This window comes from Scylla paramamosain, chromosome 8 (genome assembly GCF_035594125.1).
Source record: "Scylla paramamosain isolate STU-SP2022 chromosome 8, ASM3559412v1, whole genome shotgun sequence".
In the NCBI taxonomy this organism is placed as follows: domain Eukaryota; kingdom Metazoa; phylum Arthropoda; class Malacostraca; order Decapoda; family Portunidae; genus Scylla; species Scylla paramamosain.
Genome location: NC_087158.1, coordinates 6,225,898 through 6,370,076, shown reverse-complemented (window position 1 = coordinate 6,370,076; position 144,179 = coordinate 6,225,898). Strand labels below are relative to the sequence as shown.

General features: G+C 34.1%; 2 protein-coding genes across 3 annotated transcripts; one reads left to right on the top strand and one right to left on the bottom strand.

Moving 5' to 3' along the window:
• The first annotated feature begins 22,708 nt into the window (after positions 1-22,708).
• Positions 22,709-138,617, top strand: LOC135103183 (DNA-directed RNA polymerase II subunit RPB1-like). Its single transcript, XM_064009277.1, has 6 exons — positions 22,709-22,727; positions 23,154-23,230; positions 24,936-25,067; positions 40,805-41,287; positions 133,795-134,271; positions 138,330-138,617. The coding sequence occupies exons 1-6, from the start codon at positions 22,709-22,711 to the stop codon at positions 138,426-138,428; spliced, it is 1,287 nt and encodes a 428-aa protein (XP_063865347.1). The 3' UTR covers positions 138,429-138,617.
• Positions 115,104-116,986, bottom strand: LOC135102741 (uncharacterized). Of its 2 annotated transcripts, none has more exons than XM_064008258.1 (2): positions 116,806-116,986; positions 115,104-116,733 (listed from the first exon to the last, which is right to left on the bottom strand). In XM_064008258.1, the coding sequence occupies exon 2, from the start codon at positions 115,998-116,000 to the stop codon at positions 115,104-115,106; it is 897 nt and encodes a 298-aa protein (XP_063864328.1). In that variant the 5' UTR covers positions 116,001-116,733; positions 116,806-116,986. The 2 variants fall into 2 exon arrangements, with proteins under 2 accessions (XP_063864328.1, XP_063864329.1); XM_064008259.1 differs by having other exon boundaries at positions 115,104-116,705.
• Positions 138,618-144,179: the final 5,562 nt, after the last annotated feature.

Genomic DNA, 144,179 nt, shown 5'->3' with positions numbered 1-144,179 from the left:
TTTTCTCATATAGGAGTCTTTGGATGCACTTTAGGGTTTGGTACATAACAGTCCCCACAAAAAAGCTAAAATTTACTTTTTTGATAATTTTTGTTTTAACATATAATAGCCCTGAATTTTCCCAGAATTTTGGCATCTCGGTACCTATGAAGATGAATAACAAAAAAAAAATCCTATTTTTTTTATTTTCTTAATTTTTTTCTAAATAAAGAGTGTTATTTGTGGGTTTTAGCTTTTTGGTACTTAAGCAACTTAAAAACACTTATAATACACATTTATCGTAATGTCCTTTCGTTTCTTAAACATAAGGGTTTTTGCATATATTTAAGCGTTTTTATAGATAACATGATCAAAACCACTCAAAATATATGTTTTTGGTAATTTTATTCTCCTTTTCCATAAAAGGTGTTTTGGATGCGTTTTAGCTTTTTGGTATTTAATTAGCTCAAAAACACTTAAAGGTAAGTTCTTGGTAAAAGTTGTTTTTATTCGCATGTAATGTTATTCCCCTGCTTTTTAGTGCTTTATTGCCTAACACGTTCAAAAACACTCAAAAGAAACTTTTCTGGTAATATCATTTTTTTTTTCCCACATAAAGCTAGTTTTGCATGGAATTTGGGGTTTTGGTAACTAAGAATGTGAAAAAAAATTCAAAACACAGGCATTTAGTAAAGTTGTTCTATTTCTAAATTAAAAGTATTATTCATGAGTTTCAGCATTTTGGTATGTAAGAAACTTTTCTAATACACACATTTGGTAAGGTATTTCTGTTTCAAAATTAAAAGTGTTATTCATGAATTTCAGCTATTTGATATGTAAGAAACTTCTTTATGTACACGAGTTTTTGAGTATTTTACCTTTTGGTTCTTGTCAAACTATATAACACTCATACACGTTTCTCGTAATGTCCTCTTCTTTGCTAATATAAAGTGCTTTCCATCCATTTTTGCATTTTTTGTAGGTAACAAGCTCAATATATCTTTTTGGTAATGTTATTCTATTTCTTCATATTGGTTGGTTTGCATCCGTTTTAGCGTTTTTCTACGTAAATCACTGAAAAAACATGTTTTAAGTAATATTGTTGAGATTGCAGAAAAACACTCAAAATACAGGTTTCTCGTAAAGTCGTGTAATTTCCCCATATAGGTGGATTTGCATGCACTTGAGAGTTTGTACATAACTCCAGAAAAAAAAGCTAAAATTATTTATTTTATAATGATTTTTTTTACAAAATTTCCATGAATTTTGCCATCTCGGTACCTATGAAGATGAATAACAAATTTTTTTTTTCTCTCTATAAAGTGTTATTTGTGGGTTTTAGCTTTTTCGTACTTAAGGAACTTAAAAACACTCATAATACACGATTTTCGTAATGTCCTTTCATTTTCCAAACATAGGGTTCTTTGCATGTATTTAGGCATTTTTATAGGTAACATGATCAAAAACGTGCAAAATACATGTTTCTGGTAATGTTATTCTGTTTCTCCATAAAGGGTGTTTTGCATGCGTTTTAGCGTTTTGGTATGTAAGAAGCTCAAAAACACGTAAAGGCAGGTTCTTGGTAAAAGTTGGTTTTATTCCCATATAATGTAATTGCCCTCCTTTTTAGTGCTTTAGTGCCTATCACGCTCAAAAACACTCAAAAGACACTTTTTTGGTAATGTCATTTTTTTCCCACATAAAGTTAGTTTCGTATGCAATTTTTGGTTTTGGTAACTAAGAATGTGAAAAGCACTCAAAATACATGCATTTGGTAAGGTTGTTCTGTATTCTTAATTAAGAGTGTTATTTCTGAGTTTCAGCATTTTGGTATCTAAGAAACTTCTCCATATACACCGAGTCTTTGCGATTTTTGCCTTGTGGCTGTTGTGAAACTAAAAAACACTCATTATACACGTTTTTTCGTAATGTCCTTTTGTATCCCAATATAGAGTGCTTTCCATTTATTTTCGCGTTTTTTTTTTGAGGGTAAGAAGCTCAAAAACACTCAAAATATACTCGTACCTTTTTGGTAATGTTATTTTATTTCTCCATATTCGTTGGTTTGCATCTGATTTAGCGTTTTTCTACGTAAAACACAGAAAAGACACTTTTTCAGTAATTCTGTGATGCATTCCCACATTTAGTGACTTCCATATTATTTATCGTTTTGGTGCCTAACATGCTGAAAAAAAAAACACAAAAGACAGGTTTCTGGTAAGGTCGTTTAATTCCCCTATATAGGTGGCTTTGCATGCACTTTAGGGTTTGGTACATAACAGTCCGAAAAAAAAAGCTAAAATTAACTTTTTTTCATAAAATTCTTTTTTCACATAATTTCCCTGAATTTTGACAGACTTTTAGCATCTCGGTACCTATGAAGTTAAATAAAAAAAATCCTATCTTTTTATTTATTTATTTTATTTTTTCTCTATAAAGAGAGAAAGGTTTTGGCTTTTTGGTACTTAAAGAACTTAAAAACACTCATAATACACGTTTCTCGAAATGTCCTTTCGTTTCCCAAACGTAAGGTTCTTTGCATGTATTTAAGCGTTTTTATAGGTAACATGCCCAAAAACACTCAAAATACATGTTTTTGGTAATGTTATTCTGTTTCTAAATAAAGGGTGTTTTGCATGCGTTTTAGCGTTTTGGTATATAAGGAGCTCAAAAACACTTAGAAAAAACACTTGGTAAAAGTTTATTTTTTTCCCATGTTATGTGATTGCCCTGCTTTTTAGTGGTTTATTGCCTATCATGCTAAAAAAAAAAAAAAAACACTTAAAAGACACTTTTCTGGTATTCATTTTTTTTTTCCCACATAAAGCTATTTTCACATGCAATTTGGGGTTTTGGTAACTAAGAATGTGAAAAACACTCAAAATACACGCATTTGGTAAGGTTGTTCTGTTTCTCAATTAAAAGTGTTATTCAGGAGTTTCACCATTTTGGTGTCTAAGAAACTTCTCCATATATACGAGTTTTTGCGTTTTTTGCCTTGTGTTTCTTGAGAATCTATAAAACACTCATTATACACGTTTCTCGTAATGTCCTTTTGTTAACCAATATAGAGAGCTTTCCATCCATTTTCGCGTTTTTTTTTTTTTTTTTTTTGTAAAAAGCTCAAAAATACTCAAAATATACCTTTTTGGTAATCTTATTCTATTTTTTCATGTTGGCTGGTTTGCATCCGTTTTAGCATTTTTCTACTTAAAAAACAGAAAAGACACGTTTTCAGTAATTTGTTTTGAATTCCCAAATAAAATGAATTCCATATTGTTAATTGTTTTGGTGACTAACATGCTGAAAAACACTAGAAAAACAGGTTTCTCGTAAAGTCGTTTAATTTCCCCATATAGTTGGCTTTGCATGCACTTTAGGGTTTTGTGCATAACAGTCCGAAAAAAAAGCAAAAATTTAATTTTTGATAATGTTCTTTTTTCATATAATTTCCCTGATTTTTGCCAGAATTTTGTGATCTTGGTACCTATGAAGAAGAATAATAAAAAAAAAAATCCTATTTATTTATTTACTTTTTTTTTCTCTATAAAGAGGTTTTAGCTTTTTGGTACTTATGGAACTTAAAAACACACATAATACACGTTTCTCGTAATGTCCTCTCGTTTCCCAGACATAGGGTTTTTTGCATGTATTAAAGCGTTATTAGAGGTAACATGATCAAAAACTCTCAAAATTCATGTTTTTTGGTAATGTTAATCTGTTTCTCCATAAAGGGTGTTTTGCATGCGTTTTAACGTTTTGGTATATAAGGATCTCAAAAACACTTAAAGGCAAGTTCTTGGTAAAAGATGGTTTTATTCCCATGTAATGTGATTGCCCTCCTTTTTAGTGCTTTATTACCTAACACGCTCAAAAACACTCAAAAGACACTTTTCTGGTAATGTCATTTTTTTACCACATAAAGCTAGTTTTGCATGCAATTTGAGGTTTTGGTAACTAAAAATGTGAAAAACAGTCAAAATACACGCATATCGTAAGGTTGTTCTGTATTCTCAATTAAGAGTGTTATTCCTCAGTTTCAGCATTTTGGTATCTAAGAAACTTATCCATATACACGAGTTTTTACGTTTTTTGCCTTGTGGTTCTTGTGAAACTATAAAACACTCATTATACAAGTTTCTCGTAATGTCCTTTTGTATCTCAATATAGAGTGCTTTATATCCATTTTCGCGTTTTTTGTAGATAAGAAGCTCAAAACACTGAAAATATACCTTTTTTGGTAATGTTATTCTATTTCTTCATATTCGTTGGTTTGCATCCGTTTTAGCGTTCTTCTACGTAAAACACTGAAAAGACACTTTTTCAGTAATTTTGTGATGGATTCCCATATTGAGTGACTTCCATATTATATATCGTTTTGGTGCCTAACATGCTGAAAAACACTCAAAAGACAGGTTTCTGGTAAATTCGTTTAATTTCCTCATATAGGTGGCTTTGCATGCACTTTAGGGTTTGGTACATAACAGTCCGAAAAAAAAGCTAAAATTAAATTTTTTTCATAATTTTCTTTTTTCACATAATTTTCCTGAATTTTGCCAGAATTTTGGCATCTTGGTACCTATGAAGATGAATAACAAAAAAAAATAAATAAATTCCTATCTTTTTATTTATTTATTTTTTTTCTATAAACATTGTTATTTATGGGTTTTAGCTAAATGGTACTTAAAGAACTTAAAAACACTCGTAATACATATTTCTTGAAATGCCCTTTAATTTCCCAAACATAAGGTTCTTTGCATGTATTTAAGAGTTTTATAGGTAACATGATCAAAAACACTCAAAATACATGTTTTTGGAAATGTTATTCTGTTTCTCCATAAAGGGTGTTTTGCATTCGTTTTAGCGTTTTGGTATAAAAGGAGCTCAAAAACACTTAAAGGCAAGTTGTTAGTAAAAGTTAGTTTTATTCCCATGTAATGTGATTGCCCTGCTTTTTAGTACTTTATTGCCTATCATGCTAGAAAAAAAAAAAAAACACTTAAAAGACACTTTTCTGGTAATGTCATTTTTTTCCCACATAAAGCTACTTTCACATAAAATTTGGGGTTTTGATAACTAAGAATGTGAAAAACACTCAAAATACACGCATTTGGTAAGGTTGTTCTCTTTCTCAATTTAGAGTGTTATTCAGGAGTTTCAGCATTTTGGTATGCGTTTTGGTATATAAGGAGTTAAAAAATACTTAAAGGCAAGTTCTTGGTAAAAGTTGGTTTTATTCCCATGTAATGTGATTGCCCTCCTTTTTAGTGCTTTATTGCCTAACTCTCTAAAAAAAAACCCTGAAAAGATTCTTTTCTGGTAATGTCATTTTTTTTCCCACATAAAGCTAGTTTCGCATGCAATTTGGGGTTCTAGTAACTAAGAATGTGAAATACACTCAAAATACACGCATTTAGTAATGTTATTCTGTTTTTTAATTAAGAGTGTTATTCAGGAGTTTCAGCATTTTGGTATCTAAGAAACTTCTCCATATACACTAGTTTTTGTGTTTTTTGCTTCTAGGTTCTTGTGAAACTATAAAATACTCATTATACACGTTTCTCGTAATGTCTTTTTTATTTCCCAATATAGAGTGCTTTGCATCCATTTTCAAGTTTTTTTTTTTGTTGGTCACAAGCTCAAAAATACTTAAAATATACCTTTTTGTTAATGTTATTCTATTTCTTCATATTGGTCTGTTTGCATCCGTTTTAGCGTTTTTTACGTAAAACACTGAAAAGACACGTTTTCAGTAATTTTGTTTTGGATTCCCATATAGAGTGACTTCCATATTATTTATCGTTTTGGTGCCTAACATGCTGAAAAACACTCAAAAGACAGTTTGTAAAGTCGTTTAATTTCTCCATATAGATGGCTTTGCATGCACTTTAGGGTTTGGTACATAACAGTCCGAAAAAAAAGGTAAAATTAACTTTTTCGATAATGTTCTTTTATCCACATAATTTCCCTGAATTTTAACAGAATTTTGGCATCTCGGTACCTCTGAAGATGAATAACAAAAAAAAGTTATTTTCTTTTATTTCATTTATTTATTTTTATTTATTTATTTATTTATATATATTTTTTTTTTGTTTCTTCATAAAGAGTGTTATTTCTGGGTTTTAGCTTTTTGGTATTTAAGTAACTTAAAAACACTTATAATACACGTTTCTCGTAATGTCCTTTCTTTTCCCAAACATAGGCTTCTTTGCATGTATTTAAGCGTTTTTATAGGTAACATGATCAAAAACACTCAAAATACATGTTTTTTTAATGTTATTGTGTTTCTCCATGAAGAATTTTTTGCATTCGTTTTAGCGTTTTGGTATGTAAGGAGCTCAAAAATATTTAACGGCAAGTTCTTAGTAAAAGTTTTTTTTTATTCACATGTAATGTGATTGCCCTTCTTTTAAGTACTTTATTGCGTAACACGCTCGTAAACACTAAAAAAACATTTTCTGGCAATATAATTTTTTCCCCACTAGTTTCGCATGCAATTTCGTGTTTTGGTAACTAAGAATGTGAAAAACACTCAATCAAGAGTGTTATTCATGAGTTTCAGCATTTTGGTATCTAAGAAACTTTTGCCTTGTTGTTGTTTTTGAAACTATAAAACACTCATTATACAGGTTTCTCGTAATGTCCTTTTGTTTCCCAATATAGAGTGCTTTGCATCCATTTTCGCGTTTTTTGTAGATAACAGGCTCAAAAACACTCAAAATATACCTTTTTGGCAATGTTATTCTATTTCTTCATATTGGTTTGTTTGCATCCGTTTTAGCGTGATTCTACGTAAAACACTGAAAAGACAAGTGTTAAGTGATTTTGTTTTGGATTCCCATATAGAGTGACTTCCATATTATTTATTGATTTGGTGCCTAACATGCTGAAAAACACTCAAAATACAGGTTTCTGGTAAAGTCGTTTAATTTCCCTATAGAGGTGGCTTTGCATGTAATTTAGGTTATGGTACATAACTGTCTGAAAAAAAAAAGCTAAAATTAACTTTTTTGATAATGTTCTTTTGTCCACATAATTTCTCTGAATTTTGCCAGAATTTTGGCATCTCGGTACCTATGAAGAAGAATAACAAAAGAAAAAAAAAGAAAATTACTGTTTTTTTTTTCTCTCTATAAAGAGTGTTATTTGTGGATTTTAGCTTTTTGGTGCTTAAGGAATTTAATAACATTCATAATACACGTTTCTCGTAATGTCCTTTCGTTTCCCATACATAGGGTTCTTTGCATGTATTTAAGCGTTTTTATAGGTAACATGATCAAAAACACTCAAAATACATGTTTTTGGTAATGTTATTCTGTTTCTTCATAAAGGGTGTTTTGCATGCGTTTTAGTGTTTTGGTATGTTAGGAGCTCAAAAACACTTAAAGGCAAGTTCTTGGTAAAAGTTGGTTTTATTCCTATGTAATGTGATTGCCCTGCTTTTTAGTGTTTTATTGCCTAACACGCTCAAAAACACTCAAAAGACACTTTTCTGGAAATGTCTTTTTTTTTTTTTCTTTCCACATAAAGCTAGTTTCGTATGCAATTTTGGGTTTTGATAACCAAGAATGTGAAAAACACTCAAAATACACGCATTTGGTAAGGTTGTTCTGTTTCTCAATTAAGAGTGTTATTCATGAGTTTCAGGGTTTTGGTATCTAAGAATCTCAAAAACACTTATAATGCACGTTTCTCGTAATGTCCCTTTTTTTCCTCATTTAGGGTGCTTTGCATGCATTTTGGCATTTTTTTTTCACGGAATACCTGAAAAACACTGAAAATACACCCTTTTGGTAATAAGAACATAAGAACATAAGAAATAAGTAAATATGCAAGAAGGCATCAGGCATACACGTGTCAGTACTTGTATGAAATATGCCTACGTATTTCCACCTATCATCCCCATCTTCTCTTACAGTTGCCAAATGTCTCAGCACTAACAGCTTGATTACTAAGTCCGTTCCAATCATCTACTACTGTATTTGAAAACCAATTCCTTCCTGTTTCCTTTTCGAACATCAAGTTTTCAGGCTCAAGCCTGAAAACTTGATGTTCTATTTTTCTTGTTCTATCATGGTTACAGATTCTAAGAATTTTCATTATGTTCCCCTTGTTATAACCCATATACCACTTAAAGACTTCTATCAGGTCCACTCTTAACCTACGTCTCTCTAAAGAATGTAAATTTAACAGCTTGAATCTCGCTTCGTAAGGAATACTCTTCATCCCCTGTATCCTTTTAGTTATTCTCCTTTGAAGTGATTCTAATAGACCTTTATTCTTCCTGTGATGTGGTGACCAGAATAGGACAGCGTAGCCTAGATGAAGTCTGACCAGCGCTAAATGTAACTTTAATATTACTGGGGGGTTTTTACTTTTAGCACTCCTGAAAATGAATCATAATACAAATAAAATTAACTATTTCACTTTGTTTCTGGCCTCTTTGCATTGCTTTCTTAGACGGAGTTCATAGCTAACTTTAAATCTCAAATCTTTTTCTAACCCTGAACCTACCAGAACTTGATTGTTCATTGTGTAACTATTGTGTGGGTTTCTTCTACTTACGCTATGTGCTTTGCATTTGTTGATATTAAACTGCATTTGCCATCTGTCTGTCCATTCGTTCATCCCATCCAAATCTGCCTGCAAGGCGATGGTATGCGATTCTGACCTAATTAATCTACATACTCTCGTGTCATCCGGAAATTTACTAACAACACTTCTAATTCCACTATCCAAGTCATTGACATATATTTCAAACAACACCGGCCCTAATACTAATAATCCCTTTGTCACCCCACTAATTACTTGACCCCACTCGGATTTAGAGCCGTTTATTACAACACTCTGTCGCCTGCCGCTTGGCCATGACCTTATCCAGATTACTTATAACCTTTTTCCAATTCTTAAATACTGTGGAATATATTTCATCTGGTCCTGGTGACTTGAACTTTTCTGCTTATCTATCTCCTGTTCCACTATCTCTTTACTTACGGTAATATCTGTCAGCTTCTCATTTTCTTCTACTCTAAATATCCTGTCACTATTCGGCAAATCCTGCATGTTTTCCTGGGCAGACAGTTAAAAAATACTCGTTCACAGTTTTACTAATCTCCTCCCAACAACTAAGCAGGTCCCATTCTGCTGTCTTTAAGGAACTATTGTTTCTCTATTCTTCGTCTTATATGCCTGGTAAAATCCCTTGGGGTCCATCTTCGCTTGGCTGGCTACCTTTAATTCATAACTATTTTTAGCTTTCCTTGTTAAACTCCTGACTTTTCTAATTCATTATATTATTATGGCCTTAAAACCACTTCCCCTGTCTTTAATCTCTTATATACTTCTCTTTCGCCCTATGTAATGTTTTAATCTCTGTCATCCATTTAGGATCATTTTTCTGCGATCTTATTCTTCTGTAAGGGATATTCCCTAACAGTCCTGAATGTAATTTATCAACGAAATATTTATTTCGCTTCTCTATAAAGGGAGCGCTTTATGGAGCTTTCTTTATGGAGCGCTTTCCATGCTTTTCAGCGTTTTGGTGTCTAACACGTTGAAAAACACTCAAAAGACACGTTGATGACAATGTCGTTTCGTTTCCCGATAAAGGGGGCTTCCAAAGCATTTTGTCTTTTGGTTCTTAACAATATGAAAAAAAAGTTTAAGCAAAAGTTCTCGATTGAGTTATTTTTCCATATAAAGTTCTAATCATGTGTTTTTGAGTCTGGGTACCTAAAAAGCTCAAAATCTCTCATAATACACTTTTCTCGTAATGTCCTTTCTTTTCTGCATGTAGGATGCTTTGCGTGTAAATTGGCACTTTTATACTTAACAAGCACAAAAACAATCAAAATACAAGTTTTTTTAATGTTAATTTGTTTCTCCGTAAAGGTTGTTTTCCATGCTTTTCAGCGATTTCGGATGTAAGAAGGTGAAAAACACTCTAAAGATACTTTCTTGGTAATGTTATTTTATATTGCCAAATAGGGTGCTTTCAATGCTTTTTAGCATTTTGATTCCTAACACTCAAGTAAACACTCAAAAGACACGTTTCCTGTAATATCGTTTTCCTTCTTCATATAGGGATCTGCATGCATTATGATGTTTTGCTACATAATGTGAAAAACGCTCAAAATAAAGATTTTAGGTAATGTTGTTCTTTTTCTCTATATAGGGTGCTATTCATCCTTTTTAGCGTTTTGGTACTTAGGAAGCTTACTTAGGAAGCTCAAAAGCACAAATAAAACTTGTTTCTCCAAACATCTTTCCATTTACCTATATAGGATGCTTCGTATGTATTTTGACGTTTTGATACATAAAAAAAGAAAAAAAAACACTCAAAAACACGTTTTTGGTGATGTTCTGTTTCTCTATTAAGAGATATAGAATATATTTAATTTTCATTCAGGCGGTTTAGTGTTTGGTACCTAAGAGACTCAAAACTCTGATAATGCACGTTTCTCGTAATGTCCTATCGTTTCCTCATACAGGGTGCTTTACATGCATTTTTAAGATGATGTACGTAACAGACTCAAAAAGACTCAAAATACAAGTTTTTGGTAAGGTTTTTTTTCTGTTTGGTAAGATTATTCGTGTTTGTTGCACGTGTTTTAGCGTTTTGGAACGTAAAAAGTTTAAAATACTTAAAAGAAATGCTTATTATTTTGCATTTCTATATAAGGTGCTTTCCATGCTATTTAGCGTTTTCGTGCCTAACACGCTGAGAAACATAAAAACACATTTCTTACATTGTTGTTTAATTTTCTCGTATAGCGAGCAAGCATTATGGTGTTTTGCTACATGACAATGTGAAAAACATTCAAATTACACGATTTTGGTAATGTTTTTTTCTTTCTCGATTTTTGCGTTTTGGTACCTGAGAAGCTAAAAAAAAAAAAAAAACTCGTAATACACGTTTTTTGTCATGTCCTTTCGTTTCCTCATATAGGTTGTTTTTGCTGCTTTGGTACCTAACAGGGTGTTTGCATGTATTTTGACATTTTAGTTCGTAAGAACCTAAAAAAAAAAAAAACTCTAAAGGCACGTTTTAGTAAAGTTGTTTTGTATTCCCCTATGGGGTGATTTCGTTGCTTCTTACTGATTTGGTGCCTAACACGCCCAAAAAATAACAAAAGACAAGTTTCTAGTGATTTCGTTTCGTTTCTTCATATAGGTTGCTTTACATGCATGTTGGCGTTTTGGTAATTATCAATGTAAAAAAATACCCGTTTTTGGTAAGTTTGTTCTTTTTCTTCAGAGCACTATTGAAGTACTGATTTGGTACTTAAGAAAGTAATAATAAAAAAAAAAAACATTTCTCGTAATGTCCTTTTTATTTCCATATGCAGGGTGATTTGTTTGATGACAGGCGATTTTGTACATAATAAGCTCAAAAAAAAAAATAAAAAACACAAAATACACGTTTTTGGTTAGTGTATTCTGTTTCTCTATATATGGTATTTTCATACGTTTTTAAAGTCGTTTCATATATCTATATATGGGTCTATGCATGAATTTTGGCTTTTTGGTAACTAACAATGTCATAACACTCAAAATGCACGTTTTTTTTTTGGCAGTATTGTTCTGTTTCTCCATATAGAGTGTTTTTCATGCGTTTTACCCTTTTGATACCAAGTAAATAAAAAAAAAAAACACTCATAATACACGTTTCTCGTGATGTCTTAATTTTTCCCATATAGGATATTTCCGATTCATTTAGGCGTTTTTTACTTAACAATCTTACAAAAGACTCAAAATAATTGTTTTGTATGCGTTTTAGCGTTTTCGTATGTAAGGAGCTTAAAAACACTTAAAGGTTAGTTATTGGTAAAAGTTGGTTTTATTCCCATGTAATGTGATTGCCCTGCTTTTTAGTGCTTTATTGCCTAACACGCTCCAAAAAACTCAAGACACTTTTCTGGTAATATATTTTTTTTCACACAAAGCTAGTTTCGCATGCAATTTGGGGTTTTAGTAAGTAAAAATGTTAAAAATATTCAAAATACACCCATTTGGTAAGGTTGTTCTGTTTCTTAATTAAGAGTGTTCTTCATGAATTTCAGCATTTTGGTATCTAAGAAACATCTCCATATACACGAGTTTTTGCGTGTTTTGCCTTGTGGTTCTTGTGAAACTATAAAACACTCATTATACACGTTTCTCGTAATGTCCTTTTCTTTCCCAATATAGAGTGCTTTGCAATTATTTTCGCGTTTTCTGTAGGTAACAAGCTCAAAAACACTCAAAATATAACTTTTTAGTAATATTATTCTATTTCGTCATATTAGTTGGTTTGCATCCGTTTTAATGTTTTTCTAAGTAAAACACTAAAAAAACACGTTTTCAGTAATTTTGTTTTGGATTCCCATAAAGATTCCACATTATTTATCGTTTTGGTGCCTAACTTGCTGAAAAACACTCAAAAGACAGGTATCTGGTAAAGTCGTTTAATTTCCTCATGTAGGTGGCTTTGCATACACTTTAGGGTTTGGTAATGTCCTTTCGTTTCCCAAACATAGGGTTCTTTGTATGTATTTAAGCGTTTTTATACGTAAGATATCAAAAACACTGAAAATTCATGTTTTTCGTAATGTTATTTTGTTTCTCAATAAAGGGTGTTTTGCATGCATTTTAGCGTTTTAGTATGTAAGGAGCTGAAAAACACTTAAAGACAAGTTCTTGGTAAATGTTGTTTTTTTTCCTATGTAATGTCATTGCCCTGCTTTTTTGTGCTTTATTGCCTAACACGCTCAAAAACACTCAAAAGACACTTTTTTTCTGGTAATGTCATTTATTTCCAACATAAAGCTAGTTTCGCATATAATTTCGGGTTTTGGTTACTAAGAATGTGAAAAATACTCAAAATACACTCATTTCCTAAGATTGATCTGTTTCTCAATTAAGAGTGTTATTCATGAATTTCAGCATTTTGGTATCTAAGAAAAATCTCCATATACACGAGTTTTTGCGTTTTTTGCCTTATGGTTCTTGAAAACTATTAAAACATTCATTATACAATTTTCTTGTAATATCCTTTTGTTTCCCAATATAGACTGCTTTGCATTCATTTTTGCGTTTTTTGCAGGTAACAAGCTCAAAAACACTCAACTTTTTTGTAATGTTATTCTATTTCTTCATATTGGTTGGTTTGCATCCGTTTTAGCGTTCTACGCTAAAACTGAAAAGACACGTTTTCAATAATATTGTTGAAATTGCTGAAAACACCCAAAGACACGTTTCTTGTAAAGTCGTGTAATTTCCCCATATAGGTGGCTTTGCATGCACTTCCGGGTTTCGTACATAACTCCGGAAAAAGCTAAAATTATTAGCTATTATTAAAATTTATGTTTTTTTTCACATAATTTCCCTAAATTTTCTCAGAATTTTGGCATCTCGGTACCTATAAAGATGAATAACAAAAAAAAAAAAATCTATTTTTTTTATTATTTTTTTTTCTCTATAAAGAGTGTTATTTGTGGGTTTTAGATTTTTAGTAATTAAAAATACTCATAATACACGATTTTCGTAATGTCCTTTCGTTTCACAAACGTAGGGTTCTTTGCATGTATTTAAGCAATTTTATAGGTAACACTATCAAAAACACTCAAAATACATGTTTTTGGTAATGTTATTCTGTTTCTCCATAAAGGTTGTTTTCCATGCGTTTAGCGTTTTGGTATGTAAGGAGTTAAAAAACACTTAAAGGCAAGTTCTTCGTAAAATTTGGTTTTATTCCAGTGTAATGTGATTGTTCTGCTTTTTTAGTGTTTTGTTGCATATAACGCTCAAAAACACTCAAAAGACACTTTTCTAGTAATGTAATTTTTTCCCCACATAAAGCTAGTTTCTCATGTAATTTGGGATTTTGGTAAGAATGTGAAAAACACTCAAAATACACACATTTGGTAAGGTAGTTCTGTTTTTCAATTAAAAGTGTTATTCATGAGTTTTAGCGTTTTGGTATGTAAGAAAATTCTTTATATACACGAGTTTTTGAGTTTTTTGCCTTGTGGTTCTTGTGAAACTATAAAACACTCATTATACACGTTTCTCGTAATGTCCTTTTGCTTCGCAATATAGAGTGCTTTCCATCCATTTGCGCGTTTTTTGTAGGTAAAAGCTCAAAAACACTTTTTGGTAATGTTATTCTATTTCTTCATATTTGTTGGTTTGCATCCGTTTTTGCGTTTTTCTACGTAAAACACAGAAAAAGACACGTTTTCAGTAATTTTGTTTTGGATTCACATATTGACTGACTTCCATATTATTTATCGTTTTGGTGTCTAACCTGCTGAAAAACACTAAAAAGACAGGTTTCTGGTAAAGTTGTTTAACTTCCTTATATAGATGGCATGCACTTAAGAGTTTGGTACATAAAAATCCAAAAAAAGAGCTATAATTAACTTTTTTGATAATGTTCTTTTTTCCACATAAATTCCCTGAATTTTGGCAGAATTTTGGCATCTTGGTACCTATGAAAAACAATATAAAAAAAAAGCTATTTTTTTGTTTATTTATTTTTTTCTCTATAAAGAGTGTTATTTTTGGGTTTTAACGTTTTGGTACTTAAGGAACACTTAAAAACACTTAAAAACACTTAAAACACATGTTTTTAGTAATGTTATTCTGCTTCTCCAAAAAGGAGTTTTTTGCATGCCTTTTAGCGTTTTGGTTTGTAAGGTCAAAAACACTTCAAGGCAAGTTCTTGGTAAAAGTTAATTTTATTCCCATGTAATGTGATTGCCCTGTTTTTTTTTTTTTTTTTTTTTTTTGTGATTTATTGCCTAACACGCTCAAAAACACTCAAAAGACACTTCTAGTAATGTCATTTCTTTTTCCAACATAGTTTCGCGTGCTATTTGGGGTTTTGCTACGAATGTGAAAAACACTCAAAATATACGCATTTGGTAAGGTTGTTCTGTTTCTCAATTAATACTGTTATTCGTGAGTTTCATCATTTTGGTATCTAAGAAACTTCTTTATATACACGAGTTTTTGCATTTTTTGCCTTGTGGTTCTTGTGAACCACAAGTTCTTTTGCTCAAAAATAATAAGACACTCATACACGTTTCTCGTAATGTCTTTTTGTTTCCCAATATGGAGTGCTTTGCATCCATTTTCGCGTTTTTTGTAGGGAACAAGCTCAAAAACCCTCAAAATGTACCTTTTTGGTAATGTTATTTTATTTCTTCTTATTGGTTGGTTTGCATCCGTTTTAGCGTTTTTCTACGTAAAACACCGAAAAGACACTTTTTCAGTAATTTTGTTTTAGATTCCCATATAGAATGACTTGCTTATTTACCGTTAGGGTGCCTAACAAGCTGAAAAACACTCATAAGACAGTTTTCTGGCAAAGACGTTTAATTTCCCCATATAGGTGGCTTTGCATGCTCTTTAGGGTTTGGTACATAACAGTACGAAAAAAAAGCTAAAATTAACTTTTTTGATAATTGACTCATAATTTCCTGAATTTTGCCCAAATTTTGGCATCTCGGTACCTGTGAAGATGAAAAAAAAGAAAAAAAATATCGTATTTTTTTATTTATTTATTTTTATTTATTTTTTTCTCAATAAAGAGTGTTATTTCTGGCTTTTAGCTTTTTGGTAAAGATCTTAATAACACTGATAATACACATTTCTCGTAATGTCTTTTAGTTTCCCAAAAATAGGGTTCTTTGCATGTATTTAAGTGTTTTTATTGGTAACATGATCAAAAACACTCAAAATATATGTTTTTGGTAATGTTATTCTCTTTCTCCATAAAGTGTGTTTTCCATGCGTTTTAGCGTTTTGGTATATAAGGAGCTCAAAACACTTAAAGGCAAGTTCTTGGTAAAAATTGATTTTATTTCCATGTAAAGTGATTTCCCTGCTTTTTAGTGCTTTATTGCTTATCACGCTCAAAAACACTCAAAAGACACTTTTCTGGTAATGTCATTTTTTTCCCACATAAAGCTAGTTTCACATACAATTTGGGATTTTGGTAACTAAGAATGTGAAAAGCACTCAAAATACACGCATTTAGTAAAGTTGTTCTGTTTCTTAATTAAGAGTGTTATTCATGAGTTTAAGCATTTTGGTATCTAGGAAACTCCTCCATATACAGGAGTTTTTGCGTTTTTTGGCTTGTGGTTCTTTTGAACTATAAAACATTCATTATACACTTTTCTTGCAATGTCCCTTTGTTTCCCAATATAGAGTGCTTTGTATCAATTTTCGCGTTTTTTTTTTTTGTAGGTAACAAGCTCAAAAACACTCAAAATATACCTTTTTTGTAATGTTTTTCTTCTTCTTGATATTGGTTGGTTTACATCCGTTTTAGCGTTTTTCTTCGTAAAACACTGAGAAGACACGTTTTCAGTAATTTTGTTTTGGTTTGCCATATAGAGTGAGTTCTTCATTATTTATCGTTTTGGTGCCGAACATGCTGAAAAACACTTAAAACACAGATTTCTGGTAAGGTCGTTTAATTTCCTCATATGGGAGGCTTTGCATGCACTTTAGTGTTTGGTACATAACTGTCCGAAAAAAAAGCTAATATCAACTTTATGATATAAATTTCTTATTATATAATGCCCCAATTTTTCCCAGAATTTTGGCATCTCGGTACCTATGAAGGTGAATAACAAAAAAAAAAAAAAAGAAAGAAAATACTTATACTTATTTATTTTTTTATTTTTTTATTTTTTTCTAAATAACGAGTGTTATTTGTGGGTTTTAGCTTTCTGTTAGTTAAGGAACTTAAAAACACTCATAATACACGTTTCTCGTAATGTCCTTACGTTTCCCAAACATAAGGTTCTTTGCATGTATTTAAGCGTTTTTATAGATAACATTATCAAAAACACTCAAAATACAGGTTTTTGGTAATGTTATTCTGTTACTCCATAAAGTTTGTTTTCCATGCGTTTTAGCGGTTTGGTATGTATGGAGCTCAAAAACACATATTGGCAAGTTTTTGGTAAAAGTTGGTTTTATTCCCATGTAATGTGATTGCCCTGCTTTTTAGTACTTCATTGCCTAACACGCTAAAAACCAATTAAAAGACACTTCTGTTAATGTCATTTTTTTCCCTCATAAAGCTAGTTTCTTATGCTATTTTGGGTATTGCTAACTAAGAATACGGAAAACACTCAAAATACAGGCATTTCCTAAGGTTGTTCTGTTTCTCAATTAAGATTGTTATTCATGAGTTTCAGCATTTCGGAATCGAAGAAACTTCTTTATATACACGAGTTTTTGCGTTTTTCTACGTAAAACACTGAGAAGATACATTTTCAGTAATTTTGTTTTGGATTCCCATATAGAGTGAGTTCCTTATTATTCATCGTTTTGGTGCCTAACATGCTGAAAAACACTCAAAAGACAGATTTCTGGTAAGGTCGTTTAATTTCCTCATATAGGAGGCTTTGCATGCACTTTAGGGTTTGGTACATAACAGTCCGAAAAAAAAGCTAAAATTAACTTTTTTGATAATATTCTTTTGTTCATATAATTTTCCTGAATTTTTCCAGAATTTTGGCATCTCGGTACCTATGAAGATGAAAAAAAAAATCCTATTTTTTGTTTTTATTTTCTAAATAAAGAGTGTTATTTGTGGGTTTTAGCTTTTTGGTACTTAAGGAACTTAAAAAAAAAACACTCATAATACACGTTTCTCGTAATGTCCTTTTGTTTCCCAAACATAGTGTTCTTTGCATGTATTTAAGCTTTTTTATAGATAACATGATAAATATCACCAAAATTACATGGTTTTGGTAATGTTATTCTGTTTCTCCATAAAGTTTGTTTTGGCTGCGTTTTAGCGGTTTGGTATATAAGGAGCTCAAAAACATTTAAGGCAAGTTCTTGGTAAAAATTGATTTTATTCCAATGAAAAGTGATTGCCCTGCTTTTTAGTGCTTTATTGCCTATCACGATCAAAAACACTCAAAAGACATTTTTCTGGAAATGTCATGTTTTCCCACATAAATCTGGTTTCGCATGAAATTTGGGTTTTTGGTAACTAAGAATATGAAAAACACTCAAAATACATGAATTTGGTAAGGTTGTTCTGCTTCTCAATTAAGAGTGTTATTCATGAGTTTCAGCATTTTGGTATCTAGGAAACTTCTCCATATACACGAGTTTTTGCGTTTTTTGCCTTGTTGTTCTTTTGAACTATAATACATTCATTATACACTTTTATAGCAATGTCCCTTTGTTTCCCAATATAGAGTGCTTTGTATCAATTTTAGCGTTTTTTTTGTAGGTAACAAGCTCAAAACACTCAAAATATACCTTTTTGGTAATGTTTTTTCTATTTCTTGATATTGGTTGGTTTGCATCCATTTTAGCGTTTTTCTACGTAAAACATTGGGAACACACGTTTTCAGTAATTTTGTTTTGGATTCCCATATAAAGTGAGTTCCTTATTATTTATCATTTTGGTGCTTAACATGCTGAAAAACACTCAAAAGACAGATTTCTGGTAAGGTCGTTTAATTTCCTTATATAGGAGGCTTTGCATGCAGTTTAGGGTTTGGTACATAACAGTCCGAAAAAAAACAGCTAAAATCAACTTTTTTGATAATATTCTCTTATCATATAATTGCTTTGAATTTTCCCAGAATTTTGGGATTTCGGTACCTATGAAGATGAATAACAAAAAAAAATAAATTCTATTTTTTTTTATTTTTTTATTTTTTTTTTTTTATTTTTTTTCTAAATAAAGAGTGGTTTTTAGATTTTTGGTACTTAAACTTAAAAACTCTCATAATATAAGTTTCTCGTAATGTCCTTTTGTTTCCCAAACATAAGGTTCTTTGCATGTATTTAAGCGTTTTTATAGATAATATGATCAAAAATACTCAAGATACATGTTTTTGATAATTTTATTCTGTTTCACCATAAAGTGTATTTTGCATGCGTTTTAGTGTTTTGGTATATAAGGAGCTCAAAAAGACTTAAAGGCAAGTTCTTATTAAAAATTGGTTTTATTCAAATGTAATGTGATTGCCCTGCTTTTTAGCGCTTTATTGCCTATCAGGCTCAAAAACACTCAAAAGACTTTTTTCTGGTAATGTCATTTTTTTCTTACATAAAGCTGGTTTTGCATGCAATTTGAGGCTTTGGTAACTAAGAATGTGAAAAGCTCTCAAAATACACGCATTTAGTAAGGTTGTTCTGTTTCTCAATTAGGAATGTTATTCATGAGTTTCAGCATTTTGGTATCTAGGAAACTTCTCCATATCCACAAGTTTTTGCGTTTTTTTGCCTTTTGGTTCTTTTGAACTATAAAACACTCATTATACACTTTTCTTGCAATGTCCTTTTATTTCCTAATATAGAGTGCTTTGCATCAATTTTCGCGTTTTTTGTAGGTAACAAGCTCAAAAACACTCAAAATATACCTTTTTGGTAATGTTTTTCTTTTTTTTTTTTAATTGGTTGGTTTGCATCCCTTTTAGCGTTTTTCTACGTAAAACACTGAGAAGACACGTTTTCAGTAGTTTTGTTTGGATTCCCATATAGAGTGAGTTCCTTATTTATTTATCGTTTTGGTGCCTAACATTCTGAAAAACACTCAAAAGACAGATTTCTTTTAAGGTCGTTTAATTTCCTCATATAGGAGGCTTTGCATGCACTTTAGGGTTTGGTATATAACAGTCCGAAAATAAAGCTAAAATTAACTTTTTTGATAATTTTCTTTTATCATATAATAGCCCGGAATTTTCCCAGAATTTTGGAATCTCGGTACCTTTGAAGATGAATAACAAAAAAAAACAAAATCCAATTTTTTTTTTTATTTATTTATTTTTCTAAATAATGAGTGTTATTTGTAGGTTTTAGCTTTTTGGTACTAAAAAAACACTCATAATACATATTTCTCGTAATGTCCTTTCGTTTCCAAAACATAACTTTCTTTGCATGTATTTAAGCGTTTTTATAGATAACATGATCAAAAACACTTAAAATACATATTTTTGGTAATGTTATTCTGTTTCTCCATAAAAGGTGTTTTGCATGCGTTTTAGCGTTTTGGTATGTAATGAGCTCAAAAACACCTAAAGGCAAGTTCCTGGTAAAAGTTGGCTTTATTCCCATGTAATGTGATTGCCCTGCTTTATAGTGGTTTATTGCCTAACACGCTCAAAAACACTCGAAAGACATTTTCTGGTAATATTTTTTTTTTCCCACATAAAGCTAGTTTCGCATGGAATTTGGGGTTTTGGTAACTAAGAATGTGAAAAACACTCAAAATACAGGCATTTAGTAAGGTTGTTCTTTTTCTTAATTAAAAGTGTTATTCATGAGATTCAGCATTTTGGTATGTAAGAAACTTTTTTATGTACACGAGTTTTTGAGTTTTTTGCCTTGTGGTTCTTGTGAAACTGTAAAACACTCATTATACACGTTTCTCGTAATGTCCTTTTCTTTCCTAATATAGAGTGCGTTTCATCCATTTTCGCATTTTTTTTGTAGGTGACAAGCTCAAAAACACATCAAAATATATCTTTTTGGTAATGTTATTCTATTTCTTCATATTGGTTGGTTTGCATCCGTTTTAGCGTTTTTCTACGTAAATCAATGAAAAGACACATTTTCAGTAATATTGTTGAAATTGCTGAAAAAAAAAAACACTCAAAAGACAGGTTTCTGGTAAAATCGAATAATTTGTCCATATAGGTGGCTTTGCATGCACTTCAGGGTTTGGTACGTAACTCCGGAAAAAAAAGCTAAAATTATTTTTTTTATAATTATTTTTTTTTACAAAATTTTCCCTGAATTTTTCCAGAATTTTGGTACCTATGAAGATGAATAACAATTTTTTTTTTTTTCTCTATAAAGTGTTATTTGTGTGTTTTAGCTTTTTGGTACTTAAGGAACTTAAAAACACTCATAATACACGATTTTCTTAATGTCCTTTTCTTATACAAACATAGGGTCCTTTACATGTATTTAAGCGTTTTTATAAGTAACATGATCAAAAACACTCAAAATACATATTTTTGGTAGTTATTCTGTTTCTCCATAAAGGCTGTTTTACATGCGTTTTAGCGTTTTGGTATGTAAGGAGTTTAAAAAACACTTAAAGGCAAGTTCTTCGTAAAAGTTGGTTTTATTCCCAAGTTGTGTGATTTTTCTGCTTTTTAGTGCTTTGTTGCATATCACGCTCAAAAACACTTAAAAGACATTTTTCTGGTAATGTCATTTAAGCGTTTATATTGGTAACATGATCAAAAACACTAAAAATACATGTTTTTGGTAATGTTATTCTTTTTCACCATAAAGTGTATTTTGCATGCGTTTTAGTGTTTTGGTATATAAGGAGCTCAAAAAGACTTAAAGGCAAGTTCTTATTAAAAATTGGTTTTATTCCAATATAATGTGATTGCCCTCCTTTTTAGTGCTTTATTGCCTAACACGCTCAAAAACACTCAAAAGACATTTTTTTCTGGTAATGTCATTTTTTTCCCACATAAAGCTGGCTTCGCATGCAATTTGGGGTTTTGGTAACTAAGAATGTGAAAAGCACTCAAAATACACACATTTAGTAAAATTGTTCTGTTTCTCAATTAAGAGTGTTGTTCTTGAGTTTCAGCATTTTGGTATCTACGAAACTTCTTCATATACACTAGTTTTTGTATTATTTGCCTTGTGGTTCTTTTGAACTATAAAACACTCATTATACACTTTTCTTGCAATGTCCTTTTCTTTCCCATTATAGAGTGCTTTGCATCAATTTTTATGTTTTTTATAGGTAACAAGCTCAAAAACACTCATTATTATCGGTGGTATTGGAATTTTAGATTTATCAATTTATCAGTTATTGGTTATTGGGCAATAAATTTATTGCCAATTATCAGTCATCACTGATAAGGTTATTGTTACCGATTTATCAGTTATCATGATTAATTTTTTTCGTCATCATGACCAGCTATATATATATATATATATATATATATATATATATATATATATATATATATATATATATATATATATATATATATATATATATATATATATATATATATATATATATATATATATATATATATATATATATATATATATATATATATATATATATATATATATATATATATATATATATATATATATATATATATATATATATATATATATATATACACCACTTTCAAATTTTTCAACATTTATTTAGTTCTTGAAGTAATCATATTCATTTCTCTAGTGCTACTTCCAAGTTTCTCTCACTCTATCACTTTGTTCTACGACTACCCATCTTTGTTTCTTTATCCTCTTGTCCCATTTCCAACATATGCTATTTCTTAGCTCCATTTGTCAATCTTGACTCCGTCATATTCATGTTAATAATCAGATTGGCTCCATTATATTCAGAATTTTCTGATAATTCTCCACTTTTCATTTTGCATGATTATCTTCATGACTGTAGCATCATTTACAAACATATTTTTTTTTTGGTCATTTAGCATATAATTTACATAAAATGATATACAAAATTAGAGCTAGTGTGTGTGTGTGTGTGTGTGTGTGTGTGTGTGTGTGTGTGTGTGTGTGTGTGTGTGTGTGTGTGTGTGTTTGTGTGCAGTTGATAAAGACATGCTGTTGCTACAATGAGACAGATCATTTGTTGTGGGGGCTGTTGAACCACACTTAACAAGCTGAGGGAAGTGTAAAATATGTGGTCATTTATATATTTTGGTTGTGTGCAAGTACTGTGAGACAAGTCATAAAGGTTCACATGACTGCTGTACTGACAGGTGTGACCCTTTTATTCAGTGTGGAGCCTGCAGGGGCTGACAGATGATATGGAGTGTTTAAGTCACTATAACAGCAGTTTTGTTTTGTATCTGATGAAATTTTTAAGGATGCTAATGAAGGTCAGTATTGACTTTTTTTTAAGGAGGCAAGATAAAAGATATTTTGTAGCTTTATTCATCCATATACAGTATGTACAGTATTAGTAACAAGGGGAACCCACCAACCTCCTTGTAATCTCCTAAATTTCATTTTCATCTTCCTTTTTCCATTCTCCCTTTATTGCATATTTTCAGAAGTTCTTATATCCTTACCCACTGTCTTTTTTCTCTTCACCTCCCCTTTCCTTCTGTTCCATTTCCTGGTGATGGCACAGAATTATCAACAACAAGCTTTTGATGGCTGAGGATGAAGCCCGAATGAACCAGATACAGGCCAGGTCATTAGCAGCAGGCATGGCCGCCGTGCCCTCCAAGCCTGGGTGTTGAACCTGAGACCAAGCCAGGTAGGTGTGTGGCCTGTACACCTAGCCACTTGTACTTCTTGTGCTTCACTTCCTATGCTGTCACATGAAACATATTTATTCCTTGTTTTCACAATGTTTCACTCTTAATTTTTGTACTTGTGTTTTGCTATGTATGTATGGCAGCATGTCCTCAAAACACTAAGCAAAAAAGAGGAAAGGAAATGAGGTGGTGAGTTATTATTTCTCTTATATGACAATAAAAAAGTTGTCAAAGGCATGTCAAGTTTGTGTGCAGGATTCTGTATTTGAGTGTTGAAGCATGTGTAAATTCACTTGATAAGTATTTAGCTTTTTAAATTGATGTTTGGATGATAATGTGAAGGTTAACATGGCATTGTACTAATCTCCTAAAAAAAAGGCTGGGAACCATCTGTTCATAATGTGTGTAGGAGGCTCAAGGTATCAGGTGTTTAAGCTTTTAGATTGTGATTTGATAGGAGGAGTTATGTTAAGAAGGTCACATGACCTTGGTTGTCCATGTTGTATAGAATGTTTTCCAATAAAATTTCTTTCAGTCTCCCTATCTTTTTTACAGAGATGTAGTTTAGATATTTGATTCCAAAGTCAGTTAAGTTTTTCTTTTTTCATTCCTGATCAACTCTGTGCTCTTTCATAAGAGGCATTGATCTGTGCCTTTTCATAGAAGCATGGTCCATGACCTAGTGACATGCAAGGTTTATTGAAGGGACCTGAAAAAGAACCATTTTACAGTGATGAAATTATTCCTTTGAAAGTATTGATGGCTGATCTCTTTCTATAGGTGAGGGTTAGTGTTCTCTACTGTACCAAATACTGAACTGTCTTTTGTACTATTTCTCCATCTGTATCCTACCCAGTAATGGTAATAGACTGAGGAACTCCCCACCTTTGTTCATTTTTACTAAGTATTGTCCTAGTGGTAATCAGATGCAGCATTGATTTGCTTAGGAGTTGGGTATCTGAGAATGAGTGGTTATTGGCACCAAGTGCAGCTCAGTTGTGGGTAACTCCAGTTGTTGGGAGCATTCCATGGTACACAGATGGTGGGATAGTCTTGCCTTGGACTCTTACAAATGTGTACTATGTCCCAGTGAGTTTTGTTTTTATTTGACATGAATCCCAAGTTTATTTAGGCATTTCAGGGACTTATTGTGGGTGATGGAGATCTCCACAGCACTCTTCTCTTGCTGGGTGGGTAGCTGTAGAAAAATTCATATGAATACAGATGTCAGATGTAGGTAAAATAGAGAAATGTTGATTTGATTGTGAACTAAATCCCACAACTTATATTATCTTTGATAAGAAAGGTTTAATTTAGACCATGAAAATTGGATAAATGAAGCTGAACATTATTTTACTGCAACAAGAAGGCACACAAAGTGAAGGAGATCACATACTTGACTTTAGTTTGTTGTTCCTTTGATGGGGAACTTGTATCATTGTTAAAAGCTTAAATCCTGTAAAATAGCATGGATCCATCTGAATCTTTATTCAGTCAAAAGTTTATATGATGTGTAGACTATTCAAGCTTGCCAGCCTGGAGCCTGGAGCCTGCTTGTTGTAGAGTTGTCCTATGTTCTGTAGATTTGCTTGATATTATAAACAATTATGATAAAATTTTTGTAAAACAATTTTGTTCTTTATTTCTGTCAGTATCAGATTCAGTATTTTCTCCATCTTATGGCAGCATATATTTTCAACACAGAGTGAGGGCAGTGTCATTCCTCCTGTCCACTACCCCAACTTCTACTCCCAACACTACCACAGCAATGAGCGGTCTTGTGTGGTGGCTGAGGATTCTTTTGAAGAGGACAACGCTTCTGCTTCATCTGAGCAGGTCAGAAGGTGGATGGCAGCAGTATTAGTAGCAGACTGGTGTTACCTTGATGCTACTGCTACATTTCATTATTTGCATAGTTTTTTCAGTTGTCATGGACTTTGTGTAATATATATAAAAGTATATGAAGCTCAAGAAACTTGTTGATAAGGTTTATGTTCAGCATACAAATTGTAGGATGCAAAGACAAGGATTGAAATATCATTGCCACAATTCCTGACAAAGCATTTGGTGCCACAGAATATTCAGCAATGTAATGTTTGTTTGGCAAACAAACCAGTTTCCCTGAATGATAGCTTTATTTCTGCAAGTTAATACAGTCTCTCTATGGGGGAGAGTTTGGAGACAAAAGCCAAGCATATATATATATATATATATATATATATATATATGTGGTTTGTGAGTCAAGCATACTGATCATTACACTATCATGTGTAGTTTTAATATGTAATTTAGATCAAGGACAGTGCAGTGATAGAGGAAAAATTGTTCACTAGATTTTTTCAGAGAAGTTTTATGACAAAGGATTAATTGAACGATCAGTATATACGAGTATATATTGGCTTACTAGCTGCATCTCTTTAACACAGAAGTGCATCGCTGTTGTGGGAGGGAAGATATGCAGTGTTTCCCTGCCATCTGTGGGAGTTACATTCCAGAGCCTCTTGCAAATAATTAAAATCTGTGAATATGGGAAACCATCCCTATAAGGATCAGAACTACCTATATTTATAGTTTAAACCTTAAACTATGCATCTCACATTTACTAAGCAATTCACTTTAAGACAATAAAAAACAGTTCTTATATGTATAGTACACGATATTTTAATTAAAAAATACAGTGCACTATAAAATAAAACGGGAATAAGTTGATATGTACAATAAACCCTTGATATAATGAACTTCTATTTACCAAATTTCAGGTATAACAACCTATTTAAGGCTGCTGTCTGCTGCCTCTCTCTCTCTCTCTCTCTCTCTCTCTCTCTCTCTCTCTCTCTCTCTCTCTCTCTCTCTCTCTCTCTCTCTCTCTCTCTCTCTCTCTCTCTCTCTCTCTCTCTCTCTCTCTCTCTCTCTCTCTCTCTCTCTCTATACACATATATAGCAAATTTTCATCTCAAGTGACCCACTCTCCCCCCATATGTGTTCATTATATCTTGGGTTACTGTAATTTATAACTGAAAGAATAATTTGGGCTCTTTGGGCTGAAAGACTGAGCTGGTGGTGACACCTGGCAGCTCTGAAAACTCCCCATTAGTTAGGTTAGGGAAAACTCTGCAAATATGCAAAACCATGAATATGTGAGGGAACGCTGCTATAGGCTATCTCTTATTTGTTGTAGATGTATTCCATTCTATTGGCATAGAACGATAGGAAAATGGCATCAAGGAAGTAGGGATGCCACCAAACTAAGGAAATAGAGAAGTCAAAATTTAGTCATTGCTCTGTTTTGTGAATTGGTAGATATTGTGCCTGGTGGCTCCACTTCACCATTCCTCAAATCAGGGCGGTCAAGTTCTCAACTTAAGCCAAAAGTATTCTAAAAAAGTAGCTTAAGAAAAAATATGTATTTAGTACAGTCCATGTAATGAAAAGGAACTAATCATGATTAAACAAAGAACTCTATGTTCTCCTTTATGAAAGAGAGAAATTCATATATTATAAATATGGGAGGTATGTATATTACAGTCCCTGTATTGAAGGGGAACTCATCATGATTGAATGGATAACTATGTTTTCTTTCATGAAAGAGTGAGAAATTCATATATTATAAATATGAGAGGTATATATATTACAGTCCCTGTACTGAAGGGGAACTCTTCATGATTGAATGGATAACTATGTTCTCTTTTATGAAAGAGTGAGAAATTCATATATTATAAATATGGGAGGTATATATATTACACTCCCTGTATTGAAGGGGAACTCATGATTGAATGGATAACTATGTTCTCTTTTATGAAAGAGTGAGAAATTAATTATGAGCGAAACAAAGTTTACTATGGAGGTTGTTGTTTCGTTTTGAGGGGCCTGGCTCGGTCTGACCATAACCCTATTCAATCGCTAATATCTCCAGAACTACGTGACTGATCGTAACAAAATTAGCATCATATAATAGCACACCTCTATCAATTTTTTATGATATAGCTTTCATCTCTTCTATTGGGTGAAGTTAACTTACTAAAAGTAGAAGGGTGTCAGAAATGGGATTTCTCAAAAACTACTCAACCAGTTTTAATGAAACTTAAGAAGTGTCATGTTATAATTTTAATAAAATTCCTTACGTCAACTTTGAAGTAGCACTGTACATGCACAAAGTCAAAATTACAACTTTTTAAGTAATTAACTGATCAAGCTCAAATTTTTGTTGGTAATAAGAGTAATACAAGTTATGATGTAAAATCATGTGAAATTTGCAACACTACTGTGCATATGCAAAATACAATACAAAAATTTTTGTAAAGTGACCATCAGTTTTCTGCAATTTTCACCAATTTTCTTTTGTCTCAATGAGAGCGGATAGATACCACTGAACACAAAATGAAATTTCCTATCAAGTGGTATATAGCACAACCACTGGGCTCTTATAGAGTTTTGAGCTAGAGTGATTTGAATATTAGGCAAGTGCATGATGTGTGGGGTGCCTGAAGTTGCCTCTCTCTCTCTCTCTCTCTCTCTCTCTCTCTCTTCTTGAAATACCCCTTCCACTGATGCATTACTGACATCTTTGCTCGTTAATCGCCTTCCAAGGCATTTTACTGGTATATTATAACTTTTCTTCATTAAATTGTGTAACATTTGCTGTCTTAGATATAATTTTCTATCTGTACAACATCACCTCTCCTCTAGTAAACCTCATCTTTATTTATGATATGCATGTACAGTATTATGAATAAAATAATAAAAAATAATTAGGTAAAAACCAACTTAAAATTTTCTTGATGTGTCCTGTTGGTGATGCTCATCAAGGCTAGTGTCTTCTGGTATCAACCGTAAGTCTCTTGAGACCCCCCCTCAACTTTTTCTTCATTAATTTCTGCAACATTCACAGTCTTAAATCTAGTTTTCAATTTCTAGAACACAATCTCTCCTCTACTAAACCTCATCTTCTTTTCCTCACTGAAACATAGGTGTCTGAGGCAACTTACAATAGCCCCTTTTCTGTTCCCTCCTACTTTCTTTATTCTCATTTTCAATCCAAAGCTGAATGTTGCGTTTATGTGCGCAATGACTTAACCTGCTGTTGTGCCCACACTCTTGAATATTCCGAGTTTTTCACCATCTGGCTACTATTACAGAGTCACTCTCAAACTAAATTTATCTGTGCTGTATACCTCTCACCTAACTCCTCAGACTATAAGAAATTCTTTGACTACTTAACCTCCAAAGTGGAGCACATTCTGACTCACTTCCCTTTTGCAGAGACCTCCATTCTTGGAGACTTCAATGTTCACCACCAGCTTTGGGTTTCCTCTCCCTTCACTGACCATCATGGTGAACTAGCCTTCAACTTTGCTATCCTCCAATTGGTGCAACACCTTGCTCATATCCTTGACCGTTTTGGAGATACACCCAACATTCTTGACCTTTTCCTAACCTCTAATCCTTCTGCTTATGCTGTTACCCTATCTTCTCCATTGGGCTCCTCCAATCACAATCTCATATCTGTATCTTGTCCTATTGCTCCAATCCATCCTCAGGATCTCCTAAGGAGAGGTGCCTCTGGTGTTTTGCCTCTGCTAGTTGGGGGGAACTGAGGAGGTATTTTGCTGAATTTCCTTGGAATGACTACTGCTTCTGTGCCAGAGACTGTGTGCCGAGCCCATAACGGAGGTGATAGTGTCTGGCATCGGGCCCAACATTCCTCACTCTTTTTCTCGACCTAAACCTTCCAAACCTTGGTTTAACACAGCCTGTTCTCCTGCTATTCATGATAGAGAGGTAGCTCACAAAAGGTACTTGAGCCTTCCATTACCAGAATCTCTTGCACTTTATATTTCTGCCCATACCTAAACTTTCCAAACCTTGGTTTAACACAGCATGTTCTCCTGCTATTCATGATAGAGAGGTAGCTCACAAAAGGTACCTGAGCCTTCCATTACTAGAATCTCTTGCACTTTATATTTCTGCCCGGAACCATGCCAAGTCTGTTCTCCGACTAGCCAAAACTCCTTCATTAATAGAGTGTCAAAATCTTTCAAGATCTACCTCCCCTCATGATCTCTGGCACCTAGCCAAAAACACCTCCAATAACTTTGCTTCTTCTTTCCCTCCTTTATTTCAACCAGATGGTACCACTGTTATCATATCTATCTCTAAAGCTGAACTCTTTGCTCAAACCTTTGCTAAAAACTCTACCTTGGACAATTCAGGGCTTGTTCCTCCCTCTCCTCCATCCTCCATGCTACCTATTAAAATTCTTCACAATGATGTTTTCCATGCCCTTGCTGGCCTAAACCCTCGGAAGGCTTATGGACCTGATGGGGTCCCTCCTATTGTTCTCCAAAACTGCTCCTCTGTGCTTGCACCTTGCCTAGTCAAACTCTTTCATCTTTGTCTATCAACATCTATCTTTTCTTCTTGCTGGAATCTTGCCTACATTCAGCCTATTCCTAAAAAGGGTGACCATTCTAATCCCTCAAATAACCATCCTGTTGCTGTAATTTCCTGCTTATCTGAAGTTTTTAATGCATCAACAGGAAGATTCTTAAACATCTATCACTTCACAACCTTCTATCTGATCAACAGTATGGGTTCCGTCAATGCCACTCTACTGGTGATCCGGCTTTCCTTACTGAGTCTTGATTATCCTCTTTTAGAGATTTTGGTGAATCTTTTGCTGATGCCTTAGACATATCAAAAGCTTTTGATAGAGTGGCACAAAGCTTTGATTTCCAAATTACCCTCCTACAGCCTCTATCCTTCTCTTGGTAACTTGATCTCGAGTTTCTTTTCTGACCATTCTATTGGTACTGTGGTAGATGGTCACTGTTCTTCTCCTAAATCTATTGACAATGGTGTTCCTCAGGGTTTTGTCCTGTCACCCACTCTCTTCCTATTATTCATCAATGACCTTCTAAACCAAACTTTTGTCCTATCCATTCCTATGCTGATGATACCACCCTGCACTTTTCCGCGTCTTTTTGTAGATGTCCAATCCTTCAGGAAGTAAACAGTTCACACAAGGAAGCCACAGAATTCCTGACTTCTGATCTCTCCAAAATTTCTGACTGGGAGAGAGTGAACTTAGTATTGTTCAGTGTCCCAAGAATTCAATTCCTCCGTCTATCAACTCGACACAACCTTCCAGACAACTATCCCCTCTTCTTCAGTGACACTCAACCGTCCCCCTTCTCTACACTGAACATCCTCAGTCTGTCCTCTGTCCTTTAATCATAATCTAAACTGGAAACTTCACATCTCATCTCTAGCTAAAACAGTTTCTGTGAAGTTAGGCATCAGTCTTCTTCACCAGTTTTTCTCACCCCCACCCCTCCTTATCCGTCCATGTATGTAGTATGCTATCTTTTAGATAGGGTGTAATCAAAAGTTTTCCATCTCATCAACTCCTTTCCTCTAACTGACCGTCTTCAGCCTCATTCTCATTGCTGCAATGTTACATCTCTTGCTATCTTCTACTGCTATTTTCATGCCAACTGCTCTTCTTATCTTGTGAAGTGCATGCCTCCCCTCCTCCCTTGGTTTTGCTGCATAAGACTTGCTTTTTTCTCTCATCCCTATTCTGTCCATTTCCCTAATGCAAGTTAACCAGTATTCTCAATCATTCATCCCTTTCTCTAGTAAACCTTGGAACTCCCTGCCTGCCTCTGTATTTCCACCTTCCTATGACTTGAACTCTTTCAAGAGTGAGGTTTCAAGACACTTAACTTGTATTTTTGACTAACATTTTTGACTGTTTGGGGACTGGCACCTCAGTGGCTGTTTTTTTTTTTTTTTTTTTTTTTTTTGCTGGAATTTTTGTTTCCCTTGGCCTGTGCCACTCCTACATGAAGGGGAAGAAAAGAAAAAAAAGGGAGGTAGATGTGATCAGGGACTGAACCAGGAATGAACATATCAGAATACCAAGCCTTAACTAACTGGACCATGAGGTACCTCACAGCTAATCTAGCTTTGGCTCATATTTGTGTCCTATCACTGCATTACATGGCTCTTCCTTCTAGGTTAATTTCTGATGTTTCATTAATCTAATGTGCTACAATAAGTATCCAAACAATCGAAAGTTTGTGTCTGGGAAGTGTGGTTCTGGTCTTGCAAGGTTTACCAGAGTATTCACTAGGAAGCCCCTGCTCCATTCATGTTTTCTCCCTTTTTTGGGTGGGACACTCATTTCCTGTTTGACTCAACAAAACAATGCCATCATAAGTTCATACTAGGCTTTATTCTTTCCCCTATATGAAATCTTTTAAGACCATCCCACCACCATGTTGCCAATGTCATAGTTAAACAAAGAAATACATTTCCTATTACAAAATTAAAAATTATGAAAAAAAAAAAAATTTATAAACATGGGAAGTGGATGTGACCAGGGATTGAAACCAGATCTGACAAGCTTAAAGGACAAGCCTTTAGCTGACATAATCATAAAGTACATCACATCTAGTTTAGCTTTAGCTCATGTTTTCACATCCTAGCTGAGGTCTAAAAATGTGTACTAAGCATTTATGTTCCTTTTTACATAAGCTACTGTTGTTATTTGTCGACAGTATATAATTTATTTAGAGCTGCCTGTTATTTATTTTTCCAGTTTTTAGAGTAACATCTCTCAGGTATCAATAATTTTAACCCCCTGAGCAACAAGCAACACAGTGGTGTGCATCTCAGGGCTCTGATGGGTAATGAATGTATGTGCCTCATGATTTTCAATCCTTAAATCAAAATGAAAGTGGGAGAGAGATATTTTGAACATTACTTAGCAACATTTACAAAGCTGCTCCCTGCCACTTTTAGTGACTTGCCATCTGGTATTCTATACAAGGCAAGTATCATGGAAGGAGGTGATCTGCCCTCATCCTAATGAATGGCTTAGTGCAAATGCAAGCTAACCTCATCCACTCCCATTAAGTGCTGTTAGACAAGGAGTCACAGTGGAAGAACATTCCTTTTGATATGTGGGGAAAGCAGTGAGGGCAGGTGGAGCAAGTGAGCTGTAGCCAGTACTATATCCAGCATAATGAACACACCTTTACTTCCTGTTGAACTAAAATAATGAGTCAGACAAAAGTACCACTAGAATGGAGAAGGATAGGTGCTTCTTATGCTGTAAGTTTCATTATTCTAGAATCTGTACTAAATGAGATATAGCTAGGAATAAGAGTTATTTTTCTCTAAAAACTCATTACAAGAAGAGGTTTCTGCACAAAACACCCGTTGCTTAGGGGCTAGCAGAAGTTTCTGCATACTGGTAGTCTAGCTGAGTAGGTAATGCTTGTTGAAAGGTGATTACAAAATAATTTTATTACTGTAATATTTAGAGGCACTAGATCATTGATTATGGGGTATTATGAGTGAAAGAATTCACTGAAGAGTGTCTCTGGTATAATTGGCACCCAATCACTAATTGCACATTATGAAGGAAGAGTAACAACTGTAATGTCAGTGTTATTATCAAATTCTGTCCCCCTCCCCACACACACACACACACACACACACACACACACACACACACACACACACAATGGGCAGCAGAATTCTTATAAAAGAAGGAATAATAACAGCCAAACAATATGGCTCCAGGAAAAGAAAATCATGTGTAACAAATCTATTAAGCTTCAGCTCAAGAGTGATGACATCATGTAGGAAAGAGAAGCATTTGTGGACTGTATATAACTAGATCTGATAAAAAGCTTTTGACAAGGTTCCCCCATGAAAGACTTATGTGGAAACTTGAAAATATTAAGAGACTACATGGGACAAGTATAAAGTGGATAGAAAATTACTTCAAATGATGAGAAATGAGAACAGTAGCTAATGATGAAAAGTTGGTTTGGAAAACAGTAAAGAGTGGTGTGCCACAAGGGTCAGTACTATCACCAATATGGTATTGTTCATTGTTTATATAAATGATATTCTTGAAAAAATTGAGAGCTACAACTGCCTATTTGCAGATAATGCTAAATTACAAAAAGAAATAAAAAGTTGCAAAGACTGTGAATATCTACAATATGACCAATAAAATTTGTGAATGGAGCAAAAAATGGGAAGTTAAATTCGATGTAAGCAAATGTCATATGATGGAGATGTGCAGAAGTGAATAGAAGACCACATTGGACATACAAGGTAGAAAACGAATATATTAAAAGGATCCAGGAAGAAAAGGATCTAGGAGTAGTAAAGCCAGATAACTTCCAACCAGAGAAGCATATAGGTAGAATATGGAGAACATTTACAGATTACTATGAAACATAGTACAGCTTCTTACCTCATGAACAAAAGTAAGATGAGAAAAATAATCCCTATGATAATAAGACCTAGATTGGAATATGCAGCAGTTGTGTAGTCTCTATGTAAGAAGCATGTAAACAAGTTAGGAAGAATACAAACAATAGCAACAAAAATGGTGGCAGAATTTGAGGAATTAAGTTATGAAGAAAGATTAGAAAAAATAGATTTACCAATACTGGAACAAAGGAGAGAAAGAGATTTGATAACTATCTACAAGTTGGCAAACAAAATGAAGTTGGTAATGACAAAACCATTACTAAAAGAGACAAGCAGTCATGACAGTAGAATGGGACACTCACATAAGCAGGGAAAAGAAGATGTCTAAACAACACAAAGAATAGTTTTCCACAAAGACACACTGAAGTTTGGAATGGACTAAAAGAAGATATGTATAGTTTTGGCAACAAGTGTACACAAACTAAAGGAAAAATTAGATATGTATAGGTATGGAGATGGGACCACATGAGTGTAGCTCGGGCCCTGTAAATTACACCTAGGTAAATACACAACACAGTGCACACCGTGCATGGCTACATGGATTTGTTTCTGACCATTATAGAGATGTTGTGTGATGTTTCAATAAGTGTGATGCCAAGAATGGAGTGTTATCTGAACTAAATGTATACTATCTATGGTAAGAAATAGTGGTACAGATATTATAATAACTTTCTAATTAATTACTGATTTGAAAGGTATATAAAGACAGGTTGCCTGATGGGATCCCTCCTATTGTTCTCCAAAACTGTGCCTCTGTGCTTGCACCTTGCCTAGTCAAACTCTTTCAACTCTGTCAACATCTACCTTTCCTTCATGCTGGAAGTTTGCCTACATTCAGCCTGTTCCTAAAAAGGAAGACCATTCTAATCCCTCAAACTACCGTCCTATTGCTTTAATTTCCTGCCTATCTAAAGTTTTTTAATCTATCCTCAAGAGGAAGATTCTTAAACACCTGTCACTTCACAACCTTCTATCTGATTGCCGTATGGGTTCTGTCAAGGCCGCTCTACTGGTGATCTTCTGGGTTTCCTTACTGAGTCTCAGTCATCTCTTTTAGAGATTTTGGTGAACCTTTTGCTGTTGCCTTGGATATATCAAAAGCTTTTGATAGAGTGTGGCACAAAGCTTTGATTTCCAAACTACCTTCCTATGGCTTGTGTCCTTCTCTCTGTAACTTCATCTCAAGTTTCCTTTCTGACCATTCTGTTGCTGCTGTGTTAGATGGTCACTTTTTTTTCCTAAATCTATTAACAGTGGTGTTCCTCAGGATTCTGTCCTGGCACCCACTCTCTTCTTATTATTCATCAATGACCTTCTAAACCAAACTTCTTGTCCTATCCACTCCTACACTGATGATACCATCCAGCACTTTTCCACATCTTTTCATAGACGTCCAACCCTTCAAGAAGTAAACATTTCACGCAGGGAAGCCACAGAACACCTGAGTTCTGATCTTTCTAAAATTTCTGATTGGGGCAGAGCAAACTTGGTATTGTTTATTGTCTCAAAACTCAATTCCTCCATCCATCAACTCGACACAACCTTCCAGACAACTATCCCCTCTTCTTCAGTGACACTCAACTGTCCCTCTTCTACACTGAACATCCTCGGTCTGTCCTTTACTTATAATCTGAACTGGAAACTTCACATCTCATCTCTAGCTAAAAACAGCTTCTATGAAGTTAGGCGTTCTGAGACATCTCTGCCAGTTTTTCTCACCCCTCCCACTGCTAACTCTATACAAGGGCCTTATCCGTGCATGTATGGAGTATGCTTCACACGTCTGGGAGGTTCTACTATTACTGCTCTTCTAGACAGGGTGGAATCAAAAGCTTTTCGTCTCATCAACTCCTCTCTTCCAGTTGACTGTCTTCAGCCTCTGTTCATCGCTGCAATATTGCATCTCTAGCTATCTTCTACTGCAGTTTTCAAGCTAGCTGCTCTTCTGATCTTGCTAACTGCATGCCTCTCCTCCTCCTGCAGCCTTGCTGCATAAGACTTTCTTCATTCTCTTACCCCTATTCTGTCCACCTCTCTAATGCAAGAGTTAACTGGTATTCTCAATCATTCATCCCTTTCTCTGGTAAATTCTGGAACTCCCTACCTGCTTCTGTATTTCCACCTTCTTATGACTTGAATTCCTTCAAGAGGGAGGTTTCAAGACACTTATCCTTTAATTTTTGACTACCGGTTTGGACCCTTTTCTGGAACTAGCATCACAGTGGGCTTTTTTTTTATTGGATTTTTGTTGCCCTTGGCCAGTGTCCCTCCTACGTAAAAAAAAAAAAGGAAAAGAAAAAAGGGGGCGGAAAGGGGAAAAAAAAAAAAAATTAATTGCACTATCCTATGATCATATTGCATCAGATATTATATGAGGTTCCCAGAGCCAGAGTGATCTATGTGCCCTTGTGGTCAAAATTACTATTTTATTGCATTGTCTTCCCTAACCTTCCTAACGTGACAAGAGAGAGTGCAGACATCAGAATGGACCCCACATTAGGGTCAAAATCCATCCAAGTGAAATTATCCACAGAACCTTTTTGTCACGCTTGAGTGATAGCTATCAGTTGCTGGGGCCAGAGAGAATAACTCCCTCGCCACAGCAGCACGAGAAGAGTCAGCCAATGACAGCTCATGCAGTGATTCACGTGTCACACTGAGACACTTCCCCGCCACGACACCCACACACTTCACACTCTCCCTCCCTCCAGCCTCCTTGCTATCCATAAATAACAGGCTGCTATCTTAATTTTACTTTTACACAACACATAAGCCTTTCATTATTATGACGGACAACAACATACCCCTGAGGAGCCAGAAGCCACATTCCCAGATGCTTCTAAGATTTATCTTAGTGGGCTATGAACATCTTAGTGCTGGTAATTTTTTAAAGCAAAATCATTCGCAACTAAGAACCATGGAACATTCATAGCTATGAATGGGTCAGGGCTTTCATAGCTCACTAAGACAACAGTTTCTCCTCAACAACAACAACAATGTGAACATATCCTTGTCTGAAAATAAAATCAGAAAAAAAAACCTGAAAGTAAGCATTAAGATGGGTTTTATTATCAATATCAAGTAGTCTTCAAACACACTGAATAGTCTTTTGCTTTGAATAAATCATGTGTGTTTAACTGACTTGCTAGTTGAGTACTGAAATCACATTTCTGGAAATTACACTCATTAATAATCACAGCAGCAACACACATGATCCAGTGTGTGTAGCCAACACAAACTAAGGCTAATTATAGTTAACCCAATCATTCCAAACATGACAATTGCAAATATAACTTTTTTCATTATGTTCCTTAAAAAGAAAAAATAATTCTGTCAGGGCATTTTCTTTCACATTCACAAAAAAAAAATAAATAAAAATAAAAAAATGTAAGTACAAAAGATGAGTGTTTCTTTTCTATGATCAATATCCCTGTGATAATAAGACAAGCAATTTTTTCCTAAATCTAGGTTCAAGATACATACTCATAAGAATATAAGAACATAAAAAATGGAAGCTGCAAGAAACCATCAGGCATACATGTGGCAGTTCCTGTATGAAATATACCTACCTATTTCCACCTATCTCTCCCCATCCATAAATCTCTAATTTTCTCTTAAAGCTTCCTAATGACCCAGCACCAACAACCTGATTACTGAGTCCATTCCATTCATCTACCACTTTATTTGAGAACTGATTCCTTCCTATCTCTTTTTTAAACTAAAATTTTCAAGCTTAAAACTGTTATTTGTTGATCTATCCTGGTTACCAATCCTAAGAATTTTGCTTATATCCCCTGTGTTGTAACCCTTATAGCATTTAAAGACTTCTATCAGGTCCCCTCTCAACCTACATCTCTCTTAATGTAAATTTAACAGCTCCAATCTCTCTTTGTAAGGAATACTCCTCACTCCTTGTATCCTTTTAGCCATTCTCCTTTGTATTGATTCTAAAAGACCTATATACTTCCTGTAATATGGGGGACCAGAACTGCACAGCATAATATAGATGAGGTTTGACCAGCACCAAATATAACTTTAATATTACTTCGAGACTTCTACTTTTAACACTCTTAAAAATAAATCCTAATATCCTATTTGCCCTGTTTCTGGCCTCTATGCATTGCTTTCTTATATGGAATTTAGAGCTAACTATAAATTCTAAATCTTTTTGTACCCTAAACCTACCAGAGATTCATTGTTTATTGTGTACCTTCTGTGTGGATTTCCTCTACTTATGCTAAGTACTTTGCATTTCTTGATATTCAACTGCATTTGCCATCTGTCTGTCCATTCGTTCATCCTATCCAAATCTGCCTGCAAGGGGATGGCATCCAATTCTAATCTAATTAATCTACCTATCTTCGTGTCATCCTCAAATTTACTAACGTCACAACTAATTCCACTATCCAAGTCACTGATGTATATTAAAAACATCAATGGCCCTTATACTGATCCCTGTGGCACCCCACTAATTACTTAATCCCACTCGGATTTAGAGCTGTTTATTACGACTCTGTCGCCTGTCACTCAGCCACAACCTTATCCACCCTAACACCTTCCCATCTATTCCGTGTGCCCTAACCTTTCTCAGGAGCCTCTGATGGGGTACCTTGTCAAACACTTCACTGAAGTCCAGATATAGGATGTCATAACTATCACCATTATCTCCTGCCATGTAAACTTTACAGTAAAATCTTGACAAGTTTGTCAGGTAAGACTTCCCCTTTGTGAAGCTATGCTGTGACCAATTTATCAAGTTATGTTTGTCTAAATGTTCCCTAATGTTCTTTACTATTACTGACTTCATTATTTTTTCTACAACAGAAGTTAAGCTTAAATCTCCTTTCTTAAAGCTGGGTACTATATTCACTTGCCTCCACATTACCGGTATCTCAAGTGATTTCCTAAAGGCAGAAACTAACAGTTCACTAATAACTTCTTTGCATTCCTTAAGTACTCTGGGATATGAACTGTTCATGTTGACAAGTAGTTGGGTTTAGGAAGGGGGATAAAAACCCAGGGAGGAGTTAGGATTCTTTTAATTTCTAACGTTTCGGCTGAATAGCCATCCTCAGAGAGACTGATTTACATGAGTGAAAACACACTATTTATAACAACATACAAAATTTTCTCATTTGACATTCGTACAGAGTATTGCCATCCTGGCGTGTACCTCACCTAATTTTATTTTCCTAGTCAGGTGGCATTATCTGCCTACGTGACGAGCCTTTACTGGGGATTTTCCTTGTACCTGACCTGAGGGCCAATCTGGCGGAATTACCCACCCACTTGATAAAACCTTCTCTGTGATTAATGACTTCCCTAGTTGTTATGAGGGCTGCCTCTATAGCTTTTCTCATTCTTTTCTTCAATCCAACTTTAATTTCTTTAGCCTCTTCCCATTTTGGTAAGTGTTTACATTTTTCTATGTGCAATACAAGGGAGTTTGATGTGTTGTGTTTTAAAACACCTTTCCTATGCTCTGCTATTCTTGTTTTAAGTCCCCTGCCTGTTTCTCCTATGTACTGCTTTGTACAACCTTTGCATGGTATGCTGTACACTACGCTGTTATTATTAACAAGTCCGGTGTCTTTAGTCCTCGTTAGCTCACCAATTTTCTCTCCCGCTAATGTTGCTATTTTTAATCCTGTTCAAGACAAATATTTATTAATTATGGAAGCCTTGTCCGAATTTGGTACACATATATACCTCTCTCTTTTGCTGGTTGTACAGGGATCTTTATTCTCTTTGTTTTCAGTTGTTATTTTCTTTGCCTTATTCTTAAGCCTAACAAGGAGCCCTTCGGGATAACCCAGCTTTTTGAAAGTTGATATGATATATCGTATTTCTTGCTCTAGGAAGTTGTTGCTGCAAATTCTGAACGCTCTTAAGTAAAAATAAATAATCACACCAGATTTGACTCTCATGCTGTGGGTAGTGAATGAACGTCCAATAAGGACGATTTCATTCACTACCTTTCAGCCCACAGCATGAGAGTCAAATCTGGTGTGATTATTGTTTTTTACTTAAGAGCGTTCAGAATTTGCAGCAACAACTTCCTGACTAGGAAAATAAAATTAGGTGAGGTACACGCCAGGATGGCAATACTCTGTACGAATGTCAAATGAGAAAATTTTGTATGTTGTTATAAATAGTGTGTTTTCACTCATGTAAATCAGTCTCTCTGAGGATGGCTATTCAGCTGAAACGTTAGAGATTAAAAGAATCCTAACTCCTCCCTGGGTTTTTATCCCCCTTCCTAAACCCAACTACTCTGGGATATATTTCATCTGGTCTTGGCGTCTTGAACTTTCTTAGCCTATCTATCACCTGTTCCACTATCTCCTTAATTATGGTAATATCTTTCAGCTTCTCATTCTCTTCTGCTCTAAAAATCTCACTATTCAGCATTTCCTGCATGTTTTCCTGGGTGAAGACAGTTAAAAAATACTTCTTCAGAATTTTACTAATCTACTCCCCAGAACTAACCAGCAACCTCAATCCTCACCAAACTTGTAGAACAATCAAGCACTTTCATTCATTGATGATACAAAATTCATTTCTTGGATTGGAATTTAGACTATCAGTTGTCAACTGGTTTTAAAGTGAGCCCTAACTTTCATTATGAAATCAGAAGCATCTGAGATCCCTGTAGCACAATGGTGATAAGGCAGCATAGTGAAAACTGTGATGACAAAATGATTATGCTTATGAAGTGGTTAGTCTAGAAATAGTTCTGATATAAATTATAAAACTTGTGGCATGCAGTGAAGCAGAATTTATAGAGCAAGGGTGTCAGTTCTTTCCTTCCAAGCACAAAGTTTGTCTCTCATCAGTGGTATTACACATTACCAACAAATAGAAACAAAAGTGTTCAAAATTGTTATTTCTGACTCAAATCACTCCAATATGCCATTCAAAAATGGTGAAAAAAAATTGAAAGAATGTACAGATTTATAAATGCTTATCAAAGCTTTAATTATGCTTTATTCTGTCTCTCAAATCTCTAATATTAGAGTTACTAGTTTTAAAAGATTGGACTCCCAACTTTTTTATACAAGGCCCATGGATCTCATTTGGAGGAAAGTAGAGACAAGGATTTAATATGGTATACATTCACATTTGGAATCATTCCATCACATCTCAACCTCCAGGCTAGATACACAGAAGATGGTATAACTATTAATCATATGACCTTAATCATGTAAGATTAAAATGGAAATTAAAAAAGCTCTTCCCTGACAGGCAGTGAGGTTAAAAAAGCTTTTCTCTGGCAGGTGGTGAGCTACAGCTACCTGGCTGCACCTCAAGGCCAAAGCCACTCCAAAGATGTGGTCTATGGGTCTAGTGCAGCAGCCAAGCCTCCTTCCTCTGGCCACAGCTTCTCTGCCAGATCTCCAACTCTTGGCCAGACACTTTCACTGGAAACTCAGAAATCTGGTCATACAGCAGCTCCTGGCCATGCCTCAGACCATACTCACCTCAGCACTACACCACCTGTTATTACTGCCTTCCAGTCCTCAAAATTATCTCACATTTCCTCTTCCCCATTAGTCCATTCCTCATCATTCTCTGCACCATCACCTTTTTTCTCCTCATCCTTCTCACCTTCTGCTCACTCATCATCTCCCCCACAACCATCACTCCCTCCTGCCTCTCCATTTACTCATCCTGAAGCCATATTTGCCATGCACCAAACTTCTGCCACAGTTCACCCTGCTGATCCCAGCCAATTTATCATCAAGGACTCCACTTTCCAGGTTAGTAAGTATTTGTGATTTCTCTCTCTCTCTCTCTCTCTCTCTCTCTCTCTCTCTCTCTCTCTCTCTCTCTCTCTCTCTCTCTCTCTCTCTCTCTCTCTCTCTCTCTCTCTCTCTCTCTCTCTCTCTCTTTCTCTCTCTCATTAAAAATGGTAATTTAGATTTGGGTCAATCTGTGAAAATACAAATAAGAAACAAATGCAAACACACACAAATGTACAAATTTGATTTTGGCTACCTTCTGTTCATTCATCTCCCTTTCCCCTTGTTTCTCCACCTTTTTATTTTTTGTTTGAGAGAGAGAGAGAGAGAGAGAGAGAGAGAGAGAGAGAGAGAGAGAGAGAGAGAGAGAGAGAGAGAGAGAGAGAGAGAGAGAGAGAGAGAGAGAGAGAGAGAAAATTGCCTCAGACCAGGGTATTTCCACTTGTATAGTCTTAAAACAGGCCATAGCCATTTTCTTCCATGTTCTTATTTGCTTCTACACACCTGCCATTATACCGTTCATGTTTCCCAATTTTCATTTTATAACCGTACAAACTGTTGCATCCCCTCTCTGTACTTGCTCAAAAATATCTCATATTTTTCTTGCACTACTTTACCTTCAAATTGCTCTTTCCATTTAATTTTTCAATAAAACTTACTAAGCTCTGCAAAGTTTGCCTTAGCATAGTTCTGTCTCCAATTTCTGTATTGTTCTTTCCTGTGCAATGCTGTTTCCTCCTGTAGTACTATCTCTATTGTCACATAATCACTTCTTCCCATTGAACTCAGACAATGTATACTTGGTCTACTTTCTGGGGTTTTCATAAACACTAAATCCAGCTGTGATGGTTCTTCTTCTCTTCTACATCTTATAGGCTCATTCACCCACTGTCTCGTTGTATTCACCATCATGGTTTGCATAAGTTCTTCACTCCATGACCCAACATTTTCTGTTACTTCCATCTCCTCCCAGTTAATTCTTTTAGTGTTGAAGTCACCTACTAAGAGTACTTTGTTACCTTTCCTTATCATTTCCTCCATACTATTTTTTTGTTTCTAGTTGCATACTTTTGAATTTATTAGTCTACCATGCATTAGTTTTTGGTGGTATGTATTTCACAATGATTTTCCTTTTTTCACATCTTTTGATCTTAATCACAACACTCATTGTTTCTACCATTCCATCACCATATTCCACTTCCTCAACAGCAATATCCTTTTTTACCAATATCATCACTTCTCTTCCCTTTCCTTTTCTGTCCCTCTTCCATGTACTGTATCCTTCCTTTGCAAATCCCAACTTTATTTCCTCTTCTAGTTTGGTTCCTGTTAAACATACCACATCTGGTTTATTGTTCTTTAAATAGTCTTCAAGTTCCAGTAGGCTGGACACCAAACCATCTACATTAGTATACATAATCTTTAAACTTCTGTTTGGTGGTCTTGTGTGGCATCTTTGTGCCACCATTTCCTCACTTTCATGTCCACAACTTTCCTGTTCTCTATTCACTTTTTGACTTTTAGTTTACTTCTCTATTCTTTGTTCATGTCTCTTTTTATCCATATTTCCTTCAATCCTTTTGCTTTTGCCAGTTTTCCTGTTCTTTGCAAGACATGTTCTGCTGCTGTTTGTGACATGATTCTTGTTTTACATTGGCTTTGTTCTATTTTTGTCATACTTTCCGATCCTGTAAACCTCTTCAAATTTGTTCGACTCTCCCCTCTCCTTCCTCTGCCACTTCTGTTATAATTTCCTTAGTTCTTTTCACTTCTTTCTCTCTAGCTGTTTTCATGGGTAGGTTCTTTTCCTTGACCCCAAATACCACCATACACATCTTTCTCTGTACTGTGTCTCTCACAAGATTACTTTTTTCCTTTATTATTTTAATCACTTGCTTTTCCATATCCTTGTTGTTTCTGTTGCTGTTGCCTTGTTATGTCTTCCATGTCCACCTTTTGCTGTTCTCTCTCTTTCCAACCTTTGACTTCCTCTGTAACTAACTCTCACTCCTCCAACCCTAACCTCTCTTGCAAAGTTTTCTTTAATTCTTCATTCTCTTTCTTGAGTTTCTTAATCTCTTCACAGTATTTCTTATTTAAGTTCACTATTTTTGTCACCTCTTCTCAGTTCTTTGTTTTCTTTTTCCCTTTCCATCTCTATTATATCACTGGATATCTTTTTTTACATTGTCGCCACCCACTTCTGTTTCTTCCTTCCATGCCTTTATCATCGCTGTTAAGCTTCTTGTATTTTTACATTTTCTTCTTTAGTTATCCACATTCATGTATTTATATGAGCTACATTGAGATCCTCTTCCTTGAAGCCCTCAAAAATGCTTGTACGAGTATGTGTGTGTGTGTGTTAACCTAGTTGATTACACTTATCTAGTTGTGACATACTGTTCCATCATTACAGTGCGTGTGTCAAGGCTGAAGGAAGGACTTGGATAGTGAATGTGATAGTGTGGGTGATTGGGCCACTCAGGAAAAATTATACGATCAATCATACAAAAGTGTGATGCATGCTTCAAGTGCCAATGAAGAGCATTATGATAAGGATATATATATATATATATATATATATATATATATATATATATATATATATATATATATATATATATATATATATATATATATATATATATATATATATATATATATATATATATACACACACACATTGTATAGGTCTTCTTGATAACTTGTTTTGCAGGGAAACTCCAGTTTCCTTCAACTTTATTCTTTCGTCAGTTGCTGTTTTGCCTATTTCTGCAGGCACCTTCAAGCTAAAAAAAACAATAAAATACTATGTAAAAGTTGTATATAATTCACATCATATGGCACTACACACAAAAAACAAAACACTACAAGCACCAAGATTATAAACTGGATTGACAGAAAACAATAAGTATCCACACACATCTTGCCTGTATGGCAATGAGAGAGGGACTGAAATAGTTGGGTTCCTACACTATGATAATGGTATTGGAACGGGCCTCCGAAACATTATCTTACAATATGTGATTGACTTGATGTTAAGTTATTATTCAGTACTGGATTTATGTGTGTAATATATATTGCCTCTAATAATTTTGTATCCATATTGGACTCTGTCTTGTGTAGTATTCTGAAATCTTTGTCACAAAAAGGGATGATCATGTTCATGTGAATGGGAACTTATTGCTGAAAATGATGGAACAGCTGGTTGATTATTAGTTCAAGGAGAAATACCTTTATGTTCAGCAATTCTATGTGCAAGGTTATGTCTAGTCTCATAAAGTTTGGTGGCATCCCTACTTCCTTGATGCCATTTTCCTATTGTTCTGTGCCAATAGAATGGAATACATCTACAACAAATAAGAGATAGCATATATCAGCGTTCCCTCACATATTCATGGTTTTGCATATTTGTGGAGTTTTCCCTAACCTAACCTAACTAATGGGGAGTTTTCAGAGTTGCCAGGTGTCACCACCAGCTCAGTCTTTCAGCCCAAAGAGCCCAAATTATTCTTTCAGTTATAAATTACAGTAACCCAAGATATAACGAACACATATGGGGGGAGAGTGGGTCACTTGAGATGAAAATTTGCTATATATGTGTATAGAGAGAGAGAGAGAGAGAGAGAGAGAGAGAGAGAGAGAGAGAGAGAGAGAGAGAGAGAGAGAGAGAGAGGAGAGAGAGAGAGAGAGAGAGAGAGAGAGAGAGAGAGAGAGAGAGAGAGGCAGCAGACAGCAGCCTTAAATAGGTTGTTATACCTGAAATTTGGTAAATAGAAGTTCATTATATCAAGTGTTTATTGTACATATCAACTTATTCCCCTTTTATTTTATAGTGCACTGTATTTTTTAATTAAAATATCATGTACTATACATATAATAACTGTTTTTTATTGTCTTAAAGTGAATTGCTTAGTAAATGTGAGATGCATAGTTTAAAGTTTAAACTATAAATATAGGTAGTTCTGATCCTTATAAGGATGGTTTCCCATATTCACAGATTTTAACTATTTGCAGGAGGCTCTGGAATGTAACTCCCACAGATGGCAGGGAAACACTGCATATCTTCCCTCCCACAACAGCGATGCACTTAATGAATTGGGCCAAGATAATTAGTGAAAGCTTTCTGTGTTAAAGAGATGCAGCTAGTGAGCCAATATATATACTGATCATTCAATTAATCCTTTATGTCATAAAACTTCTCTGAAAAAATCTAGTGAATAATTTTTCCTCTATCACTGCACTGTCCTTGATCTAAATTACATATTAAAACTACACATGATAATGTAATGATCAGTGTGCTTGGCTCACAAACCACATATATATATATGCTTGGCTTTTGTCTCCAAACTCTCCCCCATAGAGAGACTGTATTAACCTGCAGAAATAAAGCTATCATTCAGGGAAACTGGTTTGTTTGCCAAACAAACATTACATTGCTGAATATTCTGTGGCACAAAATGCTTTGTCAGGAATTGTGGCAATGATATTTCAATCCTTGTCTTTGTATCCTACAATTTGTATGCTGAACATAAACCTTATCAACAAGTTTCTTGAGCTTCATATACTTTTATATATATTACACAAAATCCATGACAACTGAAAAAAAAACTATGCAAATAATGCAATGTAGCAGTAGCATCAAGGTAACACCAGTCTGCTACTAGTACTGCTGCCATCCACCTTCTGACCTGCTCAGATGAAGCAGAAGCATTGTCCTCTTCAAAAGAATCCTCAGCCACCACACAAGACCGTTCATTGCTATAGTAGTGTTGGGAGTAGAAGTTGGGGTAGTGGACAGGAGGAATGACACTGCCCTCACTCTGTGTTGAAAATATATGCTGCCATAAGATGGAGAAAATACTGAATCTGATACTGAAAGAAATAAAGAACAAAATTGTTTACAAAAATTTTATCATAATTGTTTATAATATCAAGCAAATCTACAGAACATAGGACAACTCTACAACAAGCAGGCTCCAGGCTCCAGGCTGGCAAGCTTGAATAGTCTACACATCATATAAACTTTTGACTGAATAAAGATTCAGATGTATCCATGCTATTTTACAGGATTTAAGCTTTTAACAATGATACAAGTTCCCCATCAATGGAACAACAAACTAAAGTCAAGTATGCGATCTCCTTCACTTTGTGTGCCTTCTTGTTGCAGTAAAATAATGCTTAGCTTCATTTATCCAATTTTCATGGTCTAAACGAAACCTTTCTTATCAAAGATAATATAAGTTGTGGGATTTAGTTCACAATCAAACCAACATTTCTCTATTTTACCTACATCTGACATCTCTATTTATATGAATTTTTCTACAGCTACCCACCCACCAAGAGAAGAGTGCTGTGCAGATCTCCATCACCCACAATAAGTCCCTGAAATGCCTAAATAAACTTAGGATTCATGTTAAATAAAAACAAAACTCACTGGGACATAGTACACATTTGCAAGAGTCCAAGGCAAGACTATCCCACCATCTGTGTACCATGGAATGCTCCCAACAACTGGAGTTACCCACAACTGAGCTGCACTTGGTGCCAATAACCACTCATTCTCAGATACCCAACTCCTAAGCAAATCAGTGCTGCATCTGATTACCACTAGGACAATACTTAGTAAAAATGAACAAAGGTGGGGAGTTCCTCAGTCTATTACCATTACTGGGTAGGATACAGATGGAGAAATAGTACAAAAGACAGTTCAGTATTTAGTACAGTAGAGAACACTAACCCTCACCTATAGAAAGAGATCAGCCATCAATACTTTCAAAGGAATAATTTCATCACTTTTACGAAGAATTTGCCTTTAAGTATTTTTTAACCCCTTATATACCAAACCGCTAAAACGCATGCAAAACAAACTTTATGGAGAAACAGAATAACATTACCAAAAACATGTATTTTGAGTGTTTTTGATCATGTGATCTATAAAAACGCTTAAGTACATGCAAAGAACATTATGTTTGGGAAACAAAAGGACATTACGAGAAACGTGTATTATGAGTGTTTTTATAAGTTCCTTAAGTACCAAAAAGCTAAAACTCACAAATAACACTCTTTATTTAGAAAATAAAAAAAATTAAAAAATAAAATAAATAGGATTTTTTTTTTTTGTTATTCATCTTCATAGGTACCGAGATGACAAAATTCTGGGAAAATTCAGGGCAATTATGCGATAAAAGAATATTATCAAAAAAGTTAATTTCAGCTTTTTTTTTTTTCGGACTGTTATGTACTAAACCCTAAAGTGCATTCTTTTATCGCATAATTGTTGTGTTGCTGCTGTGATTATTAATGAGTGTAATTTCCAGAAATGTGATTTCAGTACTCAACTAGCAAGTCAGTTAAACACACATGATTTATTCAAAGCAAAAGACTATTCAGTGTGTTTGAAGACTACTTGATATTGATAATAAAACCCATCTTAATGCTTACTTTCAGGTTTTTTTTTCTGATTTTATTTTCAGACAAGGATATGTTCACATTGTTGTTGTTGTTGAGGAGAAACTGTTGTCTTAGTGAGCTATGAAAGCCCTGACCCATTCATAGCTATGAATGTTCCATGGTTCTTAGTTGCGAATGATTTTGCTTTAAAAAATTACCAGCACTAAGATGTTCATAGCCCACTAAGATAAATCTTAGAAGCATCTGGGAATGTGGCTTCTGGCTCCTCAGGGGTATGTTGTTGTCCGTCATAATAATGAAAGGCTTATGTGTTGTGTAAAAGTAAAATTAAGATAGCAGCCTGTTATTTATGGATAGCAAGCAGGCTGGAGGGAGGGAGAGTGTGAAGTGTGTGGGTGTCGTGGCGGGGAAGTGTCTCAGTGTGACACGTGAATCACTGCATGAGCTGTCATTGGCTGACTCTTCTCGTGCTGCTGTGGCGAGGGAGTTATTCTCTCTGGCCCCAGCAACTGATAGCTATCACTCAAGCGTGACAAAAAGGTTCTGTGGATAATTTCACTTGGATGGATTTTGACCCTAATGTGGGGTCCATTCTGATGTCTGCACTCTCTCTTGTCACGTTAGGAAGGTTGAGGAAGACAATGCAATAAAATAGTAATTTTGACCACAAGGGCACATAGATCACTCTGGCTCTGGGAACCTCATATAATATCTGATGCAATATGATCATAGGATAGTGCAATTATTTTTTTTTTTTTTCCCCTTTCCGCCCCCTTTTTTCTTTTCCTTTTTTTTTTTTTACGTAGGAGGGACACTGGCCAAGGGCAACAAAAATCCAATAAAAAAAAAGCCCACTGTGATGCTAGTTCCAGAAAAGGGTCCAAACCAGTAGTCAAAAATTAAATTATTTTAGTTCAACAGGAAGTGAAGGTGTGTTCATTATGCTGGATATAGTACTGGCTACAGCTCACTTGCCCCACCTGCCCTTACTGCTTTCCCCACATATCAAAAGGAATGTTCTTCCACTGTGACTCCTTGTCTAACAGCACTTAATGGGAGTGGATGAGGTTAGCTTGCATTTGCACTTAGCCATTCATTAGGATGAGGGCAGATCACCTCCTTCCATGATACTTGCCTTGTATAGAATACCAGATGGCAAGTCACTAAAAGTGGTAGGGAGCAGCTTTGTAAATGTTGCTAAGTTATGTTCAAAATATCTCTCTCCCACTTTCATTTTGATTTAAGGATTGAAAATCATGAGGCACATACATTCATTACCCATCAGAGCCCTGAGATGCACACCACTGTGTTGCTTGTTGCTCAGGGGGTTAAAATTATTGATACCTGAGAGATGTTACTCTAAAAACTGGAAAAATAAATAACAGGCAGCTCTAAATAAATTATATACTGTCAACAAATAACAACAGTAGCTTATGTAAAAAGGAACATAAATGCTTAGTACACATTTTTAGACCTCAGCTAGGATGTGAAAACATGAGCTAAAGCTAAACTAGATGTGATTTTTTGTTTTTATTTTCTAAATAAAGAGTGTTATTTGTTGGTTTTAGCTTTTTGGTACTTAAGGAACTTAAAAAAAAACACGCATAATACACGTTTCTCGTAATGTGCTTTTCTTTCCCAGACATAGGGTTCGTTGCATGTATTTAAACGTTTTTAGAGGTAACATGATCAAAAACACTCAAAATACATGTTTTTGGTAATGTTAATCTGTTTCTCCATAAAGGGTTTTTTGCATGTGTTTTAGCGTTTTGGTATATAAGGAGTTAAATAACACTTAAAGGCAAGTTCTTGGTAAAAGTTGGTTTTATTCCCATGTAATGTGATTGCCCTCCTTTTTAGTGCTTTATTGGCTAACTCTCTCAAAAACCCTCAAAAGACACTTTTCTGGTAATGTCATTTTTTTTCCCACATAAAGATAGTTTCGCATGCAATTTGGGGTTCTAGTAACTAAGAATGTGAAAAACACTTTATTTACACGCAATCAGTAATGTTATTCTGTTTCTTAATTAAGAGTGTTATTCAGGAGTTTCATCATTTTGGTACCTAAGAAAATTCTCCATATACACTAGTTTTTGCGTTTTTTGCTTCGTGGTTCTTGTGAACCTATAAAATACTCATTATACACGTTTCTCGTAATGTCTTTTTATTTCCCAATATAGAGTGCTTTGCATTTCTTTTCGCGTTTTTTTTTTGTTGGTTACAAGCTCAAAAGTACTTAAAATATACCTTTTTGGTAATGTTATTCTAAATCTTCATATTGGTCTGTTTGCATCCGTTTCAGCGTTTTTTACGTAAAACACTGAAAAGACACGTTTTCAGTAATTTTGTTTTGGATTCCCATATATAGAGTGACTTCCATATTATTTATCGTTTTGGTGCCTAACATGCTTAAAAACGCTCAAAAGACAGTTTTCTTTTAAAGTCGTTTAATTTCCCCATATAGATGACTTTGCATGCATTTTAGGGTTTGGTACATAACAGTCCGAAAAAAAGCTAAAATTAACTTTTTCGATAATTTTCTTTTATTCACATAATTTCCCTGAATTTTAACAGAATTTTGGCATCTCGGTACCTATGAATATGAATAACAAAAAAAAAAAAAAAAAAAACATTTTCTTTTATTTCATTTATTTATTTGTATTTTTATTTTTTCTTTCTTCATAAAGAGTGTCATTTGTGGGTTTTAGCTTTTTGGTATTTAAGTAACTTAAAAACTCTTATAATACACGTTTCTCGTAATGTCCTTTCGTTTCCCAAACATAGGATTCTTTGCATGTATTTAAGCGTTTTTATAGGTAACATGATCAAAAACACTCAAAATACATGTTTTTTGTAGTGTTATTGTGTTTCTCCATAAAGGATTTTTTGCATTCGTTTTAGCGTTTTGGTATGTAAGGAGCTCAAAAATATTTAACGGCAAGTTCTTGGTAAAAGTTTGTTTTATTCACATGTAATGTGATTGCCCTTCTTTTAAGTACTTTATCGCCTAACACGCTCATAAACACTCAAAAGACATTTTCTGGCAATATAATTTTTTCCTCACATAAACCTAGTTTCGCATGCAATTTTGTGTTTTGGTAACTAAGAATGTGAAAAACACTCAAAATACACGCATTTCGTAAGGTTGTTCTGTATCTCAATCAAGAGTGTTATTCATGAGTTTCAGCATTTTGGTATCTAAGAAACTTTTGAATTGTGGTTGTTGTGAAACTATAAAACACTCTTTATATAGGTTTCTCGTAATGTCCTTTTGTTTCCCAATATAGAGTGCTTTGCATCCATTTTCGCGTTTTTTGTAGGTAGCAGGCTCAAAAACACTGAAAATATACTTTTTTTGGCAATGTTATTCTATTTCTTCATATTGGTTTGTTTGCATCCGTTTTAGCGTGTTTCTACTTAAAACACTGAAAAGACAAGTGTTAAGTGATTTTGTTTTGGATTCCCATATAGAGTGACTTCCATATTATTTATTGTTTTGGTGCCTAACATGCTGAAAAACACTCAAAAGACAGGGTTTTGGTAAAGTCGTTTAATTTCCTTATAGAGGTGGCTTTGCATGCAATTTAGGTTTTGGTACATAACTGTCCGAAAAAAAAAAACTAAAATTAACTTTTTTTTATAATGTTCTTTTTTCCACATAATTTCCCTGAATTTTGCCAGAATTTTGGCATCTCGGTACCTATGAAGAAGAATAACAAAAAAAAAATAAATAAATTTTTTTTTCTCTATAGTATTATTTGTGGATTTAAGATTTTTGGTGCTTAACGAATTTAATAACATTCATAATACACGTTTCTCGTAATGTCCTTTCGTTTTCCAAACATAGGGTTCTTTGCATGTATTTAAGCGTTTTTATAGGTAACATGATCAAAAACACTGAAAATACATGTTTTTGGTAATGTTATTCTGTTTCTTCATAAAGGGTGTTTTGCATGCGTTTTAGTGTTTTGGTATGTTAGGAGCTCAAAAACACTTCTATCTTCTTCTTCTAAAGACTTCTATCAGGTCCACTCTTAAGGGGAGCGCCCACCTCCACCTGCAAAGTGGCTGATTTTAACCGTAGACTTTTTTCCCATTGTTTCATCTTCTTTGTCATTAAAAATATAATACTCGTTGAAATTTTTATTAATCTATAACGAACTGCGCATGTGCAGTGAATTCTTTTCAAAGTTGTAAAAAAAAATTGGATAAAAAATTTTAGGGTCGATGGATCACATTGAAATCGTGCATGGTAGCAGCTAGGAAGATTATGCAGGTTCAGTAAGAAGGTTTTGTCCAAATCTATATTATAAAGTAATCAAAACATTAGTCAAACATAGAGGAAATTTTTTTGTGCATAAGAAAAATCACAAGAAAAAAACCTACTTGAAAAATGAAAATTTCTTCTTACCGATCGTGTGTCACAGTCCCGTCTACTTACATGACAAAAATGGTGACTATAGGACAATAAATAACCCAGTCATTACAGGAAAACCTCAAAAAAGCATGTTTTTCAGGAGAGGCAAAAATAGATCAACTTTCAATAAGATGCCCAAAAATCAGTAGAAACGAGGCTAGCTACCCCTAAAACTTTTCCATTTTCTCTCTTGCTGAGTCAGAGAGAGAGCAGGATTTATAGGGGTTTCATTTATATATTTTTATATTTGTAAATCATTGCTATTAGAGGCTTTCTATACAATGCTGAAACATTGCAAGGCTCAGCGTGTGGTGCCTATAGCTTTTATCGCCTTTTTATACCCTTCCCTGTACTTTGATTTTATTTGATCAGATTAGTGATGTAAGTGAAACATAAAAGTATTACTGAATATTTAGTTATTTATTTATTTATATATTTTTGGCCTTTACCGACTAGATAGTCTCACCCCTGGGGTATCATGGAAGTAGTTGCGTCATCGGAAAGGGATATATATTTTTCCTTTTTTCTTTCCAGCATAGATTTTGCTGTAGAGAAGGACAAATTGTAAGCCATTGATAGAGAAATAAGCAATTCTCTCTATGGCAGCTTGTGGCACGCGGCCATCGAGACGCCACCACAACACGGCGAAAATCAGAGGGGGGGTGGGGAAACCGCTCTCTACCTAAGGCTAAGCTTGTCAGATCCGTGATTATTGTATACCAAACGTTTCCCCTATCATGTGGGATGAATTTAAGCCCCCCCCAAAAAAAAAAAAAAAGTGAAAAAAATAATTTTCAATGCAATTGGAGGTGGGCGCTCCCCTTAACCTACGTCTCTCTAAAGAATGTAAATTTTAACAGCTTGAATCTCGCTTCGTAAGGAATACTCCTCATCTCCATGTATCCTTTTAGTCATTCTCCTTTGAAGTGATTCTAATAGACCTTTATTCTTCCTGTGATGTGGTGACCAGAATAGGACAGCGTAGTCTAGATGAAGTCTGACCAGCGCTAAATGTAACTTTAATATTACTTAGGGGGTTTTACTTTTAGCACTCCTGAAAATGAATCATAATACACTATTTGCTTTGTTTCTGGCCTCTTTGCATTGCTTTCTTAGACGGAGTTCAGAGCTAACTTTAAATCTCAAATCTTTTTCTAACCCTGAACCTACCAGAACTTGATTGTTCATTGTGTAACTACTGTGTGGGTTTCTTCTACTTACGCTAAGTGCTTTGCATTTGTTGATATTAAACTGCATTTGCCATCTTTCTGTCCATTCGTTCATCCTATCCAAATCTGCCTGCAAGGCGATGGTATGCGATTCTGACCTAATTAATCTACATACTCTCGTGTCATCCGCAAATTTACTAACAACACTACTAATTCCACTATCCAAGTCATTGACATATATTACAAACAACACCGGCCCTAATACTAATAATCCCTTTGTCAACCCACTAATTACTTGACCCCACTCAGAATTAGAGCCGTTTATTACAACACTTTGTCGCCTGCCGCTTGGCCATGACCTTATCCAGATTACTTATAACCTTTTTCCAATTCTTAAATACTGTGGAATATATTTCATCTGGTCCTGGTGACTTGAACTTTTCTGCTTATCTATCTCCCGTTCCACTATCTCTTTAGTTATGGTAATATCTGTCAGCTTCTCATTTTCTTCTACTCTAAATATCTTGTCACTATTCGGCAAATCCTGCATGTTTTCCTGGGCAAAGACAGTTAAGAAATACTCGTTCACAATTTTACTAATCTCCTCCCAACAACTAAGCAGGTCCCATTCTGCTGTCTTTAAGGAACTATTGTTTCTCTATTCTTCGTCTTATATGCCTGATAAAATCACTTGGGATCCATATTCGCTTGGCTGGCTACCTTTAATTCATAACTATTTTTAGCTTTCCTTGTTAAACTCCTGACTTTTCTAATTCATTATATTATGGCCTTAAAACCACTTCCCCTGTCTTTAATCTCATATATACTTCTCTTTCGCCCTATGTAATGTTTTAACCTCTGTCATCCATTTAGGATCATTCTTCTGCGATCTTATTCTTCTGTAAGGGATATTCCCTAACTGTCCTGAATGTAATTTATCAACGAAATATTTATTTCGCTTCTCTATAAAGGGTGTTTTGCTTGAGTTTTAACGTTTCTGTACATAAGAACCTTTAAAACACGTTTTTAGTAATGTTATTTTGTATTCCTTTATGGAGCGCTTTCCATGCTTTTCAGCGTTTTGGTGTCTAACACGTTGAAAAACACTCAAAAGACACGTTGATGATAATGTCATTTCGTTTCCCGATAAAGGGGGCTTCCAATGCATTTTGTCTTTTGGTAATTAACAATATGAAAAAAAAGTTTAAGTAAAAGTTTTCGGTTGAGTTATTTTTCCATATAAAGTTCTAATCGTGTGTTTTTGACTCTGGGTACCTAAAAAGCTCAAAATCTCTCATAATACACTTTTCTCGTAATGTCCTTTCTTTTCTCCATGTGGGATGCTTTGCGTTTAATTTGGCACTTTTATACTTAACAAGCACAAAAACAATCAAAATACAAGTTTTTTGGTAATGTTAATTTGTTTCTCCGTAAAGGTTGTTTTGCATGCTTTTCAGCGATTTCGGATGTAAGAAGGTGAAAAACACTCTAAAGATACTTTCTTGGTAATGTTATTTTATATCGCCAAATAGGGTGCTTTCAATGCTTTTTAGCATTTTGATTCCTAACACTCAAGTAAACACTCAAAAGACACGTTTCCTGTAATATCGTTTTGCTTCTTCATATAGGGATCTGCATGCATTATGATGTTTTGCTACATAATGTGAAAAACGCTCAAAATAAAGATTTTAGGTAATGTTGTTCTTTTTCTCTATATAGGGTGCTATTCATCCTTTTTAGCGTTTTGGTACTTAGGAAGCTTACTTAGGAAGCTCAGAAACACAAATAAAACTTGTTTCTCCAAACGTCTTTCCATTTCCCCATATAGGATGCTTCGTATGTATTTTGACGTTTTGGTACATAAAAAGGAAAAAAAAAACACTTAAAAACACGTTTTTGGTGATGTTCTGTTTCTCTATTAAGAGATATAGAATATATTTAATTTTCATTCAGGCGGTTTAGTGTTTGGTACCTAAGAGACTCAAAACTCTGATAATGCATGTTTCTCGTAATGTCCTATCGTTTCCTCATACAGGGTGCTTTACATGCATTTTTAAGATGATGTACGTAACAGACTCAAAAAGACTCAAAATACACGTTTTTGGTAAGGTTTTTTTTTCTGTTTGGTAAGATTATTCGTGTTTGTTGCATGTGTTTTAGCGTTTTGGAACGTAAAAAGTTTAAAACACTTAAAAGACATGCTTATTATTTTGCATTTCTATATAAGATGCTTTCCATGCTATTTAGCGTTTTCGTGCCTAACACGCTGAAAAACACATAAAAACACATTTCTTATATTGTTGTTTAATTTTCTCGTATAGCGAGCAAGCATTATCGTGTTTTCCTACCTGACAATGTGAAAAACATTCAAATTACACGCTTTTGGTAATGTTTTTTTCTTTCTCGATTTTTGCGTTTTGGTACCTGAGAAGCTAAAAAAAAAAAAAAAAAAATTCATAATACACGTTTTTTGTCATGTCCTTTCGTTTCCTCATATAGGCTGTTATTTGGTGCTTTGGTACCTAACAGGGTGTTTGCATGTATTTTGACATTTTAGTTCGTAAGAACCTAAAAAAAAAAACACTCTAAAGACACGTTTTAGTAAAGTTGTTTTGTATTCCCCTATGGGGTGATTTCGTTGCTTCTTACTGATTTGGTGCCTAACACGCGCAAAAAATAACAAAAGACAAGTTTCTAGTGATTTCGTTTCGTTTCTTCATATAGGTTGCTTTACATGCATGTTGGCGTTTTGGTAATTATCAATGTAAAAAAATTATCCGTTTTTGGTAAGTTTGTTCTTTTTCTTCAGAGCACTATTGAAGTACTGATTTGGTACTTAAGAAAATAATAATAAAAAAAACACAAAAAGCGTTTCTCGTAATGCCCTTTTTATTTCCATATGCAGGGTGATTTGTTTGATGACAGGCGATTTTGTACATAATAAGCTCAAAAAAATAAAAAAAAACACAAAATACACCTTTTTGGTTAGTGTATTCTGTTTCTCAATATATAGTATTTTCATACGTTTTAAAGTTGTTTCATGTATGGGTCATATGTTTCATATGGGTCTTTGCATGAATTTTGGCTTTTTGGTAACTAACAATGTCATAACACTGAAAATGCACGTTTTTTTTGGCAGTATTGTTCTGTTTCTCCATATAGAGTGTTTTTCATGCGTTTTACCCTTTTGATACCAAAAAATCAAAAACACTCATAATACACGTTTCTCGTAATGTCTTTTAATTTTTCCCATATAGGATATTTCCGATTCATTTAGGCGTTTTTTTACGTAACAATCTTACAAAAGACTCAAAATACTTTTTTTGTATGCGTTTTAGCGTTTTCGTATGTAAGGAGCTTAAAACACTTAAAGGCAAGTTATTGGTAAAAGTTGGTTTTATTCCCATGTAACGGTGATTACCCTGCTTTTTAGTGCTTTGTTGCCTAACACGCTCAAAAAATCTCAAGACACTTTTCTGATAATATTTTTTTTTTCACACAAAGCTAGTTTCGCATGCAATTTGGGGTTTTGGTAAGTAAGAATGTTAAAAAGATTCAAAATACACCCATTTGGTAAGGTTGTTCTGTTTCTCAATTAAGAGTGTTCTTCATGAATTTCAGCATTTTGGTATCTAAGAAATATCTCCATATACACGAGTTTTTGCGTGTTTTGCCTTGTGGTTCTTGTGAAACTATAAAACACTCATTATACACGTTTCTCGTAATGTCCTTTTCTTTCCCAGTATAGATTGCTTTGCAACTATTCTCGCGTTTTCTGTAGGTAACAAGCTCAAAAACACTCAAAATATAACTTTTTAGTAATATTATTCTATTTCTTCATATTGGTTGGTTTGCATCCGTTTCAATGTTTTTCTAAGTAAAACACTAAAAAAACACGTTTTCAGTAATTTTGTTTTGGATTCCCATAAAGAGTGACTTCCATATTATTTATCGTTTTGGTGCCTAACTTGCTGAAAACACTCAAAAGACAGGTATCTGGTAAAGTCGTTTAATTTCCTCATGTAGATGGCTTTGCATACACTTTAGGGTTTGGTACATAACAGTCCGAAAAAAAAAAGCTATAATTAACTTTTTTCATAATATTATTTTTTCACATAATTTCCCTGAAATTTGCCAGAATTTTGGCATCTCGGTACCTATGAAGATAAATAACAAAAAAAAAAAAATTCGTTTTAATTAATTTATTTATTTTCTCTATAAAGAGTGTTATTTGTGGGTTTTAACTTTTTTCGTACTCATGGAACTTAAAAACACTCATAATACACGTTACTCGTAATGTCCTTTCGTTTCCCAAACATAGGGTTCTTTCCATGTATTTAAGCGTTTTTATACGTAAGGGATCAAAAACACTGAAAATTCATGTTTTTCGTAATGTTATTTTGTTTCTCAATAAAGGGTGTTTTGCATGCATTTTAGCGTTTTAGTATGTAAGGAGCTGAAAAACACTTAAAGACAAGTTCTTGGTAAATGTTGGTTTTATTCCCATGTAATGTCATTGCCCTGCTTTTTTGTGCTTTATTTCCTAACACGCTCAAAAACACTCAAAAGACACTTTTTTTCTGGTAATGTCATTTATTTCCAACATAAAGCTTGTTTCGCATGTAATTTCGTGTTTTGGTAACTAAAAATGTAAAAAAAAACACTCAAAATACACTCATTTGGTAAGGTTGTTCTGTTTCTCAATTAAGAGTGTTATTCATGAATTTCAGCATTTTAGTATCTAAGAAAAATCTCCATATACACGAGTTTTTGCGTTTTTTGCCTTATGGTTCTTGAAAACTATTAAAACATTCATTATACAATTTTCTTGTAATATCCTTTTGTTTCCAAATATAGACTGCTTTGCATTCATTTTTTGCGTTTTTTGTAGGTAACAAGCTCAAAAACACTCATCTTTTTTTGTAATGTTATTCTATTTCTTCATATTGGTTGGTTTGCATCCGTTTTAGCGTTCTACGCTAAAACTGAAAAGACACATTTTTAGTAATATTGTTGAAATTGCTGAAAACACCCAAAGACACTTTTCTTGTAAAGTCGTGTAATTTCCCCATATAGGTGGCTTTGCATGCACTTCCGGGTTTCGTACACAACACCGGAAAAAGCTAAAATTATTTTTTTTGTTTTTTTCACATAATTTCCCTGAATTTTCTCAGAATTTTGGCATCTCGGTACCTATGAAGATGAATAACAAAAAAAAAATCTATTTTTTTTATTATTTTTTTCTCTATAAAGAGTGTTAATTGTGGTTTTAGATTTTTGGTACTTAAGGAACTTAAAAATACTCATAATACACGATTTTCGTAATGTCCTTTCGTTTCACAAACATAGGGTTCTTTGCATGTATTTAAGCGATTTTATAGGTAACATGATCAAAAACACTCAAAATACATGTTTTTTGTAATGTTATTCTGTTTCTCCATAAAGGTTGCTTTGCATGCGTTTAGCGTTTTGGTATGTAAGGAGTTAAAAAAAGACTTAAAGGCACGTTCTTCGTAAAATTTGGTTTTATTCCAGTGTAATGTGATTGTTCTGCTTTTTAGTGTTTTGTTGCATATAACGCTCAAAAACACTCAAAAGACACTTTTCTGGTAATGTCATTTTTTTCCCACATAAAGCTAGTTTCGCATGTAATTTGGGATTTTCGTAACTAAGAATGTGAAAAACACTCAAAATACACACATTTGGTAAGATAGTTCTGTTTTTCACTTAAAAGTGTTATTCATGATTTTTAGCGTTTTGGTATGTAAGAAACTTCTCTATATACACGAGTTTTTGCGTTTTTTGCCTTGTGGTTCTTGTGAAACTATAAAACACTCATTATACACGTTTCTCGTAATGTCCTTTTGCTTCCCAATATAGAGTGCTTGCGTTTTTATAGATAACATGATCAAAAACACTCAAAATACATGTATTTGGTAATGTTATTCTTTTTTTTCCATAAAACGTATTTTACATGCGTTTTAGCGTTTTGATATGTAAGGAGCTCAAAAACACTTAAAGGGAAGTTCTTGGTAAAATTTGGTTTTATTCTCATGTAATGTGATTGCCCTGGCTTTTAGTGCTTTATTGCGTAACACGCTCAAAAACACTGAAAAGACATGCAAAGCCTCCCATGTGAGTAAATTAAAGACCTTACCAAAAATCTGTCTTTTGAGTGTTTTTCACCATGTTAGGCACCAAAACGATAAATAATAAGGAACTCATTCTATGTGGGAATGCAAAAGAAAATTACTAAAAACGTGTCTTCTCAGTTTTTTTACGTAGAAAAACGCTAAAACTGATACAAACCAACTAATATCAAGAAGCAGAAAAACATTACCAAAAATGTATATTTTGAGTGTTTTGAGCTTGTTACATACAGAAAAACCGCGAAAATGGATACAAAGCACTCTATATTGGGAAAGAAAGGGACATTGCGAGAAAAGTGTATAATGAATGTTTTATAGTAAAAAAAAAAAAAACAAGGCAAAAAACGCAAAAACTCGTGTATATGGAGAAGTTTCCTATATACCAAAATGCTGAAACTCATGAATAACACACTTAATTGAGAAACAGAGCAACCTTACAAAATGCTTGTCAAAAACACTAAAAGGAAAGTTCTTCGTAAAAGTTGGTTTTATTCCCATGTAATGTGATTGCCCTGCTTTTTAGTGCTTTATTGCCTAACACGCTCAAAAACACTCAAAGACACTTTTCTGGTAATGTCATTTTTTTCCCACATAAAGCTATTTTTGCATGGAATTTGGGGTTTTGAATGTAAAAAAAACACTCAAAATACACGCATTTAGTAAGGTTGTTCTGTTTCTTGATTAAGAGTGTTATTCATGAGTTTCAGTATTTCAGTATCTTAGAAACTTCCCCATACAGTCGAGTCTTTGCGTTTTTTGCCTTGTGATTCTGGTGAAACTATAAAACACTAATTATACACGTTTCTCGTTATGTCCTTTTTTTTTCCTTATATAGAATGCTTTGCATCCATCTCCGCGTTTTTTTCATGTAACAAGCTCAAAAACACACAGCGTTTTTCTACGTAAATATTTTAAAAGACACGTTTTCAGTCATTTTGTTTTGGATTTCCATATAGAGTGACTTTCATATTATTTATCGTTTTGGTGCCTAACAGGCAGAAAAACACTCAAAAGACATGTTTCTTGTAAAGTCGTTAAATTTCATGAGATAGGTGGCTTTGCATACACTTTATGGTTTGGAAAATAACTCCGAAAAAAAAAAGATAAAATTAACTTTTTCGATAATGTTTTTTCCACATAATTTCCCTGAATTTTGGTAGAATTTTGTCATCTTGGTACCTATGAACATCAATAACAAAAAAATAAGAATGCTATTTTTTTTTCTTTATAAAGAGTGTTTTTTGTAGGTTTTAACGTTTTGGTACTTAATGAACTTAAAAACATTCATCATACACATTTCTCGTAATGTCCTTTCGTTTCCCAAATATGGGGATCTTTGCATGTATTTAAGCGTTTTTATAGGTAACATGATAAAAAACACTCAAAACACTTATTTTTGGTAATGTTATTCTGTTTCTCCATAAAGGAGTGTTTTGCATGCGTTTTAGCGATTTGGTATGTAAGGAGCCTAAAAACTCTTCAAGGCAAGTTCTTGGTAAAAGTTAGTTTTATTCCAATGTAATATGATTGCCCTGCTTTTTAGTGCTTTATTGCCTAACACGCTCAAAAACACTGAAAAGATACTTCTGGTAATGTCATTTTTTCCCACATAAAGCTAGTTTCGCATGCTCTTTAGGGTTTTGGAAAAGAATATGAAAAAAACACTCAAAATACACGCATTTGGTAATGTTGTTCTGTTACTCAGTTAAGATTTTTATTCATGAGTTTCAGCATTTTGGTATCTAAGAAACTTCTTTACATACACGAGTTTTTACGTTTTTTTGCCTTGTGGTTCTTGTGAACCACAAGTTCTTTTGCCCGAAAAATAATAAGGCACTCATTATACATGTTTCTCGTAATGTCCTTTTCTTTCCCAATAGGGAGTGTTTTGCATCCATTTTCGCGTTTTTTTGTAGGTAACAAGCTCAAAAACACTCAAAATATACCTCTTTGGTAATGTTATTCTATTTCTTCATATTGGTTGGTTTTCATCTGTTTTAGCGTTTTTCTACGTAAAACACCGAAAAGACACGTAGTCAGTAATTATGTTTTCGATTCCAAAAGAATATTGCCAGAATTTTGGCATCTTAGTACCTATGAAGAATAACAAAAAAAAAAAAAAATTTCTTTTCTTTTTCTTTTCTCTCTATAAAGAGTGCTATTTGTGGGTTTTAGCTTTTTTGGTACTTAAGGAACTTAAAAATACTCATAATACACGTTTCTGGTAATGTCCTTTCGTTTCCCAAAAATAGGGTTCTTTGCATGTATTTAAGCGTTTTTATTGGTAACATGATCAAAAACACTCAAAATACATGTTTTTGGTAATGTTCTTCTGTTTCACCATAAAGTGTATTTTGGATGCGTTTTAGTGTTTTGGTATATAAGGAGCTCAAAACACTTAAAGGCAAGTTCTTGTTAAAAATTGGTTTTATTCCAATGTAATGTGTTTGCCCTGCTTTTTAGTGCTTTATTGCCTAACACGCTCAAAAACACTCGAAAGACATTTTTTTCTGGTAATGTCATTTTTTTCCCACGTAAAGCTGGTTTCGCATGCAAATTGGGGTTTTGGTAACTAAGAATGTGAAAAGCACTCAAAATACACGCATTTAATAAGATTTTTCTGTTTCTCAATTAAGAGTGTTGTTCCAGAGTTTCAGCAATTTAGAATGTAAGAAACTTCTCTATATACACGAGTTTTTTAAGTTTTTTGCCTTGTAGTTCTTGAGAAACTATAAAACACTCATTATACACGTTTCTCGTAATGTCCTTTTCCTTCCTAATATAGAGTGCTTTCCATCCATTTTCGCGTTTTTTGTAGGTAACAATTTCAAAAACACTCAAAATATACCTTTTTGGTAATGTTATTTTATTTCTTCATATTGGCTGGTTTGCATCCGTTTTAGCGTTTTTCTACGTAAAACACGGAAAAGACACGTTTTTGGTAATTTTGTTTTCGATTCCCATATAGATTGACTTCCATGTTATTTATCGTGTTGGTTTTTTAAGATGCTGAAAAACACTCATAAGACCGTTTTCTGGTAAAGACGTTTAATTTACCCTTATAGGTGGCTTTGCATGCACTTTAGGGGTTTGGTACATAGCAGTCCGAAAAAAAAAAGCTAAATTTAACTTTTTTGATAATGTTCTTATTTCACATAATTTCCTGAATTTTACCCGAATTTTGGCATATCAGTACCTGTGAAGATGAATAAGAAAGAAAAAAAATATGGTATTTTTTTTTATTTATTTATTTTTTTCTCAATAAAGAGTGAAACACTCATAATACACGTTTCTCGCAATCTACTTTCGTTTCCCAAAAATAGTGTTCTTTGCATGTATTTAAGCATGTTTTTGGTAATGTTATTCTGTTTCTCCATAAAGTGTGTTTTGCATGCGTTTTAGTGTTTTGGTATATAAGGAGCTCAAAAACACTTAAAGGCAAGTTCTTGGTAAAAATTCGTTTTACTCCAATGTAATGTGATTGCCCTCCTTTTTAGTGCTTTATTCCCTATCACGCTCAAAAATGCTCAAAAGACACTTTTCTGGTAAATCATTTTTTTTTTTCCCACAAACCTATTTTCGCATGCAATCTGGGGTTTTGGTAAATAAGAAGGTTAAAAGCACTCAAAATACACGCATTTAGTAATGTTGTTCTGTTTCTGAATTAAGAGTGTTATACATGAGTTTTAGCATTTTTGTATCTAGGAAACTTCTCCATATACACGAGATTTTGCGTTTTTTGCCTTGTGGTTCTTTTGAACTATAAAACACTCATGATACACTTTTCTTGCAATGTCCTTTTCTTTCCCAATATAGAAACTTTTCTGATAATGTTCCTTTTTCCACATAAATTCCCAGAATTTTGGCAGAATTTTGGCATCTCGGTACTTATGAAGATGAATAACAAAAAAAAAAAATCAAATTTTTCAATTTTTTTATTTAATATTTTTTTTTTTTCTAAAGAGTGTTATTTGTGGGTTTTAGGTTTTTTGGTACTGAAGGAACTTAAAAATCACTCATAATAAACGTTTCTCGTAATGTTCTTTCGTTTCCCAAACATAAGGTTCTCTGCATGTATTTAAGCGTTTTTTTTTGGATAACATGATCAAAAACACTCAAAATACATGTATTTGGTAATGTTATTCTGTTTCTTCATAAAATGTATTTTGCATGCGTTTTAGCGTTTTGTTATGTAAGGAGCTCAAAAACACTAAAAGCCAAGTTCTTGGTAAAATTTGGTTTTATTCCCATGTAATGTGATTGCCCTGGCTTTTAGTGCTTTATTGCGTAACACGCTCAAAAACACCGAAAGAACATGCAAAGCCTCCCATATGAAGAAATTAAAGACTTTACCAGAAATCTGTCTTTTGAGTGTTTTTCAGCATGTTAGGCACCAAAACGATAAATAATAAGGAACTCACTCTATGTGGGAATCCAAAAGAAAATTACTGAAAACATGTCTTCTCAGTGTTTTACGTAGAAAAACGCTAAAACTGATACAAACCAACCAATATCAAGACACAGAAAAACATTACCTTTACATTAACCAAAAAAACATTACCCAAAAAAAAAACGCAAAAATGGATAGAATGCACTCTATATTGGGAAACAAACCGACATTACGAGAAAAATCTATAAGGAATGTTTTATAGTTCAAAAAAACCATAAGGAAAAAAACGCAAAAACTCGTGTATATGCTGAAACTCATGAATAACACTCTTAATTGAGAGCAACCTTACTAAATGCGTGTCAAAAACACTAAAAGGCAAGTTCTTCGTAAAATTTGGTTTTAATTCCCATGTAATGTGATTGCCCTTCTTTTTAGTGCTTTATTGCCTAACACGCTCAAAACACTCAGACACTTTTCTGGCAATGTCATTTTTTTCCCACATAAAGCTAGTTTCGCATGGAATTTGGGGTTTTGGTAACTAAAAATGTAAAAAAAACACTCAAAATAAACGCATTTAGTAAGGTTGTTCTGTTTCTTGATTAAGAGTGTTATTCTTGAGTTTCGGTATTTTGGTATCTTAGAAACTTCTCCATACAGACGAGTTTTTGCGTTTTTGCCTTGTGATTTTGGTGAAAGTATAAAACACTCATTATACACGTTTCTCGTTATGTCCTTTTTTTTTCCTTGTATAGAGTGCTTTCCATCCATTTTCGCGTTTCTTTTTATGTAACAAGCTCAAAAACACACAAAATATACTTTTTTTGGTAATATTTTTCTATTTCTTCATATTGGTTGGTTTGCATCCGTTTTAGTGTTTTTCTACGTAAATCTTTTAAAAGACACGTTTCCAGTAATTTTGTTTTAGATTTCCATATAGAGTGACTTTCATATTATTTATCGTTTTGGTGCCTAACATGCTTTTTGTTGCCTTTTGCTTCCCAATATAGAGTGCTTTCCATCCATTTTCGCGTTTTTTGTAGGTAACAATTTCAAAAACACTCAAAATATACGTTTTTGGTAATGTTATTATATTTCTTCATTTTGGTTGGTTTGCATCCGTTTTAACGTTTTCTACGTAAAACACCGAAAAGACACGTTTTCAGTAATTTTGTTCTCGATTCCCATATAGATTGACTTCCTTGGATTCTATCGTGTTGGTTCCTAACATGCTGAAAAAACACTTATAAGACAGTTTTCTGGCAAAGACGTTTAATTTCTCCATTTAGGTGTCTTTGCATGCACTTTAGGGGTTTGGTACATAACAGTCCGAAAAAAAAGTTAAATTTAACTTTTTTGATAATGTTCTTATTTCATAATTTCCTGATATTTGCAAGAATTTTGGCACCTCGTTACTTTTGAAGATGAATAAGAATGAAAAAAAATCGTATTTTTTTAATTTTTTATTCATATTTTTTCTCAATAAAGAGTGAAATTTGTGGCTTTTAGCTTTTTCGTACTTAATGAACTTAAAAACACTCATAATACACGTTTCTCGTAATGTCCTTTCATTTCCCAAAAATAGAGTTCTTTGCATGTAATTAAGCGTTTTTATTGGTAACATGATCAAAAACACTCAAAATTCATAGTTTTTGATAATGTTATTCTGTTTCACCATAAAGTGTATTTTGCATGCATTTTAGTGTTTTGGTATATAAGGAGCTCAAATACACTTAAAGGCAAGTTCTTGTTAAAAATGGGTTTTATTCCAATGTAATGTGATTGCCCTGCCTTTTAGTGCTTTATTGCCTTACACACTCAAAAACACTCGAGACATTTTTATGGTAATGTCATTTTTTTTTCCCACATAAAGCTGGTTTCGCATGCAATTTGGGGTTTTGGTAACTAAGGATGTGAAAAGAACTCAAAATACACGCATTTAGTAAGATTGTTCTGTTTCTCAATTAAGAGTGTTGTTCCAGATTTTCAGCATTTAGGAATGTAAGAAACTTCTCTATACGAGTATACCCGAGTTTTTGCGTTTTTTGCCTTGTAGTTCTTGTGATACAATAAAACACTCATTATACACGTTTCTCGTAATGTCCTTTTTCTTTCCAATATAGAGTGCTTTCCATCCATTTTCGCGTTTTTTGTAGGTAACAATTTCAAAAACACTCAAAATATACCTTTTCGGTAATGTTATTTTATTTCTTCCTATTGGTTGGTTTGCATCCGTTTTAGCGTTTTTCTACGTAAAACACCGAAAAGACACATTTTTAGTAATTTTGTTTTGGATTCCCATATAGATTGACTTCAATGTTATTTATCGTGTTGGTTCCTAACATGCTGAAAAACACTCATAAGACCGTTTTCTGGCAAAGACGTTTAATTTCCCCTTATAGGTGGCTTTGCATGCACTTTAGGGGTTTGGTACCTAACAGTCCCCAAAAAAAGCTAAATTTAACTTTTTTGATAATGTTCTTATTTCACATAATTTCCTGAATTTTGCCCAAATTTTGGCATTTCGGTACCTGTGAAGATGAATAAGAAGGAAAAAAAAATATTGTATTTTTTTTTATTTATTTATTGTTTCTCAATAAAGAACATTATTTGTGGCTTTTAGCTTTTTGGTAATTAATGAACTTAAAAACACTCATAATACACGTTTCTCGTAATCTCCTTTCGTTTCCCAAAAATAGTGTTCTTTGCACTTATTTAAGCGTTTTTGTTGGTAACATGATCAAAAACACTCAAAATACATGTTTTTGGTAATGTTATTCTGTTTCACCATAAAGAGTGTTTTCCATTCGTTTTAGTGTTTTGGAGCTCAAAAACACTTAAAGGCAAGTTCTTGATAAAAATTTGTTTTCCTCCAATGTAATGTGATTGCCCTCCTTTTTAGTTCTTTATTGCCTATCACGCTCAAAAACACTCAAAAGACACTTTTCTGGTATTCATTTTTTTTTCCACAAATCTATTTTCGCATGGAATTTGGGGTTTTGGTAACTAAGAATGTGATAAGCACTCAAAATACACGCATTTATTAAGGTTGTTCTGTTTCTCAATTAGGAGTGTTATACATAAGTTTTATACATGAGTTTCAGCATTTTTGTATTTAGGAAACCTCTCCATATACACGAGATTTTTGCGTTTTTTGCCTTGTGGTTCTTTTGAACTATAAAACACTCATTATACACTTTTCTTGCAATGTCCTTTTGTTTCCCAATATAGAGTGCTTTGCATCAATTTTCGCGTTTTTTGTAGGTAACAAGCTCAAAAACACTCAAAATATACCTTTTGGGTAAAATTTTTCTATTTCTTGATATTGGTAGGTTTGCATCCGTTTTAGCGTGTTTCTACGTAAAACAAAGAAAAAACACGTTTTCAGCAATTATGTTTTGGATTCTCATATAGAGTGAGTTCCTTATTATTTATCGTTTTGGTGCCTAACATGCTGAAAAACATTAAAAAAACCGATTTCTGGTAAGGTCGTTTAATTTCTTCTTATAGGAGTCTTATAGGAGTCCGAAAAAAAAGCTAAAATTAAATTTTTTGATAATTTTTTTTTTTATGATATAATAGCCCTGAATTTTCCCAGAATTTTGGCATCTCCATACCTATGGAGATGAATAACAAAAAAAATCCTATTTTTTTTGTTTTCGTACTTTTTTTCTAAATAAAGTGTTATTTGTGGGTTTTAGCTTTTTGGTACTGAAGGAACTTAAAAACATTGATAATACACATTTCTTGTAATGTCCTTTCGTTTTGCAAACATAAGGTTCTTTGCATGTATTTAAGCGTTTTTATAGATAACATGATCAAAAACACTCAAAAATATATGTTGTTGGTAATTTTATTCTGTTTCTTCATAAAAGGTGTTTTGCATGCGTTTTAGCGTTTTGGTAAGTAATGAGCTCAAAAACACTTAAAGGGAAGTTCTTGGTAAAAGTTGTTTTTATTCCTTTGTAATGTGATTGCATTACGTTTTAGTGCTTTATTGCCTAACACGCTCAAAAACACTCAAAAGACACTTTTCTGGTAATATAATTTTCTTTCCTACATAAAGCTAGTTTTGCATGGAATTTGGGGTTTTGGTAACTAAGAATGTGAAAAAAAAATCAAAACACAGGCATTAAGTAAGGTTGTTCTATTTCTTAATTAAAAGTGTTATTTATGAGTTTCAGCATTTTGGTATGTAAGAAACTTTTCTAATACACACATTTGGTAAGGTATTTCTGTTTCAAAATTAAAAGTGTTATTCATGAGTTTCAGCTTTTTGGTATGTAAGAAACTTCTTGATGTACACGAGTTTTTGAGTTTTTTTTTACCTTGTGGTTCTTGTCAAACTATAAAACACTCATACACGTTTCTCGTAATGTCCTTTTCTTTGCCAATATAAAGTGCTTTCCATCCATTTTTGCATTTTTTGTAGGTAACAAGCTCAAAAACACATCAAAATATATCTTTTTGGTAACGTTATTCTTTTTCTTCATATTGGTTGGTTTGCATTCGTTTTAGCGTTTTTCTACGTAAATCACTGAAAAGACACGTTTTAAGTAATATTGTTGAAATTGCTGAAAAACACTCAAAAGACAAGTTTCTGGTAAAGTCGTGTAATTTCCCCATATTGGTGGATTTGCATGCACTTCAGAGTTTGTACATAACTCCGGAAAAAAGCAAAAATTATTTTTTATAATGATTTTTTTTTATTTCCATGAATTTTGCAAGAAGTTTGGCATCTCGGTACCTATGAAGATGAATAACAAAAAAAAAATTTTCTCTCTATAAAGAGTTATTTGTGGGTTTTAGCTTTTTAGTACTTGAGGAACTTAAAAACACTCATAATACATGATTTTCGTAATGTCCTTTTGTTATACAAACATAGGGTACTTTACATGTATTTAAGCTTTTTAATAGGTTACATGATCAAAAACACTCAAAATACATGTTTTTGGTAATTAATGAAATTAAAAACACTCATAATACACGTTTCTCGTAATCTACTTTCGTTTCCCAAAAATAGTGTTCTTTGCATGCGTTTAGCGTTTAGCGTTTTTCTATGTAAAACACTGAGAAGATACGTTTTCAGTAGCTTTGTTTTGGATTCCCATATGGAGTGAGTTCCTTATTATTTATCGTTTTGGTGCCTAACATGCTAAAAAACACTCAAAACACAGATTTCTGGTAAGGTCGTTTAATTTCTTCATATAGGAGGCTTTGCATGCACTTTAGGGTTTGGTACATAACAGTCCAAAAAAAAAAGCTGAAATTAACTTTTTTGGTAATATTGTTTTATTATATGATTGCCCTGAATTTTCCCAGAATTTTGGCATCTCGGTACATATGAAGATGAATAACAAAAAAAAAAAAAATCTTATTTTTTTAAATTTTTATTTATTTTTTTTATTTTCTAAAGAAAGAGTGTTATTTGTGGGTTTTATTTTTTTTGGTACTTAAGGAACTTAAAAACACTCATAATACACGTTTCTCGTAATGTCCTTTTATTTGCCAAACATAATGTTCTTTGCATGTATCTAAGCGTTTTTATAGATAACATGATCAAAAACACTCAAAATGCATGTTTTTGGTAATGTTATTCTATTTCTCCATAAAGTGTGTTTTCCATGCGTTTCAGCAGTTTTGTATATAAGGAGCTAAAAACATTTAAAGGCAAGTTTTTCGTATAAATTGGTGTTATTCCAATGTAATATGATTGCCCTGCTTTTTAGTGCTTTATTGCCTATCATGCTCAAAAACAATTAAAAGACACTTTTCTGGTAATGTCATTTTTTTCTCACATGAAGGTGGTTTCGCACGCGATTTGGGGTTTTATGAACTAAGAATGTGAAAAGCACTCATAATACACGCATTTAGTAAGGTTGCTCTGTTTCTTAATTAAGAGTGTTATTCATGAGTTTCAGCAATTCGGTATCTAGGAAATCTCTCCATATACACGAGTTTTTGCGTTTTTTGCTTTGTGGTTCTTTTGAACTATAAAACACTCATTATACACTTTTTCTTGCAATGTCTTTTTGTTTCCAAATATAGAGTGCTTTGCATCAACTTTCAAGTTTTTTGTAGGTAAAAAGCTCAAAAACACTCAAAATATACCGTTTTGGTAACGTTTTTCTATTTCTTGATATTAGTTGGTTTCCATACGTTTTAACGTTTATCTACATAAAACACTGAGAAGACAGGTTTTCAGTAACTTTGTTTTGGATTCTTATATAAAGTGAGTTCCTTATTATTTATCGTTTTGGTGCCTAACATGCTAAAAAACACTCAAAACACAGATTTCTGGTAAGGTCGTTTAATTTTCTCATATTGTAGGCTTTCCATGCACTTTAGGGTTTCGTACATAACACTCTGAAAAAAAAAAGCTGAAATTAACTTTTTTGATAATATTCTTTTATCACATAATTGCCGTGAATTTTCCCAGAATTTTGGCATCTCGGTACCTATGAAGATGAATAACAAAAAAAAAAAAAAAGAAAAATCATTTAAAAATTTTTTTTATTTTTTTTTTATTTTTTTTTAAATAAAGAGTGTTATTTGTGGGTTTTAGGTTTTTGGTACTTAAGGAACTTAAAAAAAAAACACTCATAATACACGTTTCTCGTAATGTCCTCTTGTTTCCCAAACATAATGTTCTTTGCATACACTTAAACGTTTTTATAGAAAACATGATCAAAAACACTCAAAATACATGTTTTTGGTAATGTTATCCTAATTCTCCATAAAGTTTGTTTTGCATGAGTTTTAGCGGTTTGGTATATAAAAACACTTAAAGGCAAATTCTTAGTAAAAGTTGGTTTTATTCCCATGTAATGTGATCGTTCTGCTTGTTAGTGCTTTGTTGCATGTCATGCTGAAAAGCACTCAAAAGACACTTTTCTAGTAATGTCATTTTTTTTTTTCCCCACATGAAGCTAGTTTCGCATGTAATTTGGCATTTTCGTAACTAAGAATGTGGAAAACACTCAAAATACACAATTAGGTAAGGTAGTTCTGTTTATCGTTTAAAAGTGTTATTCATGCATTGATTCATTTTGGTATGTAAGAAATTTCTCTATATATATGAGTTTTTGCGTTTATTGCCTTGTGGTTCTTTTAAAACTATAAAACACTCATTATACACGTTTCTCGTAATGTCCTTTTGTTTCTTAATAGAGAGTGCTTTACATCCATTTTTGCATTTTTTGTAGGTAACAAGCTCAAAAACACTCAAAATATATCTTTTTGGTAATGTTATTCTATTTCTTTAGCGTTTTTCTACGTAAAACACTGAAAAGACACGTTATCAGTAATTTTCTTTTGGATTGACATAATGACTGACTTCCATATTATTTATCGTTTTGGTGCCTAACATGCTGAAAAACACTGAAAAGACAGGTTTCTGGTAAGGTCGTTAAACTTCCATATATAGGTGGCTTTGCATGCACTTTAGGGTTTGGTACATAACAATCCGAAAAATAAGTTATAATTAACTTTTTTGGTGATGTTCTTTTTCCAATATAAAATCCCTGAATTTTGGCAGAATTTTGGCATCTCGGTACCTAGGAAGATGAATAAGAAAAAAAAACAAAATATTCCTATTTTTTTTATTTTTTTGTTTATTATTATTATTTTTTCTAAATAAAGAGTGTTATTTGTGGGTTTTAGCTTTTAGGTACTGAAAGAACTTAAAAAACACTTATAATACACGTTTCTCGTAATGTCCTTTCGTTTCCGAAACATAAGGTTCTTTGCTTGTATTTAAGCGTTTTTATTGATAACATGATCAAAAACACTCAAAATACATGTATTTTTATTCTGTTTCTCCATAAAATGTATTTTGCATGCGTTTTAGCGTTTTGGTATGTAAGAAGCTCAAAAACACTTAAAGGGAAATTTATGGTAAAATTTGGTTTTATTCCCATGTAATATGATTGCCCTGGCTTTTAGTGCTTTATTGCGTAACACGCTCAAAAACACTGAAAAGACATGCAAAGCCTCCCATATGAGGAAATTAAAGACCTTACCAGAAATCTGTCTTTTGAGTGTTTTTCAGCATGTTAGGCACCAAAACCATAAATAATAAGGAACTCACTCTATGTGGGAATCCAAAAGAATATTACTGAAAACGTGTCTTCTCAGTGTTTTACGAAGAAAAACGCTAAAACTGATACAAACCAACCAATATCAAGACGCAGAAAAACTTTACCAAAAATGTATTTTTTGAGTGTTTTTGAGCTTGTTACCTAAAAAAAAAACGCGAAAATGGATACAAAGCACTCTATATTGAGAAACAAAGGGACATTGCGAGAAAATGTATATGGAACGTTTTACAGTTAAAAAAAAAAAAAACACAAGGCAAAAAACGCAAAAACTCGTGTATATGCTGAAACTCATGAATAACACTCTTAATTGAGAAACAGAGCAACCTTACTAAATGCGCGTCCAAAACACTAAAAAGAAAGTTCTTTGTAAAAGATGGTTTAATTCCCATGTAATGTGATTGTCCTGCTTTTTAGTGCTTTATTGCCTAACACGCTCAAAAACAGACACTTTTCTGGCATTGTTATTTTTTTCCCACATAAAGCTAGTTTCGGATGGAATTTGGGGTTTTCATAACTAAGAATGTAAAAAAATACACCCAAAATACACGCATTTTATAAGGTTGTTCTGTTTCTTGAGTTTCATGAGTTTCAGTATTTTGGTATCTTAGAAACTTCTCCATACAGTCGAGTTTTTGCGCTTTTTGCCTTCTGATTCTGGTAAAACTATAAAACACTCATTATACACGTTTCTCGTTATGTCCTTTTTTTTTTCCTTATATAGAGTGCTTTGCATCCATTTTCGCGTTTCTTTTTATGTAACAAGCTCAAAAACATAAAAAAAATATACTTTTTTGGTAATATTATTCTATTTCTTCATATTGGTTGGTTTGCATCCGTTTTATCGTTTTGCTACGTAAATCTTTTAAAAGACACATTTTCAGTAATTTTGTTTTGGATTTCCATATAGAGTGACTTTCATATTATTTATCGTTTTGGTGCCTAACATGCTTTTTGGTGCCTTTTGCTTCCCATTATACAGTGCTTTCCATCCATTTTTGCGTTTTTTGTAGGTAACAATTTCAAAAACACTCAAAATATACCTTTTTGGTAATGTTATTCTATTTCTTCATTTTGGTTGGTTTGCATCCGTTTTAGCGTTTTCTACGTAAAACACCGAAAAGATACGTTTTCAGTAATTTTGTTTTCGATTCCCATATAGATTGACTTCCTTGGGTTATATCGTGTTGGTTCTAACATGCTGAAAAACACTCATAAAACAGTTTTCTGGCAAAAACGTTTAATTTCCCCATACAGGTGGTTTTGCATGCACTTTAGGGGTTTGGTACATAACAGTCCGAAAAAAAAAAACTAAATTTAACTTTTTTGATAATGTTCTTATTTCATATAATTTCCTGAACTTTGCCTGAATTTTGGCACCTCGTTACCTGTGAATATGAATAAGAATGAAAAAAAAAAAATTGTATTTTTTTATTTATTTATTTTTCTCAATAAAGAGTCTAATTTGTGGCTTTTAGCTTTTTCGTACTCAATGAAAACACGTTTCTCGTAATGTCCTTTCATTTCCCAAAAATAGGGTTCTTTGCATGTATTTAAGCGTTTTTATTGGTAACATGATCAAATACACTCAAAATACATGTTTTTGGAAATGTTATTCTGTTTCATTATAAAGTGTATTTTGCATGCATTTTAGTGTTTTGGTATATAAGGAGGTCAAATACACTTAAAGGCAAGTTCTCTTTAAAAATTCGTTTTATTGCAATGTTATGTGATTGCCCTGCTTTTTAGTGCTTTATTGCCCAACACGCTCAAAAACACTCAAGAGACATTTTTCAGGTAATGTCATTTTTTTCACACATAAAGCTGGTTTCGCATGCAATTTTGGGTTTTTGTAACTGAGGATGTGAAAAGCTCTCAAAATACACGCATTCAGTAAGATTGTTCTGTTTCTCAATTAAGAGTATTGTTCCAGACGTTTCAGCATTTTGAAATGTAAGAAACTTCTCTATATACACGAGTTTTTTCGTTTTTTGCCTTGTAGTTCTTGTGAAACTATAAAACACTCATTATACACGTTTCTTGTAATGTCCTTTTGCTTCCCAAAAGAGAGTGCTTTCCATCCAATTTCGCGTTTTTTGTAGGTAACAATTTAAAAAACACTCAAAATATACATTTTTGGCAATGTTATTTTATTTCTTCATATTAGTTGGTTTGCATCCGTTTTAGCGTTTTTCTACACCGAAAAGACGTTTTTAGTAATTTTGTTTTGGATTCCCATGTAACTTGACTTCCATGTTATTTATCGTGTTGGTTCCTAACATGCTGAAAAACACTCATATGACCGTTTTCTGGCATAGACGTTTAATTTCCCCATATAGGTGGCTTTGCATGTACTTTAGGGGTTTGGTACATAACAGTTCGGAAAAAAAAGTTAAATTTTACTTTTTTGATAATGTTCTTATTTCACATAATTTCCTGAATTTTGCCCGAATTTTGGCATTACGGTACCTGTGAACATGAATAAGAAAGAAAAAAAAAATATTGTATTTTTTTTTTATTTATTTATTATTTTTCAGTAAAGAGTGTTATTTGTGGTTTTTATCTTTTTGGTAATTAATGAACTTAAAAACACTCAAAATACACGTTTCCCGTAATCTCCTTTCGTTTCCCAAAAAATAGTGTTCTTTGCATTTATTTAAGCGTTTTTATTAGTAACATGATCAAAAACACTCAAAATACATGTTTTTGGTAAAGTTATTCTGTTTCACCATAAAGAGTGTTTTCCATGCGTTTTAGTGTTTTGGTATATAAGGAGCTCAAAAACACTTAAAGGCAACTTCTTGGTAAAAATTCTTTTTTCTTCCAAAGTAATGTGAATGCCCTGCTTTTAAGTGCTTTATTGCTTATCACGCTCAAAAACACTCAACAGACACTTTTCTGGTAAAGTCATTTTTTTCCCACAAATCTATTTTCGCATGCAATTTGGGGTTTTGGTAACTAAGAATGTGAAAAGCACTCAAAATACACGCATTTATTAAGGTTGTTCTGTTTCTCAATTAGGAGTGTTATACATGAGTTTTAGCATTTTTGTATCTAGGAAACCTCTCCATATACACGAAATTTTGCGTTTTTTGTTTTGTGGATCTTTTGAACTATAAAACACTCATTATACACTTTCCTTGCAATGTCCTTTTGTTTCCCAAAATAGAGCGCTTTGCCCAATTTTCGCGTTTTTTGTAGGTAACAAGCTCAAAAACACTCAAAATGTACCTTTTCAGTAACGTTTTTCTTTTTCTTGATATTGGTTGCTTTTCATCCGTTTAAGCGTTTTTCTACGTAAAACACTGAGAAGACACGTTTTCAGTAACTTTTTTTTGGATTCCCATATACAGTGAGTTCCTTATTATTTATCGTTTTGGTGCCTAACATGCTAAAAAAAACTCAAAACACATATTTCTGGTAAGGTCGTTTAATTTCCTCATATAAGAGTCTTTGCATGCATTTTAGTTTGGTACATAACAGTCCGAAAAAAAAGGCTGAAATTAACTTTTTTGATAATATTCTTTTATCATATGATTGCTCTGAATTTTCCTAGAATTTTGGCATATCGGTATCTTTGAATATGAATAACAGAAAAAAAAAATTTAATTTTTATATTTTTATATTTTTTATTTTCTAAATAAAGAGCGTTATTTGTGGGTTTTAACTTTTTGTTACTTAACGAACTTAAAAAAACACTAATAATACACGTAATGTCCTTTTGTTTCCCAAACATAATATTCTTTGTATGTATTTAGGCGTTTTTATAGATAACATGATCAAAAAAACTCAAAAAACATGTTTTTTAATAATGTTTTTCTGTTTCTCCATGAAGTTTGTTTTGCTTGCGTTTTAGCGGTTTCGTATATAAGGAGCTCAAAAACACTTAAAGGCAAGTTTTTGGTATTAATTGGTGTTATTCCAATGTAATATGATTGCCCTGCTTTTTAGTGCTTTATTGCCTATCACGCTCAAAAACACTTAAAAGACACTTTTCTGGTAATGTCATTTTTTTTCTCACATAAAGGTGGTTTCGCATGCAATTTGGGGTTTTGGTAACTAAGAATGTGAAAAGCACTGAAAATACACGCATTTAGTAAGGTTGTTCTATTTCTCAATTAGGAGTGTAATTCATGAGTTTCAGCATTTTGGTATGCAGGAACCTTCTCCATATACACGAGTTTTTGTGTTTTTTTACCTTTTGGTTGTTTTCAACTATAAAAAAAACTCATTATACACTTTTCTTGCAAAGTCCTTTTGTTTTCTAATATATAGTGCTTTGCATCAATTTTCGCGTTATTTTGTAGGTAACAAGCTCAAAAACACTCAAAATATACCTTTTTGGTAATGTTTTTCTATTTCTTGATATTGGTAGGTTTGCCTCCGTTTTAGCGTTTTTCTACGTAAAACAAAGAAAAAACAATTTCAGCAATTTTGTTTTGGATTCTCATATAGAGTGAGTTTCTTATTATTTATCGTTTTGGTGCCTAACATGCTGAAAAACTCTCAAAAAACAGATTTCTGGTAAGGTCGTTTAATTTCCTCATATAGGAGTCTTTGGGTGCACTTTAGGGTTTGGTACATAACAGTCCGAAAAAAAGCTAAAAATAACTTTATTCATAATTTTTGTTTTATGATATAATAGCCCTGAATTTTCCCAGAATTTTGGCATCTCGGTACCTATGAAGATGAATAACAAAAAAAAAATCCTATTTTTTATTTTACTTTTTTTCTAAATAAAGTGTTATTTGTGGGTTTTAGCTTTTTGGTACTTAAGTAACTTAAAAACATTTATAATACACGTTTCTCGTAATGTCCTTTCGTTTCGCAAACATAAGGTTCATTCCATGTATTTAAGCTTTTCTATAGATAACATGATCAAAAACACTCAAAATCTATGTTGTTGGTAATTTTATTCTGTTTCTCCATAAAAGGTGTTTTGCATGCGTTTTAGCGTTATGGTATGTAATGAGCTTAAAAACACTTAAAGGCAAGTTCTTGGTAAAAGTTGTTTTTATTCCCATGTAGTGTGATTGCCCTGCTTTTTAGTGCTTTATTGCCTTACACGCTCAAAAACACTCAAAAGACACTTTTCTGGTAATATCATTTTTTTTTCCCACATAAAGCTAGTTTTGCATGGAATTTGGGGTTTTGGTAACTAAGAATGTGAAAAAAAAATAAAACACAGGCATTTAGTAAGGTAGTTCTATTTCTTAATTAAAAGTGTTATTCATAAGTTTCAGCATTTTGGTATGTAAGAAACTTTTCTAATACACACATTTGGTAAGGTATTTCTGTTTCAAAATTAAAAGTGTTATTCATGAGTTTCAGCTTTTTTAAATGTAAGAAACTTCTTTATGTATACGAGTTTTTGAGTTTTTTACCTTGTGGTTCTTGTCAAAATATAAAACACTCATACACCTTTCTCGTAATGTCATTTTCTTTGCCAATATAAAGTGCTTTTCATCCATTTTTGCATTTTTTGTAGGTAACAAGCTCAAAAACACATCAAAATATATCTTTTTGGTAATGTTATTCTATTTCTTCATATTGGTTGGTTTGCATCCGTTTTAGCGTTTTTTCTACGTAAATTACTGAAAAGACTCGTTTTATGTAATATTGTTGAAATTGCTGAAAAACACTCAAAAGACAGGTTTCTGGTAAAGTTTTGTAATTTCCCCATATAGGTGGATTTGCATGAACTTCAGAGTTTGTACATAACTCCGGAAAAAAGCTAAAAAAAAATTTTTATAATGATTTTTTTTTTACAAAATTTCCATGAATTTTGCCAGAATTTTGGCATCTCGGTACCTATGAAGATGAATAACAATTTTTTTTTCTCTATAAAGAGTTATTTGTGAGTTTTAGCTTTTTGGTACTTAAGGAACTTAAAAACACTCATAATACACGATTTTCGTAATGTTCTTTTATTATACAAACAAATTGTTCTTTACATGTATTTAAGCGTTTTTATAGGTTACATGATTAAAAATACTCAAAATACATGTTTTTGGTAATGTTATTCTGTTTCTCCATATAGGGTGTTTTGCATGCGTTTTAGCGATTTGGTATGTAAGGAGTTAAAAAAACACTTAAAGGCAAGTTCTTCGTAAAAGTTGGTGTTATTCCCATGTATTGTTATTGTTCTGCATTTTAGTGCTTTATTGCATATCACGCTCAAAAAACACTAAAAAGACTCTTTTTTGGTAATGTCATTTTTTTTCCCCACATGAAGGTAGTTTCGCATGTAATTTGGCATTTTCGTAACAAAGAATGTGAAAAACACTCAAAATACACAATTTGGTAAGGTTTATGAATTAAAAGTGTTATTCATCCATTTCATCATTTTATGTAAGAAATTTCTCTATATACACGATTTTTTGCGTTTATTGCATTGTGGTTCTTTTAAAACTAAAACACTCATTATACACGTTTCTCGTAATGTTCTTTTGTTTCCTAATATAGAGTGCTTTACATCCATTTTTGCATTTTTTCGTAGGTAACAAGCTCAAAAACACTCAAAAAATATCTTTTTTAGTAATGTTATTCTATTTCTTCATATAGGTTGGTTTGCATCCGCTTTAGCGTTTTTCTACTTAAAACACTGAAAACACACGTTTTCAGTAATTTTGTTTTGGATTCACATATTGACTGACATTATTTATCGTTTTGGTGCCTAACATGCTGAAAAACACTGAAAAGACAGGTTTCTGGTAAAGTCGTTTAACTTCCCTATATAGGTGGCTTCGCATGCACTTTAGGGTTTGGTACATAACAATCCGAAAAAAAAAAGTTATAATTAACTTTTTTGGTGATGTTCTTTTTCCCACATAAAATCCCTGAATTTTGGCAGAATTTTGGCATCTCGGTACCTATAAAGATGAATAACAAAAAAAAAAATTCCTATTTTTTTAATTTTTTGTTTATTATTTTTTTTTTCTAAATAAAGAGTGTTATTTGTTGGTTTTAGCTTTTAAGTACTGAAAGAACTTAAAAAAACACTCATAATACACGTTTCTCGTAATGTCCTTTCGTTTCCGAAACATAAGGTTCTTTGCATGTATTTAAGCGTTTTTATAGATAACATGATCAAAAACACTCAAAATACATGTATTTGGTAATATTATTTTGTTTCTCCATAAAATGTATTTTCCCTGCGTTTTAACGTTTTGGTATGTAAGGAGCTTAAAAACACTTAAAGGCAAGCAAATTGTTGGTAAAATTTGTTTTTTTTCCCAATGTAATGTGATTTCCCTTCCTTTTAGTGATTTAATGCGTAATACGCTCAAAAACACTCAAAAGACATGCAAGTAATCGCATATGAGGAAATTAAAGACATTACCAGAAATCTGACTTTTGAGTGTTTTTCAGCATGTTAGGCACCACAACGATAAATAATAAGGGACTCACTCTATGTGGCAATTCAAAAGAAAATTAATGAAAACATGTCTTTTCAGTGTTTTACGTAGAAAAACGCTAAAATTGATGCAAACCAACCAATATCAAGAAGCAGAAAAACATTACCAAAAATGTATATTTTGAGTGTTTTTTAGCTTGTTACCTACAAAATAAACGCAAAAATTGATACAAGGCACTCTATATTGGAAAATAAAGGGACTATGCGAGAAAAGTGTATAATGAATGTTTTATAGTTCTAAAAAACCACAAGGCAAAAAACGCAAAAACTCGTGTATATGGAGAAGTTTCCTAAATACCAAAATGCTGAAACTCATGAATAACACTCTTAATTGAGAAACAGAACAACCTTACTAAATGCGTGTCAAAAACACTAAAAGGCAAGTTCTTCGTTAAAGTTGGTTTTATTCTCATGTAATGTGATTGCCCTGCTTTTTAGTGCTTTATTCCCTATCACGCTCAAAAACACTCAAAGACACTTTTCTGGCAATGTCATTTTTTTCCCGCATAAAGCTAGTTTCGCATGGAATTTGGGGTTTTGGTAACTAGGAATCTAAAAAAAACACTCAAAATACAAGCTTTTAGTAAGGTTGTTCTGTTTCTTGCTTAAGAGTGTTATTCATGAGTTTCAGTATTTTGGTATCTTAGAAACTTCTCCATACAGTCGAGTTTTTGCGTTTTTTGCCATGTGATTCTGGTGAAACTATAAAACACTCATTATACACGTTTCTCGTTATGTTCTTTTTTTTCATTACATAGAGTGCTTTGCATCCATTTCCGCGTTACTTTTTATGTAACAAACTCAAAAACACACAAAATATATTTTTTTGGTAATGTTATTCTATTTCTTCATATTGGTTGGTTTGCATCCGTTTTAGCGTTTTTCTACGTAAATGTTTTAAAAGACACATTTCCAGTAATTTTGTTTTGGATTTCTATATAGAGTGACTTTCATATTATTTATCGTTTTGGTGCCTAACATGATTTTTGGTGCCTTTTGCTTCCCATTATACAGTGCTTTCCATCCATTTTTGCGTTTTTTGTAGGTAATAATTTCAAAAACACTCAAAATATACCTTTTTTAGAAATGTTATTTTATTTCTTTATTTTGGTTGGTTTGCATCCGTTTTAGGGTTTTCTACGTAAAACACCGAAAAGACACATTTTCAGTAATTTTGTTTTCGATTCCCATATAGATTCACTTCCTTGGGTTTTATCGTGTTGGTTCCTAACATGCTGAAAAACACTCATAAGACAGTTTTCTGGCAAAGACGTTTAATTTCCCCATATAGGTGGCTTTGCATGCACTTTAGGGGTTTGGTACATAACAATCCGAAAAAAAAAGCTAGATTTAACTTTTTTAATAATGTTCTTATTTCATATAATTTCCTGAACTTTTCCCGAATTTTGGCACCTCGTTACCTGTGAATATCAATAAGAATGAAAAAAAAATCGTATTTTTTAAATTTTTTTTCTCAATAAAGAGTGAAATTTGTGGCTTTTAGCTTTTTCGTACTTAATGAACTCCAAAACACATAATACACGTTTCTCGTAATGTTCTTTCATTTCCCAAAAATAGGGTTCTTTGCATGTAATTAAGCGTTTTTATCGGTAACATGATCAAAAACACTCAAAATACATTGTTTTTGGTAATGTTATTCTGTTTCACCATAAAGTGTATTTTGCATGCATTTTTCTATTTTGGTGTATAAGGAGCTCAAATACACTTAAAGGCAAGTTCTTGTTAAAAATTGTTTTTATTCCAATGTAATGTGACTGCCCTGCTTTTTAGTGCTTTATTGCCTAACACGCTCAAAAACACTGGAGACATTTTTCTGGTAATGTCATTTTTTTTCCCACATAAAGCTGGTTTAGCATGCAATTTGGGGTTTTGATAAGTAAGGATGTGAAAAGCACTCAAAATACACGCATTTAGTAAGATTGTTCCGTTATTCAATTAAGAGTGTTGTTCCAGATTTTCAGCATTTTGGAATGTATGAAACTTCTCTATATACTGGAGTTTTTGCGTTTTTTGCCTTGTAGTTCTTGTGAAACTATAAAACACTCATTATACACGTTTCTCATAATGTCCTTTTCCTTCCCAATATATAGTGCTTTCCATCCATTTTCACGTTTTTTGTAGGTAACAATATCAAAAACACTCAAAATATACCTTTTTTGGTAATGTTATTTTATTTCTTCATATTGGTTGGCTAGCATCCGTTTTAGCGTTTTTCTACGTAAAACAACGAAAAAGACACGTTTTTAGTAATTTTGTTTTGGATTCCCATATAGATTGACTTCCATGTTATTTATCGTGTTGGTTCCTAACATGCTGAAAAACACTCATAAGACCGTTTTCTAGCAAAGACGTTTAATTTTCCCATATAGGTGCCATTGTAGGCACTTTAGGGGATTGGTACCTAACAGTCTAAAAGAAAAAGCTAAATTTAACTTTTTTGATAATGTTCTTATTTCACATAATTTCCTGAATTTTGCCCAAATTTTGGCATATCGGTACCTGTGAAGATGAATAAGAAAGAAAAAAAATTATCGTATTTTTTTTTTATTTATTTATTGTTTCTCAATAAAGAATGTTATTTGTGGATTTTAGCTTTTTGGTAATTAATGAACTTAAAAACAATCATAATACACATTTCCTGTAATCTCCTTTCGTTTCCCAAAAATAGTGTTCTTTGCATGTATTTAAGCGTTTTTATTGGTAGCATGATCAAAAACACTCAAAATACATGTTTTTGGTAATGTATTCTGTTTCACCATAACGTGTGTTTTGCATGCTTGTGTTTTGATATATAAGGAGCTGAAAAAACACTTAAAGGCAAGTTCTTGGTAAAAATTCGTTTTACTCCAATGTAATGTGATTGCACTCCTTTTTAGGGTTTTATTCCCTTTCACGCTCAAAAACATTCAAAAGACACTTTTCTGGTAAATCATTTTTTTTTTCCCACAAATCTATTTTCGCATGCAATTTGGGGTTTTGGTAACTAAGAATGTTAAAAGCACTCAACATACACGCATTAAGTGGGGTTGTCCTCTTTTTCAATTGAGTGTTATACATGAGTTTTAGCATTTTGGTATCTAGGAAACCTCTCCATATACACGAGATTTTGCGTTTTTTGCCTTGTGGTTCTTTTGAACTATAAAACACTCATTATACACTTTTCTTGCAATATCCTTTTGTTTCCCAATATAGAGTGCTTTGCATCAATTTTCGAGTTTTTTGTAGGTAACAAGCTCAAAAACACTCAAAATATACCATTTAGTAAAGTTTTTAAATTTCTTGATATTGGTTGCTTTGTATCCGATTTAGCGTTTTTCTATGTAAAACACTGAGAAGACACGTTTTCAGTAACTTTGTTTTGGATTCCCATATAGAGTGACTTCCTTATTATTTATCGTTTTGGTGCTTAACATGCTAAAAAACACTCAAAATACATATTTCTACTAAGATCGTTTAATTTCCTCATATAGGAGGCTTTGCATCCATTTTAGGGTTTGGTACATAACAGTCCGAAAAAAAAAAAGATGAAATTAACTTTTTTGATAATATTGTTTTATGATATGATTGGCCTGAATTTTCCCAGAATTTTGGCACCTCGGTACTTATGAAGATGAATACCAAAAAAAAAAAAAAAAAAATCCTATTTTTTTATTTTTTTATTTTCTAAATAAAGAGTGTTATTTGTGGGTTTTAGCTTTTTGGTACTTAAGGAACTTAAGAAACACTCATAATACACGTTTCTCGTAATGTCCTTTGGTTTCCCAAACATAATGTTCTTTGCATGTATTTAAACTTTTTTATAGATAACATGATCAAAAACACTCAAAATACATGTTTTTCGTAATGTTATTCTGTTTCTCCATAAAGTATGTTTTCCATGCGTTTTAGCAGTTTTGTACGAGTATATAAGTAGCTAAAAAAAAATTAAAGGCAAGTTTTTGGTATAAATTGGTGTTATTACAATGTAATATGATTGCCCTGCTTTTTAGTGCTTTATTGCCTATCATGCTCAAAAAAACTTTTCTGGTAATGTCATTTTTTTCTCACATAAAGGTGGTTTCGCATGCAATTTGGGGTTTTGGTAACTAAGAATGTGAAAAGCACTCAAAATACACGCATTTAGAAAGGTTGTTCTCTTCCTCAATTAAGAGTGTTATTCATGAGTTTCAGCATTTTGGTATCTAGGAAATCTCTCCATATACAAGAGTTTTTGTGTTTTTTGCTTTGTGGTTCTTTTGAACTAACACTCATTATACACTTTTCTTGCAATGTCCTTTTGTTTCCCAATATAGAGTGCTTTGAATCAATTTTCAAGATTTTTGTAGATAAAAAGCTCAAAAACACTAAAAATATATCTTTTTGGTAACGTTTTTCTATTTCTTGATATTGGTTAGTTTCCAACCGTTTTAACGTTTTTCTACGTAAAACACTGAGAAGACACGTTTTCAGTAACTTTCTTTTGGATTCCCATATAGAGTGAGTTCCTTATTATTTATCGTTTTGGTGCCTAACATGCTAAAAAAACACTCAAAACACAGTTTTCTGGTAAGGTCGTTTAATTTCTTCATATTGGAGGCTTTCCATGCACTTTAAGGTTTGGTACATAACAATCCGGAAAAAAAAAAGCTGAAATTAACTTTTTTGATAATATTCTTTTATCACATAATGGCCCTGAATTTTTCCAGAATTTTGGCATCTCGGTACCTATGAAGATGAATAACAAAAAAAAAAATAAATAAATAAAATATTTCTTTTTTCTTTTTTTATTTGAGGGTTTTAGCTTTTTGGTACATAAGGAACTTTAAAAAATCACTCATAATACACGTTTCTCGTAATGTCCTTTTGTTTTCCAAACATAATGTTCTTTCCATGTACTTACTCGTTTTTATAGATAACATGATCAAAAACACTCAAAATACATATTTTGGTAATGTTATTCTGTTTCTTCATAAAGTTTGTTTTGTATGCGTTTTATCGGTTTGGTATCTAAGAGGTTAAAAAACACTTAAAGGCAAATTCTTAGTAAAAGTTGGTTTTATTCCCATGTAATGTGATCGTTCTGCTTTTTAGTGCTTTGTTGCATATCACGCTCAAAAACACTCAAAAGACACTTTTCTACTTATGTCTTTTTTTTTTCCCACATGAAGCTAGTTTCGTATGTAATTTGGCATTTTCGTAACTAAGAACGTGAAAAACACTCAAAATACACAATTTGGTGAGGTAGTTCTGTTTATCTATTAAAAGTGTTATTCATGCATTTATTCATTTTGGTATGTAAGAAATTTCTCTATATACACGAGTTTTTCCGTTTATTGCCTTGTGGTTCTTTTAAAACTATAAAACACTCATTATACACGTTTCTCGTAATGTCCTTTTGTTTCCCAATATAGAGTGCTTTCCATCTATTTTTGCATTTTTTGTAGGTAACAAGCTCAAAAACACTCAAAATATATCTTTTTGGTAATGTTATTCTATTTCTTTAGCGTTTTTCTACGTAAAACACTGAAAAGACACGTTTTCAGTAATTTTCTTTTGGATTCACATAATGACTGACTTCCATATTATTTATCGTTTTGGTGCCTAACATGCTGAAAAACTGAAAAGACAGGTTACTGGTCAAGTCGTTTAACTTCCATATATAGGTGGCTTTGCATGCAATTTAGGGTTTGGTAGATAAAAATCCGAAAAAAAGCACTAATTAACTTTTATGTTCTTTTTTCCACATAAATTCCCTGAATTTTGACAGAATTTTGGCATCTCGGTACCTATGAAGATGAATAACAAAAAAAAAATCCTATCTTTATATTTTTTTTTATGATTTTTTTTTCTAAAGAGAGTTATTTGTGGGTTTTAGCTTTTTTGGTAGTGAAGGAACTTAAAAATCACTCATAATACACGTTTCTCGTAATGTTCTTTCGTTTCCCAAACATAAGGTTCTTTGCATGTATTTAAGCGTTTTTTTTAGATAATATAATCAAAAACACTCAAAATACATGTATTTGGTAATGTTATTCTGTTTCTCCAGAAAATGTATTTTGCATGCGTTTTAGCGTTTTGGTATATAAGGAGCTCAAAAATGGCAAGTTCTTGGTAAAATTTGGTTTTATTCCCATGTAATGTGATTGCCCTGGCTTTTAGTGCTTTATTGCGTAACACGCTCAAAAACACTGAAAAGACATGCAAAGCCTCCCATATGAGGAAATTAAAGACCTTATCAGAAATCTGTCTTTTGAGTGTTTTTCAGCATGTTAGGCACCAAAACGATAAATAATAAGGAACTCACTCTATCTGGGAATCCAAAAGAAAATTACTGAAAACGTGTCTTGTCAGTATTTTACGTACAAATACGCTAAAACTGATACAAACCAACCAATATCAAGAAGCAGAAAAACTAGCAAAAATATATATTTTGAGTGTTATTGAGCTTGTTACCTAAAAAAAAACGCGAAAATGGATACAAAGCACTCTATATTAAGAAACAAACGGACATTGCGAGAAAAATGTATAAGGAATGTTTTATAGTTCAAAAAAACCACAAGGCAAAAAACGCAAAAACTCGTGAATATGCTGAAACTCATGAATAACACTCTTAATTGAGAAACAGAGCAACCTTACTAAATGCGTGTCAAAAACACTAAAAGGCAAGTTCTTCGTTAAAGTAGGTTTTATTCCCATAAAATGTGATTGCCCTTCTTTTTCTTCTTTTCTCGTCCCTTTTTTTCCTTATATAGAGTGCTTTGCATCCATTTTCGCTTTTCTTTTTATGTAACAAGCTCAAAAACACACAGAATATACTTTTCTGGTAAAGTTATTCTATTTCTTCATATTGGTTGGTTTGCATCCGTTTTAGCGTTTTTTCTACGTAAATCTTTTAAAAGACACGTTTCCAGTAATTTTGTTTTGGATTTCCATATAGAGTGACTTTCATATTATTTATCGTTTTGGTGCCCAACATGCTTTTTGGTGCCTTTTGCTTCCCAATATAGAGTGCTTTTTATCCATTTTCGCGTTTTTTGTAGGTAACAATTTTAAAAACACTCAAAATATAACTTTTTGGTAATGTTATTCTATTTCTTCATTTTGGTTGGTTTCCATCCGTTTTAGCGTTTTCTACGTAAAACACCGAAAAGACACGTTTTCAGTAATTTTGTTTTGGATTCCCGTATAGATTGACTTCCTTGGGTTTTATCGTATTGCTTCCTAACCTGCTGAAAAACACTCATAAGACAGTTTTCTGGCAAAGACGTTTAATTTCTCCATATAGGTGGCTTTCCATGCACTTTAGGGGTTTGGTACATAACAGTCCGAAAAAAAAGCTAAATATAACTTTTTTGATAATGTTCTTATTTCATATAATTTCCTGAACTTTGCCCGAATTTTGGCACCGTGTTACCTGTGAAGATGACTAAGAATGAAAAAAAAATCGTATTTTTTAATTTATCTATTTTTTTTCTCAATAAAGAGTGTAATTTGTGGCTTTTAGCTTTTTCGTACTTAATGAACTTAAAAACACTCATAATACACGTTTCTTGTAATGTCCTTTCATTTATCAAAAATAGGGTTCTTTGTATGTATTTAAGCCTTTTTATTGGTAACATGATAAAAAACACTCAAAATACATGTTTTTGGTAATGTTATTCTGTTTCACCGTAAAGTGTATTTTGCATGCATTTTAGTGTTTTGGTATACAAGGAGCTCCAATACACTTAAAGGCAAGTTCTTGTTAAAAATTGGTTTTATTCCAATGTAATGTGATTCCCCTGCTTTTTAGTGCTTTATTGTCTAACACGCTCAAAAACATTCAAAAGACATTTTTCTGGTAATGTCATTTTTTTCCTATATAAAGCTGGTTTACCATCCAATTTGGGGTTTTGCTAACTAAGGATGTGAAAAGCACTCAAAATACACTCATTTAGTAAGATTGTTCTGTTTCTCAATTAAGAGTGTTGTTCCAGAGTTTCAGCATTTTGCAATGTAAGAAACTTCTCTATATACACGAGTTTTTTGCGTTTTTTTGCCTTGTAGTCCTTGTGAAACTATAAAACACTCATTATACACGTTTCTCGTAATGTCCTTTTGCTTCCCAATATAGAGTGCTTTCCATCCTTTTTCGCGTTTTTTGTAGTTAACAATTTCAAAAACACTCAAAATATACCTTTTTAGTAATGTTATTTTATTTCTTCATATTGGTTGGTTTGCATCCGTTTTAGCTTTTTTCTACGTAAAACACCGAAAAGACATGTTTTTTGTAATTCTGTTTTGGATTCCCATATAGATTGATTTCCATGTTATTTATCGTGTTGGTTCCTAACATGATGAAAAACACTCATAAGACCGTTTTCTGGGAAAGACGTTTAATTTCCTCATATAGGTGGCACTGCATGCACTTTAGGGGTTTGGTATATAACAGTCCGGAAAAAAAAGCTAAATTTAGCTTTTTTGATAATGTTCTTATTTCACATAATTTCCTGAATTTTGCCCGAATTTTCGCATTTCGGTACCTGTGAAGATGCATAAGAAAATAAACATTGTATTTTTTTATATATTTATTGTGTTATATTTATTTATTGTGTTACATTTAAAGTGTTATTTGTGGCTTTTAGCTTTTTGGTAATTAATGAACTTAAAAACACTCATAATACACGTTTCTCGTAATATCCTTTCGTTTCCCAAAAATAGTGTTCTTTGCATTTATTTAAGCGTTTTTATTGGTAACATGATCAAAAACACTCAAAATACATGTTTTTGGTAATGTTATTCTGTTTCACCATAAAGAGTGTTTTTGCATGCGTTTTAGTGTTTTGGTATATAAAGAGCTCAAAAACACTTAAAGGCAAGTTCTTGGTAAAAATTCGTTTTCCTCTAATGTAATGTGATTGCCCTCCTTTTTAGTGCTTTATTGCCTATCACGCTCAAAAACACTTAAAAGACACTTTTCTGGTAAAGTCATTTTTTTTCCCACAAACCTATTTTCGCATGCAATTTGGGGTTTTGGTAACTAAGAAGTTGAAAAGCACTCAAAATACACGCATTTATTAAGGTTGTTCTGTTTCTCAATTAGGAGTGTTATACATGAGTTTTAGCATTTTTCTATTTAGGAAACCTCTCCATATACACGAGATTTTGCGTTTTTTGCCTCGTGGTTCTTTTGATCTATAAAACACTCATTATACACTTTTCTTGCAATGTCCTTTTCTTTCCCAATATAGAGTGCTTTGCATCAATTTTCGCGTTTTTTGTAGGTAACAAGCTCAAAAACACTCAAAATATACCTTTTTAATAACGTTTTTCTATTTCTTGATATTGGTTGCTTTGCATCTGATTTAGCGTTTTTCTACATAAAATACTGAGAAGACACGTTTTCAGTAACTTTTTTTTGGATTCCCATATAAAGTGAGTTCCTTATTATTTATTGTTTTAGTGCCTAACATGCTATAAAACACTCAAAACACATATTTCTGGTAAGGTCGTTTAATATCTTCATATAGGAGTCTTTGAATGCACTTTAGTGTTTGGTATATAACAGTTCGAAAAAAAAAGCTGAAATTAACTTTTTTGATAATATTTTTTTATCATATGATTGCCCTAAATTTTCCCAGAATTTTGGCATCTCGGTACCTGTGAATATGAATAAAAAAAATATATATTTTTTTTATTTTATATTTTCTATTTTCTAAATAAAGAGTGTTATTTGTGGGTTTTAGCTTTTTGGTACTTAAGGAACTTAAAAAAAACACTCATAATACACGTTTCTCTTAATATCCTTTTGCTTCCCAAACATAATGTTCTTTGTATATGTTTAAGCGTTTTTATAAATAACATGATCAAAAACACTCAAAATACATGTTTTTGGTAATGTTATTCTGTTTCTCCATAAAGTTTGTTTTGCATGCGTTTTAGCGGTATGGTATATAAGGAGCTCAAAAACACTTAAAGGCAAGTTTTTGGTATAAATTGGTGTTATTCCAATCTAATATGATTGCCCTGCTTTTTAGTGCTTTATTGCCTATCACGCTCAAAAACACTTAAAAGACACTTTTCTGGTAATATCATTTTTTTCTCACATAAAGGTGGTTTCGCATGCAATTTTAGGTTTCGGTAACTATGAATGTAAAAAGCACTCAACATACACGCATTTAGTTCTGCTTCTCAATTAAGAGTGTTATTCACGAGTTTCAGCATTTTGTTATCTAGGAACCTTCTCCATATACACGAGTTTTTGTGTTTTTTGCCTTTTGGTTCTTTTGAACTATAAAAACTCATTATACACTTTTTTTGCAAAGTCCTTTTGTTTTCTAATATAGAGTGCTTTGCATTAATTTTTGCGTTTTTTGTAGGTAACAAGCTCAAAAACACTCAAAATATACCTTATTGGTAATGTTTTTTCTATTTCTTGATATTGGTAGGTTTGCATCCATTTTGGCGTTTTTCTACGTAAAACAAAGAAAAAACACGTTTTCAGCAATTTTGTTTTGGATTCTCATATAGAGTGAGTTCCTTATTATTTATCGTTTTGGTGCCTAACATGCTGAAAAACACTCAAAAAATAGATTTCTGGTAAGGTCGTTTAATTTTCTCATATTGGAGGCTTTCCATGCACTTTAGGTTTTGGTACATAACAGTCCCAAAAAAAAAGCTAAAATTAAGTTTTTTGATCATTTTTGTTTTATGATATAATAGTCCTGAATTTTCCCAGAATTTTGGCATCTCGGTACCTATGAAGATGAATAACAAAAAAAAAAGAAATCCTATTGTTTTTATTTTCTTACTTTTTTTTCTAAATAAAGAGTGTTATTCGAGGGTTTTAGCTTTTTGGTACTTAAGGAACTTAAAAACACTTATAATACACAATTCTCGTAATGTCCTTTCGTTTCGCAAACATAAGGTTCTTTGCATGTATTTAAGCGATTTTATAGATAACATGATCAAAAACCCTCAAAATATATGTTTTTGGTAATTTTATTCTTTTTCTCCATAAAAGGTGTTTTGCATGCGTTTTAGTGTTTTGGTATGTAATGAGCTCAAAAACACTTAAAGGGAAGTTCTTGGTAAAAATTGTTTTTTTTTCCCATGTATTGTGATTGCCCTGCTTTTTAGTGCTTTATTGCCTAACACGCTCAAAAACACTCAAAAGACACTTTTCTGGTAATATCACTTTTTTCCCCATATAAAGCTAGTTTTGCATGGAATTTGGGGTTTTGGTAACTAAGAATGTGAAAAAAAAAATCCAAACACAGACAATTAGTAAGGTTGTTCTATTTTTTTATTAAAAGTGTTATTCATCAGTTTCAGCATTTTGGTATGTAAGAAACTTTTCTAATACACACATTTGGTAAGGTATTTCTGTTTCAAAAATAATAGTGTTATTCATGAGTTTCAGCTTTTTCGTATGTACACGAGTTTTTGAGTTTTTTACCTTGTGGTTCTTGTCAAACTATAAAACACTCATACACGTTTCTCGTAAGGTTCTTTTCTTTGCCAATATAAAGTGCTTTCTATCCAATTTTGCATTTTTCTAGGTAACAAGCTCAAAAACACATCAAAATATATCTTTTTGGTAATGTTATTCTATTTCTTCATATTGGTTGCTTTGCATCCGTTTTAGCGTTTTTCTACGTAAATCATTGAAAAGACACGTTTTAAGTAATATTGTTCAAATTTATGAAAAACACTCAAAAGACAGGTTTCTATTAAAGTCGTGTAATTTCCCCATATAGGTGGATTTGCATGCACTTTAGAGATTGTACATAACTCCGGAAAAAAGCTAAAATTATTTTTTTTTTATATTGATTTTTTTTTCAAAATTTCCATGAATTTTGCCAGAATTTTGGCATCTCAGTACCTATGAAGATGAATAACAGAAAAAGAATTTTTTTTTTCTCTCTATTAAGAGTTAATTGTGGGTTTTAGCTTTTTGGTAATTAAGGAACTTAAAAACACTCATAATACATGATTTTCGTAATGTCCTTTTGTTATACAAACATAGGGTTCTTTACATGTATTTAAGCGTTTTTATAGGTTACATGATCAAAAACACTCAAAATACATGTTTTTGGTAATGTTATTCTGTTTCTCCATATAGGGTGTTTTGCATGCGTTTTAGCGATTTGGTATGTAAGGAGTTAAAAAAAAACACTTAAAGGCAAGTTCTTCGTAAAAGTTGGTTTTATTCCCATGTAATGTAATTGTTCTGCTTTTTAGTGCTTTGTTGCATATCACGCTCAAAAACACTAAAAAGACACTTTTTTTTGTAATGTCATTTTTTTTCCCAACATCAAGGTTTGGGAATTTGGCATTTTCGTAACTAAGAATGTGAAAAACACTCAAAATACACAATTTGGTAAGGTAGTTCTGTTTATCGATTAAAAGTGTTATTCATGCATTTCATCATTTTGGTATGTAAGAAATTTCTCTATATACACGATTTTTTTCGTTTATTGCCTTGTGGTTCTTTTTAAAAACTATAAAACACTCATTATACACGTTTCTCGTAATGTCATTTAGTTTCCTCATATAGAGTGCTTTACATCCATTTTTTTTCATTTTTTTGTAGGAAACAAGCTCAAAAACACTCAAAATATATCTTTTTAGTAATGTTATTCTATTTCTTCATATAGGTTTGTTTGCATCCGCTTTAGCGTTTTCCTACGTAAAACACTGAAAAGAAACGTTTTCAGTAATTTTGTTTTGGATTCACATATTGACTGACTTCCATATTATTTATCGTTTTGGTGCCTAATATGCTGAAAAACACTGAAAAGACAGGTTACTAGTAAAGTCATTTAACTTCCCTATATAGGTGGCTTTGCATGCACTTTAGGGTTTGGTACATAACAATCCGAACAAAAGCTATAATTAACTTTTTTTGGTGATGTTCTTTTTTCCACATAAATTCCCTGAATTTTGGCAGAATTTTTATATGCATTTCAGCATTTTGGTATGTAAGAAACTTCTCTATATACACGAGTTTTTGCTTTTTCACCTTGTGGTTCTTGTCAAACTATAAAACACTCATTATACACGTTTCTCGTAATGTTCTTTTGTTTCCCAATAAAGAGTGCTTTCCATTCTTTTTCGCATTTTTTGTAGGTAACAAGCTCAAAAACATACAAAATATATCTATTTGGTAATGTTATTCTATTTCTTCATATTGGTTGGTTTGCATCCGTTTTAGCGTTTTTCTACGTAAATCACTGAAAAGACACGTCTTAAGTAATATTGTTAAAATTGCTGAAAAACACTCAAAAGACAGGTTTCTGGTAAAGTCGTGTAATTTCCCCATATAGGTGGATTTGCATGCACTTCAGAGTTTGTACATAACTCCGGAAATAACCTAAAATTATTTTTTTTATAATGATTATTTTTACAAAATTTCCATGAATTTTGCCAGAATTTTGGCTTCTCGGTACCTATGAAGATGAATAACAAAAAATTTTTTTTTCTCTCTATAAAGAGTTATTTGTGGGTTTTAGCTTTTTGGTAATTAAGGAACTTAAAAACACTCATAATACATGATTTTCGTAATGTCCTTTTGTTATACAAACATAGGGTTCTTTACATGTATTTAAGCGTTTTTATAGGTTACATGATAAAAAACACTCAAAATACATGTTTTTGGTAATGTTATTCTGTTTCTCCATATAGGGTGTTTTGCATGCGTTTTAGCGATTTGGTCTGTAAAGAGTTAAAAACACTTAAATGTAAGTTCTTCGTAAAAGTTGGTTTTATTCCCATGTAATGTGATTATTCTGCTTTTTAGTGCTTTATTGCATATCACGCTCAAAAACACTAATGGTTATGTCATTTTTTTTCCCCACATGAAGGTAGTTTCACATGTAATTTGGCATTTTCGTAACTAAAAATGTGAAAAACACTCAAAATACACAATTTGGTAAGATAGTTCTGTTTATTCATTAAAAGTGTTATTCATGCATTTCATTATTTTGGTATGTAAGAAATTTCTCTATATACACGATTTTTTGCGTATATTGCTTTGTGGTTCTTTTAAAACTATAAAAAACTCATTATACACGTTTCTCGTAATGTCCTTTTTGTTTCCTAATATAGAGTGCTTTACATCCATTTTTTTTATTTTTTTGTAGGTAACAAGTTGGTTTCATTCCAATATAATATTATTGCCCTGCTTTTTAGTGCTTTATTGCCTAACAAGCTCAAAAACGCTCAAAAGACACTTCTGGTAATGTCATTTTTTTCCCACATAAAGCTAGTTTCGCATGCTATTTCGGGTCTTGCTAACTAAAAATGAGAAAAAACACTCAAAATACACGCATTTGGTAATGTTGTTCTCTTTCTCAATTAAGATTGTTATTCATGAGTTTCAGAAATTTTGGTATCGAAGAAACTTCTTTATATACAAGAGTTTTTGCATTTTTTCCTTGTGGTTCTTGTGAACCACAAGTTCTTCAGCCCGAAAATAATAAGACACTCATTATACACGTTTCTTGTAATGTCCTTTTCTTTCCCAAAAGTGAGTGCTTTGCATCCATTTTCGGCTTTTTTGTAGGTAACAAGCTCAAGAAACACTCAAAATATACCTTTTTGGTAAAGTTATTCTATTTCTTCATATTGGTTAGTTTGCATCCGTTTTAGCGTTTTTCTACGTACGAGTAAAACACCGAGAACACACGTTTTCAGTAATTTTGTTTTCTATTCCCAAAGAATATTGCCAGTATTTTGGCATCTTAGTACCTATGAAGATGAATAACAAAAAAAATAAATTAATTAATAAATTATTATTATTTTTTTTTTCTATAAAGAGTGTTATTTGTGGGTTTTAGCTTTTTTTTGGTACATAAGGAACTTAAAAACTTTCATAATAAATGTTTCTCGTAATGTCCTTTCGTTTCCCAAACATAAAGTTCTTTGCATGTATTTAAGCGTTTTTATAAATAACATGATCAAAAACACTAAAAATACATGTTTTTGGTAATGTTACTCTGTTTCCCCATAAAGGGTGTTTTGCACGCGGTTTAGCGTTCTGGTATGTAAGGAGTTTAAAAAAACACTTAAAGGCAAGTTCTTCGTAAAAGTTGGTTTATTCCCATGTCATATGATTGTTCTGCTTTTTAGTGCTTTGTTGCATATCACGCTCAAAAACACTCAAAAGACACTTTTCTGGTAATATCTTTTTTTCCCCACATAAAGCTAGTTTCGCATGTAATTTGGGATTTTCGTAACTAAGAATGTGAAAAACACTCAAAATACACACATTTGGTAAGGTAGCTCTGTTTCTCAATTAAAAGTGTTATTCTTGCATTTCAGCATTTTGGTATGTAAGAAACTTCTCATATAGGTTGCTTTACATGCATGTTGGCGTTTTGGTAATTATCAATGTAAAAAATTACCCGTTTTTGGTAAGTTTGTTCTTTTTCTTCAGAGCACTATTGAAGTACTGATTTGGTACTTAAGAAAGTAATAAAAAAAAAACACAACAAACATTTCTCGTAATGTCCTTTTTATTTCCATATGCAGGGTGATTTGTTTGATGACAGACGATTTTGTACATAATAAGCTCAAAAAAAATGAATAAAAAACACAAAATACACGTTTTTGGTTAGTGTATTCTGCTTCTCTATATATTGTATTTTCATACGTTTTCAAAGTCGTCTCATATATCTATATATGGGTCTTTGCATGAATTTTGGCTTTTTGGTAACTAACAATGTCATAACACTCAAAATGCACGTTTTTTTTTTTTTGGCAGTATTGTTCTGTTTCTCCATATAAAGTGTTTTTCATGCGTTTTACCCTTTTGATACCAAGAAAATAAAAAAACACTCATAATACACTTTTCTCGTAATGTCTTTTAATTTTTTCCCAAATAGCATATTTCCGATTCATTTAGGCGTTTTTTTACGTAACAATCTTACAAAAGACTCAAAATACTTGTTTTGTATACGTTTTAGCGTTTTCGTATATAAGGAGCTTAAAAACACTTAAAGGCTAGTTATTGGTAAAAGTTGGTTTTATTCCCATGTAATGTGATTGCCCTGCTTTTTAGTGCTTTATTGCCTAACACGCTCAAAAAAACTCAAGACACTTTTCTGGTAATATTTTTTTTCACACAAAGCTAGTTTCGCATGCAATTTGGGGTTTTGGTAAGAATGTTAAAAAGATTCAAAATACACCCATTTGGTAAGGTTGTTCTGTTTCTCAATTCTTCTTCATGAATTTGTTCTTCATGAATTTCAGCATTTTGGTATCTAAGAAACATCTCCATATACACGAGTTTTTGCGTATTTTGCCTTGTGGTTCTTGTGAAACTATAAAACACTCATTATACACGTTTCTCGTAATGTCCTTATCTTTCCCAATATAGAGTGCTTTGCAACTATTTTCGCGTTTTCTGTAGGTAACAAGCTCAAAAACACTCAAAATATAACTTTTTAGTAATATTATTCTATTTCTTCATATTACTTGGTTTGCATCCGTTTTAATGTTTTTTTCTAAGTAAAACACTAAAAAAACACGTTTTCAGTAATTTTGTTTTGGATTCCCATAAAGAGTGACTTCCATATTATTTATCGTTTTGGTGCCTAACTTGCTGAAAAACACTCAAGAGACAGGTATCTGGTAAAGTCGTTTAATTTCCTCATGTAGGTGGCTTTGCATACACTTTAGGGTTTGGTACATAACAGTCCGAAAAAAAAAAAAAAAGCTAAAATTAACTTTTTTCATAATATTATTTTTTCACATAATTTCCTTGAAATTTGCCAGAATTATGGCATCTCGGTACCTATAAAGATAAATAACAAAAAAAATCCGTTTTAATTAATTTATTTATTTTCTTTATAAAGAGTGTTATTTGTGGGTTTTAACTCTTTTCGTACTCATGGAACTTAAAAACACTCATAATACACGTTTCACGTAATGTCCTTTCGTTTCCCAAACATAGGGTTCTTTGCATGTATTTAAGCGTTTTTATACGTAAGAGATCAAAAGCACTGAAAATTCATGTTTTTCGTAATGTTATTTTGTTTCTCAATAAAGGGTGTTTTGCATGCATTTTAGCGTTTTAGTATGTAAGGAGCTGAAAACACTTAAAGACAAGTTCTTGGTAAATGTTGGTTTTATTCCCATGTAATGTCATTGCCCTGCTTTTTTGTGCTTTATTGCCTAACACGCTCAAAAACATTCAAAAGACACTTTTTTTCTGGTAATGTCATTTATTTCCAGCATGAAGCTAGTTTCGCATGTAATTTCGGGTTTTGGTAACTAAGAATGTGAAAAACACTCAAAATACACGCATTTGGTAAGGTTGTTCTGTTTCTCAATTAAGAGTGTTATTCATGAATTTCAGCATTTTGGTATCTAAGAAAAATCTCCATATACACGAGTTTTTGCGTTTTTTACCTTATGGTTCTTGAAAACTATTAAAACATTCATTATACAATTTTCTTGTAATATCCTTTTGTTTCCCAATATAGACTGCTTTGCATTCATTTTTGCGTTTTTTGTAGGTAACAAGCTCAAAAACACAACTTTTTTGTAATGTTATTCTATTTCTTCATATTGGTTGGTTTCCATCCGTTTTAGCGTTCTACGCTAAAACTGAAAAGACACGTTTTCAGTAATATTGTTGAAATTGCTGAAAACACCCAAAGACACGTTGCTTGTAAATTCGTGTAATTTCCCCATATAGGTGGTTTTGCATGCACTTCCGGGTTTCGTACATAACTCCGGAAAAAAGCTAAAATTATTTTTTTTATGTTTTTTTTCACATAATATCCCTGAATTTTCTCAGATTTTTGGCATCTCGGTACCTATAAAGATGAATAAGAAAAAAAAATCTATTTTTTTTATTATTTGTTTTCTTTATAAAGAGTGTTATTTGTGGGTTTTAGATTTTTGGTACTTAAGAAACTTAAAAATACTCATAATACACGATTTTCGGAATGTCCTTTCGTTTCACAAACATAGGGTTCTTTGCATGTATTTAAGCGATTTTATAGGTAACATGATCAAAAACACTCAAAATATATGTTTTTGGTAATGTTATTATGTTTCTCCATAAAGGTTGTTTTGCATGCGTTTAGCGTTTTGGTATGTAAGGAGTTAAAAAACACTTAAATGTAAGTTCTTCGTAAAAGTTGGTTTTATTCCAGTGTAATGTGATTCTTCTGCTTTTTAGTGTTTTGTTGCATATAACGCTCAAAAAAACTCAAAAGACACTTTTCTGGTAATGTCATTTTTTTCCCACATAAAGCTAGTTTCGCATGTAATTTGGGATTTTCGTAACTAAGAATGTGAAAAACACTCAAAATACACACATTTGGTAAGGTAGTTCTTTTTTTCAATCAAAAGTGTTATTCATGAGTTTTAGCGTTTTGGTATGTAAGAAACTTCTCTATATAAACGAGTTTTTGCGTTTTTTGCCTTGTGGTTCTTGTGAAACTATAAAACACTCATTATACACGTTTCTCGTAATGTCCTTTTCCTTCCCAATATAGAGTGCTTTCCATCCATTTGCGCGTTTTTTTGTAGGTAAAAAGCTCAAACATACTTTTTGGTAATGTTATTCTATTTCTTCATATTTGTTGGTTTGCATCCGTTTTAGCGTTTTTCTACGTAAAACACTTAAAAGACACGTTTTCAGTAATTTTGTTTTGGATTCACATATTGACTGACTTCCATATTATTTATCGTTTTGGTGCCTAACATGCTGAAAAACACTGAAAAGACAGGTTTCTGGTAAAGTCGTTTAACTTCCTTATATAGGTGGCATGCACTTTAGAGTTTGGTACATAAAAATCCGAAAAAAGAGCTATAATTAACTTTTTTTATAATGTTCTTTTTTCCACATAAATTCCCTGAATTTTGGCAGAATTTTGGCATCTTGGTACCTATGAAAATCAATATAAAAAAAAAAGCTATTTTTTTTTTCTCTATAGAGTGTTATTTTTGGGTTTTAACGTTTTGGTACTTAAGGAACACTTAAAAACACTTAAAAACACTTAAAACACATGTTTTTAGTAATGTTATTCTGCTTCTCCATAAAGGAGTTTTTTACATGCGTTTTAGCGTTTTGGTTTGTAAGGAGGTCAAAAACACTTCAAGGCAAGTTCTTGGTAAAAGTTGATTTTATTCCCATGTAATGTGATTGCCCTGTTTTTTTTTTTTTTTTTTTGTGATTTGTTGCCTAACACGCTCAAAAACACTCAAAAGACACTTCTAGTAATGTCATTTTTTTTCCAACATAGTTTCGCGTGTTATTTGGGGTTTTGCTAAGAATGTGAAAAACACTCAAAATATACGCATTTGGTAAGGTTGTTCTGTTTCTCAATTAATATTGTTATTCATGAGTTTCAGCATTTTGGTATCTAAGAAACTTCTTTATATACACGAGTTTTTGCATTTTTTGCCTTGTGGTTCTTGTGAACCACAAGTTGTTTTGCTCAAAATAATAAGACACTCATTATACACGTTTCTCGTAATGTCTTTTTGTTTCCCAATAGGGAGTGCTTTGCATCCATTTTCGCGTTTTTTGTAGGTAACAAGCTCAAAAACACTCAAAATGTACCTTTTTGTTAATATTATTTTATTTCTTCTTATTGGTTGGTTTGCATCCATTTTAGCGTTTTTCTACGTAAAACACCGAAAAGACACTTTTTCAGTAATTTTGTTTTACATTCCCATATAGAGTGACTTGCATGTTATTTACCGTTAGGGTGCCTAACAAACTGAAAAACACTCATAAGACAGTTTTCTGGCAAAGACGTTTAATTTCCCCATATAGGTGGCTTTGCATGCACTTTAGGGTTTGGTACATAACAGTACGAAAAAAAAGAAGCTAAAATTAACTTTTTTGATAATTAACTCATAATTTCCTGAATTTTGCCCAAATTTTGGCATCTCGGTACCTGTGAAGATGAAAAAGAAAGAAAAAAAATATCGTATTTTTTTATTTATTTATTTATTTATTTTTCTCAATAAAGAGTGTTATTTGTGGCTTTTAGCTTTTTTGGTAAAGATCTTAATAACACTGATAATACACGTTTCTCGTAATGTCCTTTAGTTTCCCAAAAATAGGGTTCTTTGCATGTATTTAAGCGTTTTTATTGGTAACATGATCAAAAACACTCAAAATATATGTTTTTGGTAATGTTATTCTCTTTCTCCATAAAGTGTGTTTTGCATGCGTTTTAGCGTTTTGGTATATAAGGAGCTCAAAACACTTAAAGGCAAGTTCTTGGTAAAAATTGATTTTATTTCCATGTAAAGTGATTCCCCTGCTTTTTAGTGCTTTATTGCCTATCACGCTCAAAAACACTCAAAAGGCTCTTTTCTGGTAATGTCATTTTTTTTTCCCACATAAAGCTGGTTTCACATGCAATTTGGGATTTTGGTAACTAAGAATGTGAAAAGCACTCAAAATACACGCATTTAGTAAAGTTGTTCTGTTTCTCAATTAAGAGTGTTATTCATGAGTTTCAGCATTTTGGTATCTAGGAAAGTTCTCCATATACACGAGTTTTTGCTTTTTTTGGCTTCTGGTTCTTTTGAACTATAAAACATTCATTATACACTTTTCTCGCAATGTCCCTTTGTTTCCCAATATAGAGTGCTTTGTATCAATTTTCGCGTTATTTTTTTTTTTTTTTTGTAGGTAACAAGCTCAAAAAAAACTCAAAATATACCTTTTTGGTAATGTTTTTCTACTTCTTGATATTGGTTGGTTTGCATCCGTTTTAGCGTTTTTCTACGTAAAACACTGAGAAGACACGTTTTCAGTCATTTTATTTTGGTTTGCCATATAGAGTGAGTTCTTCATTATTTATCGTTTTGGTGCCTAACATGCTGAAAAACACTCAAAACACAGATTTCTGGTAAGGTCGTTTAATTTCCTCATATGGGAGGCTTTGCATGCACTTTAGTGTTTGGTACATAACAGTCCGAAAAAAAGCTAATATCAACTTTTTTATATAAATTTCCTATCATATAATTGCCCTAATTTTCCCGGAATTTTGGCATCTCGGTACCTATGAAGGTGAATAACAAAAAAAAAAGATCCTTTTATTTATTTTTTGTTTATTTATTTATTTTTTTTTTTTCTAAATAACGAGTGTTATTTGTGGGTTTTAGCTTTTTGGTAGTTAAGGAACTTAAAAACACTCATAATACACGTTTCTCGTAATGTCCTTACGTTTCCCAAACATAAGGTTCTTTGCATGTATTTAAGCGTTTTTATAGATAACATTATCAAAAACACTCAAAATACATGTTTTTGGTAATGTTATTCTGTTACTCCATAAAGTTTGTTTTCCATGCGTTTTAGCGGTTTGGTATGTATGGAGCTTAAAAACACATATTGGCAAGTTCTTGATAAAAGTTTGTTTTATTCCCATGTATTCCCTGCTTTTTAGTACTTCATTGCCTAACACGCTCAAAAACAATTAAAAGACACTTCTGATAATGTCATTTTTTTCCCTCATAAAGCTAGTTTCTTATGCTATTTTGGGTATTGCTAACTACGAATAAGAAAAACACTCAAAATACAGGCATTTCCTAAGGTTGTTCTGTGTCTCAATTAAGATTGTTATTCATGAGTTTCAGCATTTTGGTTTCTAAGAAACTTCTTTATATACACGAGTTTTTGCGTTTTTCTACGTAAAACACTGAGAAGATACATTTTCAGTAATTATGTTTTGGATTCCCATATAGAGTGAGTTCCTTATTATTTATCGTTTTGGTGCCTAACATGCTGAAAAACACTCAAAAGACAGATTTCTGGTAAGGTCGTTTAATTTCCTCACATAGGAGGCTTTGCATGCACTTTAGGGTTTGGTACAAAACAGTCCGAAAAAAAGCTAAAATTAACTTTTTTGATAATATTCTTTTGTTCATATAATTTTCTTGAATTTTCCCAGAATTTTGGCATCTCGGTATCTATGAAAATGAAAAAAAAAATTCCTATTTTTTGTTTTTATTTTCTAAATAAAGAGTGTTATTTGTGTGTTTTAGCTTTTTGTTACTTAAGGAACTTTAAAAAAAACACTCATAATACACGTTTCTCGTAATGTCGTTTTGTTTCCCAAACATAGTGTTCTTTGCATGTATTTAAGCGTTTTTATAGATAACATGATAAAAATCACCCAAATTACATGTTTTTGGTAATGTTATTCTGTTTCTCCATAAAGTTTGTTTTGCATGCGTTTTACCGGTTTGGTATATAAGGAGCTCAAAAACATTTAAAGGCATGTTCTTGGTAAAAACTGGTTTTATTCCAATGAAAAGTGATTGCCCTGCTTTTTAGTGCTTTATTGCCTATCACGCTCAAAAACACTCAAAAGATATTTTTCTGGAAATGTCATGTTTTACCACATAAATCTGGTTTCGCATGAAATTTGGGTTTTTGGTAACTAAGAATATGAAAAACACTCAAAATACACGAATTTGGTAAGGTTGTTCTGCTTCTCAATTAAGAGTGTTATTCATGAGTTTCAGCATTTTGGTATCTAGGAAACTTCTCCATATACACGAGTTTTTGCGTTTTTTGCCTTGTTGTTCTTTTGAACTATAATACACTCATTATACACTTTTCTAGCAATGTCCCTTTGTTTCCCAATATAGAGTGCTTTGTATCAATTTTAGTGTTTTTTTTTTTGTAGGTAACAAGCTCAAAAACACTCAAAATATACCTTTTTGGTAATGTTTTTTTCTATTTCTTGATATTGGTTGGTTTGCATCCATTTTAGCGTTTTTCTACGTAAAACACTGGGAACACACGTTTTCAGTAATTTTGTTTTGGATTCCCATATAAAGTGAGTTCCTTATTATTTATCATTTTGGTGCTTAACATGCTGAAAAACACTCAAAAGACAGATTTCTGGTAAGGTCGTTTAATTTCCTTATATAGGAGGCTTTGCATGCAGTTTAGGGTTTGGTACATAACAGTCCGAAAAAAAACAGCTAAAATCAACTTTTTTGATAATATTCTCTTATCATATAATTGCCTTGAATTTTCCCAGAATTTTGGCATTTCGGTACCTATGAAGATGAATAACAAAAAAAAAAAAATCCTATTTTTTTATTTATTTATTTATTATTTTTTTTTTTTTTTCTAGATTAAGAGTGAGTTTTAGATTTTTGGTACTTAAACTTAAAAACACTCATAATATACGTTTCTCGTAATGTCCTTTTGTTTCCCAAACATAAGGTTCTTTGCATGTATTTAAGCGTTTTTATAGATAACATGATCAAAAATACTCAAAATGCATGTTTTTGGTAATTTTATTCTGTTTCACCATAAAGTGTATTTTGCATGCGTTTTAGTGTTTTGGTATATAAGGAGCTCAAAAAGACTTAAAGGCAAGTTCTTATTAAAAATTGGTTTTATTCAAATGTAATGTGATTGCCCTGCTTTTTATTGCTTTATTGTCTATCAGGCTCAAAAACACTCAAAACACTTTTTTCTGGTAATGTCATTTTTTTCTCACATAAAGCTGGTTTCGCATGCAATTTGAGGTTTTGGTAACTAAGAATATGAAAAGCTCTCAAAATACACGCATTTAGTAAGGTTGTTCTGTTTCTCAATTAGGAATGTTATTCATGAGTTTCAGCATTTTGGTATCTAGGAAACTTCTCCATATCCACAAGTTTTTGCGTTTTTTGCCTTTTGGTTCTTTTGAACTATAAAACACTCATTATACATTTTTCTTGCAATGTCCTTTTATTTCCTAATATAGAGTGCTTTGCATCAATTTTCGCGTGTTTTGTAGGTAACAAGTTGAAATACACTCAAAATATACCTTTATGGTAATGTTTTTCAATTTTTTTTTTTATTGGTTGGTTTCCATCCGTTTTAGCGTTTTTCTACGTAAAACACTGAGAAGACACGTTTTCAGTAATTTTGTTTGGATTCCCATATAGAGTGAGTTCCTTATTTATTTATCGTTTTGGTGCCTAACATTCTGAAAACAATCAAAAGACAGATTTCTTTTAAGGTCGTTTAATTTCCTCATATAGGAGGCTTTGCATGCACTTTAGGGTTTGGTATATAACAGTCCGAAAATAAAGCTAAAATTAACTTTTTTGATAATTTTCTTTTATCATATAATAGCCCGGAATTTTCCCAGAATTTTGGCATCTCGGTACCTTTCAAGATGAATAACAAAAAAAAAAAAATCCTATTTTTTTTATTTATTTATTTTTCTAAATAATGAGTGTTATTTGTGGGTTTTAGCTTTTTGGTACTTAAGGAACTAAAAAAACACTCATAATACATATTTCTCGTAATGTCCTTTCGTTTCCCAAACATAAGGCTTTTTGCAAGTATTTAAGCGTTTTTATAGATAACATGATCAAAAACACTCAAAATACATATTTTTGGTAATGTTATTCTGTTTCTCCATAAAAGGTGTTTTGCATGCGTTTTAGCGTTTTGGTATGTAATGAGCTCAAAAACACCTAAAGGCAAGTTCTTGGTAAAAGTTGGTTTTATTCCCATGTAATGTGATTGCCCTGCTTTTTAGTGGTTTATTGCCTAACACGCTCAAAAACACTCGAAAGACATTTTCTGGTAATATTATTTTTTTCCCACATAAAGCTAGTTTCGCATGGAATTTGGGGTTTTGGTAACTAAGAATGTGAAAAACACTCAAAATACAGGCATTTAGTAAGGTTTTTCTGTTTCTTAATTAAAAGTGTTATTCATGAGATTCAGCATTTTGGTATGTAAGAAACTTCTTTATGTACACGAGTTTTTTAGTTTTTTGCCTTGTGGTTCTTGTGAAACTATAAAACACTCATTATACACGTTTCTCGTAATGTCCTTTTCTTTCTTAATATAGAGTGCGTTTCATCCATTTTCGCATTTTTTTGTAGGTGACAAGCTCAAAAACACATCAAAATATATCTTTTTGGTAATGTTATTCTATTTCTTCATATTGGTTGGTTTGTATCCGTTTTAGCGTTTTTCTACGTAAATCACTGAAAAGACACGTTTTCAGTAATATTGTTGAAATTGCTGAAAAAAAAACACTCAAAAGACAGGTTTCTGGTAAAGTCGAGTAATTTCTCCATATAGGTGGCTTTGCATGCACTTCAGGGTTTGGTACATAACTCCGGAAAAAAGCTAAAATTATTTTTTTTTAATGATTTTTTTTTACAAAATTTTCCTGAATTTTTCCAGAATTTTGGTACCTATGAAGATGAATAACATTTTTTTTTTTCTCTATAAAGTGTTATTTGTGTGTTTTAGCTTTTTGGTACTTAAGGAACTTAAAAACACTCATAATGCACGATTTTCTTAATGTCCTTTTCTTATACAAACATAGGGTTCTTTACATGTATTTAAGCGTTTTTATAAGTAACATGATCAAAAACACTCAAAATACATATTTTTTGGTAGTTATTCTGCTTCTCCATAAAGACTGTTTTACATGCGTTTTAGCGTTTTGGTATGTAAGGAGTTTAAAAAAAAACACTTAAAGGCAAGTTCTTCGTAAAAGTTGGTTTTATTCCCAAGTTATGTGATTTTTCTGCTTTTTAGTGCTTTGTTGCATATCACGCTCAAAAACACTTAAAAGAAATTTTTCTGGTAATGTCATTTAAGCGTTTTTATTGGTAACATTGTCTTTTATAGATTTTGTGCTTCGCCATATTGATAAACCAAATACCTCGAACTATAAGCGCTTTGTCAAAATTCTCTTTGTAGATTTTTCCAGTGCCTTCAACACCATTCAACCACATATATTGATGCAAAAATTAAATACTATGAATGTAAATGCCAAGCTGATCCTATGGATCAATGATTTTCTCACAGGCAGACATCAGTATGTTAAATTTCACAATACAAAGTCAGGAAAAATTGTTACAAACACGGGTGCTCCACAGGGATGTGTGTTGTCTCCCATTTTGTTTACTCTGTACACTAGTGATTGTCGATGTCAGACCAATGATTGCCAGCTTTTTAAATATGCAGACGACACTGCTCTTGTCAGCCTTTGTATCAACGATGACAATATGTATCGGAGGGAAGTGGAACGTTTTCATAAGTGGTGTAAGGAAAACTACCTTGAACTTAATGTTAAGAAAACAAAGGAAATGGTAGTAGATTTCAGCACTTTGCCAGTTGCCCAACAACCGCTGTACATAAACGGAGAACTCGTTGACACAGTTAAGGAATACAAATACCTCGGCACAGTAATAGATAATGGGTTCAATTTTAATAGTAATTTCGAGGCAATATATAAAAAAGTTAATTCTAGAATGCATTTCATGAGGAAACTTAAGAAAATTAAGATTGACACTAAAATTATGGAGTTATTCTATACAGCAGTAGTGCAGTCAGTCATTTCATTTTCCATCACATGTTGGTATGGTAATTGTAGCTCTGATTCTAAAAATAAACTAACCCGATTAATCAAAAACTGTGCAAAATTAGGCGTAAAAAATATCAATTCATTGATGGATATATACAGAAAGTTCTCTCTACAAAGATGCGGAGTAATTATCAATGACGTAACACATCCACTGAACGGCCATAACCAAAAGTTACCCTCAGGGAAAAGGCTGAGATCATCAAAATGTAGAACAGCCAGATTGTGTAAGTCCTTTGTGCCGGCAAGTATCAGAATTTTAAATAGTGACCCTCGAAACATATCATAGCTAACTATATTAAGGCTTGGGAACCAGTTACCAGTTACCAGTTATCTTTATATGTACCAGTTATCTTTTTATGTTTTAATCGTGTGAGTATGAATATTTTAGATTAATAAGACCTGTTAGTTTTAGACCTTGTATGAATGATTCAATCTTTTATGAAAACACACAACACAAATTTCATGTATGTTTCGTGACCAATAAATATATATTATTATTATTATTATTATTATTAAAAACACTAAAAATACATGTTTTTGGTAATGTTATTCTGTTTAACCATAAAGTGTATTTTGCATGCGTTTTAGTGTTTTGGTATATAAGGAGCACAAAAAGACTTAAAGGCAAGTTCTTATTAAAAATTGGTTTTATTCCAATGTAATGTGATTGCCCTCCTTTTTAGTGCTTTATTGCCTAACACGCTCAAAAACACTCAAAAGACATTTTTTTCTGGTAATGTCATTTTTTTCCCACATAAAGCTGGTTTCGCATTGAATTTAGGGTTTTGGTAACTAAGAATGTGAAAAGCACTCAAAATACACACATTTAGTAAAATTGTTCTGTTTCTCAATTAAGAGTGTTGTTCATGAGTTTCAGCATTTTGGTATCTACGAAACTTCTTCATATACACTAGTTTTTTTTTTTCATTTTTTGCCTTGTGGTTCTTTTGAACTATAAAACACTTATTATACACTTTTCTTGCAATGTCCTTTTCTTTCCCATTATAGAGTGCTTTGCATCAATTTTCATGTTTTTTTATAGGTAACAAGCTCAAAAACACTCATTGTTATCGGTGGTATTGGAATTTTAGATTTATCAATTTATCAGTTATTGGTTATTGGGCAATAAATTTATTGCCAATTATCAGTCATCACTGATAAGGTTATTGTTACCGATTTATCAGTTATCATGATAAATTTTTTTCGTCATAACGACCAGCTATATATATATATATATATATATATATATATATATATATATATATATATATATATATATATATATATATATATATATATATATATATATATATATATATATATATATATATATATATATGTATATACACCACTTTCAAATTTATCAACATTTATTTAGTTCTTGAAGTAATCATATTCATTTCTCTAGTGCTACTTCCAAGTTTCTCTCACTCTATCACTTTGTTCTACGACCATCCATCTTTGTTTCTTTATCCTCTTGTCCCATTTCCAACATATGCTATTTCTTAGCTCCATTTGTCAATCTTGACTCCGTCATATTCATGTTAATAATCAGATTGGCTCCATTATATTCAGAATTTTCTGATAATTCTCCACTTTTCATTTTGCATGATTATCTTCATGACTGTAGCATCATTTACAGACATATATTTTCTTTGGTCATTTAGCATATAATTTACATAAAATGATATACAAAATTAGAGCTAGTGTGTGTGTGTGTGTGTGTGTGTGTGTGTGTGTGTGTGTGTGTGTGTGTGTGTGTGCAGTTGATAAAGACATGCTGTTGCTACAATGAGACAGATCATTTGTTGTGGGGGCTGTTGAACCACACTTAACAAGCTGAGGGAAGTGTAAAATATGTGGTCATTTATATATTTTGGTTGTGTGCAAGTACTGTGAGACAAGTCATAAAGGTTCACATGACTGCTGTACTGACAGGTGTGACCCTTTTATTCAGTGTGGAGCCTGCAGGGGCTGACAGATGATATGGAGTGTTTAAGTCACTATAACAGCAGTTTTGTTTTGTATCTGATGAAATTTTTAAGGATGCTAATGAAGGTCAGTATTGACTTTTTTTTAAGGAGGCAAGATAAAAGATATTTTGTAGCTTTATTCATCCATATACAGTATGTACAGTATTAGTAACAAGGGGAACCCACCAACCTCCTTGTAATCTCCTAAATTTCATTGTCATCTTCCTTTTTCCATTCTCCCTTTATTGCATATTTTCAGAAGTTCTTATATCCTTACCCACTGTCTTTTTTCTCTTCACCTCCCCTTCCCTTCTGTTCCATTTCCTGATGATGGCACAGAATTATCAACAACAAGCTTTTGACGGCTGAGGATGAAGCCCGAATCAACCAGGTACAGGCCAGGTCATTAGCAGCAGGCATGGCCGCCGTGCCCCGCCAAGCCCGGGTGTTGAACCTGAGACCAAGCCAGGTAGGTGTGTGGCCTGTACACCTAGCCACTTGTACTTCTTGTGCTTCACTTCCTATGCTGTCACATGAAACATATTTATTCCTTGTTTTCACAATGTTTCACTCTTAATTTTTGTACTTGTGTTGTGCTATGTATGTATGGCAGCATGTCCTCAAAACACTAAGCAACATAAGAGGGAAGGAAATGAGGTGGTGATTTATTATTTCTCTTATATGACAATAAAAAAGTTGTCAAAGGCATGTCAAGTTTGTGTGCAGGATTCTGCATATGAGTGTTGAAGCATGTGTAAATTCACTTGATAAGTATTTAGCTTTTTAAATTGATGTTTGGATGATAATGTGAAGGTTAACATGGCATTGTACTAATCTCCTAAAAAAGGCTGGGAACCATCTGTTCATAATGTGTGTAGGAGGCTCAATGTATCAGGTGTTTAAGCTTTTAGATTGTGATTTGATAGGAGGAATTATGTCAAGAAGGTCACATGACCTTGGTTGTCCATGTTGTATAAAATGTTTTCCAATTAAATTTCTGTCAGTCTCCCTATCTTTTTTACAGAGATGTAGTTTAGATATTTGATTCCAAAGTCAGTTAAGTTTTTCTTTTTTCATTCCTGATCAACTCTGTGCTCTTTCATAAGAGGCATTGATCTGTGCCTTTTCATAGAAGCATGGTCCATGACCTAGTGACATGCAAGGTTTATTGAAGGGACCTGAAAAAGAACCATATTACAGTGATGAAATTATTCCTTTGAAAGTATTGATGGCTGATCTCTTTCTATAGGTGAGGGTTAGTGTTCTCTACTGTACCAAATACTGAACTGTCTTTTGTACTATTTCTCCATCTGTATCCTACCCAGTAATGGAAATAGACTGAGGAACTCCCCACCTTTGTTAATTTTTACTAAGTATTGTCCTAGTGGTAATCAGATGCAGCAATGATTTGCTTAGGAGTTGGGTATCTGAGAATGAGTGGTCATTGGCACCAAGTGCAGCTCAGTTGTGGGTAACTCCAGTTGTTGGGAACATTCCATAGTACACAGATGGTGGGATAGTCTTGCCTTGGACTCTTGCAAATGTGTACTATGTCCCAGTGAGTTTTGTTTTTATTTGACATGAATCCCAAGTTTATTTAGGCATTTCAGGGACTTATTGTGGGTGATGGAGATCTCCACAGCACTCCTCTCTTGGTGGGTGGGTAGCTGTAGAAAAATTCATATGAATACAGATGTCAGATGTAGGTAAAATAGAGAAATGTTGATTTGATTGTGAACTAAATCCCACAACTTATATTATCTTTGATAAGAAAGGTTTCGTTTAGACCATGAAAATTGGATAAATGAAGCTGAGCATTATTTTACTGCAACAAGAAGGCACACAAAGTGAAGGAGATCGCATACTTGACTTTAGTTTGTTGTTCCTTTGATGGGGAACTTGTATCATTGTTAAAAGCTTAAATCCTGTAAAATAGCATGGATCCATCGGAATCTTTATTCAGTCAAAAGTTTATATGATGTGTAGACTATTCAAGCTTGCCAGCCTGGAGCCTGGAGCCCGCTTGTTGTAGAGTTGTCCTATGTTCTGTAGATTTGCTTGATATTATAAAAAATTATGATAAAATTTTTGTAAACAATTTTGTTCTTTATTTCTTTCAGTATCAGATTCAGTATTTTCTCCATCTTATGGCAGCATATATTTTCAACACAGAGTGAGGGCAGTGTCATTCCTCCTGTCCACTACCCCAACTTCTACTCCCAACACTACCACAGCAATGAGCGGTCTGGTGTGGTGGCTGAGGATTCTTTTCAAGAAGACAACACTTCTGCTTCATCTGAGCAGGTCAGAAGGTGGATGGCAGCAGTACTAGTAGCACACTGGTGTTACCTTGATGGTACTGCTACATTGCATTATTTGCATAGTTTTTTTCAGTTGTCATGGACTTTGTGTAATATATATAAAAGTACTCGTATATGAAGCTCAAGAAACTTGTTCATATATATATATATATATATATATATATATATATATATATATATATATATATATATATATATATATATATATGTAATGAGTGCAAAACTAGGGCACAGTTAACCTACCTTAATTAGGCTCACCAAGCACTCACCACAAGAACCCACTGATTAATTTAAACCTCCTGCTTAGGTTCACAGAAACCTGGGCCACAATTTAAAAATTTAATGATTGAATACATAATAAAGAAAACACAAATGAGTACATAATAAAGAAAACACAAATAAAATATGAGTGCTTAACACTCTTAGAGGCCACACTGCTGGCACTCCAAAATACCTGATCCCATGAGAAAATGGGTAAATCCACATACAAATAAACAGGAGAAATAAACACTTCACGCACCAACACAAGAAATGTTATATGCCACTGACAGTCCCACCCTAACCAGTACCCCCAGGACCCTCACACCCTATAGGCCCAACCGCACACCGACCCAACGCGCTGAAGGTACACCACTACCACTACCCTGAAGTACTGCAGCTCTTCCTCCATGCACGGCGGTACTAACACCATAGCAGCCAGGGACAGCAAGTTCCTCACTGCAGCCTCCTTAGTTCACAGTATCTGCTACGGTGCCACCTCACTGACGTCCCACAGCACACTGCCAAGACCAAACTCCTGCCAACCAAGCGTACAAATCACCACCCTATCTCCCAATAATGTCCCCCAATGTACACTGTTTCACCATGAAAGAATACAACAAATCCCAATAACATACCTGCAAATCAAATGGCAAATCCACCACTACTCTGCACCCTGTCTCTCTCTCGCTCGCCTCTCCCGCCAAAATTCCCACAACAACAAACCTCCAGGGCCTTAAGACTCGTTTTGGCGGGACTCGCTGACTAGTCTGTGAGCCTCTCGCAGGCGCGCCCACTTCAACTTCTTACACTCACCCCCCTGAACTTTGTGCATGCCCTCATGCACAATCCCCACAGCCAACACAAGACGAACCCGTTGCACCCCTTTCAGCAATCCTACTAGACCTCCTGAGTTGAGGGGCCTGAACCCCTTTAACCTGCTCTGAGCCTTCACCACTCTGTTCATCTGGCTCTTCACCAGGCCCTAGGGCATCCTCTCCCTCCTGCTCAACCACTGAGTCCACTTGTTCCTCTGAGTCCGGTTCTGGAAACCCAAAGCGCTTTAACACTTCTGTCATATCTGGCATTTCTACTTCTTCCTCCTCTGTTGGCCCTTCATTACTTGTCCCTGCTGGCACTTCATTACTTGTCCCTGCATGGCCCTCACTGCCATTCCAAGGACGCAAGTTACTGCGATGTAACACCTTACTACAGCCGGACTCACCTTCTGGTCTGACCCTATACACCCCACTCACCCCATCCAACACCTCCTCAACTTCCCACACCTCAGCTGCAAACTTAGGCTGAATCTTCCTCCTACCTAGTACTGCATTGTCCCTTAGCAACACTCTTTGTCCCACCCTCAATGGCTCTGCTTTTCCTTGCTCCTGACGCTTCCACCTATTGGTATTGTGGTAACTCTTGATGTTCAACTTAGCTGCTTTCCAAGCAGCCTCCTGTGTCTCTCTGAGCTTCCTAATCCACATGCTATGGTTAGTAGGCTCACTATCAGTTTCCTCACAGAACCTATCCAAAGGTAAATGGGGCTCCACACCAAACAACAAATAATGGGGTGAAAAACCAGTGACAGCATGGGGTGTGGTATTATAGATGGCAGTGAGGCTTGACAAGTGCCTAGGCCAATGCTCCCGCTGTTCCTGACCAAGGGTAACTAACATCCCATGTAAGGTGCGGTTAAACCTCTCACAGATCCCATTTCCTTGAGGGTGATACGGGGTGGTACGAGACTTGGCTACATGGTAATACTTGCATAGTTCCTGCACTAACTTTCCCTCAAAATTCCTACCCTGGTCACTATGTACCCTTTCTGGGCAACCAAAACGGTGAAAAATCTCCTCCACCAAGATCTTGGCTACTGTGCTTGCCTTTTGGTTTTTAGTAGGAAAGGCCAGGGCAAACTTGCTAAACACATCCGTCACCACCAATACATTTTCCTTGCCATCCCTGGCCGGATCCAGCAAAGTGAAGTCAACAGCCAACACTTCCCAGGGGCGGTTGGCTTCCAACGTACCCAACTTAGTCTTGGCCCGCACACCCTCCTCCTTCCCCATGACACAGACTTTGCACTTTGCCACATACAATTTGATGTCTTCATGTAGTCCTGGCCAAGCAAACCTATCCTTCACTAGTGACGTTGTTCTAGCAACCCCTTGATAACCCCACTGATCATGAGCGGCTTTAAGCACTTCTTGTCTCTGATTCACTGGCAACACCACTTTCCACTTCCTAGAATCTGTCTCCCTTCCACGCCAGTAGATCACCCCATGCCTCATAATGAGGGACCCTCTCACTCTCCACCATTGCCTAAACTCCTCTACTTGTAGCAACTGCCTTAGTTCTGCTGGCCTCACTCTACCAATCATTTGTCTCCACAACTTCCCTACAACTGGACAAGACTGTTGCATATCCCTAAGCTGCTCCTTACTGGCACCACGCCATACCTGCATCACAGCCACCCCTTTCACCGAGGTGTTAGGACTGGTTTCCCATATCTCCTTCTCTTCCTCTCCTCCCTCAATCAATTCCTGGGGCCTCCTCGACAATCCATCCGCGTTACCATTCTCCTTCCCTGGCCGGTATTTCACCTCAAAATCAAACCTTCCCAAGTCACCCAGCCACCTACTCTCCACTGCCCCAAGCTTGGCAGAGTTCAAATGTGCCAGTGGATTATTATCCGTCAGCACTATAAAATGTCCACCCACCAGATAGTGCTTAAACTGCTCTGTCACTGCCCACTTCAGAGCCAACAGCTCCAACTTCCTAGAGCTGTAATTGCTCATGTTCCGCTCTGACTTTCTGAGACCTCTACTTGCAAAAGCCACCGGATGCAACCTCCCATCATGCTCCTGAGATAAAACTGCTCCCAGTCCTTCAAAGCTAGCATCTGTCTCCACCACAAACTGCTTGCTGTAATCTGCACTTTTCAACACTGGAGCCTGACTTAACTTCTCTTTCAACAAGGCAAATGCTCTGGCCTCATCCTTCCCCCAATAATCACTCACTGCTGCCTTAGAATCACCACTCATCAAAGCATGCAACGGAGCAGCCACCTTCGCAAAATTTTTCACAAACCTTCTGTAAAAGGAGCAGAATGCGACAAATGCCCTGACCTCCCTAACAGTGCGCGGAACTGGCCACTCCTGTACAGCCCGTATTTTCTCTGGGTCTGTATTAATTCCCTCCTTAGAAATGATAAATCCAAGGTACCTAACCTGGGGCTTTAGTATGTGGCATTTGGAAGGTTTCAACTTCAGCCCATGTTTCCTCAAAAGCTTCAACATTCCCTCCAGTCTATCCAGATGCTCATCCACACTCCGAGCAAACACCAACAAATCATCCAGATACACCAAAAGAGTCACAAAAACCTGATCGCTAAACACATACTCCATAAACCTTTGGAATGTTGCTGGGCTATTGGATAACCCCATAGGACAGCGCACATATTGATAATGGCCAAATGGTGTTACAAAAGCAGTCTTGGGCCGGTCTTCTGCCCGCACAAGAATCTGATGATAACCTGCAGCTAAATCAAAAGAAGAAAAATACTGCGCCCCGGCTAATGCATCTAGTGTGTCTTGTACCCTTGGTAATGGGAAGGCATCTTTCACTGTCACCTCGTTCAGCCTTCGATAATCAACACAAAGTCGCAGCGAACCATCTTTCTTCCTCACCATCACTATTGGGGCTGCATATGGGCTCACACTCTCCTCTATCACTCCCTGTTCCAACAGTCCCTTTACATGAGCTTTAACCTCAGTGATACATGGGGGAGGAATATGTCTGTATGGAAGGCGAATGGGCACTGCACTATTGAGGTGAATTTCATGCTCCACTCCAGTAGCACATCCCAAATCCTGCTCGTTTTCAGCAAACACATCTCCGTACTCATGGATCAATCCATCCAGTCTCTCCAACTGTGCTGAATCAAGCTGACTCTCATCCACCTGCACCCCTAGTCTGTCCTTGAACTCCTTAACCACTGAAGGAGGTGCAGTCTGAGCTACTGTGTGTGTGTGAGCTCTTCCCACAGTAACCTCCCTTCCATGAGAAACTTTGGCTACCTTCCACTGTGGCCTGAATTGCACATCTGCTTGTCCCAGGTTACCCACTGACAGCCATCCTTCACCCTTAACCACTCTGGTATAACTGGGAAATATACACAAACCTTCAGGCACCCAGTAGCCCTCACCAGGCACTAAGGGCTCCAACACCACACTATCTACATCTACTTCCTGTAAACTTTCCACAAACACTCTCATTATTCTTCTGGTACCAGCCGGGATTACTAAATCCTGTTGCTGCTGAATTACAGCAAACCCCAGAGGCTGTTGTGTCACCCTCAATTTTGCCTCAATGGCACGGACACACCTGCCCCACTTCTCAGTTAGCCCCAGGTGCACGGCTCCCTTCAACACATTCATCCCAAACAACACTGGCAATGTAGTGCCCTGCACCACACCACTCTCCCCACCACCACCTTTCACAAAAAGTCCACAGTCTTTAACACTTTTTCCCTCAATTTCCACATTCACCTTCACATAACCCAAACAGGGAATTTCCCTCCCATTTGCATCTGTAATCCGAATGTCCATCCCATAGATCACAGCTTGCTTGGGGAGGAGGTGCTGTTTGTACCATTCCTCTGTCACCAGACTGACCTCAGCACCAGAATCAGCCATAGCACTTACAGGTATACCATTCACCAACGCATCTATCCTCAGAGTCTTTCCAAACAACTTAACTTTCCCTCTTTTTACATCATTCCGTTCCTCGGTCACATTAGTCACACTCCTTATCTGAGCTGTAGTGGGGGCCCTGTCGTCAGGCCTTGAGAGCTGGCCCCTTGTTCTCAAGGACTCCCGTTTCCCGCTGTCTTGGACACCAACTCCTTGAACCGTTCACACTGATATCCCAAGTGTCCATGTTGTCCACACAAGGAGCAAGATGGTGAAGAAAGGGTACTCCTCACAACTCTCTCTGGCTTTTTCCCACTCACTAACTCTGCTTCTTCCTTCACAATCCGCTCAGCCTCACTCACTTGGTCTGCTGCTCGCTGAACCATGTCCTCCCACTTCACAGGCTGGTGCTTTTCCCACCATTTTCCCAACTTCACTCCTACTTTTCTGTCTCTCAAATTCCTACAGAACCATGTAGTTAGCAGCCATTGCCGTTCTTTATCTCCCTTGTCTCTCACTTTGTACATTTTATCCACAATAACACCCAGAGAATCAGCAAATTCCCACACTCCTTCACCTGGCTGTTGAACCCGAGCATGCAGCTGTTTTTCTAAGTCTGTATAATTCAGTTCTGGTCCAAAAGCAGACCTCAAACAATCAAAAAGGTCAGACACAGTCTTCACAGTACTGTTGCGGACCCTTCGACGGGCTGGGCCTTCCAAGAACCCACACAGGTATGACACTCCCTCAGAGCCCTGTAATCCCAGCTGCTTTATTTTCTCTGTGGCATCCTCTACCCAGTCATCCAACTCACTGGCCCTCCGTACCCTTCCAGAGAATTTTCCAATAGTGGGCACAGGACGTGACCACACCATATTTTGCATGTGCCCCATTTGGTCAAACTTATTACACAGTTGTGCCACTGCTTGGGATAACTGAGCATTGCTACTGATTAATTTATCAACTACCTCTGGGGTCACTTCCACCTCCCTGCTCTCCTCCTTGCACTCAACTTTAACCCCAGCTACACCTTGGCCATCAACATCACCCAAACACAACAAATCCTCCATTGTGCAGGAGTAGTGCCACACTAACACTTAAGTGGATTTTGCCAAAAGCACTGGACCCAAGCAGGAGTTTGAAACAATTTCCCCAAAAGGGCATAGAACTACGCTCTGCTACCAATTGTAATGAGTGCAAAACTAGGGCACAGTTAACCTACCTTAATTAGGCTCACCAAGCACTCACCACAAGAACCCACTGATTAATTTAAACCTCCTGCTTAGGTTCACAGAAACCTGGGCCACAATTTAAAAATTTAATGATTGAATACATAATAAAGAAAACACAAATGAGTACATAATAAAGAAAACACAAATAAAATATGAGTGCTTAACACTCTTAGAGGCCACACTGCTGGCACTCCAAAATACCTGATCCCATGAGAAAATGGGTAAATCCACATACAAATAAACAGGAGAAATAAACACTTCACGCACCAACACAAGAAATGTTATATGCCACTGACAGTCCCACCCTAACCAGTACCCCCAGGACCCTCACACCCTATAGGCCCAACCGCACACCGACCCAACGCGCTGAAGGTACACCACTACCACTACCCTGAAGTACTGCAGCTCATCCTCCATGCACGGCGGTACTAACACCATAGCAGCCAGGGACAGCAAGTTCCTCACTGCAGCCTCCTTAGTTCACAGTATCTGCTACGGTGCCACCTCACTGACGTCCCACAGCACACTGCCAAGACCAAACTCCTGCCAACCAAGCGTACAAATCACCACCCTATCTCCCAATAATGTCCCCCAATGTACACTGTTTCACCATGAAAGAATACAACAAATCCCAATAACATACCTGCAAATCAAATGGCAAATCCACCACTACTCTGCACCCTGTCTCTCTCTCGCTCGCCTCTCCCGCCAAAATTCCCACAACAACAAACCTCCAGGGCCTTAAGACTCGTTTTGGCGGGACTCGCTGACTAGTCTGTGAGCCTCTCGCAGGCGCGCCCACTTCAACTTCTTACATATATATATATATATATATATATATATATATATATATATATATATATATATATATATATATATATATATATATATATATATATATATATATATATATATATATATATATATATATATATATATATATATATATATATATATATATATATATATATATATATATATATATATATATATATATATATATATATATATATATATATATATATATATATATATATATATATATATATATATATATACACGAGGTGTGTCATTAAAGTTCCAGGACTGGTGTCCTAAAAGATGAATTTCAAACCCAAGCCACAAACCACCATATTTCCCCTTCAAAGTAATCCTTCTGGAGTATACAACTGCGCTCCCAACCCTCTACAGTCACTAATCTTTTTCTTACGTGCTTTTAAAATCATGTCCTCTGTTGCAGGTCGTTTAACAATGAGCGCTGAACAGCGAACAAACTTGAAGTTTTTGGTGCAGTTGGGGAAAACGCCGTCAGAAGCACTGGGTATGCTGCAAAAAGTGTACGGGGATGAGACAATGTCACGCTCACGTGTTTTTGAGTGGTGCAAGAGGTTCAAAGAGGGCCGGGAGGACGTGGAAGATGACCCCAGGAGTGGAAGACCCTCAACGAGCAGGAATGAGGCCAATGTTGAGCGTGTCAAGCAGATGGTGCGTGACGATCGTCGGTTGACTGTTCGAAAGATCGCAGATGAGCTTGGCATGAACCACAACAGCGTGTGGAAGATTATCACTGAAGATCTGGGCATGCGGAAAGTCTGTGCGAAGATGGTGCCGAGACTCCTGAACGATGACCAGAAGGGACGACGCATGCAGGTGTGTCAGGACATCCTCGAGCGTCTGGAAACTGAACCAGACTTGCTCAGGAGAGTCATCACCGGCGATGAGTCCTGGGTATTTGAGTACGACCCGGAGACCAAACGCCAGAGCCTTCAATGGAAGAGTCCGGCGTCGCCACGGCCGAAGAAAGCAAGGCAGTCCAGGTCCAGCTTCAAGGTCATGTTGATCGCTTTCTTCGATGTGAGGGGCATCGTCCACTGCGAGTTCTTGCCACAGGGCCAGACAGTCAACCAACATGTGTACAAAGAAGTACTGCGGCGTCTGCTTCGTGCAGTGCGCGAGAAGAGGCGGGAGTTGTGGCAGGGCAACTCGTGGCTGCTTCACCACGACAATGCGCCTGCTCACAATGCCCTGAGCATCAGAGAGTTCTTGGCCAAGAAGAACATCGCCGTGCTGGAGCAACCGCCCTACTCACCTGACCTCGCTCCGTGCGACTTCTTCCTCTTCCCCAAGCTCAAGGAGGTCATGAAGGGGACCCGTTTTGATGATGCGGACGACATCAAAAAGGCCGTGACGACGGAGCTGAGGAGCATCCCGCAAGAATCCTTCCAGCAGTGCATGCAAGCCTGGCAGAGAAGGATGGACAAGTGCATGCGGTGCCAGGGGGATTACTTCGAAGGAGATAACCTATAGTTTGTAGCCTGGATGTGAAATAAAATATATATATATATATATATATATATATATATATATATATATATATATATATATATATATATATATATATATATATATATATATATATATGGTTTGTGAACCAAGCATACTGATCATTACACTATCATGTGTAGTTTTAATATGTAATTTAGATCAAGGACAGTGCAGTGATAGAGGAAAAATTATTCACTAGATTTTTTCAGAGAAGTTTTATGACATAAAGGATTAATTGAACAATCAGTATATATATTGGCTCACTAGCTGCATCTCTTTAACACAGAAAGCTTTCACAAATTATCTTGGCCCAATTCATTAAGTGCATCGCTGTTGTGGGAGGGAAGATATGCAGTGTTTCCCTGCCATCTGTAGGAGTTACATTCCAGAGCCTCCTGCAAATAGTTAAAATCTGTGAATATGGGAAACCATCCTTATAAGGATCAGAACTACCTATATTTATAGTTTAAACCTTAAACTATGCATCTCACATTTACTAAGCAATTCACTTTAAGACAATAAAAAACAGTTATTATATGTATAGTACATGATGTTTTAATTAAAAAATACAGTGCACTATAAAATAAAAGGGGAATAAGTTGATATGTACAATAAACCCTTCATATAATGAACTTCTATTTACCAAATTTCAGGTATAACAACCTATTTAAGGCTGCTGTCTGCTGCCTCTCTCTCTCTCTCTCTCTCTCTCTCTCTCTCTCTCTCTCTCTCTCTCTCTCTCTCTCTCTCTCTCTCTCTCTCTCTCTCTCTCTCTCTCTCTCTCTTTCTATACACATATATTGCAAATTTTCATCTCAAGTGACCCACTCTCCCCCCATATGTGTTCGTTATATCTTGGGTTACTGTAATTTATAACTGAAAGAATAATTTGGGCTCTTTGGGCTGAAAGACTGAGCTGGTGGTGACACCTGCAACTCTGAAAACTCCCCATTAGTTAAGTTAGGTTAGGGAAAACTCTGCAAATATGCAAAACCATGAATATGTGAGGGAACGCTGCTATAGGCTATCTCTTATTTGTTGTAGATGTATTCCATTCTATTGGCATAGAACGATAGGAAAATGGCATCAAGGAAGTAGGGATGCCACCAAACTAAGGAAATAGAGAAGTCAAAATTTAGTCATTGCTCTGTTTTGTGAATTGGTAGATATTGTGCCTGGTGGCTCCACTTCACCATTCCTCAAATCAGGGCGGTCAAGTTCTCAACTTAAGCCAAAAGTATTCTAAAAAAGTAGCTTGAGAAAAAATATGTATTTAGTACAGTCCATGTAATGAAAAGGAACTAATCATGATTAAACAAAGAACTCTATGTTCTCCTTTATGAAAGAGTGAGAAATTCATATATTATAAATATGGGAGGTATATATATTACAGTCCCTGTATTGAAGGGGAACTCATCATGATTGAATGGATAACTATGTTCTCTTTTATGAAAGAGTGAGAAATTCATATATTATAAATATGGGAGGTATATATATTACAGTCCCTGTATTGAAGGGGAACTCATCATGATTGAATGGATAACTATGTTCTCTTTTATGAAAGAGTGAGAAATTCATATATTATAAATATGGGAGGTATATATATTACACTCCCTGTATTGAAGGGGAACTCATCATGATTGAATGGATAACTATGTTCTCTTTTATGAAAGAGTGACAAATTAATTATGAGCGAAACAAAGTTTACTATGGAGGTTGTTGTTTCGTTTTGAGGGGCCTGGCTCGGTCTGACCATAACCCTATTCAATCACTAATATCTCCAGAACTACGTGGCTGATCGTAACAAAATTAGCATCATATGATAGCACACCTCTATCAATTTTATATGATATAGCTTTCATCTCTTCTATTGGGTGAAGTTAACTTACTAAAAGTAGAAGGGTGTCAGAAATGGGATTTCTCAAAAACTACTCAACCAGTTTTAATGAAACTTAAGAGGTGTCATGTTATAATTTTAATAAAATTCCTTACGTCAACTTTGAAGTAGCACTGTACATGCACAAAGTCAAAATTACAACTTTTTAAGTAATTAACTGATCAAGCTCAAATTTTTGTTGGTAATAAGAGTAATACAAGTTATGATGAAAAATCATGTGAAATTTGCAACACTACTGTGCATATGCAAAATACAATACAAAACTTTTTGTAAAGTGACCATCAGTTTTCTGCAATTTTCACCAATTTTCTTTTATCTCAATGAGAGCGGATAGATACCACTGAACACAAAATGAAATTTCCTATCAAGTGGTATATAGCACAACCACTGGGCTCTTGCAGAGTTTTGAGCTAGAGTGATTTGAATATTAGGCAAGTGCATGATGTCTAGGGTGCCTGAAGTTGCCTCTCTCTCTCTCTCTCTCTCTCTCTCTCTCTCTCTCTCTCTCTCTCTCTCTCTCTCTCTCTCTCTCTCTCTCTCTCTCTCTCTCTCTCTCTCTCTTCTTGAAATACCCCTTCCACTGATGCTTTACTGACATCTTTGCTCGTTAATCGCCTTCCAAGGCATTTTACTGGTATATTATAGCTTTTCTTCATTAAATTGTGTAACATTTGCTGTCTTAGATATAATTTTCTATCTGTACAACATCACCTCTCCTCTAGTAAACATCATCTTTATTTATGATATGCATGTACAGTATTATGAATAAAATAATAAAAAAATAATTAGGTAAAAACCAACTTAAAAATTTACTTGGTGGGTCCTGTTGATGATGCTCATCAAGGCTAGTGTCTTCTGGTATCAACCCTAAGTCTCTTCAGACCCCCCCTCAACTTTTTCTTCATTAATTTCTGCAACATTCACAGTCTTAGATCTAGTTTTCAATTTCTAGAACACAATCTCTCCTCTACTAAACCTCATCTTCTTTTCCTCACTGAAACATAGGTGTCTGAGCCCCTTTTCTGTTCCCTCCTACTTTCTTTATTCTCATTTTCAATCCAAAGCTGAATGTTGCGTTTATGTGGGCAATGACTTAACCTGCTATTGTGCCCACACTCTTGAATATTCCGAGTTTTTCACCATTTCTCTACTATTACAGAGTCACTCTCAAACTAAATTTATCTGTCCTGTATACCTCTCACCTAACTCCTCAGACTATAAGAAATTCTTTGACTACTTAACCTCCAAAGTGGAGCACATTCTGACTCACTTCCCTTTTGCAGAGACCTCCATTCTTGGAGACTTCAATGTTCACCACCATCTTTGGGTTTCCTCTCCCTTCACTGACCATCATGGTGAACTAGCCTTCAACTTTGCTATCCTCCAATTGGTGCAACACCCTGCTCATATCCTTGACCATTTTGGAGATACACCCAACATTCTTGACCTTTTCCTAGCCTCTAATCCTTCTGCTTATGCTGTTACCCTGTCTTCTCCATTGGGCTCCTCCAATCACAATCTCATATCTGTATCTTGTCCTATTGCTCCAATCCATCCTCAGGATCTCCTAAGGAGAGGTGCCTCTGGTGTTTTGCCTCTGCTAGTTGGGGGGAACTGAGGAGGTATTTTGCTGAATTTCCTTGGAATGACTACTGCTTCTGTGCCAGAGACTGTGTGCCGAGCGCATAACGGAGGTGATAGTGTCTGGCATCGGGTCCTACATTCCTCACTCTTTTTCTCGACCTAAACCTTCCAAACCTTGGTTTAACACAGCCTGTTCTCCTGCTATTCATGATAGAGAGGTAGCTCACGAAAGGTACCTGAGCCTTCCATTACTAGAATCTCTTACACTTTATGTTTCTGCCCGGAACCATGCCAAGTCTGTTCTCCAACTAGCCAAAACTCCTTCATTAATAGAGTGTCAAAATCTTTCAAGATCTAACTCCCCTCGTGATCTCTGGCACCTAGCCAAAAACATCTCCAATAACTTTGCTTCTTCTTTCCCTCCTTTATTTCAACCAGATGGTACCACTGTTATCATATCTATCTCTAAAGCTGAACTCTTTGCTCAAACCTTTGCTAAAAACTCTACCTTGGACAATTCAGGGCTTGTTTCTCCCTCTCCTCCATCCTCCATGCTACCTATTAAAATTCTTCACAATGATGTTTTCCATGCCCTTGCTGGCCTAAACCCTTGGAAGGCTTATGGACCTGATGGGGTCCCTCCTATTGTTCTCCAAAACTGCTCCTCTGTGCTTGCACCTTGCCTAGTCAAACTCTTTCATCTTTGTCTATCAACATCTATCTTTTCTTCTTGCTGGAAGCTTGCCTACATTCAGCCTATTCCTAAAAAGGGTGACCGTTCTAATCCCTCAAATAACCATCCTGTTGCTGTAATTTCCTGCTTATCTGAAGTTTTTAATGCATCAACAGGAAGATTCTTAAACATCTATCACTTCACAACCTTCTATCTGATCAACAATATGGGTTCGTCAATGCCACTCTACTGGTGATCCGGCTTTCCTTACTGAGTCTTGATTATCCTCTTTTAGAGATTTTGGTGAATCTTTTGCTGATGCCTTAGACATATCAAAAGCTTTTGATAGAGTGGCACAAAGCTTTGATTTCCAAATTATCCTCCTACAGCCTCTATCCTTCTCTTGGTAACTTGATCTCGAGTTTCTTTTCTGACCATTCTATTGGTACTGTGGTAGATGGTCACTGTTCTTCTCCTAAATCTATTGACAATGGTGTTCCTCAGGGTTTTGTCCTGTCACCCACTCTCTTCCTATTATTCATCAATGACCTTCTAAACCAAACTTTTGTCCTATCCATTCCTATGCTGATGATACCACCCTGCACTTTTCCGCGTCTTTTTGTAGACGTCCAACCCTTCAGGAAGTAAACAGTTCACACAAGGAAGCCACAGAATTCCTGACTTCTGATCTCTCCAAAATTTCTGACTGGGGGAGAGTGAACTTAGTATCGTTCAGTGTCCCAAGAATTCAATTCCTCCGTCTATCAACTCGACACAACCTTCCAGACAACTATCCCCTCTTCTTCAGTGAAACTCAACCATCCCCCTTCTCTACACTGAACATCCTCAGTCTGTCCTCTGTCCTTTAATCATAATCTAAACTGGAAACTTCACATCTCATCTCTAGCTAAAACAGTTTCTGTGAAGTTAGGCATCAGTCTTCTTCACCAGTTTTTCTCACCCCCACCCCTCCTTATCCGTCCATGTATGTAGTATGCTATCTTTTAGATAGGGTGTAATCAAAAGTTTTCCATCTCATCAACTCCTTTCCTCTAACTGACCGTCTTCAGCCTCATTCTCATTGCTGCAATGTTGCATCTCTTGCTATCTTCTACTGCTATTTTCATGCCAACTGCTCTTCTTATCTTGTGAAGTGCATGCCTCCCCTCCTCCCTTGGTTTTGCTGCATAAGATTTGCTTTTTTCTCTCATCCCTATTCTGTCCACTTCTCTAATGCAAGTTAACCAGTATTCTCAATCATTCATCCCTTTCTCTAGTAAACCTTGGAACTCCCTGCCTGCCTCTGTATTTCTACCTTCCTATGACTTGAACTCTTTCAAGAGTGAGGTTTCAAGACACTTAACTTGTATTTTTGACTAACATTTTTTACTGTTTGGGGACTGGCACCTCAGTGGCTGTTTTTTTTTTTTTTTTTTTGCTGGAATTTTTGTTTCCCTTGGCCTGTGTCACTCCTACATGAAGGGGAAAAAAAGAAAAAAAAGAGAGGTAGATGTGATCAGGGACTGAACCAGAAATGAACATACCAGAATACCAAGCCTTAACTAACTGGACCATGAGGTACCTCACAGCTAATCTAGCTTTGGCTCATATTTGTGTCCTATCACTGCATTACATGGCTCTTCCTTCTAGGTTAATTTCTGATGTTTCATTAATTTAATGTGGTACAATAAGTATCCAAACAATCCAAAGTGTGTGTCTGGGAAGTGTGGTTCTGGTCTTGCAAGGTTTACCAGAGTATTCACTAGGAAGCCCCTGCTCCATTCATGTTTTCTCCCTTTTTTGGGTGGGGCACTCATTTCCTGTTTGACTCAACAAAACAATGTCATCATAAGTTCGTACTAGGCTTTATTCTTTCCCCTATATGAAATCTGTTAAGACCATCCCACCACCATGTTGCCAATGTCATAGTTAAACAAAGAAATACATTTCCTATTATAAAATTAAAAATTATGAAAAAAAATAAATTTATAAACATGGGAAGTGGATGTGACCAGGGATTGAAACCAGATCTGACAAGCTTAAAGGACAAGCCTTTAGCTGACATAATCATAAAGTACATCACATCTAGTTTAGCTTTAGCTCATGTTTTCACATCCTAGCTGAGGTCTAAAAATGTGTACCAAGCATTTATGTTCCTTTTTACATAAGATACTGTTGTTATTTGTCGACAGTATATAATTTATTTAGAGCTGCCTGTTATTTATTTTTCCAGTTTTTAGAGTAACATCTCTCAGGTATCAATAATTTTAACCCCCTGAGCAACAAGCAACACAGTGGTGTGCATCTCAGGGCTCTGATGGGTAATGAATGTATGTGCCTCATGATTTTCAATCCTTAAATCAAAATGAAAGTGGGAGAGAGATATTTTGAACATTACTTAGCAAGATTTACAAAGCTGCTCCCTGCCACTTTTAGTGACTTGCCATCTGGTATTCTATACAAGGCAAGTATCATGGAAGGAGGTGATCTGCCCTCATCCTAATGAATGGCTTAGTGCAAATGCAAGCTAACCTCATCCACTCCCATTAAGTGCTGTTAGACAAGGAGTCACAGTGGAAGAACATTCCTTTTGATATGTGGGGAAAGCAGTGAGGGCAGGTGGAGCAAGTGAGCTGTAGCCAGTACTATATCCAGCATAATGAACACACCTTTACTTCCTGTTGAACTAAAATAATGAGTCAGACAAAAGTACCACTAGAATGGAGAAGGATAGGTGCTTCTTATGCTGTAAGTTTCATTATTCTAGAATCTGTACTAAATGAGATATAGCTAGGAATAAGAGTTATTTTTCTCTAAAAACTCATTACAAGAAGAGGTTTCTGCACAAAACACCCGTTGCTTAGGGGCTAGCAGAAGTTTCTGCATACTGGTAGTCTAGCTGAGTAGGTAATGCTTGTTGAAAGGTGATTACAAAATAATTTTATTACTGTAATATTTAGAGGCACTAGATCATTGATTATGGGGTATTATGAGTGAAAGAATTCACTGAAGAGTGTCTCTGGTATAATTGGCACCCAATCACTAATTGCACATTATGAAGGAAGGAAGAGTAACAACTGTAATGTCAGTGTTATTATCAAATTCTGTCCCCCTCCCCACACACACATACACACACACACACAATGGGCAGCAGAATTCTTATAAAAGAAGGAATAATAACAGACAAACAATATGGCTCCAGGAAAAGAAAATCATGTGTAACAAATCTATTAAGCTTCAGCTCAAGAGTGATGACATCATGTAGGAAAGAGAAGCATTTGTGGACTGTATATAACTAGATCTGATAAAAAGCTTTTGACAAGGTTCCCCCATGAAAGACTTATGTGGAAACTTGAAAATATTAAGAGACTACATGGGACAAGTATAAAGTGGATGGAAAATTACTTAAAATGATGAGAAATGAGAACAGTAGCTAATGATGAAAAGTTGGTTTGGAAAACAGTAAAGAGTGGTGTGCCACAAGGGTCAGTACTATCACCAATATGGTATTGTTCATTGTTTATATAAATGATATTCTTGAAAAATTGATAGCTACAACAGCCTATTTGCAGATAATGCTAAATTACAGAAAGAAATAAAAAGTTGCAAAGACTGTGAATATCTACAAAATGACCAATAAAATTTGTGAATGGAGCAAAAAATGTGAAGTTAGATTCGATGTAAGCAAATGTCATATGATGGAGATGTGCAGAAGTGAATAGAAGACCACATTGGACATACAAGGTAGAAAACGAATATATTAAAAGGATCCAGGAAGAAAAGGATCTAGGAGTAGTAAAGCCAGATAACTTCCAACCAGAGAAGCATATAGGTAGAATATGGGGAACATTTACAGATTACTATGAAACATAGTACAGCTTCTCACCTCATGAACAAAAGTAAGATGATAAAAATAATCCCTATGATAATAAGACCTAGATTGGAATATGCAGCAGTTGTGTAGTCTCTATGTAAGAAGCATGTAAACAAGCTAGGAAGAATACAAACAATAGCAACAAAAATGGTGGCAGAATTTGAGGAATTAAGTTATGAAGAAAGATTAGAAAAAATAGACTTACCAATACTGGAACAAAGGAGAGAAAGAGATTTGATAACTATCTACAAGTTGGCAAACAAAATGGAAGTTGGTAATGACAAAACCATTACTAAAAGAGACAAGCAGTCATGACAGTAGAATGGGACACTCACATAAGTAAGGAAAAGAAGATGTCTAAACAACACAAAGAATAGTTTTACACAAAGACACACTGAAGTTTGGAATGGACTAAAAGAAGATATGTATAGTTTTGGCAACAAGTGTACACAAACTAAAGGAAAAATTAGACATGTATAGATATGGAGATGGGACCACATGAGTGTAGCTTGGGCCCTGTAAATTACACCTAGGTAAATACACAACACAGTGCACACCGTGCATGGCTACATGGACTTGTTTCTGACCATTATAGAGATGTTGTGTAATGTTTCAATAAGTGTAATGCCAAGAATGGAGTGTTATCTGAACTAAATGTATACTATCTATGGTAAGAAATAGTGGTACAGATATTATAATAACTTTCTAATTAATTATTGATTTGAAAGGTATATAAAGACAGGTTGCCTGATGGGATCCCTCCTATTGTTCTCCAAAACTGTGCCTCCGTGCTTGCACCTTGCCTAGTCAAACTCTTTCAACTCTGTCAACATCTACCTTTCCTTCTTGCTGGAAGTTTGCCTACATTCAGCCTGTTCCTAAAAAGGAAGACCGTTCTAATCCCTCAAACTACCGTCCTATTGCTTTAATTTCCTGCCTATCTAAAGTTTTTGAATCTATCCTCAAGAGGAAGATTCTTAAACATCTGTCACTTCACAACCTTCTATCTGATTGCCGTATGGGTTCTGTCAAGGCCGCTCTACTGGTGATCTTCTGGGTTTCCTTACTGAGTCTCAGTCATCTCTTTTAGAGATTTTGGTGAACCTTTTGCTGTTGCCTTGGATATATCAAAAGCTTTTGATAGAGTGTGGCACAAAGCTTTGATTTCCAAACTACCTTCCTATGGATTGTGTCCTTCTCTCTGTAACTTTATCTCAAGTTTCCTTTCTGACCATTCTGTTGCTGCTGTGGTAGATGGTCACTTTTTTTTTCCTAAATCTATTAACGATGGTGTTCCTCAGGATTCTGTCCTGGCACCCACTCTCTTCTTATTATTCATCAATGACCTTCTAAGCCAAACTTCTTGTCCTATCCACTCCTACACTGATGATACCATCCAGCACTTTTCCACATCTTTTCATAGACGTCCAACCCTTCAAGAAGTAAACATTTCATGCAGGGAAGCCACAGAACACCTGAGTTCTGATCTTTCTAAAATTTCTGATTGGGGCAGAGCAAACTTGGTATTGTTTATTGTCTCAAAACTCAATTCCTCCATCCATCAACTCGACACAACCTTCCAGACAACTATCCCCTCTTCTTCAGTGACACTCAACTGTCCCTCTTCTACACTGAACATCCTCGGTCTGTCCTTTACTTATAATCTGAACTGGAAACTTCACATCTCATCTCTAGCTAAAAACAGCTTCTATGAAGTTAGGCGTTCTGAGACATCTCTGCCAGTTTTTCTCACCCCTCCCACTGCTAACTCTGTACAAGGGCCTTATCCGTGCATGTATGGAGTATGCTTCACACGTCTGGGAGGTTCTACTATTACTGCTCTTCTAGACAGGGTGGAATCAAAAGCTTTTCATCTCATCAACTCCTCTCTTCCAGCTGACTGTCTTCAGCCTCTGTTCATTGCTGCAATATTGCATCTCTAGCTATCTTCTACTGCAGTTTTCAAGCTAGCTGCTCTTCTGATCTTGCTAACTGCATGCCTCTCCTCCTCCTGCAGCCTTGCTGCATAAGACTTTCTTCATTCTCTCACCCCTATTCTGTCCACCTCTCTAATGCAAGAGTTAACTGGTATTCTCAATCATTCATCCCTTTCTCTGGTAAATTCTGGAACTCCCTACCTGCTTCTGTATTTCCACCTTCTTATGACTTGAATTCCTTCAAGAGGGAGGTTTCAAGACACTTATCCTTTAATTTTTGACTACCGGTTTGGACCCTTTTCTGGAACTAGCATCACAGTGGGCTTTTTTTTATTGGATTTTTGTTGCCCTTGGCCAGTGTCCCTCCTACGTAAAAAAAAAAAAAAGAAAAAAGGGGGGAAAGGGGAAAAAGAAAATATTAATTGCACTATCCTATGATCATATTGCATCAGATAATATATGAGGTTCCCAGAGCCAGAGTGATCTATGTGCCCTTGTGGTCAAAATTACTATTTTATTGCATTGTCTTCCCCAACCTTCCTAACGTGACGAGAGAGAGTGCAGACATCAGAATGGACCCCACATTAGGGTCAAAATCCATCCAAGTGAAATTATCCACAGAACCTTTTTGTCATGCTTGAGTGATAGCTATCAGTTGCTGGGGCCAGAGAGAATAACTCCCTCGCCACAGCAACACGAGAAGAGTCAGCCAATGACAGCTCATGCAGTGATTCACGTGTCACACTGAGACACTTCCCTGCCACGACACCCACACACTTCACACTCTCCCTCCCTCCAGCCTGCTTGCTATCCATAAATAACAGGCTGCTATCTTAATTTTACTTTTACACAACACATAAGCCTTTCATTATTATGACGGACAACAACATACCCCTGAGGAGCCAGAAGCCACATTCCCAGATGCTTCTAAGATTTATCTTAGTGGGCTATGAACATCTTAGTGCTGGTAATTTTTTAAAGCAAAATCATTCGTAACTAAGAACCATGGAACATTCATAGCTATGAATGGGTCAGGGCTTTCATAGCTCACTAAGAACAACAGTTTCTCCTCAACAACAACAACAATGTGAATATATCCTTGTCTGAAAATAAAATCAGAAAAAAAAACCTGAAAGTAAGCATTAAGATGGGTTTTATTATCAATATCAAGTAGTCTTCAAACACACTGAATAGTCTTTTGCTTTGAATAAATCATGTGTGACTTGCTAGGAGAGTACTGAAATCACATTTCTGGAAATTACACTCATTAATAATCACAGCAGCAACACACATAATCTAGTGTGTGTAGCCAACACAAACTAAGGCTAATTATAGTTAACCCAATCATTCCAAACATGACAATTGCAAATATAACTTTTTTCATTATGTTCCTTAAAAAGAAAAATTAATTCTGTCAGGGCATTTTCTTTCACATTCACAAAAAAAAAAAATGTAAGTACAAAAGATGAGTGTTTCTTTTCTATGATTAATATCCCTGTGATAATAAGACAAGCATAATATCTCAGGTTCAAGATACATACTCATAAGAATATAAGAACATAAAAAATGGAAGCTGCAAGAAACTATCAGGCATACATGTGGCAGTTCCTGTATGAAATATACTTACCTATTTCCACCTATCAATCCCCATCCATAAATCTCTAATTTTCTCTTAAAGCTTCCTAATGACCCAGCACCAACAACCTGATTACTGAGTCCATTCCATTCATCTACCACTCTGTTTGAGAACTGAATCCTTCCTATCTCTTTTTTAAACTAAATTTTTCAACCTTAAAACTGTTATTTGTTGTTCTATCCTGGTTACTAATCCTAAGAATTTTGCTTACATCCCCTGTGTTGTAACCCTTATAGCATTTAAAGACTTCTATCAGGTCCCCTCTTAACCTACATCTCTCTTAATGTAAATTTAACAGCTTCAATCTCTCTTTGTAAGGAATACTCCTCACTCCTTGTATCCTTTTAGCCATTCTCCTTTGTATTGATTCTAAAAGACCTATATACTTCCTGTAATATGGGGGACCAGAACTGCACAGAATAATATAGATGAGGTCTGACCAGCACCAAATATAACTTTAATATTACTTCGGGACTTCTACTTTTAACACTCTTAAAAATAAATCCTAATATCCTATTTGCCCTGTTTCTGGCCTCTATGCATTGCTTTCTTAAATGGAATTTAGAGCTAACTATAAATTCTAAATCTTTTTTGTACCCTAAACCTACCAGAGGTTCATTGTTTATTGTGTACCTTCTGTGTGGATTTCCTCTACTTATGCTAAGTACTTTGCATTTTTTGATATTAAACTGCATTTGCCATCTGTCTGTCCATTCATTCATCCTATCCAAATCTGCCTGCAAGGGGATGGCATCCAGTTCTAATCTAATTAATCTACCTATCTTCGTGTCATCCTCAAATTTGCTAACGTCACAACTAATTCCACTATCCAAGTCACTGATGTATATTAAAAACATCAATGGCTCTTATACTGATCCCTGTGGCACCCCACTAATTACTTAATCCCACTCGGATTTAGAGCTGTTTATTACGACTCTGTCGCCTGTCACTTAGCCACAACCTTATCCACCCTAACACCTTCCCATCTATTCCGTGTGCCCTAACCTTTCTCAGGAGCCTCTGATGGGGTACCTTGTCAAACACTTCACTGAAGTCCAGATATAGGATGTCATAACTATCACCATTATCTCCTGCCATGTAAACTTTACAGTAAAATCTTGACAAGTTTGTCAGGTAAGACTTTCCCTTTGTGAAGCTATGCTGTGACCAATTTATCAAGTTATGTTTGTCTAAAAGTTCCCTAATGTTCTTTACTATTACTGACTTCATTATTTTTTCTACAACAGAAGTTAAGCTTAAATCTCCTTTCTTAAAGCTGGGTACTATATTCACTTGCCTCCACATTACCGGTATCTCAAGTGATTTCCTAAAGGCAGAAACTAACAGTTCACTAATAACTTCTTTGCATTCCTTAAGTACTCTGGGATATGAACTGTTCATGTTGACAAGTAGTTGGGTTTAGGAAGGGGGATAAAAACCCAGGGAGGAGTTAGGATTCTTTTAATTTCTAACGTTTCGGCTGAATAGCCATCCTCAGAGAGACTGATTTACATGAGTGAAAACACACTATTTATAACAACATACAAAATTTTCTCATTTGACATTCGTACAGAGTATTGCCATCCTGGCGTGTACCTCACCTAATTTTGTTTTCCTAGTCAGGTGGCATTATCCGCCTACATGACGAGCCTTTACTGGGGATTTTCCTTGTACCTGACCTGAGGGCCAATCTGGCGGAATTACCCGCCCACCTGATAAAACTTTCTCTGTGGTTAATGACTTCCCTAGTTGTTATGAGGGCTGCCTCTATAGCTTTTCTCATTCTTTTCTTCAATCCAACTTTAATTTCTTTAGCCTCTTCCCATTTTGGTAGGTGTTTACATTTTTCTATGTGCAATACAAGGGAGTTTGATGTGTTGTGTTTTAAAACATCTTTCCTATGCTCTGCTATTCTTGTTTTAATTCCCCTGCCTGTTTCTCCTATGTACTGCTTTGTACAACCTTTGCATGGTATGCTGTACACTATGCTGTTATTATAAACAAGTCCGGTCTCTTTAGTCCTCGTTAGCTCACCAATTTTCTCTCCCGCTAATGTTGCTATTTTTAATCCTGTTCTAGACAAATATTTATTAATTATGGAAGCCTTGTCCGAATTTGGTACACATATATACCTCTCTCTTTCGCTGGTTGTACAGGGATCTTTATTCTCTTTGTTTTCAATTGTTATTTTCTTTGCCTTATTCTTAAGCCTAACAAGGAACCCTTCAGGATAACCCAGCTTTTTGAAAGTTGATATGATATATCATATTTCTTGCTCTAGGAAGTTGTTGCTGCAAATTCTGAACGCTCTTAAGTAAAAATAAATAATCACACCAGATTTGACTCTCATGCTGTGGGTAGTGAATGAACGTCCAATAAGGATGATTTCATTCACTACCTTTCAGCCCACAGCATGAGAGTCAAATCTGGTGTGATTATTGTTTTTTACTTAAGAGCGTTCAGAATTTGCAGCAACAACTTCCTGACTAGGAAAATAAAATTAGGTGAGGTACACGCCAGGATGGCAATACTCTGTACGAATGTCAAATGAGAAAATTTTGTATGTTGTTATAAATAGTGTGTTTTCACTCATGTAAATCAGTCTCTCTGAGGATGGCTATTCAGCTGAAACGTTAGAGATTAAAAGAATCCTAACTCCTCCCTGAGTTTTTATCCCCCTTCCTAAACCCAACTACTCTGGGATATATTTCATCTGGTCTTGGTGTCTTGAACTTTCTTAGCCTATCTATCACCTGTTCCACTATCTCCTTAATTATGGTAATATCTTTCAGCTTCTCATTCTCTTCTGCTCTAAAAATCTCACCATCCAGCATTTTCTGCATGTTTTCCTGGGTGAAGACAGTTAAAAAATACTTCTTCAGAATTTTACTAATCTACTCCCCAGAACTAACCAGCAACCTCAATCCTCACCAAACTTGTAGAACAATCAAGCACTTTCATTCATTGATGATACAAAATTCATTTCTTGGATTGGAATTTAGACTATCAGTTGTCAACTGGTTTTAAAGTGAACCCTAACTTTCATTATGAAATCAGAAGCATCTGAGATCACTGTAGCACAATGGTGATAAGGCAGCATAGTGAAAACTGTGATGACAAAATGATTATGCTTATGAAGTGGTTAGTCTAGAAATAGTTCTGATATAAATTATGAAACTTGTGGCATGCAGTGAAGCAGAATTTATAGAGCAAGGGTGTCAGTTCTTTCCTTCCAAGCACAAAGTTTGTCTCTCATCAGTGGTATTACACATTACCAACAAATAGAAACAAAAGTGTTCAAAATTGTTATTTCTGACTCAAATCACTCCAATATGCCATTCAAAAATGGTGAAAAAAAATTGAAAGAATGTACAGATTTATAAATGCTTATCAAAGCTTTAATTATGCTTCATTCTGTCTCTCAAATCTCTAATATTAGAGTTACTAGTTTTAAAAGATTGGACTCCCAACTTTTTTTTACAAGGCCCATGGATCTCATTTGGAGGAAAGTAGAGACAAGGATTTAATATGGTATACATTCACATTTGGAATCATTCCATCACATCTCAACCTCCAGGCTAGATACGAGTATACAGATGATGGTATAACTATTAATCATATGACCTTAATCATGTAAGATTAAAATGGAAATAAAAAAAGCTCTTCCCTGGCAGGCAGTGAGGTTAAAAAAGCTTTTCTCTGGCAGGTGGTGAGCTACAGCTACCTGGCTGCACCTCAAGGCCAAAGCCACTCCAAAGATGTGGTCTATGGGTCTGGTGCAGCAGCCAAGCCTCCTTCCTCTGGCCACAGCTTCTCTGCCAGATCTCCAACTCTTGGCCAGACACTTTCACTGGAAACTCAGCAATCTGGTCATACAGCAGCTCCTGGCCATGCCTCAGACCATACTCACCTCAGCACTACACCACCTGTTATTACTGCCTTCGAGTCCTCAAAATTATCTCACATTTCCCCTTCCCCATTAGTCCATTCCTCATCATTCTCTGCACCATCACCTTTTTTCTCCTCATCCTTCTCACCTTCTGCTCACTCATCATCTCCCCACAACCATCACTTCCTCCTGCCTCTCCATTTACTCATCCTGAAGCCATATTTGCCATGCACCAAACTTCTGCCACAGTTCACCCTGCTGATCCCAGCCAATTTATCATCAAGGAGGTTCCAGGTTAGTAGGTATTTGTGATTTCTCTCTCTCTCTCTCTCTCTCTCTCTCTCTCTCTCTCTCTCTCTCTCTCTCTCTCTCTCTCTCTCTCTCTCTCTCTCTCTCTCTCTCTCATTAAAAATGGTAATTTAGATTTGTTTCAATCTGTGAAAATACAAATAAGAAACAAATGCAAACACACACAAATGTACAAATTTGATTTTGGCTACCTTCTGTTCATTCATCTCCCTTTCCCCTTGTTTCTCCACCTTTTTATTTTTTGAGAGAGAGAGAGAGAGAGAGAGAGAGAGAGAGAGAGAGAGAGAGAGAGAGAGAGAGAGAGAGAGAGAGAGAGAGAGAGAGAGAGAGAGAGAGAGAGAGAGAGAGAGAGAGAGAGAGAGAGAGAGAGAGAAATTGCCTCAGACCAGGGTATTTCCACTTGTATAGTCTTAAAACAGGCCATAGCCATTTTCTTCCATGTCCTGTCCTTTTTCTTATTTGCTTCTACACACCTGCCATTATACTGTTCATGTTTCCCAATTTTAATTTTATAACCGTACAAACTGTTGCATCTCCTCTCTATACTTGCTCAAAAATATCTCATATTTTTCTTGCACTACTTTACCTTCAAATTGCTCTTTCCATTTAATTTTTCAATAAAACTTACTAAGCTCTGCAAAGTTTGCCTTAGCATAGTTCTGTCTCCAATTTCTGTATTGTTCTTTCCTGTGCAATGCTGTTTCCTCCTGTAGTACTATCTCTATTGTCACATGATCACTTCTTCCCATTGAACTCAGACAATGTATACTTGGTCTACTTTCTGGGGTTTTCATAAACACTAAATCCAGCTGTGATGGTTCTTCTTCTCTTCTACATCTTATAGGCTCATTCACCCACTGTCTCGTTGTATTCACCATCATGGTTTGCATAAGTTCTTCACTCCATGACCCAACATTTTCTGTTACTTCCATCTCCTCCCAGTTAATTCTTTTAGTGTTGAAGTCACCTACTAAGAGTACTTTGTTACCTTTCCTTATCATTTCCTCCATACTATTTTTTTTGTTTCTAGTTGCATACTTTTGAATTTATTAGTCTACCATGCATTAGTTTTTGGTGGTATGTATTTCACAATGATTTTCCTTTTTTCACATCTTTTGATCTTAATCACAACACTCATTGTTTCTACCATTCCATCACCATATTCCACTTCCTCAACAACAATATCCTTTTTTACCAATATCATCACTTCTCTTCCCTTTCCTTTTCTGTCCCTCTTCCATGTACTGTATCCTTCCTTTGCAAATCCCAACTTTATTTCCTCTTCTAGTTTGGTTCCTGTTAAACATACCACATCTGGTTTATTGTTCTTTAAATAGTCTTCAAGTTCCAGTAGGCTGGACACCAAACCATCTACATTAGTATACATAATCTTTAAACTTCTGTTTGGTGGTGTTGTATGGCATCTTTGTGCCACCATTTCCTTACTTTCATGTCCACAACTTTCCTGTGTTCTCTATTCATTTTTTTACTTTTAGTTTACTTCTCTATTCTTCGTTCATGTCTCTTTTTATCCATATTTCCTTCAATCCTTTTGCTTTTGCCAATTTTCCTGTTCTTTGCAAGACATGTTCTGCTGCTATTTGTGACATGATTCTTGTTTTACATTGGCTTTGTTCTATTTTTGTCATACTTTCCGATCCTGTAAACCTCTTCAATTTGTTCGACTCTCCCCTCTCCTTCCTCTGCCACTTCTGCTATAATTTCCTTAGTTCTTTTCACTTCTTTCTCTCTAGCTGTTTTCATGGGTAGGTTCTTTTCCTTGACCCCAAATACCACCATACACATCTTTCTCTGTACTGTGTTTCTCACAAGATTACTTTTTTCCTTTATTATTTTAATCACTTGCTTTTCCATATCCTTGTTGTTTCTGTTGCTGTTGCCTTGTTATGTCCTCCATGTCCACCTTTTGCTGTTCTCTCTCTTTCCAACCTTTGACTTCCTCTGTAACTAACTCTCACTCCTCCAACCCTAACCTCTCTTGCAAAGTTTTCTTTAATTCTTCATTCTCTTTCTTGAGTTTCTTAATCTCTTCACAGTATTTCTTATTTAAGTCCACTATTTTTGTCACCTCTTCTCAGTTCTTTGTTTTCTTTTTCCCTTTCCATCTCTATTATATCAATGGATATCTTTTTTACATTGTCACCACCCACTTCTGTTTCTTCCTTCCATGCCTTTATCATCACTGTTAAGCTTCTTGTATTTTCACATTTTCTTCTTTAGTTATCCACATTCATGTATTTGTATGAGCTACATTGAGATCCTCTTCCTTGAAGCCCTCAAAAATACTTGTATGTGTGTGTGTGTTAACCAAGTTGATTACACTTATCTAGTTGTGACATACAGAAAAATACTGTTCCATCATTACAGTGCGTGTGTTAAGGATGACTTGGATAGTGAATGTGATAGTGTGGGTGATTGGGCCACTCAGGAAAAATTATACGATCAATCATACAAAAGTGTGATGCATGCTTCAAGTGCCAATGAAGAGCATTATGATGACAAGGATATATATATATATATATATATATATATATATATATATATATATATATATATATATATATATATATATATATATATATATATATATATATATATATATATATATATATATATATATATATATATATATATATATATATATATATATATATATATATATATATATATATATATATATATATATATACACACACACATTGTATAGGTCTTTTTGATAGCTTGTTTTGCAGGGAAACTCCAGTTTCCTTCAACTTTATTCTTTCATCAGTTGCTGTTTTGCCTATTTCTGCAGGCACCTTCAAGCTAAAAAAAACAATAAAATACTATGTAAAAGTTGTATAAAATTCACATCATATGGCACTACACACAAAAAAACAAAACGCTACAAGCACCAAGATTATAAACTGGATTGACAGAAAACAATAAGTATCCACACACATCTTGCCTGTATGGCAATGAGAGAAGGACTGAAATAGTTGGGTTCCTAACACTATGATAATGGTATTGGAACGGGCCTCCAAAACATTATCTTACAATATGTGATTGACTTGATGTTAAGTTATTATTCAGTACTGGATTTATGTGTTTAATATATATTGCCTCTAATAATTTTGTATCCATATTGGACTCTGTCTTGTGTAGTATTCTGAAATCTTTGTCACAAAAAGGGATGATCATGTTCATGTGAATGGGAAGTTATTGCTGAAAATGATGGAACAGCTGGTTGATTATTAGTTCAAGGAAAAATACCTTTATGTTCAGCAATTCTATGTGCAAGGTTATGTCTAGTCTCATAAAGTTTGGTGGCATCCCTACTTCCTTGATGCCATTTTCCTATTGTTCTATGCCAATAGAATGGAATACATCTACAACAAATAAGAGATAGCATATATCAGCATTCCCTCACATATTCATGGTTTTGCATATTTGCAGAGTTTTCCCTAACCTAACCTAACTAATGGGGAGTTTTCAGAGTTGTCAGGTGTCACCACCAGCTCAGTCTTTCAGCCCAAAGAGCCCAAATTATTCTTTCAGTTATAAATTACAGTAACCCAAGATATAACGAACACATATGGGGGGAGAATGGGTCACTTGAGATGAAAATTTGCTATATATGTGTATAAAGAGAGAGAGAGAGAGAGAGAGAGAGAGAGAGAGAGAGAGAGAGAGAGAGAGAGAGAGAGAGAGAGAGAGAGAGAGAGAGAGAGAGAGAGAGAGAGAGAGAGAGGCAGCAGACAGCAGCCTTAAATAGGTTGTTATATCTGAAATTTGGTAAATAGAAGTTCATTATATGAAGGGTTTATTGTACATATCAACTTATTCCCCTTTTATTTTATAGTGCACTGTATTTTTTAATTAAAATATCATGTACTATACGTATAATAACTGTTTTTTATTGTCTTAAAGTGAATTGCTTAGTAAATGTGAGATGCATAGTTTAAGGTTTAAACTATGAATATAGGTAGTTCTGATCCTTATAAGGATGGTTTCCCATATTCACAGATTTTAACTATTTGCAGGAGGCTCTGGAATGTAACTCCCACAGATGGCAGGGAAACACTGCATATCTTCCCTCCCACAACAGCGATGCACTTAATGAATTGGGCCAAGATAATTAGTGAAAGCTTTCTGTGTTAAAGAGATGCAGCTAGTGAGCCAATATATATACTGATCGTTCAATTAATCCTTTATGTCATAAAACTTCTCTGAAAAAATCTAGTGAATAATTTTTCCTCTATCACTGCACTGTCCTTGATCTAAATTACATATTAAAACTACAAATGATAGTGTAATGATCAGTATGCTTGGCTCACAAACCACATATATATATATATATATATATATATATATATATATATATATATATATATATATATATATATATATATATATATATATATATATATATATATATATATATATATATATATATATATATATATATATATATATATCCTTGGCTTTGTCTCCAAACTCTCCCCCATAGAGAGACTGTATTAACCTGCAGAAATAAAGCTATCATTCAGGGAAACTGGTTTGTTTGCCAAACAAACATTACATTGCTGAATATTCTGTGGCACCAAATGCTTTGTCAAGAATTGTGGCAATGATATTTCAATCCTTGTCTTTGCAGCCTACAATTTGTATGCTGAACATAAACCTTATCAACAAGTTTCTTGAGCTTCATATACTTTTATATATATTACACAAAGTCCATGACAACTGAAAAAAAACTATGCAAATAATGCAATGTAGCAGTAGCATCAAGGTAACACCAGTCTGCTACTAGTACTGCTGCCATCCACCTTCTGACCTGCTCAGATGAAGCAGAAGCATTGTCCTCTTCAAAAGAATCCTCAGCCACCACACCAGACCGCTCATTGCTGTGGTAGTGTTGGGAGTAGAAGTTGGGGTAGTGGACAGGAGGAATGACACTGCCCTCACTCTGTGTTGAAAATATATGCTGCCATAAGATGGAGAAAATACTGAATCTGATACTGAAAGAAATAAAGAACAAAATTGTTTACAAAAATTTTATCATAATTGTTTATAATATCAAGCAAATCTACAGAACATAGGACAACTCTACAACAAGCAGGCTCCAGGTTCCAGGCTGGCAAGCTTGAATAGTCTACACATCATATAAACTTTTGACTGAATAAAGATTCCGATGGATCCATGCTATTTTACAGGATTTAAGCCTTTAACAATGATACAAGTTCCCCATCAAAGGAACAACAAACTAAAGTCAAGTATGCGATCTCCTTCACTTTGTTTGCCTTCTTGTTGCAGTAAAATAATGCTCAGCTTCATTTATCCAATTTTCATGGTCTAAACGAAACCTTTCTTATCAAAGATAATATAAGTTGTGGGATTTAGTTCACAATCAAATCAACATTTCTCTATTTTACCTACATCTGACATCTCTATTTATATGAATTTTTCTACAGCTACCCACCCACCAAGAGAAGAGTGCTGTGGAGATCTCCATCACCCACAATAAGTCCCTGAAATGCCTAAATAAACTTGGGATTCATGTCAAATAAAAACAAAACTCACTGGGACCTAGTACACATTTGCAAGAGTCCAAGGCAAGACTATCCCACCATCTGTGTACCATGGAATGCTCCCAACAACTGGAGTTACCCACAACTGAGCTGCACTTGGTGCCAATAACCACTCATTCTCAGATACCCAACTCCTAGGCAAATCAATTCTGCATCTGATTACCACTAGGACAATACTTAGTAAAAATTAACAAAGGTGGGGAGTTCCTCAGTCTATTACCATTACTGGGTAGGATACAGATGGAGAAATAGTACAAAAGACAGTTCAGTATTTGGTACAGTAGAGAACACTAACCCTCACCTATAGAAAGAGATCAGCCATCAATACTTTCAAAGTAATAATTTCATTACTTTTACGAAGAATTTGCCTTTAAGTATTTTTTAACCCCTTATATACCAAACCGCTAAAACGCATGCAAAACAAACTTTATGGAGAAATAGAATAACATTACCAAAAACATGTATTTTGAGTGTTTTTGATCATGTGATCTATAAAAACGCTTAAGTACATGCAAAGAACATTATGTTTGGGAAACAAAAGGACATTACGAGAAACGTGTATTATGAGTGTTTTTATAAGTTCCTTAAGTACCAAAAAGCTAAAACCCACAAATAACACTCTTTATTTAGAAAAAATAAATAAATAAATAAAATAAAATAAATAGGATTTTTTTTTTTGTTATTCATCTTCATAGGTACCGAGATGCCAAAATTCTGGGAAAATTCAGGGCAATTATGTGATAAAAGAATATTATAAAAAAAAGATTATTTCAGCTTTTTTTTTTCGGACTGTTATGTACTAAACCCTAAAGTGCATGGAAAGCCTCCAATATGAGGAAATTAAACGACCTTACCAGAAATCTGTGTTATGTGTGTTTTTAAGCATGTTAAGCACCAAAACGATAAATAATAAGGAACTCACTCTATATGGGAATCCAAAACAAAGTTACTAAAAACGTGTTTTCTTAGTGTTTTACGTAGAAAAACGTTAAAACGGATGCAAACCAACCAATATCAAGAAATAGGAAAACGTTACCAAAAAAGGTATATTTTGAGTGTTTTTGAGCTTTTTACCTACAAAAACGCGAAAATTGATGATTAGCACTCTATATTGGGAAACAAAAGGACATTGCAAGAAAAGTGTATAATGAGTGTTTTATAGTTCAAAAGAACCACAAAGCAAACAACGCAAAAACTCGTGTATATGGAGAGATTTCTTAGATACCAAAATGCTGAAACTCATGAATAACACTCTTAATTGAGAAACAGAACAACCTTACTAAATGCGTGTATTTTGAGTGCTTTTCACATTCTTAGTTACCAAAAACCCCAAATTACATGCGAAAATAGCTTTGTGGGGAAAAAAAATTACTTTACCAGAAAAGTGTCTTTTGAGTGTTTTTCAACGTGATAGGTAATAAAGCACTCAAAAGCAGGACAATCACATTACATTGGAATAAAACCATTTTTTACCAAGAACTTGCCCTTAAATGTTTTTGAGCTCTTTATATACAAAACTGCTAAAACGCATGCAAAACACACTTTATGGAGAAACAGAATAACATTACCAAACCTTGTATTTTGAGTGTTTTTGATCATGTTATCTATAAAAACACTTAGATACATGCAAAGAACCTTATGTTTGGGAAACGAAAGGACATTACGAGAAACGTGTATTATGAGTGTTTTTAAGTTCCTTAAGTACCAAAAAGGTAAATCCCACAAATAACACTCTTTATTGAGAAAAAATAAATAAATAAATAAAAAAAAAAATAGGATTTTTTAATTTTTCTTTATTTATCTTCATAGGTACCGAGATGCCAAAATTCTGGGAAAATTCAGGGCAATTATATGATAAAAGAATATTATCAAAAAAATTAATTTTAGCTTTTTTTCCGGACTGTTATGTACCAAACCCTAAAGTGCATGCAAAGTCTCCTATATGAGGAAATTAAACGACCTTATCAGAAATCTCTCTTTTGAGTGTTGTTCAGCATGTTAAGCACCAAAACAATAAAAAAAAAAGAACTCACTCTATATGGGAATTCTAAACAAAATTACTGAAAACGTGTCTTCTCAGTGTTTTACGTAGAAAAACGCTAAAACGCATGCACACAAACCAATATAAAGAAATAGAAAAACATTACCAAAAAGGTATATTTTGAGTGTTTTTGAGCTTGTTACTTATAAAAAACACGAAAATTGATGCAAAGCACTCTATAATGGGAAAGAAAAGGACATTGCAAGAAAAGTGTATAATGAGTGTTTTATAGTTCAAAAGAACCACAAGGCAAAAAATGCAAAAACTAGTGTATATGAAGAAGTTTCGTAGATACCAAAATGCTGAAACTCATGAACAACACTCTTCTTAATTGAGAAACAGAACAATCTTACTAAATGTGTGTATTTTGAGTGCTTTTCACGTTCTTAGTTACCAAAACCCCAAATTGCATGCGAAACCAGCTTTATGTGGGAAAAAAATGACTACCAGAAAAATGTCTTTTGAGTGTTTTTGAGCGTGTTAGGCAATAAAGCACTAAAAAGGAGGGCAATCACATTGCATTGGAATAAAACCAATTTTTAATAAGAACTTGCCTTTAAGTCTTTTTGAGCTCCTTATATACCAAAACACTAAAACGCCTGCAAAATACACTTTATGGTCAAACAGAATAACATTACCGACCAAAAACATGTATTTATAGTGTTTTTGATCATGTTACCAATAAATACGCTTAAATGACATTAACAGAAAAATGTCTTTTAAGTGTTTTTGAGCGTGATATGCAACAAAGCACTAAAAAGCAGAAAAATCACATAACTTGGGAATAAAACTAACTTTTACGAAGAACTTGCCTTTAAGTGTTTTTTTTAACTCCTTACATACCAAAACGCTAAAACGCATGTAAAACACCCTTTAAGGAGAAACAGAATAACTACCAAAAATATGTATTTTGAGTGTGTTTGATCATGTTACTTATAAAAACGCTTAAATACATGTAAAGAACCCTATGTTTGTATAAGAAAAGGACATTAAGAAAATCGTGTATTATGAGTGTTTTTAAGTTCTTTAAGTACCAAAAAGCTAAAACACACAAATAACACTTTATAGAGAAAAAAAAAAATTTGTTATTCATCTTCATAGGTACCAAAATTCTGGAAAAATTCAGGGAAATTTTGTAAAAAAAATTCATTGTAAAAAAATAATTATAGCTTTTTTCCGGAGTTATGTACCAAACCCTGAAGTGCATACAAAGCCTCCTATATGAAGAAATTAAACGACCTTAAAAGAAATCTGTCTTTTGAGTGTTTTTTCAGAATGTTAGGCACCAAAACGATAAATAAATAAGGAACTCACTCTATATGGGAATCCAAACAAAACTACTGAAAACGTGTCTTGTCAGTGTTTTACGTAGAAAAAACGCTAAAACGGATGTAGACCAACCAATTTAAAAAAAAAAATAGAAAAACATTACCAAAAAGGTATATTTTGAGTGTTTTTGAGCTTGTTACCTACAAAAAACGCGAAAATTGATGCAAAGCACTCTATATTAGGAAATAAAAGGACATTGCAAGAGAAGTGTATAATAAGTTCTTTTGGTTGAAAAGAACCAAAAGGCAAAAAACGCAAAAACTTGTGGATATGGAGAAGTTTCCTAGATACCAAAATGCTGAAACTCATGAATAACATTCCTAATTGAGAAACAGAAGAACCTTACTAAATGCGTGTATTTTGAGAGCTTTTCACATTCTTAGTTACCAAAACCCAAAATTGCATGCGAAACCAGCTTTATGTGAGAAAAAAATGACATTACCAGAAAAAAAAGTCTTTTGAGTGTTTTTGAGCCTGATAGGGAATAAAGCACTAAAATGCAGGGGAATCACATTACATTTGAATAAAACCAATTTTTAATAAGAACTTGCCTTTAAGTCTTTTTGAGCTCCTTACATACCAAAACATTAAAACGCATGCAAAATACACTTTATGGTGAAACAGAATAAAATTACCAAAAACATGTATTTTGAGTATTTTTGATCATGTTATCTATAAAAACGCTTAAATACATGCAACGAACCTTATGTTTGGGAAACAAAAGGAAATTACGAGAAACGTATATTATGAGTGTTTTTAAGTACCAAAAACCTAAAATCCACTCTTTATTTAGAAAAATAAATAAATAAAAAAATAAAAAAAAAGGATTTTTTTTTGTTATTCATCTTCATAGGTACCGAAATGCCAAAATTCTGGGAAAATTCAAGGTAATTATATGATAAGAGAATATAATAAAAAAAGTTGATTTTAGC

Bases quoted from the DNA above. Each gene is read 5' to 3' on its own strand.
- LOC135103183 (XM_064009277.1), top strand. The intron at 25,068-40,804 runs GTCAGAAGGTGG...TTTCTCTGGCAG, and splicing joins CTTCTGCTTCATCTGAGCAG to GTGGTGAGCTACAGCTACCT. The intron at 134,272-138,329 runs GTTAGTAGGTAT...AACTATTTGCAG, and splicing joins TATCATCAAGGAGGTTCCAG to GAGGCTCTGGAATGTAACTC.
- LOC135102741 (XM_064008258.1), bottom strand. From the start codon at position 116,000: ATGGAGGATTTGTTGTGTTTGGGTGATGTTGATGGCCAAGGTGTAGCT.